The sequence below is a fragment of the Macaca mulatta genome, chromosome 15 (assembly GCF_049350105.2).
Source record: "Macaca mulatta isolate MMU2019108-1 chromosome 15, T2T-MMU8v2.0, whole genome shotgun sequence".
Taxonomy (NCBI): Eukaryota; Metazoa; Chordata; class Mammalia; order Primates; family Cercopithecidae; genus Macaca; species Macaca mulatta.
This window is the reverse complement of record NC_133420.1, coordinates 127,169,690-127,307,500: the sequence shown is the minus strand read 5'-3', so window position 1 is coordinate 127,307,500 and position 137,811 is coordinate 127,169,690. Positions and strand designations below refer to the sequence as shown.

At 46.5% G+C, this 137,811-nt stretch overlaps 1 protein-coding gene and 3 long non-coding RNA genes across 9 annotated transcripts; 2 read left to right on the top strand and 2 right to left on the bottom strand.

Moving 5' to 3' along the window:
- Nucleotides 1–9,184: 9,184 nt before the first annotated feature.
- Nucleotides 9,185–10,717, bottom strand: LOC114672684 (uncharacterized). The gene is made up of 3 exons (XR_003723071.2): nt 10,564–10,717; nt 9,861–9,955; nt 9,185–9,467 (listed from the first exon to the last, which is right to left on the bottom strand). It is a non-coding gene; the product is annotated as an uncharacterized LOC114672684 (long non-coding RNA).
- A 57,756-nt stretch (nt 10,718–68,473) lies between these two features.
- On the top strand, nt 68,474–80,250 carry LOC144334797 (uncharacterized). Of its 2 annotated transcripts, XR_013404995.1 has the most exons (4): nt 73,552–75,170; nt 76,536–76,662; nt 76,904–77,573; nt 78,993–80,250. It is a non-coding gene; the product is annotated as an uncharacterized LOC144334797 (long non-coding RNA). The 2 variants fall into 2 exon arrangements; XR_013404996.1 differs by lacking the exons at nt 76,536–76,662; nt 78,993–80,250 and having other exon boundaries at nt 68,474–75,170; nt 76,904–77,258.
- HSD17B3 (hydroxysteroid 17-beta dehydrogenase 3) lies at nt 77,390–132,036 on the bottom strand. Its single transcript, NM_001266504.2, is given in 11 exon segments — nt 77,390–77,657; nt 83,497–83,646; nt 87,092–87,157; nt 88,886–88,967; nt 90,094–90,128; nt 93,321–93,356; nt 94,980–95,047; nt 96,357–96,464; nt 98,541–98,616; nt 128,369–128,415; nt 131,833–132,036. Coding segments are annotated over 11 exon segments (933 nt in total). The 5' UTR covers nt 131,987–132,036; the 3' UTR covers nt 77,390–77,546.
- On the top strand, nt 89,024–104,913 carry LOC106993845 (uncharacterized). Of its 5 annotated transcripts, none has more exons than XR_013405001.1 (6): nt 89,024–90,147; nt 90,757–90,813; nt 97,075–97,237; nt 99,344–99,583; nt 101,557–101,761; nt 103,180–104,913. It is a non-coding gene; the product is annotated as an uncharacterized LOC106993845 (long non-coding RNA). The 5 variants fall into 5 exon arrangements; XR_013404999.1 differs by having other exon boundaries at nt 99,344–99,883; XR_013404997.1 differs by having other exon boundaries at nt 99,344–101,761.
- Nucleotides 132,037–137,811: the final 5,775 nt, after the last annotated feature.

Genomic DNA, 137,811 nt, shown 5'->3' with positions numbered 1-137,811 from the left:
TAAATGTGGCTTTTCAGACAAGACCCCCTCTGGGGAGGCAAGCACAGATATTAGGACTCGTGCCATGGGAACTCTGAGTGTTACGGATTGAACGTTTAAGCCACGTTGAACTCTAGTTCATTACCACGAGGTTATAGGAGGTTGGGGTCACCCTAACATCACGAGGAACAGAGAAGCAACAGCTCTTTTCTTCCCTTGGGAACAAACCTGACTTTCACAGCATGTTCAAGGCTTTAAATGTTAAATATGTTGATTTACTTTTTGCAATAATACGATTATTCCAGCAATCATCTCTTGATACATGATCAAGCCTCTCCCTAACTTTGCCCTCGTTCTTTTGTTCCCATTGGCAGGTGAAGTGGCTCTTGCCAGTAAGTCACCCAATGGGCTCCAAAATAAAAGTTTCCCGTGTGTTTTTGGTAGAGAACTCTCCCAGGAAAACACAGTGGGGTTCATGGCGGTGCGGTGCAGACTCCTGCCGAGGGACAGGCAAGCACTCCTGGATCTGGGTTCCTCGTCACCAGCCACTGGATGGCTTCCATCTATGGAGCTCGGGGCTCCCAGAAGGCATAGGGAGCTTGCTGAGACAGCCCAGACAAAGGGAAAGCAGGATACAGCAGGAAGAGGGGGCGAGCAGGCAGTCTTCTCAGGTGGGAATGGCCACCCTCCAGGGCCTCTGGCCACTAGGGAGACCTTAGTCTAGAGAGGCAGGGAGGGACAGAGGGAGGAAGAGAGGGAGGGTGAGAAAAAATGAAAGGCAAAAGAGAGCAAGAAAGAGGGGAAAAGAAAGGAAGGAAGAAAAGAAAGACAGGAGGGAGGGGGAAAAGGAAAGGAGAGAGGGGGAAAAGGAAGGAAGGAAGGAAAGACAGAGAGAGGGAGAAGAGGGAGGGTGGGAGAGAGAAAGAAAGAATAAGAAAGAAAGAAAGAAAGAAAGAAAGAAAGAAAGAAAGAAAGAAAGAAAGAAAGAAAGAAAGAAAGAAAGAAAGAAAGAAAAAGAAAGAAAGAAAGAAAGAAAAGCAAGGAAGGAAGGAAGGAAGGAAGGAAGGAAGGAAGGAAAGACAGACAGGAGGGAGGGGGAAAAGGAAGGAAGGAGGGAAGGAAGGAAGGAAGGACAGAGAGAGGGAGAAGAGGGAGGGAGAGAGAGAGAGAAAGAAAGAGAGAGAGAGAAAGAAAGAAAGAGGGGGGGGAGGGAGGGAGGGAGGGAGGAAGGGGGAAGGGAGGAAGGGATAGAAGGAGGGAAAAGAAGTGAAAAGGAAAGAAAAAGAGAAAAGGCTGGTTTAGCCAAGTGTAGAATCAGCTTGAACAACTGGCCAGGGAACAGGCCTCAGGCACACAGAGAGGGGCAGAAAGGGCCAGGCATGGTGGGGGAAGGCAGAGCTAATGTTTAGCAGACATCTAGGGGCCAACCAGACAGCTGGGAGGTCAGTGCAGGACAACGTGAAGCCATGACCTCCTTCATGAGAGCTCACCGTGTGCCAGGCCCCATTCTAGGTGCCCGGGATAGGACAGTGAGCCAAGCACATGTGGCCCCTCCCTCACTGGGCTCACATCCTAGTGCGGGGATCCACACAGTAACGGAGAAAGGTATGAAAATATTTCATTTCAGGTGATGGTGGACGCTGCGCAGACACTGGGGGCTGGAGTGGGCTGCTGCTTAGTGGGGTGGTTGGTGGGTGGTTAGGGGCAGCCTCTCTGATGGGGCGCAAGGGAGCAGTGACCAGAAACAAAATCACTGGGACCAATGGAAGATACTCCTTCCCCAGCCACAGAGCCAGGGTTCAGGAGGAGGAGGATTCAAGGGGTTGCCGTGTGGCTCTTCAGGGGTGAAAGAGACCACAGCAAGCTCAGGGCTGGGCAGCCTGAAGCAGGGAGTCTTTGGCAATCAATCAACAGCGCCTAGAACGTTTGGCCTTCCCTGGTTGCTATGCGCTGGTCCTCAGTGGCTTGGGAGAAAACCACCCGAACAGACAGGGCGCATCCCGGCCAGCTTGGGCTGGTGGAACGAGTGCCATACATTGGGTGGTTCATAGACGACAGACACTTGTTTTTCAGTCTGGGCCAGAAGTCAGAGCTTGGGGTGCTAGGGTGGCCGGGTTCTGCCGAGGGCTGTCCTCTGGGCTGCAGACGGCTGTCTTCTTGCATCCTCACACGGCAGGAGGGCAGAGAGAGCTCTAGACTCTTCTTCTAAGGTCACTAATCCCATGGCTGAGGGCCCCACCCTCACGACCGAATCACCTCCCAAAGGCCCCAGCTTCTTGTACCATCACACTGGGATTAGGGTTTCAACAGATGAATATTGGGAGGATACAAACACTCAGTCCATTGCAGGGAACTCAATTCCATCCCCACCCCCATTCAGCCAGCTCTAACTTCAAGCCGCTCTATTGGAAGCATTCATTTTCTGTAAAGGAACACACATCTACCTTCCTAAACCCCTACCTTTGTTTCTCGCTTTGTTCCCTGAAGCTTCAAGGATAAGTGAAACCGCCTTCCCTGTGAATGCCCTTCAAATATTTTTGTGTGGCTACTATTCCTCTCTATGAGCAGACGGAGGCAAAGGCAAGACACGCTGGATGTCAGCACCACTCCCTCCTAACCTCAAGACCAGCATCCGAGTGCTGAAGCTCTCTCACCCTACTTTATGAGCTTGCTAGGAAAAGTAAGCAAGACAATTTGTAGGAAGTGCGTGGCCCAGTGACTGGCACGTGGAGAAGCATGAGAGGGCAGCTTCCTTCTCCCTGGGTCCTCTCTTCTCCAAGGTAGTCACTAGTTCCTTCAGGGGTTTTTCTTGGGCCTTGGCTTCAAGAGCTGTGATGCTCAATTGTCTTCCAATGTTCTATTGTGATTCAGACATGCTTAGCTCAAGGCAACCATGGAGGAGGAAGAAGGAAGCCAGGAGCAGGTGCACCCCCCACTCTCCAGTGGGGCAGCTTCTGATAGCCGGACAGGCTGAGTCTCGTGGAGGGAGCCAGCAACATGTGACTCTCTCTCTCTCTCTCTCTCTCTCACACACACACAAACATACCCCGTGACATTGACCTTTTCTAGCTTTCTGTGAGCCATCTGTTTCCTATGACCCCACGATTACAAGCAATAATTAAATCAACTTCATCTGCAGGTCCGGCCAAGACGCCCGCCGTGGCCTTTGCCTGCTCAGGATTTTCTCGCGTCTGTATCTGTTCCACTCCTCCAACCTGAAGCCCATCCTGCGTGGAGAAGCGAACACGGCACGGGAGACGAGGCACTCCACTTCTTTATCTCACATTATCCTGACACAATCTGTACCCCGAAAGATGATCTCTTCCTTTCTCGTCTTGCTGTTCCTGATGGAGTTTTAGAAGTGCGCCTTATTCGTGGTTCTCGCGTTAAAGTGTACGTTGTTGACTCCGAGTTCCCAGCTATACAGAACTGGGCAGGGCTGCTTTTAAGACAAGAGTTAGAAGTCCAGGGAAACACTTAAGAAGGAAGTCAGAGAAGATAAATCCCCCCGCCACCGCCCCTCGCCCCCCCATCACACACACACACAAGAAGTAGTCTGTATCGCACACCAACGGAGGCCAGCAACGCGGAGCTGCAGCTATACGGATTTCCTGGGAACTTGAAATGCTCTCCCTGCTCATCATTTCTGTGAATCCCTGTCCATTCCCTATAGTTACAAACAGTAACAAGCTTAAAACAAAGAAAAGATGGCAAAGGGTTCATGGCACATGTTTTGGAGGATGGGAGAGATGTTTCTTATCTCTGCTCTTCTGTGCAGCCAGGAGAGAGACTCGGGAGAAGCAGATGAAGACAGGCCGGAAAGAAAGCCGGCGTGATGGCTCACACCTGTAATTCCAACATTTTATAAGGCCGAGGCAGGCGGATCACAAGGTCAGGAGTTCAAGACCAGCCTAACCAACATGGTGAAACCCTGTATCTATTAAAAATACAAAAATTAGCCAGTCATGGTGGCGCACGGCTGTAATCCCAGCTACTCAGGAGGCTGAGGCAGGAGAATCCCTTGAATCCAGGAGGCAGAGGTTTCAGTGAGCCAACATCATGCCATTGCACTCCAGCCTGGGCGACAGGGCGAGACTCCATCTCAAAAAATAAAAGTGGGGGTGGGGGCGCAACACCCTACAGCCTCTGGGAGAAAAACAGAACAAGGAAATGTGGGTGCAGCTTGAGAAAGACTGCCCTTAGGGAACTCACCCACAGGAAAGTCACTCTCCTTTTGACATTACATCATCAAAACTCCCCAGTAGATGTTGTTGTGTGCTAAGCGTATTTTGGATTATGCAGAGCTATGCTACAGTCGTTTTTCCATCATGGTTCAGTCTTACAAGAAAGCTAACGGTTCACCAACATAACATCTGCTGTACGTTCACTTCCCATAGCCAGAATTAATTCCCAATGGGGATTTTTCAATGAAAGCTGGATTTCTAACTGCCACTCTCCACCAGTTCTCACCTTTCATTCCCCATCTGTCAACACTGGCTTACTAATCTACTGCAGTTTCCCGTGCAGTAGATTATAATAATAGATCAGATAATAATAATAATAACAGCAATAACAATAATATCAGCCAACATTGCCTGAGGAGTTCATATGTGCTAGGTGCTGTTTGATGAGCACCACACACCTGAGCTTGTTAGGCCTCTCCACATCCTCCTGAGGAAGCGACTGCTTCTCAGCATTCTATGCATGAGGAAACTAAGGCTTGAAGTCACACAGCTAGTTAGCAGGGGAGCCGGCACACGCTGCAGGCGGTGACTCCAGAGCTCCTGACCCTGGAAACTCACACACACCTGCACACGGAGCCTCCTCCGCCGAGCGCAGGCTTCAGGCTGGGCTCGCTGCCTTCGCGAGTGCCCCCACCCTGCCACCCTGCCACCCTGCCACCCTGCCACCCTGCCACCCTGCCCCATCACAGCCCGGTGGCTTGCAAGACATTGAACGCCGCAGCCCCACGCCCTTTCTTCAAGTGAGGAAGCCCCGAGCCTACATTCAACAGATCAAATGGACACTCTCCGGATGAATTAGCAAGAGGAGCGCGGACCCCCGCCCTCCCCCTCCCGTCCCCTCCCTGATGTTCCAGAAGGTTCTTCGGGACCTCAGGGCTTCTGTGGAACGCAGCTGGAAAACCCCTGGACCAGCCTCGCTTTGGGCTCCCTCCACCAGGAAAACGGCCAGCCCCAGAGCCGCCCTCCAAGGCGCTTCCAGAGCCCCACAGCTTCCTCTTGGTTTCAGGACAAACGTGAAATTCCGTGCGGGGAATTCCAGGTTTCCCGAGCCCCGTCTTCCCAGCCTTTCCCTCCGCGCCCTCGCTGCATCCAGGTGGCCTCCGTGCAGCCTGACAGCGGGCAGCGTCCTCCCGACCGCCCGGAGCGGCCTCCGCCTTCCCGACCAGCCCAGGAAACGCAGCCGAGCGCCGCCCCTCCCCGGGGCCTCCCCGAAGGCTCCGGTGCTGCTGGTCCCGGGTCCTGTTTAGCACAGGCCTGCCCGGCTGTGTCACCAGCGTACGGGCTTCCGCACCAAAACACACACCACAACAGCGATGCCTTCAACCAGAAGAGCGTTTATGTCTCTTGCAAGAACTGTCGGAGCATGTGCGGCCCCAGAGGCAGCCCCACGCTGTGGGGACCCGGCTCCCTGCGCGTCGTGGCTCCGCTGTGCTCGCCATGGCCCGGTCCTCACGGCGGACTAGGCTTAGCTCCCCACCCTCTGGCACCTGAGTGCCACCGGCTAGAGGGGGAAGGAGAGGGAGGCAGAGCTCCCCACCCTCTGGCACCTGAGTGCCACCGGCTAGAGGGGGAAGGAGAGGGAGGCTTAGCTCCCCACCCTCTGGCACCTGAGTGCCACCGGCTAGAGGGGGCAGGAGAGGGAGGCAGAGCTCCCCACCCTCTGGCACCTGAGTGCCACCGGCTAGAGGGGGAAGGAGAGGGAAGCAGAGGGCAGAACCTTTTCTTTTCAAGAACGTCATCCTCCGCTCCTGATCAGAACCCGGGGCAAGATGGAATGTTTCAAGAGAAAAGGAGAGATGGACATTTCCTCTCATCTGTCATTGGAAGAAAGGGACCTTCTCCTACACACAGTATCACCCTCCATGCCTATTTAACCTCAGGATCTTTCTACACCCTGAATGTCATCAATAAATATTAAAGAGTGAATAATAGGTATACAAATTAACAAATAAGAAAACAGATATATGGTCATTTTCGGAAATAAGATAACATTAGATTGCTTTATATCTGCGCTAAATTTAACGTTTTCATCTACTGGGTTCTAAATGTAAAAAGGTTTTTATGCACTTACTTTTAGAAAAGTTACCCCGAGAGAGAATATCTGAACGGGAGAGATGCTTATACACACACAGGCACACACACACACACACACACACACAGCTCCAACTTAGTCAAACAAAGAATCTGGGAAACTGTTTCATTTCTCCTCATGCTTTTTTTCTAAGACAGCCAATACAAAATTAATAAAAGGTTTGGAAAGATAATATTGAAAACATAAAAGCATAATACTAAAACTATCTTTTCAGCTACTAATTTGTGACAGTAACATCTTAGTTCATTCAGCAAGCACTTTACCAAATGGTGGGAACACTGGAAATTTTTTCACCCAAGTGATGTTACTATATGAGGTTTGCCCAAGAGAATTTATTTTTAAATATTTATTTAAAAAGCTATCTTACATCTTCTTCTTTTATGCAATATACACATTTATGCATTGATTAATTCATCTCTACATGTATTAGTTGTCACAAATACCACCAAAAGTTTTAAGAAGCTTTAAGGTAGCTACAGGTAAAGAAGAGTACAGTTACCCTATTTGCCAGTTGCAAATTTTTTTTTTTTTTTTTTTGAGACAGGGTCTTGCTGTGTCACTCAGGCTGGAGTGCAGTGGCACGATCTCACCTTATTGCCACCTCTGCCTCCCGGGATCAAGTGATTCTCCTGCCTCAGCCTCCTGAGTAGCTGGGATTACAGGCATGCACCACCATACCGGCTAATGTTTTACATTTTTGGTAGAGACAGGGTTTCACCATGTTGGCCAGGCTGGTCTTGAGCTCCTGACCTCAAGTGACTTGCCCACCTCGGCCTCCCAAAGTGCTGGGATTACAGGCATGAGTCACCATGCCTGGCCCAGTTGCAAAATATTTTATCAGTTCAGACTTTCTTAGCCTTGAATGAAGCCTGGGAAATAATAAGAGTAACAATAATAATAAAAGCAGCTTCCCTATTGCACCTACTCTGGACCAGACATTGTACTAACTGCCCCACAAAGATTCTTTCAATCCTTTAATAATTCTGTAGCTACAGAAACCAAGGCGCAGAGTCATGGGGTAATCATTCAAAGTCTTTCAGAACTGCATTCAGATCGAGCCCATTTATTTCCAAAGACCTTTGCTTTTTCAAATACAGGGAAGTGAGGTTAATAACTGGCGCTCTTCTGTTACCTGTAGGCTTGGGATGGAGCCCCATGCAGCCATTCACAAGGTGCCTGTGCACAAACAGGTGCCATTTGTATTTCTCATATGCGCATCTTACAGCACGACTAAAGGGATTACAAAGAGCGTGTCCACGGGTGCCCCATGGATCAGTGTGCACAGAAAGACCCTCTTGTCGAATGGGAGTCTCAGGAGACTCTGAGCACCCAGGGAGGGCACAGGCTCACCTCCCAAGCCCCTGGACGGGGTGGGACAAGGCAAGATACAGATACTGCTAAGGACTCAATATTTGTGTCCCTGAAAATTCATATGTCAGATCCTAACCTGCAAGGTGATGTTATTTGGAGGTGGAGCCTTTTGGAGGTGATTAGGTCATGAGGATGGAACCCTCACAAATGGGATTAGTGCCTTTATAAGAGAGGCCCCAGAGAGTTCCCTAACCCCGTCAGCCATGTGAGGACACCGTGAGAAGACTGCCGTCTATGAACCAGATAATGGGCCCTCACCAGTCACCAGATCTCACCAGTCACCAGATCTGCCCTCACCAGTCACCAGATCTGCCAGCACCTCCGTCTTGAACTTCCTACCTCCAGAACGACGAGAAATACATTTCTGTGGTTTCTAAGCCGCCCAGTCTGGTGTTCTGTTATCGCAGCCAGAATGGACCCCGCTCAGACACGGAAGGAGGAGCCTGCCTCAGAGGGGGCCCTCTCTGTCCTCCCACTTCTGCCAAGGTGGTCTCCCCTCACCTGCACCAGCCCCCTCCATGAGGCATCCCCACATCAGGACACTGTTCTTGCCACTGGAGTCTGGGCCGGCGGCACAGCCTGAGTAAAGGCCAATGCCCTCTCCCTGGCCGGCCATCGTGCAGCCTGCATCTCACAGGGAGAACTGCAGAGCTCTCCTGTCATTTGAATCTAATGTTCGGGCCAAGGCAGGCCTGCTCTTTGAGGTCTGCCTACCTCAGCTTAGACCCAGCCATGCGCTCAGGAGGCGGCAGCACGCCAGCTCGTGGACGTTCTTCCAGGTCCTCAAGTAAACAGTGGGGATTTTCACTTCCCCTCCCTTTAGAAAACAGTTTCCCTTCAGAGGATCTGGCTGGGAGAGACTGGCTCAAAAGACACTTGCATGAAAATGTTGTAGGATTTAACTCTCCCCCGACTCTGAATTCGCAGAGCGGTACACATTACTTGGCCAGCACATCCCAAGTAGATGCAGAGGGCTTGTGTCTGCAAAACTTTCCTTAGGAGAATGGACTCTTGCACAGACCTCCTGCCCAATGCTGGGTCTCCCACGTGAACCCTGACTTCAAGTCTTCCTCAAGAAACTTCTCTCTCTCTTTATTCTAGCCCAGGGCTGCTCAATAGGGCACGATAGACATTTCGGGGCAGGTGATTCTTGGTTGCGGGGCCCCCTTGTGTGTTGGAGGATGTCTAGAAACATGCCTGGAATCTGTCCACCGGATGCTTCCCTGGTCAGGACAACCCAAAATGTCTCCAGATGTGTCACATGTCTGCTGGGGGCAAAGTCTCCCCCGGCGAGAACCACCGGTGCACCTGAAGTGCACTTGGTTAAGAACTGAGAAAGCCAAGAGGGTAAGAAATCCTCATCCCTCAGAGGCTGCACATCCAGCTAGAAGAATCCGAAGTCAACATGCTAATCACAAAGGCAAATATCCCACCAGTGACAAGTCAAGACAGCAAGAGATGTCTTGAGATGGTGTGTAATTAACAGAAACTTTAACACTTTTCTAATACTTGTAACATTTTATTTTATTGAAATTATTTTACTATGTGTGTTCGTTCCTTAATTTAAAATGGAAGCGCCATGAACGTAGACACTGATTCTTTGTGTTGTCCCTGGGAGCCCCCATGCCCAGCACAGTGTGTGACACATAGGAGGCGGTCAGCGGATGTCAGATGTCAGACCCAGCACGAGATGGACAGCATTGAAAGAACCCCTGTCCAGGCGGCTTCCAGCATTCACTGGGAACCAGGTTGACTGAAGCAATCTGGATGTTTGACTCTTCCTAGTGTTTTTAATTAAAAAAAAAAAAAATTAGATTCAGGCCGGATGTAGTGGCTCACACCTGTAATCCCTACAATTTCAGAGGCTGAGGCAGGAGGATTACTTGAGGCCAGGAGTTGGAGGCTGCAGTGAGCTACGATCACACCACTGCACTCCAGCCTGGGCGACAGAGCAAGAAGACCCTGTCTCTAAAAAACAAAACAAACCTCCAAAAACCTCTGGGTTTAAAGGCAGAGTGTGGGTGTGAGAGAGAGTGCAGGTGTGCGTGAGGAAGCAAGATGAAGGAGATTTGCGGAGAGGGAAGATTCTGGAAGCAGTCTCAGAAGAACTGTCTTCCACATCCCAAAGCCCTTCACTCCCTCCATCCCCGATCTTGTCTCTGAGTTTAATTCACCTCTGGAAAGGCAAGAAGATGGCAAAACCGAGGTGCAAACCCAGGGCTCTTCACGGGGATGGACGGGCTGCATCGGGCCGGGCAGAGAGGAATCTCTAGGAAGGAACAAGAGGAAAACATCAACCCAAATCCGTGGTTCGCCTCTCGCTTACGTCACCTGTTCTTTGTGAACGTGGGTTGAGCGCCTGCCGTCTACTGGACAGTCCTCTGCTTCTGGGGACCCTACAGTGCACAGAAGAGAGAACACCAAGCTCCCTGAAGCCTGCAGTCCAGCTTCGCTCTGTACAAGCCTGCGCGTGCATGGCGCCTCCCAAGGACTTGCCCTTGCAGATGGCTGGGCCCTTCCCACAGCATCTGTTTCCGCGGGGCTGGGTCAGGGCCTGAGAATCAGCATTTCTAACAAGGCTCCAGGTGAGGCTGATGCTGCGGGTCCCCAGACCGCCCTTTGAGTAGCCCTGGGCTCAAGCCCACATGCAAAAGACACAAGTGAGCCGTTGTGAAGTGTCTTAGTCAGTAGGTGGGCCAGGAAGAGAACCCCACAAAGCATCTGAAAAAACAAGATGAAGGGCCCAGACTCCTCACCAACAAGGGAGCTGGGGAGTGGGGGATGTGGGTCTCCTCTGTTTCCTGGAATGTCTAGGGAAGGCCCTGGTCACAGCCTCCGCAGGGACAGCTCGGCTGCCTGGAATGACCAAGCACTGACCTCTGGCCCCCCGGCACCCCTGGCAGTGCCGGGGAGAAGGGCGTGTCGTGGTGGGTGGCATCGGGTGGCTTCTTTCTGTTGGTGGCCCCTTCCCGGTTGGGACCAGGCTTGTGGGAGGCATCGGAGCCTGCACAGCCAGCCGAGCCTCTGACCAGTTTATTTACTTAAACAACAAACATCCCTTTGCCTGGGGCCGGCCCAGGGCAGTTCCTGAATGGGAAGAGACACTGGCTTCACAGAGGCCCACCCACGTCGCTGGGCGGGTTTCAGGGCCTGGCCTCCCTGCGAGGAAATCACAGGCTGCCCAGGAATGCGTGTGGTGCCAGCAGCCGCCACCCAGGGCCGCTCAGCGGCCTCCTCCCTCCTCTCCTTTCTCTCCCAGCTTTAAGTCTCCCTTTCTTTTGCCTTCTGAGATTTTATTCTTCTCATCTGCAATGGTGAGAAAGAAAAGCAGATAATAAAAAAGAAAGACAGAAGGAAAAAAAAATTTAAGCTTTCTCCCTCAAAAGGGAAAAAAAGGTTTGAATAAACAGTGTCACTGAAAAGGCAAACAAACAAGGCTGTTTCTGAAAGAACCAGATGGACTTCCAAATGGCCCTTCCGATCCAGCCCACAGGGCTGCACCAGGGTTGGGCCTGAGGGCGTGGGGGGTGCCCAGGCGGTAATTTAGGGCTGGATTCTAAACGCTGTAGGTCACCCTGTGAACACGTAGGCCATTCGGAAAACCTCAAGCCTCACTGAAATGCAGTAAAATTAAACAAGCCCCTTATTACCTTCAATTTTTGTCAACATGTCCTACATCATTACTTTTTTCTGGCAGTTGACCGATGTGTTGAATAAAGAATTGCTGACCATATTTGTTTTATTATTGTGAGGTTGGGTGTTTGTTTTTGTTTTTCATTTTTCTAAAGTTCTCCCGGACTTAGCTAAATGGCCACGTGCAGTTAGATGGGTCAGTTTGACTGGCCTTTTTCCTTGCCTAGTTAACGTGTGCTTTATCCAATAAATCAATGATGTTTTTAAAAATGATTGACTGATACCCAAATTCCTCCAATAATTTCCAAACAGCAGGATGATATGTGCTATACACCGATGAGAGAGGAAAACGTTTGTCTTAAAAACCACTTTTTCTATTCTTTAAGGACAAATTCTATTTTTAAAAACAGACTTTATTTTTAGTGCGGTTTTAGGCTCACAGCAAAATTGAGCAGAAGCCACAGAGATCCCACACAGCCCCCGTGCCCACACGCAACACAGTTCCCACATTATCTACAGCCCCCAGAGGGGTGCACTTGTCACAACTGATGAACCTGCCCAGACACGTCGTTACCACCCAGAGTCCAGAACTGAAGCTAGGGCTCACTCTGGGTGGTGTACATGCTGTGGGTTTGGACAAATGTACAATGACATGTATCCACCATTACAGTATCACACAGCGTAGTTTTCCTGCCCTGAAGTTCCTCTGTGCCCCACCTAGGTAAATCCTATTTTTCAAATGGAATCAAATTCAACATATTAAGTATTTCCTATTTGACATTTATATGCCACTTATCTATTGGGAAAAAAATGTCTTTCTTGTCAAATCTTCAAGTTAGAAAGCTACGAAGAAGGGTGGGAGCCACCCCAGTTGCTAGAATGCCTGCTGTTGAAATGTCCTGGCAGGGGAGTCTGGGACCACCCAGCTCCCAGTCCTCAGAGGAGGCTCACGCCCCAGCCCCTGATGGTCCACCTGACACACCTGATTCTAGGAAGGAAGGCCTGCAGTTTTCCATGCCGTGCTTGATGGCAGACACTTGAAATGCCTTCCATGCCATGGACGTCTTGGGATTCACCCCAGAGCCCCCTCTGGCAGCATATTTTGACTGGTGACCCCAGATAGATGGAGCGGGAGGCAGCACCCAGGAAGGAAAAGGGATGGAGGCCAGAGGTAACCCCAGCCTACCTTGGAGAAGCCTCCAGACCCCATTCTCCTTGCACACAAGTGAAATAGCCCACAAAAAAATGTGCCCTTGGCCAATCACAACACGTTACCTAAAGGGCACTCATGTTGCTGGGAGACAGGACTTCCGGTTTCACATACTGGTTCCATCTCCACTACCATTTACCAGAACGTCGCTTTACCTCTCCAAACCTTGGAGTCTTGCAGCGAAGGGAAATAATCATAAGACGTAGCTTGTGGAGATTAAGGAAGTCAGTATCTAGAAAAGGTCCCTCACACAATGTACCTTTTATTTTAATGAGTATTTACAAAGCAGCCCTGTTCTTTTATTATTTCTTTTCCAGAAAAGAAACCAGGAGTATGAAATGAATTTGGAGGAATGCCTAAGCATAGAGACAGCTCATCAGATTTTACGTTTTTTAGGTAAAATAAGAAGGAAAGAAGGAGGGAAGGGAGAGAGGGAGTAAAACCCAACCCACAACTGGTCACGCTTTTTTGGTGGCACTGATAGAATAATTTTTCAGCTATGCCCTTTGTTTTCAGGTGGAAGCAAGACCATGGAACATTATTTTCTAGTATCAAAACTCCAATGTGGGTTGTAGTTATGAATCAGGGGAAAAAGGAAATATTTTCATCAAGGATTTTAAACTCATTCACAGCAAAATTATAATACTACATCATGGCTGAACAATTCCAGAGTTTCGAATAGATGCCTAGTTTTGGAGGACATGGTGACATTTCATCAAACGATACATTCATCATTTCCTAAACGGGGCCTCCTTTCCATTGGTTGGCAAAGTTAAAGTTTTTTCTTTTTTAAGCAACAGTGTGTCAGGCACAGTTGATGATCCTTACCGCATAGGAACAGGGCCACAGAAGCCATGCCCAGAAGTTTGTTGTTTTTTTTTTTTTTTTTTTTTTTTGAGACGGAGTCTCGCTCTGTCGCCCAGGCTGGAGTGCAGTGGCGCAATCTCGGCTCACTGCAAGCTCTGCCTCCCGGGTTCACGCCATTCTCCTGCCTCAGCCTCCCGAGTAGCTGGGACTACAGGCGCCCGCCCCTGCGCCCAGCTAATTTTTTCTATTTTTAGTAGAGACGGGGTTTCACCATGGTCTCGATCTCCTGACCTTGTGATCCGCCCACCTCGGCCTCCCAAAGTGCTGGGATTACAGGCGTGAGCCACCACACCCGGCCAGAAGTTTTGTTCATTTGTTCGTATTCCATGCCTACAACAGTCGTTCTCCATCTTTAGGGTTGTGTCAGAGTCGCCTGGCGGGTTTGTTAGACTCAGGTGCAGGGCTGACCCCCAAGGCTTCTGGCTCAGGCAGGCTGGGGGCCTGAGAGTTTGCGTGGCTCACAGGTTTCCGGGTGATGCAGAAGCTGCTGGTCTGGAGACCACATTTGAAATCCACTGGCCTAGAATAAGACTTGGAGTATTCCAGGTCCTCAGTAAACATGTTGGTTAAATGAAAAGGCAGTGTCTTGGGTTCTGTTTCTACTGGTAAAGGATGGAGAGGGCTGTGGGCTTTGGATTGCATTGCAGCATTTCTGGAACTCAGGAAGAAACTTCAGGGTCACTGGTCCAGCCACAGTCAATGGTAGAGCTTTCCTTAAGGCCAGGTTTTATTAATCGTATCTGCTCAATGGCTACAAGAAGAGCAGTGGCATCCAATAACTTTCACTTCATGCTGCCTTCCCCTGTCCCCATGCTAGTGGACCCTAAGCACTTATCCAGAATCGTCCTTCCTACTGTTCCATTTCTACAACCGAGAACTACTTCCATAACAAGGCTTTGTAGGTCTTTATGGCCCACCTTGCATTGATTTCTGCTGTCAGTAAAGTTTGCTTGGCCACTGTATTCTAAGGATGAAGGGACTGAGGCAGTCAGTGGAGATTTTGAGACTCATCCAAAGCTATCCTACAAACTGGTAGCCCACAAACCTGCAGTGGGGTTATCCCCCTCTCCATGGCCCATAGCCCTCCTCTCAGCTGGCCTGCTGCCCGCCAGTGACACACAGGCTTGAGTACCCAGTGAGTACAGCTTGGCAGCCTGCTTTTCTGATGGTGCACAGGGAGCCTCATTCAGGTCTAGGGGCAGTAAGGACCCAACCATAAGACTCCCCTGGGCATCAAGATCGAGGCACTGTATCTCAGCCTCCTCAGGCAGGAATAGAGCTGAATAATGTCTCAAGACATGTTTATATTAAGCATATTCACCTGAATCATCGGGCCAGAGCAGCGAGGAAACAACAGCACTGAACTATTGATTTTCCAAGCCCTCCCACAAAGCAAAGCGCACTAGGCAGAGGCTGAATAAAGGAGGATTTTCCTGGCTGACGGCTATGTTTGAGTGTCCCCTTTAAACCCAAGTCGCATCAGGTTGTGCCTCTCAAGGAGCAAATGTGTGAAATTCTAAAAAGATCTTGAAAACTGTAATGACAGGGAAAGACAAGTGCATGCAGGTTTGGTAGGAGAAGGAGGAAAAGGAAAATGATATGAGATTAAGCCATTTAAAATGACGCGGTGGCTCACGCCTGTAATCCCAGTACTTTGAGAGGCCGAGGTGGGCAGATTATGAGGTGAGGAGTTTGAGACCAGCCTGGGTAACATAGTGAAATCCCATCTCTACTAAAAATACAAAAAATTAGCCGGGCATGGTGGCGGGCACCTGTAATCCTAGCTACTCGGGAGGCTGAGGCAGGAGAATTGCTTGGCGGAGGTTGCAGTGAGCGGAGATCACGCCACTGCACTCCAGCCTGGGCGACAGTGCGAGACTCCATCTCAATAAATAAACAAATAAATAAATAAATAAAATGACCATTTTTGTAGGTCAAAAGTGGTTCACGATTGACAGTTTCATGAGGGAAACATTCATTTCCTATTCATCAGCACATACAACCTCCCTTTTCCCCAGAGTCTGGGTTGTTTTACTTCTAACTTTCCTTCTAACTTTCCTTTCTGCCCTGGGACCATTCATTCCTCCCTGGAGTAAAAACAGGAGGTGCAAAGATCCTGCATCAACCAATCGCCTCGAGAGTGTAAGAAACAACATGCGCTAACTCCTGGCACCTTTTGCTTCCCTTTTCCTTCGGCCTCTGAAACATCCATGGCTGCAGGCAGGTCCCTCTTTGAGAAGCAGACTGTCTGCACGCTCTGTGAAGACAAGCCACATGAAATCAGGCACAGGCTGAGGCGGGAAACGCATCCTTCATGGGAGAAAACCTAACACTTCCATGTTTGGGGAATAAACACACAGCATCAGAGAATTTGAAATTCTACAATGAAGACTGTAACAGAGTCACAAGACAAAGGGTTGTAAAACACGAGATTGGAATGTTTAAGGCATTGCTCTTAAATATTCCTGGTCTACCTCTTGGTAGACCAAGAGGTCAGAGATTATCCCACGACCAGTTGGAGCTTTGGGAATTCATTTCACCTCTCTGAGCCTCAGCTCTCCCTTCAGTCAAAAGGAAGGGACTGGACTCAGGTTATCTGGGGCTGACCCTGCCCACCATTCATGTGCACTGTGTACAACCTTATCAAATAAGTAACTTATTCATTTTCTAGAACTATACCATGACTGTCCCATAGGACAATATTAAATAAAGAGAGGATGTCCCTGCACACCACACAGGCTAAGGCCACGTCTGCCCTCTTCACCACTGCCGAGCCAGTGCCTGCACAGAATGGGCCCTGGATGTTGATTTATTGAATGCACTCATGAATTACCTACTTTACAAGATTGTACACACGAATCTCCAATGCTTTAGAAACAAGATAAGTTGAGTGGTTAGCAGAATTGAAATCTTTCTTATCTATGGGAAGAAAATTCAATTTACAGCTAAATGATACATAGACTGTTTCTATCCCATATTCAGACTAAACTTTGAAATTTACCCAGTGGCTCAAAGTAGATCCTATATTTGAAATACAATTATAAGTGGTTTTGAAAAAAACAATCTACACTTTCATTTTTCACCACTTTGACCACCACTTCGACCACCCCTTCAATAGGCAAATAATGAAGTTAGTGATTAATGTGAGAAGGAAACCTTTTGTATAGGTATTTAACATCCTTTCACTACTGGTTTTAAGTCTGTTTTTAACATAGCGTACTGATAAGTTTGGGATTTTTCTAATTCTAAGCTCTTTAACAGAAAACAGCTGAGAGCAGAAGACTTTAATCTTGTCCTACGGAAGACTGGGAGGGAAAATAGAAACTCTCATTTCTAGATGTCAAAAGGGAAGGCTAAAGACAAGAGAAGTTGTTGATTGGAACCACAATTTCTCCTGCTTAGAAAACAATACTATCTAAGGAAACAGAAGGTATGTAGCTAATTCTGTCCATGAAAGAAAAGGAACTCTTGTAATTCTTGGAATTTAGAGATAACCAATCAATTCTTTTCTGGAATTAGCAGAAAGCAGTCAGAGAGAGATTATCCAAAGATATTTGAAGATCACAGGGAACTTTAAAGGCTAAAGAGCTACAGCTTTACAGAGCTGTAGTATTACATGTGAAAAACCAAGCGTTCTTTATTTAAAACAACATAGGAAAATGTGGGGGGACGGTAATAACTGTCAAATTTAATTTGAGATTTGCATGACAGTGCTTATATTCCTTTAAATCTTACTCTGAAATTCATTATGCTTTAAAATTAAAGGGTATTTAAACATTCTTTTAAATATCAATATTAGGAGACATTACGCTTTTGGTTTTAATAAGTTATATTTTAAGGGGAAAAAAACCAGCTTAACTAAATAGGAAAATGGTCCATATCCTTTTTACCTCAGTCAACCACAACTATGGGAAGCTCCCTCTTTGGTCCACAGAGCTTGACTCAGGAATCCCCGTTCCTGAGTAACATGTGCATCAACACGCTCAGGAAATAAAGGTTTCCCATGAGCATCTCAGAAACCTGGGAGTGATGAGAAGCGTCTCCAGCACTGCGAACATGCCTTTGACGTTTCCTATCTAAACTCTCAGTCTTCCTGGCTGAGTAGATGAGTCACCATTCTCAAGACAAGTATAAAATGCAATTCAAATTCATATCTACTCCGTTTCTGTAATTATAAGATTTAAGTTATAAGATTTGCATAATATTTATTGAATGTCTACTATACAAAAAGGACTGTGCAAAACATTTCCAGGGATAGGAAGATGATCAAGACATAGGTCTTGATCTTCAGGGAACTTATCAGCTACCAGAGAAGAAAAAATGTGTGCACAAATAATATCAAACTATGTCAGTAAGTTCCTTAAGGGAGGTGCAGTATTCAGAAGGTAGCTTAGAGATGGCGGTTCGGGGGTGATACGTGGAGCCACTGTCATTTACTCCAGATCTTGACAAGTAGGAGGGCATTTAGGGGAAGGAGCGATGACACGAAGCCATGGAGTTTATTGGTTAAAGCTGGAAATCACAGCCCACGGCCAAATCCAGCCAACAGATGTGTTTTGTTTGGCCACAGCAATGTTTTTAAAAAATTTGAATCGGTCACCAGCATCTTAAAATTGAGATTTCACATACAGTTCTGGACCTTGCAGCTTCTCTTTAAAAACTCAGCTGTTGACACTGGGTGCACATCCCCACATAATCCTAAGAGCCAGCTGGGACTCCACAGCAGCTGCTCGCCTAAGACAGGGCACGCAGCTCAGCAGGGCCCTGTGATCCCCATGCTGCCCGCCTCAGCCTTGTGAGTGTCTTGAGTCTCCTGCGGGAGGCGGCCTCGTGGCTCTTGATTTAAAGTCTGAGGGTGGGTCACACCAATGCTGGTAAAAGTTTAACAACAGACACTCTCTTGAAAAAAAAAAAAAAAAAGGTAAAGATCTGATTGTAGCATTTGCCAGTTTCTGTGGTATAAATATTCTCACCATAGCCAATTTCAAGCTCCCAACATTAGGTCATTGAAACTGGAGTTGGGGAAGAGATGCACGCAACTGGCTCTCACAAGCCAGTGAAAGCCAGCCCCACACAGCTCGGTTGCATGGACCTGAGAGCAAATGCAGACCCCCCTAAGGAAGTTTCTTACCTCCACGTGCCAATGTCCTCCTGTATTAACAAGGAGAAATTGTTGTCTGCCTCCTAGTACTATTGTGGGGTTTAAATAATTTCCAGTTCATCAGCTCACCATTCAAATAGCCTCGCGTTTAATCCTTACCCTGGGGTTTTTGTCAATGCTGAATTTTTTTATTTTTAAAGTTTAGCTCTTTTTCCCACATGTTTCTGTTACTTCTAAATAACACCTTGTTTCTGCCTTACACAGGGGCATGATGCAGGTATTCCAGGCCTCCTGTTGCCTGCCTTCCTCCAGTGTGAGATCTCTGGGCATTGCCTCTGCACACTCGGTGTCAGAGTGCTTGATTTCCACTGCAATTAGAAGTTTTTCATGAGAAATCATCTTGGGAAAGCGGTTTTCAGCAGTAGCATTGTTGCCTCTGCTATGACACATTGCAGGCATGCGGGTCTAACCCACGTTTTATATTAATGTATCAGCTCGGGCTTCCCACAGTGCCTGAGGAGTGTGGGCCCCCAACTGCAGGAAGGCGGTCTCTGCTTTACATTTTCAGGAGGCTCTTCTTCTTCCCCGACCCTCAACAGGCACCCCTTCTTTGCCTGAGCCAGGGGGTAGACAGTTCTCACAGACCCCAACTCTGTGCAACACCCCCTCCCAGCTCCCCACTGGCCTGGCCCCAAGGCCCTCGCCCCACAGTGTGCCCCTGGCTCCAGCCCTCTCCCTGACTCTGAGTCCACTCCGGCTCACCATGCTGGCTTTGCTTCGGGGACCTGGGGATTCCCTCTCTGACTTTTGAGTGCACTGTGAATTTTGGAGTTAAAATTGTTCCATTCGGGCAGCAGGAGGGGACTGGATGTATGTATGGAATGAAGAGTACAGCTCCTGGCACACACGGGGATTCCACAAACAGGGGACTGTCCTCTGGGAGCAGGAAAGGGCACAGCACAGTCTGTTTACAGGGATACGGGGCCATGCCAGGCCACAGGGGAGGAGACAGAAAAGGTGGGTGGCATCCAGGGCGTGGGACGGGAAGGAGGCCGTGCTTGGGAGTTTAGAAGATGGCCTCAGACAAGGGCACATTGAGGAGTTCTGAGCGGAAGAGTCCATGCGGAAGTTCTGCCTTTAGAATTCGATTCTGGAAGCAGAAGCAGGAAGGTTAATTAGGAGCCTCTTGCCACAGTAACAGGAAGGGGCCACGGGAGTCTGGGTTAAGGGACTCGGTGTGGGGTGAAAACAGGAGATGAGATGCAAGAAACACTGCTGGGTGAAATCTGGTACTCACAGGCCCCATTGGCTGTGAGCGAGAGGCAGGACATCAAAGGCACCCACTACTGGACTGTTAACAGGAGCACCGAGACAGAACACCCAGAACACAGGAAGCTAAGGATGTATTTAATAATATTTTGGCTGAAGTCGGATCAACAGAAGAAAATGGGTCAGGTGTGGTGACTCACACTTGTAATTCCAGCACTTTGGGAGGCCAAGGCAGGCAGATCATGAGGTCAGGAGTTCAAGACCAGCCTGACCAACACAGTGAAACCCCATCTATACTAAAAATACAAAAAACAACAAAAAAATTAGCTGGGCATGGTGGCAGGCGCCTGTAATCCCAGCTACTCAGGAGGCTTAGGCAGGAGAATTGCTTGTACCCAGGAGGTGGAAGTTGCAGTGAGCTGAGATCGTGCCACTGCACTTCAGCATGGGCGACAGAGCGAGACTCCAACTCAGAAAATAAATAAATAAATGGAAGAAAATAGGAGTTGTAAAGGATTATAAATTATGCTGTTATAAAGACACACGCACACGTATGTTCATTGCAGCACTATTCACAACAACAAAGACTTAGAACCAACCGTCGAGGACAGGCTGGATCAAGAAAATGTGGCACATATACACCATGGAATACTATGCAGCCATAAAAAAGAATGAGTTCATGTCCTTTGTGGGGACATGGATGAAGCTGGAAACCATCATTCTGAGCAAACTATCGCAACAACAGAAAACCAAACACCAAATGTTCTCACTCATAGGTGGGAATTGAACAATGAGATCCCTTGGACACAGGGAGGGGAACATCACACACCTGGGCCTGTCATGGGGTGGAGGGAGGAAGGAGGGATAGCATTAGGAGATATACCTAATGTAAATGATGAGTTAATGGGTGCAGCACACCAACATGGCACATGTATACATATGTAACAAACCAGCACATTGTGCACATGTACCCTAGAACTTAAAGTATAATAAAAAATAAATAAAAAAAGAAAATGGGAGTTGAGGCCAGGCACCGTGGCTCATGCCTGTGATCCCAGCACTTTGGGAGGCTGAGGCAAGTGGATCACCTGAGGTCAGGAGTTTAAGACCAACCTGATCAACATGGTGAAACCCCATGTCTACTAAGAATACAAAAATTAGCTGGGCGTGGTGGCACATGCCTGTAATCCCAAGGGGGCTGAGGCAGGAGAATCGCTGACCTCAGGAGGTGGAGGTTTCGGTGAACTGAGATTGCACCACTGCACTCCAGCCTGGGCAACAAAGCAAGGCTTTGTCTCAAAAAAGAAAATGGAATGCCATCTGGAGCTCGCTGTAAACGGACAGTAAGTGGGTAGCAGGCTTGTCAGCAGGAACTCCTCTGCACACCTCTCTAGATTTCCTCACCCCTATAGTTCCCATTGTGCCTGGGTAACGAGGAGCTTCAGCGGGAACTAGAGGGAGGGAGGAAGTGAGGTTTGATATTGACTCCCTCTCCTTCCTCTCTCCTCATGGATTGCTCTAGGCTTTCTGCACCCTCAACTGCAGCTTCCCATCAGGAAGTCTCCGTCCTGAGCACTCTCTAGTTTCTAGTAACTGAGTCCTCCCCTCATCCATTCGGGTCTCTGTGACTAGGCTCAGGTTCTGCAATATTCCCTGTGGTTTCCCTACCACAAGCCCCTTTCAAGCATTTCAAGCTGGAAACAGTCACAGAAATCCTTCTGGCCAGCTTCTGAATTGTGTTGAAGAGGAAACTGGAGCCAGCACAGTGATTTGCACAAAGTGGCTGGTGGCAACAGAGAAACTCGATCGGACACAGGTGACCTGCATCTCTGTTCAGAACTCTCCATCCCGACCATGAGCACTGGCCTCCACAACGATGGCGTCACCCTTCCAAAGCCATGGATGAGCCTATTGTGTGGGCACACATACACACACACAAGAGTGCACACACATAGACACAAGTGCACAAAAATGTACACACACAGATACACACACACTCACACCATTGGATGCAGGCATGATCAGGTTAAAGGTTTATAAAAAGGTGTCCCAGGAGGAGCATCGTGAGGGTGCGTAGGAAAGGGGAAAGGAGAGGGCACCCACACCGCTCGCCACTCTGGCATTGGAGAGGCTTCTGGAGCATGGCAGCCCAGCTGCAGGCCTTCCCCTGCACCAGCGGGTTGGGTCACCTCCTCCCTCACTGCTTCCTGAAGACATGGCCTGGCAAGTGCCAGGCCCAGCAGGTATGATAACCACGCTTTCCAATCCCAGTCAGGAACAAACGCTCCAACACAGACCTCTGCAGTTGCTTCCAGGTACAACAGGCAGTCCAGGAGATGTGGTTTGAGCACTAATGTTTTGAGATTTCTAGGCATCTCCATAGTTTATGGGGGAAAGGGAATAAACCATGGGATACTAGGATTGTACCCCAAAATTCAGGACCTGTGGTTGCTGGAGGCAGGGGAGTCAGGAGAAGGAAAGGAGGGCATTAAAACAAGGTGAGGCGAGCCCTAACTCTACGAATGTGGAGTTGAATTGAAATAGACAATTATGTCTTATTCAATATCCTTATCAGGGCTGACGCTGTTCAGTAAGTTCCACCCCCAGAAATTCTGGCCCCCCACATGCTGCCAGGCATCCTGAGAATCTATGATCTCCTGACTGTATATCCCACAATCTAGTGGAATAAAGAGCAGCCCAAGAAGTTTTGGGACAATTTATTTCTGTAAGTTAAAACACAAACAGCAAGATTCATATTCACTATACACTTATACAACCCCATTCCTTGATGCTAACTATCACTTTTGTGACCAACATATCCAGGTCACTTCTTGGTCTTCCGAGAACCATGTCCAGAGGCCAGGACTCAAGTAGAGGAGTTTATTTAGGAGATGCCAGGACACTGGAAGGGGCATGCAGAGGGGATACACGGAAGAAAAGGCAAATGATAGAGGGTGTTCCATCAAGCCAGCTATCACAGTAGGCAACTACAACTTCAGCTTGTGGGGAAACCCTAAGAAGCAGCACAACTCATATCTCAGAGTCATCCACCCACAAGGCAAGGGAGCTGGGGTATTTATACACCTTCCCCAGAGCCACTGACTGAGGGCTACTTCCCAGGTATATTTCTTGTGGGCGACAGGCAGGCCGCAGGGTTTTCTGTAATTGAGGGACCAGGTTGGTGGGGAATGAAACCTGGGAAATGAATCTGGACATTGCTAGTTGGAGGATGGCAAGAAGGTACTAAAGGTTTCCAGAAAAATGGGTGCCATGGGGAGATGATTTAATACCCAGGATATTAGCAAATCCACAATGACTGACACCCAGCCTACAAAAATAACTGTTGAACGCTGCTGGGGGGCAGGGGCTGAATCTTTCTCACCTTTGACCTCCCCTAGCTGAGCTGGACCACTATACCTGGGGTGGCCAAATGGCCCAGGTAGACATATTTTCACCCTGTTGGAGGTCACGGGTCTCCATGTGGGGGGAAGGAAGGAAGGAAGAAAGGAAGGAAGGAGGGAGGGACGGAGGGAGCAAAGGAAGGAAGGAAGGAAGGAAGGAAGGAAGGAAGGAAGGAAGGAAGCAAGGCAAAAATTTACCAGATTTACATAAATTTACCAGAAACGTCTACCAGCAGGGACCTATTCCTTTCAAGTACTAATCACTACAAACCTTTCATTTCATTTCAGGAACTCATAGCAGTGTTCTGAAAATAAATAAATGAAATGAAAGAACCACTTGACAATGGTTTGAGTGGACTGCAAATCACCTGTCCGGATCTTTTTCTGATGTAGATCTCAGACAATGTTCCCAAGTAAAGTGTCTAACTTTAGACAAAATTTAGGCAAACCTCGACAACTACGGCACCAACCAACAATTGGCACTGAAGAGATGTCATAACTAAAAGTTTTAGAAGTCACTTTTCCTATAGCCTTCCTAACGGACAGGGAAGTGGAAGTAGCCCGGGGAGAAGACTGTTCAGAAGGAACGGAAGCCAAGCTGGTGAGGACGGTGAGGCCGAGGAGGCCCACAGCAGAGCCCTGGGCTCCAGCCCTGCTGCCTCTGGGGGAGATGGAAGCGGTGGGGTTGCAGCAGCTTAGAGGGGACTATTGGCTACGCAGCCTTTGTGCGAAAAGCTATTGTTCAATAGCATTTTAGGACTGCACAGCTTTTTAACGAGAGGAATCTTAACAAGGAAAAGGTCCTTCGGGGTTTCTTTCCGAGACGGGCAAGCCACGTTCACTGTTACTCCCCCCGAGAGAGGTCTCTCCTGGGATGCTTTCTTCTAGTTTTTCATATGCTTTAAAAAAAAAAAAGAAAGAAAGAAAGAAAGAAAGAAAGAAAAAGAAAGAAAGAAAGAAAGAAAGAAAGAAAGAAAGAAAGAAAGAAAGAAAGAAAGAAAGAAAGAAAGAAATCATTGGATTCATTTATTTAAGGACAATTATAAACAGAGAACAACTTTTATAAAAAAAACAGAAAGGGCCGGGCACGGTGGCTCACGCCTGTAATCCCAGCACTTTAGGAGGCTGAGGCAGGCGGATAACCTAAGGTCAGGAGTTCGAGACTAGCCTGGTCAACATGGCAAAACCCCGTCTCTACTAAAAACACAAAATTAGCCAGGCGTAGTGGCACATGCCTGTAATCCCAGCTACTCAGGAGGCTGAGGCAGGAGAATTGCTTGAACCCTGGAAGCGGAAGTTGCAGTGAGCTGAGATCATGCCACTGCACTACAGCCTGGGAGACAGAGCAAGACTCCAACCCCCCTCCCCCCAAAAAAAAGAGAGAGAGAGAGAGAACGAGATTGCATTTGAGGCTGTGAATCTTCTCTCTGAGGCTGGTCTTCTCAAAATTCAGACCCTGGAGGCACAGGCAGCTCCAGCGTCTCAGGGTGTGTGGCAGAGCTCTCAGCTTTTCCATGGCTTTTATTGTGGGAACTAATGATTTTTCTTCATTTAATGGTTTTTAATCATTTCTTTTGGGGAGTGATTTGGAAAACCAGTAATGCTGCCCTCAGATCACAGGAACTGAATCTCACAAATCAGGAAATTGAAGTCCCTTCAACAGCACCAAACAAAAACCAGCCTCAGTGAAACATCGCCCCTTGGGAGGCGGACATCTGGAAAACGATCCAGCCCTCCGATGGGGTGCCTCCCTGAATTTGGAATCAGAGGCTACTATTCGCACTCACCCCTCTTAAGGATCTGTAAGGAATGCATAGCTGTCCATTGCAGAGTTCAGTGATACAAGACAAATTTGGGCTGCAGGATCCACCGCTCCTGTGTGACCGAAAGCGGGCCACTCTCTCCTCTGAGCACCAGGCTGTTCACTTCCGCATGACGTCCTGGCTCCAACCCCATCTCAACATGCCGCGAAAATAGATAAGGAGGAAAAAAACACACAGGAAAACTCCTTGCCCAGTGAAGAAGTGACGGTTAGTCACCCTGTGGATAGTCTGCAGGCTCCAGGCCAAATCATGCCAAGTGGGAAATTGTCTCATGTAGCCGAATTCTTCTTTCAAATCTCATTTATGGTCATCAAGTTCTAACAGTTATTGTGTGCTCCCACAACATGCAGACCACCGTGACAGGCCTGTGAGAAGGACAAAAGGAATCAAGACACAAAGCCGTGAAGGCATCATTTGTGGGTCAGTTTCACCATCTGCCCACTCAGTTCCTTTCACCCACGTGGGAGGGGCCCCTTTCCCCCCTCTTCCCTGCTCATCGCTGTCACGGTTCTTATTTCCTTCTGTCTTCCTCCGACCCCACTCCTCATATCAAAACCTGCTTTCCAAAAAAAGACTCTGGTGCTTATTCATAGTGGGGTGCAAATGACGGATAGCTCAGAATTCCCTAGAGAACCTTACAATTTCCCAAAGCTCAAGGTCTTTAAGCAATGAGGCTGCTCTAGTGGGATTTCTGCCACCATTGTCCAAAGCAAGAGATATCATATGGGCTGCAAGTTCTGTTCAATATGCCCAAAGTCACTTTCTGTAAGTCCTGTTCAGATCAGTAAGTGGGAGCCACAGATGTCATTTGAAAATTTCTAGTGGAAACATCAAAAAACATCATTATCAGAAACAGGTGAAATTAATTCTAATAACAGATTTTATCAAACCTAATATATCCAAAATATTAGTTCAACATAAAATTCATATGAAAAAATATTAAGTTATTATACACTCCCTTCCTCATACTAAATCTTTCAAACCCAATGCCTTTTATGTTTGAGGCACATCCATTTGCACTAGCCACATTTCAAGCGTTCAGTTGTCACCGTGGCCAGTGACCACCACACTGGACAGCCGAGGTCTAAACAAATGACTGCGTAAGACTCCCAACTTTGACAAATTGCTCAACACATAGCCAGTAAGACTACCCCTTCTTCCACGATACCTCTCCTTCCTCTGCATTCCCCTGCTCCACTGCTCCTCCTCACAGCTAACATTCAGGGAGCACTTAGCTCGCTGAAGCCTTATAATTACCCTACAGGGCAGGTACAGGTGAGGAGAGGAGGGACATGGAAGTTGAGAACTTGGCAGCAGTTCCACAGCTGGGAAGTGGCGAAGCTGGAATGAACTGCTAAGAAATCATCGCAAAGTGAGGAGCAGAAAAGCACACGGAGGAACGAGGCAAGTGCTAGAGCACCTGAGAACATGTATATTATACACACATGTAAGTCCCTTGATTGGCAGAGGAGATGGGAAGTGTAGGGTCACAAAGTCTGTCTCCCCAACCAGCTGTCCGTCCTTTTCTTCCAAACGAAGTCATGCAAAGCAGGAACCCACAATCACACAGCCCTAGGTGGCTCTGGGTCCAGGTCCATTGGCCCTTCCAGACAACCAGTACTGCAAGAATGCAAAGGCAGAGAGGACACAAGCCTGCCTTCCAGGAGCATATAATCTAGTTGAGTAGATAATGAAAATACACCACGTAACTCAGCCCTGACCGTCAATAAACAGGCTAAGAAATCAGGGTAATCCAGGAAGGCTTCGTGGAGGCGAGGGGAGTGAAGCCAAGTGTGGAAGGAGGGCAGGAAGGCGGAAGCTGTTCCAGGCGGAGGGAGGTGCTTCAGCTAAGGCTTGCAGGTGGAACAGAGTGGGACAGGAGACCAACATCAGGGGCTGTGTGAGGTGAGCCCTGGTGACTGAGGGTCCCGGCCAGCACATGGGGCTTTGGGAATAGGGCCAGGGCGCCCTGCCTTGGGTGCTGGTCGTGCTCTCTACACTCTGGCTTATTCATCATCCCACCCTCCAGGTTCTCACCAGGTGGACAAAACACAGCATGATGTCTGCTCCTCAATAGCCATCAGCGTTCTAACTGGGGATCCCAGTTAGGGAAGACAGCTATGTGAGGGGGAAGCTCTGAAAAGGAGATTTAGGATCGAGATCAAGTTGATTCCCTTGGGAAGACATCCCCACATGAACCCCAGACTGCCAACCCCCAACAGTTGAGTCCCTATTGCAGTTCTAGTTTGCTGAGTGGGAGACATTTATTCCCCCAAGATATACGGTGATTTATATCAAAAAAAAAAAAAATCAAAGTGGTCCCAGCTATGCAGGAGGCTGAGATGGGAGGATTGCTTTAGCTTGGGAAGTTGAGGCTGCAGTGAGCTGTGATCGCACCACTGCACTCCAGCCTGGGTGACAGAGAAAAACTCTGTCTCAAAAAACAAAACAAAACAAAAGCAAAATGGAAGTGGCTGAAGTAAAAGCAGAGGGCAGATCAATTTTCAAACTCCAAGTCCTCAGGGTTTTGGATCCCTTTCCTACCTGCCTTTCACTCTGATCTCTCCTAAGTGTCAGTTTTCACTCCCCCCTACTCTGAGAGGGAGATCTCCTGTCCCAGCACTCCCAGAAAATACCTGGAGTTCCCTTTGCGTGGGTCACACACCCACCCCTCTGCCACTGGTCTCTCAGGCCAGGATGACCACATGCCTGATCTATCAACCTCAGCCACGTCCTCCCCGCAGGATCTGGAATTGGTGTGGGTTCACCAGAAGCCCCTGGAGATCCTGCCCTAGCTGTTGCAAAAAGGCATAAAAAATGATGAGAAGATACTGGGAAGCAACCATCAGTTGTTCACTAGACACCACCTCTAGGTGTGTAGTTCTTGCCCAGGTTTTAAGGAGAAAGTATTGTAGGGTTTGGTTTGGTTTCCAAACATTTGCCATGGGTGACCATTTTCGGGAGTAGTTTTGCTTTCACAATCCAGTTTCCCCTCCAATTATTCACAGCATAGTAAACCACATGAAACATAAATGTCACAAAATAGAAACATTATGGCAGGGCTTCTAGTCCTTGACACTATGGACATTTTCAGTGGGATAATTCTTTGTCATGGGGGCTGCCCTGTGCAGTACGCTTGGTAACATCCCTGGCCTCTACCCACTACACACCAGTAGCAAGCTGTGACAATCAAAAATGTCTCCAGATTTTACCAAGTGACCCCTGGGGGAACAAAATTGCTCCCAGTTAAGAACCACTGTCTTCTTTGGGAGGCAGCTATGGCCGCCCAGTCAGGTTCAGGAAGAAAATACTGCCTGGGGTCAGGGGCATGCTTGAGGGCCAGCCAGGCCTGGGCTGGAATTAGCAGCTGTGCCATCCTGGGTTGGCAGGTTCACCTCTTCTCACCTGCAGCTTGGGGACAGTGAAGTACCTACCCCACTGAGTTGTAAAAAATCATGCTGGACCACATACAAGCATGTACACATGACAACATTTTGGCCAATGGATGGTGTATACAATGGTGGTCCCATGAGAATTCTATTTTTACTGTCCCTCTTCTATGTTTAGTTACACAAATACTTACCACTGTATTCCAGTTGCCTACAGATAGTCAGTTCAATCACATGCTGGACAGGTTTGTAGCCTAGATGTATATATAGCAGGCTTGTGCAAATGTCACCATCCAGGTTTGTGCAAATGTCACTCTGTAATGTTTGCACAACCATGAAATTACATAAAGATGCATTTCTCAGGATGTGTCCCCATCGTTAAGCAACACATAACTGTACACGGAGCCCTCACTAAAAAAGGTAGTTATCAATACCATTTGCTATTTCCTGACACTGCAATAAAAATTGATATATACTTGTTAGTCTGTGTGTCTTAGGAGAACGTCGTTTGCAGAGGTCATGGGGAACGTTTGTTTGTTTGTTCTTTTTCTTTCAAAACGGAAGCCCTGCTTTGGAAGAGTAACAAAGAAAATTCTGCTGCTGTTTCTGTGGTTAGACCTCCTTGAGTTTTCCCTCTTTAAACACAGCCACTCCTTGTCCTTTAGAAAGGAATGCAAAGAGAAACAAAAAATCAACCTGCTGGTTGGCTGAAGGCTTCCGCGAGGCTGCGTAGTGACAGAGCTGGTTGGCGGCCCAGAGCCCGCCTGCAGCCCGCCGCCGGCCCAGCTCAGGCTCAGACACGCGCGCAGGCCGGGCAGCTGCGCGGCAGGCCCCGCACTCCCAGTCTGCGATAAACAGCTCAGGCTGTGTCTCCCTGTGTGGTCCCAGGCTGCAGGGGTCCGGGGGCTGCCTGCGTACATGTTTCTCATGCTAGAGAAGGGCATTCAGGATTGCAAATCTGCCATAAATAACTAACCCCTCTTCCAGATAAAGCCTAGGTTCGCTCCAAAATGTTGGAGTCTGCTTTGCTTCCCTCCCACCTCCCCCCTCTCTTTTTAAAAAAAATTATGTTCAGTGTCAATCTACACAGGAGGGTTGAAAATACGCAGTGGTAGTGATCAGGAACTTTGGAGTTTCCCAACATGACATGGAAATCTGGGAAACCGTACGGGGCGACCACACTCTAATTTTATGACCCCAACTTTACTGCCAGCACAGAGGCAATAAAGAGAAATAATAAATGAAACAGCATGCTGGAGCTCAGGAGGCAGCACCCCCAACCGAAGCTGCGCGGGGCCAGGCGCAGAGCCCTTCTGTGCAGCAGCTTTCTCTTTCCAGGGAAGGGAATGCTAACGTTCCCTCAAACACAGACTCCAGGGGGCTTCGTAAAAAGATATGGCGAAGGCGGCCTTTGCGGTGAGCCTGCGCACAAGTTGGCTGCATCAATGCCGAGTATCACACATGGGAAGGCAAACAAAAGCGTTAGGGTTGGGGTTGGGGTGAGATTGGGGGCAGGGCTCGGTTAGGATTAGGGTTGGCATTAGGGTTGGGGTGAGGAGTAGGGCAGGGTTAGAGTTGAGATTAAGGTGTATTCTCAACCGGGTAACCCAGCACACTAAAATATTAAAGCAGCTGAAAATAAAAGTAAATTGTTTGGCTTATGTGTAAATCCACAATACAATCACTCTAAGTAAATTCAATGTTAAATTCTTGATTATTAGCATATTTTTATGTAAGAATTTGTTCCACTACATTTTTACATTAAAAAGAAAAATTCCTCTATCTTGATTATTAGCGTATTTTTAAATTCGTGATTACTGGCATATTTTTTTGTAAGAATTTGTTCCACTACATTTTTACATTAAAAAGAAAAGATTCCTCTAGCCTCATCAAAATTTTTTTGGAAGAGCATTTTGTAAATTAAATTCTCATCTCTGGCACTTGTTTCTCTCGTTGAGAAACTATATGAATCACAAAAAGTTTAACAAACATGAAAGTCTCAGTACATTGGAACTATTGGCAATGAACGGATATTTCTGTTTTTCAGATTCCAGAATTTTTTTTTAACTAAGATATTCTGCCTACATTAAAATGAATTATGTCCACATATTCATAAAAACAATGTGTAATCACACCGAAGAAATGGGAAGCCCATTTTATTGGTTTTAAATTCTTTTAATTCCATCAAATCGTCATGGTGTTGACTCTTAGTGACTATTAAATAAATTATTCTAACATGGAATCAGTGAACAACAGAAAATTGAGATAAAAATAATAGAAGTACATGCACACACCTATATATCTATGAACATTTTAGAAAAGCTGATTTCGTAGACATAACTGAAGTATGCTGCAGAAAATATTTAACAGTAAGTTGTAAAGTATGTCCGACTAAATGTAAAAGGACCAACTGCAGTGAGTGAATTCCGGAAGGTGGAAATCCGCATCCCCATCGTTGCTCTCAGCGTTGGCACTGACTTCTGGGAGATGCTGCGAGTGCGCCGCATTGGCCACAGAACTCAGGGGTCTGCTAAGGTCCCTCCCGTGGCTGTTAACTCATTCCCATCACCTCTGATTCATGGTTGGCCATCCTGCCTTTGTCCTCAGGCTCCTCACCTTTGGAAATGAGGATAAGATCCCACGGCCAGTTGAAGACCCAGTTATAAAACATAAATGAAATCAAAGGGGCCTAATTCACATACCACTAGGAACAGCCACACAGAATCCTCATAAGAAGTTGTCCTGGAGCAAGATAGCTCCATCCCCACTGTCATTTTGCCAAAGAGGTTTTTCTCCTTTATTTTGAGGTTTTCCTTAAACTCGTTTATAAACTCATTTTGTGACACACACAAAAGGAACCAAGCCAGAAGTCGCGCTGCGCATGCAGAGGCTTGGCCCCAACACAGCTTTTTGTTCCCACACACTTTCACCCTGAAGGAAGACGATGAATTCTTTTTTTCTTGTATTTGGAAACGCTGCCCATATTTCTGTGTCAGAATGGAATCGGGCCTCAAAATCGAGGTGACACAGAAGCCAGAGCCAGTTAGAGTCTTGCAGCAGCTCTGGACTTGGTATACTGCTGGTTTTGGTCTGTGGCCTTGGGCCTCAAACAGCAGCTGAGAGTCTTTTAAACACTCTGAGCTGTGTTTTCATGGGAGTCCCTAAGGAAGTGATCTGTGGAGAACATTCTTATGAGGGCCCCTGTCCCCCACCTAGCCTGTGGCCACAGGGTTGATGGGGTTCTCCTCCGGGTCACTGGTTCACAGCACCATGTCAGCCTTGGCTGAAGAACTGGGCCTTCTGCAGACAGACCCCAAAGTCTGAGGAATGGGGGTCAATAAGGAGAGCTGGGGGTCCTCCAGGTCATTCTATTCCTATGTAGCCATTATTTCTATTCCTCAGGCATCCTTGCATTTCATCACAGAGGTGAAATGCAGGCCACAGAATCTCCTCACCTCTTGATTTGCTACTTCTTCCCTACTCCTGAGTATCTATTTAGCACCCTTATGGGACCCAAAGATAGATCCTCCCTGGGGTCATCTAAAATATACCACAAGGCCAGGTACAGGGGCTGATGCCTGTAATCCCAGCATTTTGGGAGGCTGAGGTGGGCAGATCATTTGAGGTCAGGAGTTTGAAACCAGCCTGGCCAACATGGCAAAAACCCCGCCTCTACTAAAAATACAAAAATTAGCTGGGTGTGGTGGCACATGCCTGTCATCCCAGCTACGCAGGAGGCTGAGGCACGAGAATCACTTGAACCCAGGAGGTGGAGGTTACAGTGAGCTGAGATCAGGTCACTGCACTCCAGCCTGGGTGACAGAGCAAGACTCTGCCTCAAAATAAATAAATAAATAAAATGCATCACCAGCCCTCAGTGTACTCACAAATTGAGGTCCACAGGCAAAGCTACCATTTTAGGTCCCACTGGCTAACCAAATCTCTGCCTCCACCACACTCTGGTAGCAGATTGTCTTTCTTTGATGTTGAATCTAACAAAGGATCACCCTTTCCAGGCTCCCTCAAGGAGATCTTCTCCCTCAAAGATAGGTTGATAAAGAGAGGCAGGTACCTGCAGCAAATAGGACCTTGTTCCAGATAACTATTGCTTCTTAACAAACTACTTCGAAACTTAGTGGATTTAAACAACCACCACATTATGGTATCTCATGATTTTATGGGTGGGATTTTATTGCCAGGAATTTGGGCAGGGCTCAGCAGAGCGATTCTTCCGTTTCGTGTGGCAGCCACGAAGGTCACTCAGTGGTATTCAACTGGCAGATGGCTTCACTCACATGTCCAGTACCTTGGCACAGGTAGTTGGAAGGCTGGACTCAACTGGGACTGTTGATGAGAGTGCCAGTGTGGCCTTCCTGACACAACTGACTCAGGAAAGCTGAACAGGGGCCCAAGGGTACCTGGCAGCTCAGGGCTCCAAGGGTGCCTGCTCCAGCCTCACTTCATATGATCCAACCTCAGAAGTCCTGTGTCATCACTCCAACACACTCCATTGGCCACAACAGTCACAGCCCTTCCCAGATTCAAGAAATGGGAACATGCATCCCATCTCCCCCATGTAAGGCATGTAAAAAACTTTGTGAGGCCTCATCTGCTAGTTCCAAGAGTTGCTACCTCAGAATCCTGGTTTTTCTAATCTCAGTGGCTGAAGAGTCCAGTGCTACCTACCTATTTTCCCACCTTAGAGAGCTCCTTGTGAAAGTGCCCCTACCTCCCACCCAACCATTACCCATACCTGCAGGCATGTGCCACCAGCGACTTACACCAGGCTCTTCTTCAGAAACATGATTTGACAAAACTTGTTCAAGCCCCTCAAGACACATGTTAATAAAATGAGTCTTCTTTTTTTTTTTTTTTTTTTGAGACAGAGTCTTGCTGTGTCGCCCAGGCTGGAGTACAGTGGCCAGATCTCAGCTCATTGCAAGCTCCGCCTCCCGGGTTTTTACGCCATTCTCCTGCCTCAGCCTCCCGAGTAGCTGGGACTACAGGCGCCCACCACCTCGCCCGGCTAGTTTTTGTATTTTTTAGTAGAGACGGGGTTTCACCGTGTTAGCCAGGATGGTCTCGAACTCCTGACGTCGTGATCCGCCCGTCTCGGCCTCCCAAAGTGCTGGGATTACAGGCTTGAGCCACCGCACCTGGCCAAATGAGTCTTCTTAAGTCCCTGGGTTGAAAACCTCAATGACTTACCACCACACGCAGAATAAAATCCAAACTCCTTACTGCAAACTGTAACAGTCTGTTACCCTGCCCTTGCCTGCCTCTTTAAGCCTTCATTCCTGGTTTCTTTCCCCACTTGTCCTCTCCAGCCACACTGGCCTTCTTCTCTCCAACTCACCAAGCTATTCTCACCTCAGGGCCTTTGTATGGCCTGTTACTTCTGCCAAAAATGTCTGTTCCTTCTTCTTCACTTGGCCATGTGCTTTGAATCTTTCAGGTATATCCCAAATGTCATGAACTCAGGCCTCTCCCCACCATCCATTTTACTTTTTATTACATTACTCTGGTCTACTGACTTCATGCAGGCATCTAACATTATCCCACCAACTAATGTTAATCTACATGAGAGTGCTTTGTCTGTATTCCTTGAACTCTGTTCTGTTCCTGGCACATGGCAGACACTCAACTGATACTGACTGAGTGAATGAATAAAAGAATAAGTGAATGAATTCCCCTGGCTGACTTCTCAACCTCACTGGCAGGACTTCTCTCTTTTTGGCTCAAAGTGATACATCACACAACTGGATCAGAGCCCTCCACCCACCAAAATCACTTGGAAGGAGTTTTAGACAATATATGTCATGTTTCTAGCTGTGCCTGGGCTCAGCCACGTGGGAGTCTGGGTAATGCCTTTCCATATGTATCCCAGGAACAAAATGCAAATGCAGGCCCAGGAAAAGTCTAGATGTCGAATAGTGCTCCAAGGTAGTTCTGCACCTTAAGCCAATAGCATACCTGGTCTTCACTGAGAATCCATGCACCAAATTTGTAAATGAAATCTTCATTTGCCAAGAAGGTCAGTTAAGACTACTTAACCTTAACAAGAGACAGTACAGCCAGATAGCCAGTGTTCATACCCTGCACTTCACACTTACTCCAACTGGGACACTTATCTAACCCTTGTGTTTCTCAGCTTCCTCAGCTACCAAATGGTGTTGGCAACAACAACCACAACAGTACCTAACTCATGAGATTGTTACGAGAATTAAAATATATGTAAAGGACTTAGAACACCACATGGCACCTAGTAAGCAATCAGTAAGTATCAATTGATTATTCACCTAATTTTCAAAGCCTTTTACAAGCCAATCCCTACCTACCTTGATTTTAAAAAACGTTCTCTCCTTTAGTCAGTTTACCTGACCCTCTTCCCAAGCCAGACTCATCTTCTCACTCTGAGAATCCAGTGTGCGTTTCAACATCCATGCATTTGCCCATGCTGGGAATCTGCCTCTGCATAGTTAGCCTGATTCCCATGGCCACACCACAGAGCCAAATCCCAACTTTCCTCCCTGAATCAGCTCAAACCCCAACTTCTTCAAGCTATAAAAAGGTATTTTCTTCCTCCAAAGCCCTCTATATAATACCATAAGATATATAACTCATTGATCAATTAATCCTATGGTTTCCAGTTATTTAAATCCTTTATTTGTCAGTTCATTTCTCATGTATAGAGAGGTCCCACCTCCTCAGCTAGACCAAGTCTCCTGAAGAACATCACGACTGGACATGCTAGAGAACAGGAACTTGAAATATTAACCTTGAATTGCCATGATTGCTACCTGGAATTTGGCCAGTACATTTTAGACACAACTGGACAAATAGCCTTAATAAAGTTTAAGGTGTATTAAGGCACTCAAGTCCAATCAGAAGAGAGTGTGTTAAATAGTAGCTTTCCTGTTGACAGCACCACAGATCTCATCAGTCTCTCTTTAAACAGCCAGCCTACCAGCATTCATCCTCAGAGGAGACAGGGAAAGAATGGATCATATCCACAGTCAATATCTTGACTCTAGGACTTGTACTTACCTGATTTTTAAAATTACTTTTACTTTTAATTTTTATTAAGTAAAAGTAATTTTAATTAAAATTACTTTTAATTTTAAAAATTAAAAGGATTCATGATTGTGTGAAGCAGAGTCCACACCACCCAACAGTCTAATTCTATAGAGAGAAATAATGACAAGTCCCAAGCAGGGAGTTCAACAGCTGAACTGCCAGCCAACAACTCAAGAAAGAAGTATCAACTGAGGGACTGAATGACGGACCACAGCCATGCCCAACTACCCTGCTGAGAAAGAGTCAAGAGAGCTTGCAGATAAAGAGGATTAATCAGGAACAGAAGTGTCTTGAAGCTAAATGTGGCTGGTAGAACTGGGACAACTGTCTTCATGTATAACCTCTTTTGCTTGAGTTCTTTTTTTTTTAGATATGTTTTTTAAAATTTAGAACTGCAGCTAAACTCAGCGCCATCTTCCTTTGAGCAGTCACTTGCCCAGTTTCTTAGTCTGTTTTGTGTTGCTATAAGAGAATCCCCGAGACTGGGTAATTTATGAAGAAAAGAGGTTTATTTGGTTCATGATTCTAGTGGCTGAAAAGTTCAAGATTGGTCAGCTGCATCTGGTGAGGACCTCAGGCTGCTTCCACTCATGGCAGAAAAAGGGAGGAGAGCAAGTGTGTGCAAAGAGATCACATGGTAAGAGAGGCAGCAAGAAAGGGAAGCAAAGAGATCACATGGTAAGAAAGGCAGCAAGAAAGGGAAGCCAGGGAAGCTGAACTTTTTTTAACCTAATCCATTCCCAAGAGCAGGAACTCACTCACTCCTGAGGGGAGCATTAATGTACTCAGGAGAAATCCACTCTCATGACCCAAACACCTCCCATTAACCCCCACCTCCCAACACTGCCACAATGAGATCAAATTTCAATGTGAATTTTGGTGGAGACAAACCAAACCGCAGCACTCAGCATCACAGCAACTTATCCCTAAGACACTCCTGGAAGGTCCCTGGTGGTTTCCTTTTAAGTCTTACTTTTCTCAGAGTTGGTCTATGGTCTGTATCCTACTCTGTGGACCATAGATATGCTGAGAACCCTGTGGTGTAAACACGTTGCAGACTAGCATTCATCCAAACCTTTTTGAATACCTATTGGGAATTAGGACAGTCTTCTGTTCTCATATTTAAGTATTTCCTGGGGTGTTGGGAACAGGCCCCCAAGTCTGGCCATAAACTGGCTCCAAAACTGGCCATAAACAAAATCTCTGCAGCACTGTGGCATGTTTGTGATGGCCATGACGCCCACACTGAAGGTTGTGGGTTTACCGGAATGACGGCAAGGGAAACCTGGTCCACCCAGGGCGGAAAACTGCTTAAAGGTGTTCGTAAGCCACAAACAATAGCATGAGCAATCTGTGCCTTAAGGACATGCTCCTGCTGCAGATAACTAGCCAGAGCCCATCTCTTCGTTTTGATCCCTTTGCTTCCCATAAGGAATACTTTTAGTTAATCTATAATCTATAGAAACAATGCATATCACTGGCTTACTGTCAATAAATATGTGGGTAAATCTCTGTTTGGGGCTCTCAGCTCTGCAGGCTGTGAGTCCCCTGATTTCCCACTCCACATCTATATTTCTGTGTGTGTGTCTTTAATTCTTCCAGTGCTGCTGGGTTAGGATCTCCCTGACGGAACTGGTCTCGGCACTGAGGCACATTTCCACCTGGAAAGGCCAAATAGCCTAGACTTCTACCTTTGCCAGACTGCAAGGGGATGACAAACCCTTATGCCAGAGTGGTGTCAGCGCAGGCAGAGTGGGGAGCCAGGACCTTAAATCCACTGGGCAGTGATCAGTCTCTCTCACATACACACACACAAAGCCCCAAAGTGTCAGTGGAGACCATGTAGGGAGCCCAGAGTCCCAACCCCACCCAGCAGTAATGAGGCATCTCTCCCCTCCCCACTGGAGTGGCATCAGAGGAGGCCAAGTGAAGTGTCTGGGCCATATCCCCCCACAGCGTCAGAGGAGGCCATGTGGGAGCAGTAACATGACAACCCTCCCCATCCCAGCCAGGATGGTTTCAGTGGACTCCTAGTGGGAAGCCGGAACTTTTGAAATTTAAATATGATTTAAATGCAAGACACTCAGTGGCCCTGGCTGGTGTGTACAGGGGCCTGATGATGGAAGGGGAGGTGGTATTCTGATTAGGCCGGCAGGACCAATTTCTCAATGTGAGTCTGTCCCACTATCTTACAAGACCTCATTCATGTGACTAGAACAGCCCTAAACTGTAGCCACAACTGCAAACATAATGCCAACCGTAATCTGAATTTTCAGACCTGTCCACTTCAGGGAGGCAATTGTCAGAGGCTCACTTTCCTGTGTCTCCAGCTGAGTCCTCTATTTTACCAAATCCAAAATCAGTGCCCACCAATGCCTATGGAGTTGGGATTTTATTTTAAGCACGATGGCAAACCACTGGAGTGGTTTAAGTGGGGTCGTTAAATTTGATTTCTGTGTTTTACACTTATCTCTCTGAGTTCTGAGGGTCACAGATCTTCAGAAAGGGCAAGAGTAACCACAAGGAGCTCAGCAAAGGCCACAGTCAGGTGGTAGACAAGGGTGGCTTGGACAAGGGCGATAGCAGTAGAAACCATGAAAAATGACCAAATTTAAGACACATTTTTAGGGTAGAGCCAGAAGGACTTGCTGTTGGATTGGACATGGAGTGTGAGAGAAGATGAGGAACTGGTGTTTCCAGTCAAAACACTGAATGGGGAAATCATTAACTGGTCTGGGAAAGGCCAAGGTAGGAGTGGGTTTGGAGATGAGGAAGGAATTGTGTTTTAGACACCGTAAGTCTGAGATGCCTATTAGACATCCATGCTTTACAGAGAAAATAAACAACATCATCCGCTGGGCACTCCCTCCTCTTCCACCATCTAATCTTGACTTCCAGAAGCATCTCTGTGCACCTCCCTGTCTCCTCCTACTGCCGTGGAGGAAGTCCCAGGTATCCACTTCCATCCTCTACCTTACTTCCTCTCACCTCCACAAGGCTTTGCCTCTAGAAACGTTCTAACGTTCTCCTCTCTGTTTTTTGTTTTTGTTTTTGTTTTTGTTTTCACACAGAGTCTCACTCTGTCACCCAGGCTGGAGTTCAGTGGCACGATCTCGGCTCACTGCAACCTCTGCCTCCCAGGTTCAAGTGATTTTCCTGCCTCAGACTCCTGAGTAGCTGGGACTACAGGCACACGCCACCACACCCGGCTAATTTTTGTATTTTTTGTAGAGACAGTGTTTCACCAGGTTTGTCAGGCTGGTCTTGAACTCTTGACCTCATGATCCGCCCGCCTCGGCCTCCCAAAGTGCTGGGATTACAGGCGTGAGCCAGCGTGCCTGGTTATCATCTCTGCTTTTGGAACATGATGCTCTCCTGGTTTTACTGTAACCCCCAGCCATCCTTCTAGACCCATTTTTTTGGCTTTTCCTTCCTCTACCAGACCTCTAAGCCTTGGGGAGCTTGAGGACTCATCCACGCTCCAACCTAGTGATATCATCCAGTTTTATGATTCTACATTCCACTTACACCCTGATGCCTCTTAAATTTTTTTATCTATCACCACTTCTCTCCCGAACTCCAGACTTATCTAGCCTGCTGCCTATATGACATCTCTCCTCAGATGACTTGGGAAAGAAGAAGGGAATGGAAGAGTTTGAGGCAAGAAGAAATGTGTGAAATAATCCGATGACTATAACAAGAACAAACGTCGTGGGATTGCTAGGCGTGGTGCAATTTGATATTTAAAGTGAAGCCAGTCATTTCTGTTTAGCAATTTTCCATTTTCTCCAGCTGCTCAGGATAGGAACAAAAAAGGCAAACAACTGGGTCCAGTCAAGCTTGGGGTCTTCAAGTAGAGTACTTCTGTCTCGATTACCACACGGCAAACCTCAAAACTTGATGGCTCTAAAGAACAGCAATTTGATTCTATCTCAAAAGTCAAGAATTCAGGCAGGTCTCAGCTGAATGCTTCTTATGCTCCTCGTAGCATTGGCAGAGGTCACTCAATGGGACTCAGCTGGCAGACAGGCTGGTCTGGAGCACCCAAGACAGTTTTCCTCACACGTCTGGCACTCTGAGATGGCAAGAAGGCTGGGACCGCAAGGACCACTGGGACTGTTGACTCAAGAGCTTATACAGCCTTTCCAGCATGGAAGTTTCAGGGCTATTGGATTCCTTACTTGATCGGCTGATTTCCCCAGAGTAAGGATCCCAACGGGACCAGGGGACAGCTGGGGGGCCATTTCCAAGCTAGAGCTGTTACTTCTACTGCATGATTTTATTTTGTTTTATTTTATTTTATTTTTACTTTTGTAGAGACAAGATCTTGTTATGTTGCCCAGGCTGGTCTCGAACTCCTGGCTTCAAGCAATCCTCCCACCTTTGCCTCCCAAAGTGCTGGGATTATAGGTGTGAGCCACCATGCCCAGCCCACTGCATTCTTTTAGATATAATGAAGTCATATGGCCAGTCCAGATTCAAGGGCAAGGAACCAGACTCCACTTCTCAATGGGAAATAGCAAGGTCGCGTTATGGAGGGGTGGGTGGAAGGATCCCCTTTGGAAAACACAGCCTGCCACATGCAGGACAGAGGACAGCCAGGAAGGCGCACAAGAGGTTTTGTTGAAGAGAATGATTATACACATGGCCACAACATCTAAGTGGGGAATGAGTTAGGGGAAGACTTTGACAGGCAAAGTGTAGGGTTTAGTGGGTTACAGCCTTTGATGAGATTGAGGAATCTTAGCAGCCAGGAGACTAGAGCAACAGGGAGTACTTGTCAGAGAATGGAATGCTTGAAAATCAGATTTGGACAAAATGGCTTCTGTGAATGACAAGACTCAGCGTGTGACCGTGGAAGTGGATGGTTGCAGTGGAGGGAAAAAGGGTCTTTAGCAATACAGTGTCAAGGACAAATAGCCAAGGAGGTGGATGGGTGTCCACTTGGGTACTGAACTCCCTGTGACTGAGGACATGAATGGGGGTGAAGAGGGAGGTCAAATCTGTAACCAAGAGGAACCAAGAGGAACCAAGAAGCCAGGCCCACGAGTCACCATGAGGCTAGCTGGTGCATGGCTAGATGGCTTGATTTTTGGCCAGGAGAGGGATAGAGACCATTTAGAAACAGAAATCAGGGGTAAGAAGGCCACTCAGCTCCACTGCTAGCCACGAGGGCCTCCACTCCAGCCAGCAGGGAGCTCAGTGCTCAGGGGGAGGCCAGGTTCCTCAAATGCCAGACTCAACAAGGATGCAAGGAGTGGACTGAGGGTTTGGGGAAATTGGTTTATCCCAGACTGCAAGCCTTGCAGAGACTGGAGGAGGGCTGGGAAAAGAAGTCAGAGAGCTGGGCGCAGTGGCTCATGCCTGTAATCCCAGCACTTTGGGAGGCGGAGACATGAGGATTGCCTGAGTCCAGGAGTTCAAGACCAGCCTGGGCAACATGGTAAAACCCCATCTCTACTAAAATACAAAAATTAGCCTGGTGTAGTGGCGGGCGCCTGTAGTCCCAGCTGCTCGGGAGGCTGAGGTGGGAGAATCACCTGAGGTCGAGGTTACAGTGAACCGAGATCGTACCACTGCCCTGCCACAGCCTGGGCAACAGAGTGAGAGTCTGTCGCAAATTAAAGAAAAAAGTGGGGCAGGGGGACGCAGAGGAGCCACACGGGGCTGGGTGAGGCCAGGAAGCCTGAGGGTGACTGCAGAGGCTGCCGCACAAGAGCTAGACAGAAACGGGAGGCAGACAGAATTTGCCGTGACAAATTCTGGAGCCGGAAAGAAGAGAAAATCAAACCTGCAGCCCGGAATACCTTCCTCCGAGGAAGTCTGCTTTCTCCCAAGGCCGACGGGAAGCATCGTGGCGACCTCCAGCCTCTCTCCAGAATGCAGCAGAGCTCCTAAGGGGAACCTACTCCCTAGCCCAGTTTTCTCTTCTCCCAGAAAATCCGTCTGTCCCTTCAGATGAGGAAGCCCAGGGCTTTGAGCTCCTCTGTCTCCCTCCTGCTGAGAGGCTCTGCTCAGGATACTAGTGGGCTCGGGGCTTGCCTGTGACTTCAGAGGGAGCCAAGGTGAACGTGGCTACTTTTATCCAGCTGTGGCCAGCTTGCCCCGAAAACAGCCAAAAGCAAACGTCACACCACAGGAGGCCTGATTTCTTTCCTAAGATGCTCCTAAGATTCTCCTAAGATTCCTAAGATGCTCCTAAGATTCTCTGTATGAGAGATCATGTCCCTTCTACTACTGTGATGTTGGTCATATTTCCTAGGAAATAATAAGCTTGGCATCATTTTGCTAAGGAAACATCCATGGCCTCCCTGCCCTGGGTTACATCACAAAGTGTCCTCCTCAGAACAGCCCTCATTCATTCATTCATCCAACAGTCCTTAGTGAGCACCTGCTACATGCCAGGCCTTGTCCTACGTGCTGGGGAGATGCAGTGAACAACATGGAGAAAAAAACACAAAAACAGACAAAAAGTCGCCACCCTGGTGGAGCTTATGCTCTAATGAGGGAAGGTGGAAACTACTTTTAAAATAATGACAAAACAAAGTAAGGAGGACGACAGCATGTTAGCAGGTGACACGTGCTAAGGAGAAAACAGGGCAGGGGCAGGAGGGCGGGAGTGGGTGCGTGCGCCTGGGAAAGCAAAGCCTGGAAGAACACGCTCCAGCGTGACCAATCCCCTCCTGTAGAGGACCTCAGACCCTTTCCCGGTTGCTGCCTGAGGGAAGGATGAAGTTCCCATCCATGCCAGCGCCTCTCACCCTCCGGACAGGAGCCGGCTGGGGCAGCAAACGCAGCTGCCCTGTTTTCTCACGAAGGAGGCACCATCTCTGGCTGCTCACCCTGCCCAAGGGTCCCGCTTCTCCCACCGCCCTGCCTTCTAACAGCCACCCCCTGAGCCACCGGTGCACGTTGCTCATGAGTTCTGGGTTCAGGTCGGAGGGATGGAGGAAAGCCGTCCCCACTAAGCCTTCCTGCCGTGGCCTCCTTCTGGCGGCTGGGCCTTCCTTCTGTCACTCACACGCATTTCCTCAAGTTTACTCGGTGCCCCTCGTCTTCCCATCTTCTCACTCGCAGGACAATTTCACCTCCCTCCGTCTCTCTGTTCCTAACAGGCAGCTGTGCGCTGTTGGGTAGAGGGGCGAGCCGATGAGGCACCCTGATGTCACCTATGTGCCGGCTTTCTGTAACACGCTGGGCAAGTGCTTTTCACCTCCTTCTGTTCCACTCGGCTGGGAGGCTGGATGGCTGAGCAACACTCCCTACAGACCAGGAATAACATCATCTCCAGGCAGAACCCTCCTGGATAATATATTTACCAAAAAGAGAGATCTTCAATTGCCAATAAAAACATCTTGTGTCAATCACTGATGTGAACGAGTTGCCTCGGGAAAAGCTGGACTCATTCTTTAGGGAGAAGAAAAATCACCAGAAAGAAATGACAGCGCGTCAGAGGCAGCAAGAAGAGCTCTTAGGATGCCCAGTTGAGACAGAGAGTGCATGAGAGAAGAAGAGGCAATGTCATCACGGGCAGAAAAAAAAGGGAAGACAGGAGATGCCAAGTAAACATGAAACAGAGGTTAACACAGGGGCTGAGGAGAAAAGCTGAAAGAAAATTGAGGAATAAATGTGTAACTATCCTTCCCTTCAGCAACTGGGATACGTGACGTGCAGAGCAAACCAGGCTCAGGCCAGCGGCTCCCAGCCGAGGCATTCACAGAAGAGGACTTCCTGGTTGGGCTCATCTTTTCAGTAGTTCAATATCAATCCCAAAGGAATCTGTTTAGGTAAATGACGAAAACTGCAAAAGAGTGAATATAGCGTGTTACCATTTGTGTTCTTCCCTACGGAGACACGGACATTGACGCACACACGCACATGTGTCTGTGTGGACGCAGGTCCTATCTGGTTGGAGAGCAAGATGACTGACGGATGCTGGTTGGAGACAGGAGTGGGAGGGTAACTGACTGATTACTGTATACCGTTTCAAATATTGTCCATGGGTCAGGCGCGGTGGCTCACGCCTGTAATCCCAGCACTTTGGGAGGCCAAGGCAGGCGGATCACCTGACGTCAGGAGTTTGAGACTAGCCTGGCCAACATGGTGAAACTTCATCTCTACTAAAAATACAAAAGTTAGCCAGACATGGTGGCGGGCGCCTGTAGTTCCAGCTACTCAGGAAGCTGAGACAGGAGAATTGCCTGAACCCAGGAGGCGGAGGTCACAGTGAGCCTAGATCATGCCACTGCACTCCAGCCTGGGTGACACAGTGAGACTCCATCTCAAATAAATAAATAAATAAATAAATAAATAAATAAATAAATCGTATATGTCTTTATAATGTTATACATATCACCTATTAAAAAACAGGGATAGAAGAAGAAAAATAGACAAAAGATTTTAAGCCCCTGAAAACGCCCAAAGGTATTCTCTGAGCTCCATAAAAGGCTGAACAATAGGGAAGGGGGAAATCCACAAAGTAAATTTTATCTAAAACCCTACATCCCCCATATTACCTCCAAATCTCAGCAGAATGAGGCACGAGATGAGAAAGTGTGATACCACAAATGGATCAATTCCAGCTGCCTTCCCTTTGATCTTCCTGGGGGCAAATCCTGACTTGACGAGATATTATATAGAATAAAATGATCTGCTCAAATGTGAATTTACCCAGGGTTTGTGCATGTGTGTCATAGGGAGTAATAAATCACTAACTCCCTACAAACGTATCTGCAGGACTCTGTCCCACTGTGACTATTTTTTTCCGACATACCTAATTGTGGCTTCTTCAGGTCTCAAGCATTATAAAAGCCAAAATGCCCTAAATCCTGCATTTCTATAACCATTTGCATGGCCCGTGGTCCAGATGGCGGTGATGTGACCTCCTCGCTTCTCTGAATCCATCTCACATCTCTGTTTCTTGCTAAAAGCTTCAGGCCTATTTCTCAAAATTAGCACTTCCTTTTCCTTCCCTCCAAGCATGGCTTTGCCTGCTCCCCAGTGAACGCAGAATTGTGCGGCAGTGAAATCTCTCCTCAGTAGATCAATTCAAGCTACAGGAGAAAGTAAACGAGACTTTTGCCTCTATGCTCACCTGAGTGGCTTTTTGCTCATCCAGGACGGTAAACAAAACAGCAGCACACAAGGCAGGCAACGCGCAGAGCTGAGAAGACAGGCCATCCCCAGGAGAAAACCTCTGCAGAAAACAGGCTTTATAGTTCGAGCTTCTCACAGGGTGTGAGAAAGCCCACGGAGGTCTTGTCCTGGCTCTGGGTTTCTTCCCCACCATTACTATTTTGGTAAGGAGTAATTCATACCACTTTCTGGAAGGCTTTGTGCTTGGCTGCAGCCTGGGAGAGATGGCCCCAGGCCGTTCCCGCCAGGCTGTGCCCCTGGGAGCTCAGCTCCCCGCGCTGCCCTGCACTCCCTCAGTGGGGTGCCTCAAACAACACAATATGTTATTCCTGGGAAACTTGCAGCTCTTTCTCTGGAGGAACTTGGTTACTTTCGGTCCTTGAAGATTCTTTTTCTTCAAGCACATGTGCAAGACACCAGAGTTGCTTCACTTAAGCAACGGTAATTTACACCAAACCCTAAGCGAGGAAAGCTGTGCGGCCAGCAGGAGCCACAGATGTGAAATGGTCCCATGGAATCATCTAATTTAGGAACGCCAGCCCCCAGGGAAGAGTCCTCTAAGGGAGCAGAGTTGTGCAGAAAAGAAAGGCGGTTGTTACAACGGTTTTCTTCCTGCCTCAGACACCAGTTCTCAGATGAGAGCATCAGCAATTAGAGGCGGACCGATTCCTGCCACCTACCTGCCACCTACCTACTTGTTGGTCGGCTGTGTGCAGGCCACCTCCCTAGTTCAGGCCCTTTTCAAAGGCTTCTTGCATCACCTTTGTAGCTGGTCCGCTTGCCTTAGCATTTCTGCATGCTGACATGGCCAGCTAATGTAGACGACAGCTTCAGCTAGTGCACACCTGACATACAGGCTTCCCACAAAGCCCCGCTTGACAAAACCTTGCCTGGCATTCAGCCTCCAATTGCCTCTTCCGGAGTCATGGCTACATCTCCTTCGAGCTACAGACTTTCGAGCTCAACGACCAGAAAGAGTCAGTCAGTGATGACCTGAGCAAGCGTGCTCCAGGCAGTGCAGAAGGCCTGTGCAAAGACCCTGAGCCCAGAGGAGTTTGAACAAGATCAAACAACTTGCAGAGGCCAGCGTTGCTGCAGGGTCATAAAGAAAGGATCATAGCAGCTTAACACGGGGCAGGGATGAGAATCAGGACCAGCCCATGCTGGAGAGAGAAGAGTCTGGTTCTCTACAGGGTGTCATGCCTGACCCTGCCATGGCCTAGTTTCTGTTAGGAGACCCCACTGAGACCCCAGAAGAATGAATGGGGGTGAGGAGGACAAGAGCGAAAGTGAGAGCTCTTCTAACAGTCCAGGCGTGAAATGATGGAGGCTTGCAGAGGACCAGTGACCATGAAAGCAAAGAGAAATAAACAGACTTAAGATATGCAACAGGCCCGGTGCAGTGGCTCATGCCTGTAATCCCAGCACTTTGGGAGGCCGAGGTGGGTGGATCCCCTGAGGTCAGGAGTTTCAGACCAGCCTGGCCAACACAGTGAAACCCATCTCTAGTAAAAATACAAAAATTAGCTGGGCATGGTGGCGGCCACCTATAATCCCAGCTACTCAGGTGGCTGAGGCAGGAGAATAGCTTGAACCCGGGAGGCGGAGGTGCAGTGAGCCAAGATCATGCCATTGCACTCCAGCCTGGGTGAAAAGAGCAAGACTCCATTTCAAAAGGAAAAAAAAAAGATATACAACAAAGGTAGATTACAAAAACTACTGGTGCATCAGATGGGAGAGGAGTAGAGTGGATTGAGGAGAGAGAGAAGGGAGAAATCTACCAGTTGTCTAACTGGAGCAACTGGGAGGGTACTATGGTTTGAACGTACCCTCTAAAACCCGTGTGGAAACTTAATCCTCAACACAGCAGTAATGAGAGGTAGGGCCTTTAAGAGGCTCTGCCCTCATGAATGGATTAGTTCATTCATGGATTAATGGATTCACGGGTTATGATGGCAGCGGGACTGGTGGCTTTATAAGAAGAGGAAGAGAGGCCTGAACTGGTGCACTCAGCCCCTGTACCCTGCGCCACTGGGACGCTGCAGAGTTCCCATCAGCAAGCAGGCCCTCACCGGATGCAGCCCCTCAACCTTGGACCTCTCAGCCTCCATCACTGTGAAAAATAAATCCCTTTCTTTATAAATTACCCAGTTTCAAGTATTCTGTTACAAGATTAGAAAACTGATTAAGACTGAGAGGGTGGCAACTTTGAGACTGCGAACTGTTGGAGAAGCAAATGTCAGAGTCAAACATCTTGAGCTTGATTTGGATGTGAAAGTTTGAGATGGTACTGAGATACCCAGATGGAGATATGAGAAGGCAGCTGGCTATAGGAGGGTGGAGCTGGAGATCTGGAGAAAGATCTGGGCTAGAAATAGAAACCTGGACACACTGGTGTGTGGATGGTCTTGCGAACCACGGCAATGGCAAGGGCAGTTGGTGGCCCAGACACTCAGACCTTAGCAGATGTCCTGCCTGCAGCAAGTTCACTGCTTAACTGCCCCATGAGGCCATGTCTCCATGCCACATGGACTCAGAAACACCTCCTATCTCCTGCCAGTCATTGAGATTTCACAAGTTATCTGTTCCAACTTGATCTAAGGGATGTGAAAAGAGACTGGTTTGGAAAGCCAAAGGATAGGAAAAGCCTAGGGACAATGGGAAGAACCTGATCTTGCAAGCACAAAATGGTTCCCAGTTGCTGCTGCGGTTTCCAAACCCCTCTGCCCACACAGGAGCCATCTGCCTGCTGGTGGCCGCTCAGCCGAGGCCAGCAGCTCCAGTCAGGGGGAAAGCGAGCATCTATCTAACAGCATCTGATATCAGCACCCCAACTTCCTGCCCCTCCTGTGAAAAATTCTCCACACCCCCAACCCCCAGCCTCAGAAAGCCTCTGTATTACCATCACGAGCCCTGCGAGGAGGGGGCCTGGCCAAGGATGTGCTGAAAGCCACAGAGTGAGATTGATGTGGGGAGCGGCCGCCCCGGGCATGTGTTCGCCATCTGTCAGGCGGAGGGATCCTTGCCAGCCCTACATGGTTATTCAGTATTAAAAGAATATTCTTTAGTTTGACTGACACCCTACCCTGGGCAGCCTCAGCCAAGACGGTTGGGCTCTGGGATCCAGATGGGATGGAGGGGCCTCTGCTCTCCTGAGGGAGATGCCTCCGGAGGGCTGGGCCACCCAGGGTACTAGAGGGGAGGGGGCTCTCCAGGGCCCGGGAGCAGAGTGTGGCTTGGCTGGCCAGGGCTGGGCAGGCCTGGGCCTGAGCTGGGGCTTTTATGTGGGGCTCAGTTTCAAAGGCAAGGGCGGGACTGAAAGAAAATGTTCCTCACACATTATCCGTGCTTCGTAGGGTCCTTTGGAGAACAGGAATACCGGGCTTGCGGGGTGCCTCCTGCAATGGAATACCCAACGTTAGGCTTTTTCCTGGAAAGTTGTATGTACAGATAAACCTTGCTTATTAATTTCAGGTCAGACACCAAGAATAGACAGAGGGCCCCTTTTCAGTGCTAGCCCTGTTGCCTTTGCCAAATATCCAGGTTTCCCTTCCGGAAGCCACCCTCCTCCAGGAGGGATCTTGTGGATGTGGCCCCTTCCCACTGAACTGAGGCAGAGCCAAGTGACTCCCTCAGGCAATGGAACGCAGGCTGAAGTGGCATGTGCCACCTCTGGGTGGAAGCACTCGAAGGCAGCATGTAGTTGACCTTGTTTCTCTTCCTCCGTCACACCAGCAAGTGGCAGAAAGAGGACACTCCTTAAGCCTGGGTCCCAGGGCACAGCTAACATGGAGCAGAGTGGCAGCCAACCTGTAACGAACCCATGATGTGACTGAGACATGAGCCTTTCTTTCTAAACTGCTGGGATCAGGGGTCTGATTGTTTTTGCAGCAAAACCCAGCTTATCCTGACTGATACACTCATATGCTTGCCAATTCACATCGCCTGCTGTCTTTATACGCACTGCGTGGTTTCAGCAGTTTCAATTGTCAGTTGGAAAAATACCTTTGCAACGAGAACATTTAAAGGAAAAACTAAGGGCAGATAGTTAATTAAAATGTACTGCCACATTAAGTTTTCATAGCTAAGAACAGTACTGGGCCTGGGATTCCAGGAAGGTTTCTTAAGAGGCATTGTGTTTGTGGCAGAAATGAAAGCTGGGTACCCAGACCAAAAACCTCCACAACCAGTGATGCCAAGGCAGAGGGTCTAAGGGTTGGAGATTCCGAGCAAGGTGCAGGGGGCGTGCAGAACGTGTTTGCAGGTCATTAAAACAGCTCTCTTCTCTGCACACATGTGAGTTCTTTTCTTTTCTTTCTGTCTCTTTCTCTCTCTCTCTCTCTCTCTTTTTTTTTTTTTTTTTTTTTTTAGTGGATGCATGCTTTCATGCAGTCACGCAGGCTGGGGTACAGTGGCATAATCATAGCTCACTGCAGCCTGCCTCCTGGGCTCAAGTGATCCTCCCTCCTCAGCCCTCTGAGTAGCTGGGACTCTAGGCAGGTGCCACCACCCCCAGCTAATTTTTAAAATTTTTGTAGAATTAGGGTTTTGCTGTGTCCAGGCTGGTCTCAAACTCCAGGACTCAAGTGATCCTCCCATCTCGGCCTCCCAAAGTGCTAGGACTATGCTTGAACCACCGCACCCAGCCATGGGCTTCTTTTTGTTATTGGTCTGCATCTCCAACACTTTCCTCTTGGTGTTTGATCTAATCTCTCTGGAGATGGATTGATAAAAATCAAACTTTAACAGTAGTGCCCATTTTGGTTCATGAAGACAGAAGAATTCTGCTCCTCTGAATCCATTCCAAGCGTATCCTCGAATCCTTCCAGCGTGAAAACTCCTTGCAAGTTCCCAGAGCGCTGCTGAGAACGTGGAGATTTGCCTGTGGTTGAGATGATTCCCTTTTGGTTACCAGGACATTTCCAGTTTGGCTGCTAAAAGCTGAACATCTTTCTGGTGAGCCATTCCCCTGAGATGCCCGAGTCAACTCTCAAACCCAAATCTCACATTTTCCATTGTGTTTGTCAGCTACGCAAAGAGTGGGCTTACCCCCAGCTACAAGTGGCTCTGAGAAACCTGCATCTGATTTAGCGTTCCGCTAACAACTCAGCACTCCCAACAGGTTGTGGTCACATGAAGTAGGGTCACAGTACTGCTTACACACATTCACATGGCTATGTGTGTCAAACCGCAAATGCTCCTTCTGCCACGAGGAGGGTCTGCCACAGCGGGTTTCAGTGCCAGCCCCGGAGGCCTGGGCTGACTCGCCCCCTCCCGAGGGCACTCTGTGGCTGGAGCAAGGAGGGGCTGGATGGATGCCAAATGGCTCTTGAATAAGGAGATGTTTGCCTTGCTATGCCTCCCCATTCCCATCTTTTCCTTAGACATATACCCAGATGTACCCACATGCACCCATACACATCCACACACATCCACAGGCATCCGCACACACCCACAGGCATCTATACACACCCTCACACTCACACACACCCTCTGCCTCCTCCATTCAGAACTGCCCGTGGTCTTGCCTTTTTTCCATGAATAAGCTTCAATTTCATGGCAGCAGAAAAGAAAAAAAAAGCACTGCTATGAAAGTCTAATGCTGTCTTTGACGTTAGTTAATAGCAATACAAACAGAAGCTTATTATAGAAAGTGATCTCTCGCACCAGACTTTAACACACCTTAGACTGAAGCCTAAATGAATGAAGGGACAGAGAAGGAAGTCGCGTCTGAGATACCCTGGGCGTGCGGGGTAACAGTGTGCAGACAGGTTTTGAAGTCACACCCTCCAGCAAGGCTTGCTGGATCACCTCTGCAGTCACTGCAGCTGGGCCCTCCTTCGCAGTTTTTATTGAATGGGATTTCAGGCCTTAATTCTTCCCTCTGGATCCTTGATAGTCAAAGAAGTGAGGCTTCATGAGGTTAAGGGGTTGGGGTAGCCATTGTTTCTCCCCTTTCCTCCCCATTAGGCCCTCCAATGCTTTGCTGAGGAACTAGCCATGACACACCCATGACAGGGCCCAGTTTGGGGAGTCCTTTGGAGTGAATGCCACCCGTGGGCTGTGTCTTGAGGCCCTGCTAGGGAAAACCTTCTCTTAAAATCACCCAGACCTGCTGGCCTGACATTTCGTCATGGGCAAGGGCCGTTGTTCTGGGGCTGCTGGTTTTAGGACTCAGTTCCAGGAATAGGAAACCTGCTATGGGTCAAAGGCCAAATCAAAGGCCCCCAGACACAGCCTCGGGGGCGATAGGGCCCAATGGTTGGAGCCAAGATCCTGGAAACAGAGGCCTAGCTGTGTGATCGGGGCAGGTTACTTCACTTTTCCTTTCTCTTTTCTATTAAATGGGCAGAGGAGGACCCACCTCTTGGGCCCAGGATGACGGAGAAACAATGGAAGTTACGCTTCACCCGCATCGCCAGTGCCTGGCCCTGGAAAGGGTGAGGTGAGCTCTTCCTATTCTCAGGGCCGCGCCTTCAGCAGAGGGCATGAGGAAGCCAGGAAGAAAGAAGGACACCAGGCCACAGGAAAGAGGAAAAGCAGCTTTGGCCGGGCTTGTGATTCTGGCTCTCTGTTCCCTTGCTAACCCTCACTAGGGCAGATGCGAGAATCAAGAGCATGTAGGCCTGGCGCAGGGGCTCACACCCAGTACTTTGGGAGGCCAAGGTGGGAGGATCACTAGAGTCCAGAGTTCAAAACCAGCCTGGGCAACATAGTGAGACCCTGTATCTACAAATAATAAAAAAAAAAAAAAAAAAAAGAAAAATTAGCCTGGCATGGTCATGTGCACCTGTAGTCCCAACTACTCAGGAGGCTGAAGTGGGAGGATGGCTTGAGCCCAGGAGATCGAGGCTGCAGTGAACCATAATCACACCGCTGCACTCCAGCCTGGGCAACAAGTGAGACCTTAACTCTAAAAAGAGAGAGAAGGAGAGCGACAGAATGTGTAGAAAGCACACGAAGTGAGAGGACGTGTAGAAGGCAGGCCCGGCATGTTGTAAGTGCCCAATTACTCTTACAGAAATTGGATATTTTGTATCAGTGAACTGGGGGACTGAGTCAGTCAACATTGGAAGTTCACGATCCGGGAGCTTCCTGCACGGTCCCCATCAACCGAGACCCATGGTTTCTGCCTTCCTCTTCTTTGGGGTTACCTCCTGGAACCTCCGACCTAGACAGCAAGCCTTGCTTCTCCTGCTCCGTCTGGAAGAGGTGACCCCCGACAGCTAGAGTTGGGGCAGTCCATCTGAATGTTACATCCACCACTTTCTCGGGGGATGGGATTCTTATTCTCCAAGGGCCTTTGGAGGCCTTGCCCAATAGCTCAGAATTTGGGGGTGAGCATGTAATGTGGTCTTCAATTAGATATTGCCTTAGCCTGGACCAAGTGTTGGCAGGAATTGGTAGCTGGTGGCAAGGTGAGAAGAGGGCTGAGGACAGGGCAACGGAGACGTGAAGGACTCAGGCTGTCGCACGGCTGGGAGGCATTCTCAGTCCAGCTAGGACCTCCAGGACAGTGTTGACTAGAATTGGCCACAGCAGATATCCCTGACTTGTTTGCAGCCTCAGGAGGAAAGTGTCCAGTATTTCAACTTTGTGTAAGGTGTCAATATTTCATCTTTGTGTAAGGTGCCAATATTTCATCATTGTGCAAGGTGTCAATATTTCATCTTTGTGTAAGGTGCCAATATTTCATCATTGTGCAAGGTGTCAATATTTCATCTTTGTGTAAGGTGTCAATATTTCATCTTTGTGTAAGGTGCCAATATTTCATCATTGTGCAAGGTGTCAATATTTCATCTTTGTGTAAGGTGCCACACACAGATCTTTCGGAGATATTCTTTAGCAGATTATGGAAGTGTCTATTTCGAATTAGTCATAAACAGGTGCTGGATTTGGTCTAATGCTTTGTTTAGGATCTATTGAGATTATCATATGACATGTTTTATTCTCCTTTATTCTATTAATATGATTATTATATTGAATTTTAAACCAACCTTATATTCCCAGGAAAAAAAACCACTTGTTCATGATGTATTATCTTTTTTATATATTTTTGTATTTTATATGCCTGCTCATGAGAGATGCAGGTCCGTGCTCTCCTTTCTTATAAGGTCTTTGTCAAGTTTTGATACAAATGTTATGCTGGCCTCATAAAATGAACTGAGAAACGTTCTTTCTTCTTCTAGTCTCTGCATCTCTTCTGCACTACTGATATTATTTCTTCCCTAAGTATTCAGACTACTTCTTAACATCTGTGGTGGTTTTTAAATTAGTCCACAAATTCTTTGATACTCTTCTCTCCAAGTGGTAGAGCTCAATTCTCTTTCTCGTGCGTGGAGGCTTGATTTAGGGACTTTCTGCTAATGAGTGGAATAATGGCAGGTCACATCGAAGATTACTTCATGCACGGCAGCTTCTGTCATGGGTTCTCACCCCCATCGGTCCCCCTGGAGAAGCCACCTGCCATGCTGGGAGCTGCCAGTGAGGACCCAAGGCCTCCTAACAACCATGTGAGTGAACCTGAAGTGGTTTCTTCAGCCCCAGGCAAGTCTTGAGGTGACTGCAGGGCGACAGCTTGACTGCAGCCTCATGGGGGACCCTGAGCCAGAGCCACCCGGCTAAGCTGCTTCCGGACTCCTAACCCTCGGAAAGCAGATGAGATTAGAACACATGTTGCTTTTAGCTGCCATGTCTTAGGGTGATTTGTGATGCACCAACAGGTGACAGGTGCTGTGGCTCAGAAGTTAACTCTCTTAAACTCACCTCTTGCTTGTTCTTAGAATACCTTTACATTCTGCTGGAACACATCCTACATTAACTTCCTAAAAGGAGTACAAGAGTAGTAAAATTGTCAGTTCTTGCAAGTTTGAGATGCCTTCATTTTATCCTCACACTTGATTCATAGTTTGGCTGGATGTAGAAATCTGGGTGGGTCATAAGTTTTCCTGAAAAGTGTGAGGACATCACTTGACCACCTTCCAGCTTCCAGGACACTATGGTGAAATGCAGTGTCATCATGATTCTCGTTTCATTGTGTGTCATTGCTTTTTCTTCTCTTCTAGAAGCTTCTGAGATATTAGTTTTAATCCCTGGGGTTATAAAGAATGAGCATTTTTTCACTAATCATTAAATTAATGGATTCAGTGCAGAGCAGCCCCACACAGTAGGGCTTTCTGTGATGAGGGAACACTCCTCATCAGCATACCCAGTAGAGCAGCCACCTCCCATGTGCGGCTCTCACGCACTTGAAATGTGGCTAGCGCAACTGAGGAACGGAAGTTCAATCTCATCTAATCTCAGTTAATTCTCATTTTAACTTAGTTACCCATGGTAGCTAGTAGCTACCATCTTGAACAGTGCAGATCTAGGTATCCTGAGTACGTTCTGATAGAGTGTCTTTTTCTTTTTTATTTCTTCTCCTTTCTCTGGCTTTGTTATTGGGTTCATCACTGTTAGATATCCTCGACTGGTCCTAAGTTTCTTTCATTTATGTTCTTGTCCATCTCTGCCTTTTTGTTCCTCCTTTGGAACATTCCCTTTGTTTTCTACTTTAACGTGACTTTTTTTATTTTGCTTTTTTTCTTTAAGTTTCAAAAGCTCTTCTTATTGTCAGATTGTTTATTTTTAAAGGGTCTCATACTTGATATATGGATGCATTATTTTACTTTATCTCTGAGAGGTTTTTTTTTTTTAAGTTTTTGTGTGTTCTATGCATTTTCTCTTTCCTCTAAGTTCACTTCATTCTGTCTCTGTCATGTGAGTGTTGCTCCTTAAATGTCTGATGATCTGGGGCTATTTGCTCATATGTAAGACTCAAGTGCTAAAAGCCTGAATGAAAGCTTTGGAGGGTGGGCAGAGCTTCTTAGTGGGTGAGAGTCCTTTCAGAGTCCTCAGGTGACAAGCGTCCTGATGGAGGTCCCTAAGAGGTCAGCATCAGGAGGTCTCCTCTCTGGGTCCATTTCATTTCTTAAGGGAAGCATCCTTCAGTCCCGTGCCTGCAGGAGGGCGGGGCCGCGGGTGTGTGTCTGCCTTCCCGTGTTCTGAGAGCAAAGAAAGGTAAGAAAGCTGGAGATCTCACCATTCAATATGAAGAAGTTCCCCACATCCCCCCATTTTTAACCCTGCATCTGAGCTCTCTTCTGCACTGTGCTGTCTGATGGCCCCTAGTCCAGAGCAGAAGAGCTGAATTTCTCACCAGATAACCCTCCAGCCTCCTTAGGGGAGAGGGTGGCAATTGCCTGGGTGGATGGGCAACTTCATCCAGACCTTTATGAACCCCTTGGTTTTTGGCTCCACTGAGCATGGCACCTGGTGCCTTTGAGACCTGACAGGTTCTAGGGGACAAGGAAGCTCCTTCTCACCTGTGTCCCCTCTGCTGACATTCAGGATGGACATTTTTGGCCTGTTCTGTCCATTCCTACTTCTTCAGCGTCTCTCTATCTTTCAGGGATATCCTACAATCTCTCTTCCACAGCTATGTTGGTCCTCGTGGGTTAATCTTTGCGTTTCCTTTATTGTCATCCTGGTGAGCTTTTGGAGGGATAGGAAACAAACCCACAGGGCCCCTGCCCATGTCCAATAAGAAGCTTTGTTTTTGAATCTGACTCGAGTTCTCCACACTGGCTTTCCTCCACCAATGAGCCCCACCTGCCTGTGCACGTCTTCCCCATTCACTCAGAAGGCTTCAGCTGCAGCCAGCGCCATTCTCAATCCCAGCTGCCTTCTTCTGAAAGCTCACGTTGCTTTTCTTCCCTCAGTATCCCTCCCATTTAATTCAACCTCAAATCCCACTATCTCCATGGAGTACTCAGTGACTGGTTCAGCCCATAATAAACTTTTTATTCTCCAATTATCTTAGCACCTATAGTTTACGCATATACTCTTACTCTATTTATTGATTTACTTATTCCTGGATTCATTCCTTTACTTATTAGCTGGGAACTTGTATCCAGAGTCTTTTGCTTTGTTAGGGTACACAAAATGCAGTCATATAGAGCATATTAGAATCACGTGGGAAAGAAAAGGAAAAGGCCAAGGTAGACATGTAAACCGGGGCCAAAAAGGAGCCAATACAAGAGCACGCACTGTCACATAATGAGTCTTACGTGCTCAATGGGTGCACCAAAAAATCAGCTTCAGGCCGGCGCGGTGGCTTACGCTTGTAATCCCAGCACTTTGGAGGCCAAAGCGGGTGGATCACCTGAGGTCAGGAGTTTGAGACTAGCCTGGCCAACATGGCAGAACCCCATCTCTACTAAAAATACAAAAATTAGCCAGGTGTGGTGGCGCATACCTGTAATCCTAGGTCCTCGGGAGGCTGAGACAGGAGGATCACTTGAGCCCGGAAGCGGAGGTTGCAGTGAGCCAAGATCATGCCACTGCACTCCAGCATGGGTGACAGAGCGAGACTCCATCTCAAAAAAAAAAAAAAAAAAAAAAATTCAGCTTGAAGTTTTCCAGCAGTCAGTATAAAGATCATTTATCCAAAAACAAGTGTCCAACATGACAGAATCCACCTTAGGAGAGCTCCATTGTCCAGCCTCTGCTAGTACTCAACAGGATGGTTGCCGACACGTTGGGCTTTTTCACGAGGGGATCCCATGTCCTGAAAGGCACATATCGTCAGCTCCAGCCTCGCAGACACTGGGCATCTGACAGGACTGTCATGAAAGGTCACTGGGCTTTCCCAGCTAATATGGTGGAGAAAATTGCCACACTCTTTCATCAGAGAATATTGAATACCCTTGTCAGAAACAAGACGCTGGACCTCTGGGCTAACACAGGGTGGCATTTCGCCTGTGACCCCAGCAGTGTTTTCTGGGCAGTGCGTAAGACTTGAGTTACAGGCTCAGCTTTTCACTTTTACATGAATCCCTGGTTTTCTCTGAATTTTGGTTTCCTTCCTTGTAAGATGAAGATATACTTACCCTGCCTACTACTCAGGACTAATGTGAGAGTCAACTGAGTTAATATCCAAATACTATATAAATCAAATTTAAAATGCTATATATCTATCTTCTTATTGTCTATGCTTTTTCCTGAAGACTAAATTACCCTTTTGAGAAACTATGCTGTCCAACCTCATATGGTTTGAAGATGCTAAAGGAAACATGCGCATGACACATGACAGGGCCTTAAAACGTATCGGGCTAAGCTGCCTCTGGAAGTAGAAAGCCATCTCCCAACATTGAATACTATGAACTTAGAACAGAGAATCTAACACAGCAGATCTTTTTTTTTTTTTTTTCAGAAACAGGATCTCACTCTGTGGCCCAGGCTGGAGTGCAGTGATACCATCGTAGCTCCCTGTAGCTTTCATCTCTTGGGCTCAACAGATCCTCCTGCCTCAGCCTTCTGAGTAGCTGAAACTACAGGCACACACCGTCAAGCCCAGCTAATTTCCTAAATCTTCTTGTAGAGATGGGGTTTCATCATGTTGCCCAAGCTAGTCTCAAACACCAGGGCTCAAGTGAGCCTCTTGCCTCAGTTTCCCAAAGTGCTGGGATTAGAGGTGTGAACCACAGCACCTGGCCCAGCAGATCTTTCATATACACAGACACGAAACCAGGCTAGATGGAGACTGTGTCAGGCTGCATCTCACAAAGCCCTTTCGCATTCTCTATCACATTAAATGCCCACAACAATGCAGTGAGCTAAGTATGACTACTCTCAATTTAAAGAGAAGTGACATGAATTTTTCAAAAATCAGTCAGTAAGTGGGAAGACACTTCTCAGTCCTAAATCTTGCTCAGCGTCCACACAATCTAAAGAATTTGTCTAACCATGGACTACGATGAGAGAGAGCACATACACGCTCTAAATCAGGGGTCCCCAAACCCCAGGCCGAGGATGGGTACCAGTCCACGGCCTGTTAGGAATCAGGCCACAGAGTGGGAGGTGAGCGGTGGGTGAACGAGCATCCCCACCTGAGATCAGCCTCCTGCCAGAACAGCGGCGGCATTAGATTCGCATAAGGGTGTGAACCCTCTTGGGAGCTGCGCAGGTGAGGGATGTAGGTTGCACACTCCATAACAGAATCTAAGTCTGATGATCTGAAGTGACAGCTGCATCCCCAAACCATCCTCCCCCTTCCCTCCGCTCCTGCCCACCCATCTTCCACGAAACCGGTCCCTGGTGCCAGAAAGGTTGGGGACGGCTGCTCTAGAGGACTCCTCATAGTCCAGTGGCTCTAGGAATGAGTGACAGGCACACAACAGTACAGATAAAGGAAATCCTTTTGAAGTATGGGCTGAACATGTCCTTTGAATTTGGTTTCAAACTGGACTGAAAAGAAGATGCTTCATAGGATCTCTGTTTAAAACTGAGGGGTAAAGTCCTTTGTTGAGCATCTGGTTCCTGCCCTAGGAAAAGAACATTGTCTTTCTTGAGCTTTGCCTAAAATCCCTAGAGCAGACAATCCTCTGTTCTCAAACCACCACTTCAAACATCTCAGGATAGGGGTTAAAAACAAAAGAAAGCTCTTGTTTTCCCCACTACAACCACCACCCAAAATGCCAGCGGCTCATGGCTCACCCCAAACCGCTGGGCACTTAGGAATCCATGGTGGCCATGAAAGGCAACAAGAGATGGAGAGTTGAAGGCAAAACCACTTATGGCAAAATAGTTTGCCTCATCGCCAATGCCCGCATGACTGGCAGAGTGCATGAGCCTGGGGTAAGAGGGGACGGGCATGGAGGGCTCAGGGAGGAGTTGCTGGAACGTTCAGTACCATGGCTGTCTAGTGCTTAAACCAACCTTCCCACTGAAAACCACCAAAATGCTAAGGAAGAAAAAATGTACCTGCACCAAAAACTGATCATTATCAGACCAAACCTACAAGAAGCCAGAACCCCAAAGAGATAGCTGTGATTTGAAGCTCTTTAGCCCCGTAGGCGTTTGCTGAACTCAGCACATTTGAGCTCCAGTTCTATACTTCGGGACCACCCAAGGTGGGAAACCTAATAGAATAGTGTGACCCATAGGCTGCCCCGCCCCTTCCCCAAGGCACTGCAAAGAGAAGCTGCAGTGCTAAGCAGAGCAGGGGGAGGCAAAAGCTGCACCCGCATAGCAGCCCTCTCTGTGTTTGCAGCCAAACATATGAAACGTCAAAGCTGTGAATTTCGTTAAAAGCACTGCAGGTGGATAGTGGCCTCCCGGGGCAGAGGTAAGTGCAGATGCTCTCCGAAGAACACCCCCTCACTCCAAGCCTCAAAGAGGCCCCACAAATAACCTTCTAAGGCTAGGGAGTGGCCCTGTGAAAAATAAAGCACACAAGGAAAAAGGCATCATGAGTAGGAAGCGGCAGAAACCAAGTCAAGGTACCAGGCTTTCGTTTGAAGCTTACGGACTTTATTACAGGGGAGCCCTGTGGACCGTATCTGACCACGCTGAGATCTAAGAACATTTTAGCCAAAAGGAGAATAGCATCAGAAGAGGAGATTGTCCCCAGTGTGCAGGCTCACACCTCCGACTGACAGATGGCCTCATTCCCCGGAACTTAACGTTCCTGGAAAAGCAGAGGATGCAGTGTGGTTTCTCTTCTGCTTCTCTTTCCGCGGCTGTTTTCACCCTCCCCTGCCTCATGAAAGAAGCTGACTGCACTCTGTACCTTCCCCGCTGCCGTGGCTCTTCCGCTGTGCTCTGGATAACCAGCTCACCTCCACATGTGACAGAGCCCACTCAGCCTACTCTCCAGACAGGATCTGGAGGGCGCCCTCAAAATTAATCCATCTGTCGTCCATCCCATCCACAGGAAAGCATTTCCTGCTCATCTGGCCAGTTTGGCTAATGGTGATTAAAAAACATTTTCATCTGCTTCAAGATCTTGAGACTCTGTAAATAACCATTTTCGACTTCGGTAACCATGTCCGTGGCCCCAAGAGATCCAGCTCATGAGTCCTCCATTGCCTTCACTCGTACAGCACTTGGGCCACCAGCACTTGAGTCAGGGTCTATGGACTATGTTCAGTGTCCCAGCTGTACCCCACAACTCTGGGTTCCCTCGGTCATATCTGCAACTCTGGCCTGAGAGCTTTCCCCCCAGAACCTCGGAGGTCACTCTCACCGTATGCCTGCAGGTGGCAGGAAGGACTGAGGAACCACCACACACCGACCACCCCCACTAGCAGGCCTGAATTAACTACTCTTAAGACTTGGTGTATACATACCCCAGCTCCCTTGCCTCTTGGGTTGGATAATTCTGAGAGGCGAGTTTCCCTGAGTTCCCACGGGATGGGGCTCCTTAGCACTCACCTGCCCTCCTTCCTCTCAGGCCTCTCCAGTAGAATGGGCAGGAGGCACTGAGCTCCCTAGTGGCCTCTGTGAGCACAAGGTCAGCCCCATGCCCTTCCCTTAGTTCCCAAGTGACTGGAGCCCGGACCTTCTGAGCGGCTGCCTTAATTTTCCCCTTGTCCTCCTGGAAGGAGGCCCCAGGATGTTGAATTCTGGAGTAGCTAAAAGCCTCCACTTTAAACTTCTCCCTCCTCCCTGGGCTACACCTAAAAAATTCCATTAGAATCACACCTCTGTTTCAGACAGAATCTCCACAGCACCCCCAGAGGAACGGGACAGGGGATGGGAGAGGCCGTGTGGGGCTCAGCCACAGGGACACGTCCTACCAGCAGGGTTAGCGGATCCCAAAGAGAGCAGAGACTGCAGGGAAAGGAAGAAGACGGCTGAGTCGGCACGGAGACAGTGCTTATCTCCGGGTGGCGGGCCAGGAGGGATTCTTTGCCCTTCTTCTTGACTATACTTTTCAGATTCTCTAAAACGTTTCAGAAATAAGATAATCACAAAGTCTGCAAGTATCTCCCTGAAAGGTATAATCACTTTACAGTGGAGAACACAGCAGACATCACCTAACTAAGTGATAAAGGTGACATCTCCAGGAACGGCTCACATGGGTAACGGCTGCTCCCCGGCGGGGGCGGGGGTGGGGGGTGAACCCAGCACTGCCCCTGGGATTCCGAACCCATCTGATCCTGAGGGAATGTCAGACAAGCCCAAGTTGAGGGACTTCCTACAAGATAACTGGTCCATATGCTCAAAAAATGTCCAAGTCATAAAAAAATGAAGAAAAACTGAGGAACTGCTCCAGATTAGAGGAGACTAAAGAGAACAATAACTAACTCAAGGTGTGATTCAGCAAAGGCCCATCCGTGGGCCTAGGGGAAATATGATGGGGGTCTGTGGAGGGTAACACAACTATATCAATGTTCATTTCCTGATTCTGTCAGTAGCCTGTGCTTATTTTGGGGAGAAATATAAACCGAGGCATTGATAGGGCATCAATGTGGGTGAAGGGTGCATGCAAACTCTTTGCATAATTTTTACACTTTTAGAAGCTTCAAATTATTTCAAAATAAAAAGTTAGAAAAGAAAATGGCCATTAATTTTATAATCCGAAAAGAAAATGTTTTAGGACAAAAATATGTCTCTGGTCACAGCCTGTGCTGTGAATCCATGGAGTCGATTTTTGCTGTCAGCGAAGTTCCCAACAGCTGGAGAAGAACAAGGAACAAAAGCCGAGCTGCCATCCTGAGCTCCCAGGGTCCCAGACACAAAGCTGGCCTCTCCGGCTTTACTGAAAGATAAGTGCTGATAAGGCCTGCGGGTCATCTTCGTCAGCGCCGGCCCCCCAGCTCGCTGAGAGGGGCCCGCCCTTCCAGAGCTCAGCCAGACATAAGCCAGAGCAGAGCGTGTTTCTTTTCAGCTGAAAGCTGCAGCTGGTGCATCCACCCTGGGTACGAGCAGACTCTCAGCAGGGTGCCCACCAGAGTGGGGGCCTGCAGACGCCCCTGCCCGGAGAGGCTGGGAGACCACAGCCCAGGTCTTCCGGATGGAGATTGAACTTCAGCATTCCGTTTGGATCAGTCCAGGAAAAAAAAAAAAAAAAGCAGCAGCAGCAAAATCTCACTATCACTCTTAGTAAAACAAGATAAGCTACAAAAACAACTAATGCAACTACTGGCTTCCACCCAAGTCTCACCAAGTTCCCCATAAGAACGACCACAAGGGTGACCACACTGACTAGTTGTCCTGGCCTGGTTGACCACACTGACTAGTTGTCCTGGCCTGGCTGACCACACTGACTAGCTGTCCTGGCCTGGTTGACCACACTGACTAGCTGTCCTGGCCTGGCTGACCACACTGACTAGTTGTCCTGGCCTGGCTGACCACACTGACTAGTTCTCCTGGCCTGGCTGACCACACTGACTAGCTGTCCCAGCGAAGTGTTGCTGGAAACACTGTCAAGGTAGAGTTTGTGCCTGGTCCCCTGGAGGCCAAGGCTGGAGGTGGGCGTCTCCGTGCCAGCTGGGCCAAAGGGCAGACCTGGCTGCATCAGGGCAAAAAAGGCCATCATCTCCATAGATGGAAGCATCTTTAACTGTGGGGGCCTCGGCCCCCCGTTTTTTAACTACTGGAAGACGTAGCCTGAGTCCAACCTCTTCCACGCCTGGCGATGCTGCTAAGAACGCGGAGCAGGGCCGGGAGCGGGCGCCGAGGCACGGAGCCACACTGCCCCCTGGCGGCCGCCTCCCCGCCCCCGGCGCCGCCTCGCGAGGCGGAGGTTCAGAGTCACTACTGCGGTGCTGAATTCGGACGATTAGTGCGGGGCGTCGGGTCCATCCAGGGGAGGAGAACGTTCCTAATGCGGAGTGTCACGCGCCCTGCGTTTAAGGTCTGGCCCTGGAACTCTGGGCAAGTTGCTGAAATTCTCTGATCTCAGCTGCGAAAGGAGGAAAATAAAGCCTGTGTTGTAAAGATCACACGAGGCCATGTGTGTGATACAGGCTTTCCCCGCCCCCGACCCAAACACACACGCACAGAAGGCAAGGTCATGAGGGACATACATATATATATTTTCGGAGTCTCGCTCTGTCGCCCAGGCTGGAGGGCAGTGGCGTGATCTCGGCTCACTGCAACCTCTGCCTCCCGGGTTCAAGCGATTCTCCTGCCTCAGCCTCCCGAGTAGCTGGGACTACAGGCGCCGCCACCTCTCCCGGCTAATTTTTGTGTTTTTAAGAGATGGGGTTTCACCGTGTTGGCCAGGCTGGTCTCGATCTCTTTTTTTTTTTTTTTTTTTTTTTTTTGAGACGGAGTCTCGCTCTGTCGCCCAGGCTGGAGTGCAGTGGCCGGATCTCAGCTCACTGCAAGCTCCGCCTTCCGGGTTCACGCCATTCTCCTGCCTCAGCCTCCCGAGGAGCTGGGACTACAGGTGCCGCCATCACGCCTGGCTAATTTTTTTGTATTATTTTTAGTAGAGACGGGGTTTCACCGTGTCAGCCAGGATGGTCTCGATCTCCTGACCTCGTGATCCGCCGGCCCCAGCCTCCCAACGTGGTGGGATTACAGGCTTGAGCCACCGCGCCCAGCTGACGGTTACTTTTTAACCCAAACACTGTCCCTTCTAATGTTCTCCGCTGCCGCCCAGTGCAGCTCCCGACGCTAACCCGGGTTTCTGGGGTGGAAGCAGCAGAGGCCCCCGCACGCCACGGAGCCTGAGGACAGCCCTGCAGTGGGGCCTGAAGAGCGTCAGTGGACCCGACCCGCGCTACAGCCGGCCGCGCTGCTCCGCTCCTCTGGGCACCTCCCCAAGGGCCTCGCTTGTCTGACCCGCAGTACTCTCCACCCTGCACCTCGTGGCTTTGGTGGCTGCATGGCTTCCGGCTTTGGTGGCTGCATGGCTTCCAGCTTTGGTGGCTGCGTGGCTTTTCAGCTTTGGTGGCTGCGTGGCTTCCGGCTTTGGTGGCTGCGTGGCTTCCAGTTTTGGTGGCTGCGTGGCTTCCAGTTTTGGTGGCTGCGTGGCTTTCGGCTTTGGTGGCTGCGTGGCTTCCGGCTTTGGTGGCTGCGTGGCTTCTGGCTTTGGTGGCTGCGTGGCTTTTCGGCTTTGGTGGCTGCGTGGCTTCCGGCTTTGGTGGCTGCATGGCTTTCCGCCTGGGAAGGCTATGCCTCTGCACCAAGGAGCCGTTCACAGCTGTGCATTCGAAAATCCTGCCGCCAGCCACGCATCCTGGAGGAGGGGCCTGGTCAACCCGCATGCCCCAAGGTCTGGGCCACCAGTAAAGATAGGGTTTCACCATGTTGGCCAGGCTGGTCTGGAACTCCTGACCTCAGGTGATCCACCCACCTCAGCCTCCCAAAGTGCTGGGATTACAGGGGTGAACCACTGTGCCTGGCCAACAACATGGGTGACTCTCAAAACAATTATGTTCAATGCAAGAAGCCAGACTAAGAAGAATGCCTACTGTGTGGTTCCATCTGATAAGCTTCTAAGAAATGCAGATGAATCTATAGTGTCAGAGCAGATCAGTCATCACCAGAGTTTGGGATGGGACAGGAAGGACATATTTCAAAGGGCACAAGGATATTGGGGAGGGTGAGGGGTGATCAATATTGTAGTCATTGTGATTGATTGTGATAGTTTCAAAACGTATCGAGTTATGCAATTTTAAAATGTATAAGCTTATTGTATGTAATATGTCAGTGTCACCTCAATAAAACCATTTTTTTCTAAAAAACAACAAACTTCAGGTCTCTGGGCTTAGTACCCCTTGGAGAAAGAGGCTACAGGTGGTCAGGAGTAGAGCCTGCAAATCTTTATTTTTCAACTTATCCTAATGATTCTAGGGCATGGTCCTGTTTGAAACTCAATGGTTTAAGCAGACCAAAGCAGAGAAGTGGGCAGCCCAAAGTCCACAGACAGCACTGTCCTCCACACCCAGGCATCCTCAAAAATGTTTAGGGACAATCAATTGCTCTACACCCCAACAATCAACACCAAGCAATGGAACCACTAGGGTACACTTGGGGAAAGTCAGACCCTCAAAAATCCCATTTTCCCATACCCTCAGCCATCCCAGGAAACACACCATCTAAATAAAATGGCACATCCAGCCCCTCCCCCCAGAAGACAATCCCTAAAACATTCTTAAATAGAAATTCGAAGCCATAAATGTATTTCCCCTTATGCCTTGGTCAGTCACTAACATGCCCACCACCACTCATGGCACATTGGTTAGTGCCCCGCATCTTCCTCATCTCCCTAATTTTGGGACCCCAGCCAAAATGGTTTACTCTTGCTGAAAATGCTCCCATTGGCCACTAGGGGAAGTAGTGCCTGGATTATACACATCCCCAGAGCCCCCAATCCCCAGCTCCTGAAAACTGCCACGCATGCAAATTTCTCTTTTGGGAGGTAGTCAGTAAAGCATCTTCAGATTCAAGACCCATGTTGTAATGATTCTGGACTTGGTTCTAACTCAGGGTAAAATTCAAGCAGTCTTTTAACTTACCTGAGCCTCAATTTTCTCATCTATAAACTTAGCACAATGAGCCCTTTGGGACTAGCCTCCTACAGCACCGACACCCTTAGTGTAGCATCTCCCTCTCGCTTGGCTATTCCTGCATCCACAGCCAGCAGCAAATGTGGACGAATGGGGTTGAGAGTAGGCAAGGAAGTCCCTGGAAGACAGCAACCAGTGAACTGGGTCATGAGTGTAAACGGCAAGCCCGTTCTTCCCTAGTTCTGCCAGGAGGGTGGAGTGTCAGCAGAAGTCTATGGCGGTTCCTCCCAATTGACCACACTGGGAAATTCTCCCAACAATGACTCTTCAAAGCCATCCTGGTAAATTCTTCCTCTTGAGTGGTTCCCAAACAGTTGTCTCATTTTCCCCAGAACTTTACAAGTTCAACATCCATGGTTTGGATCATGGTTTGGGCTCAAATTCGTGTTTGTCCCTATACATTTATATATTTTTTAAGGAAGAAGAAAAGGTCGATTATGCGTGGTTTATCCAAAGAGGTTTGCAGCTTCAAGAGTTTTAAAACTAGTGCTTGGATTCAGGGCTGATTTTCCTTGGTAATTGAGGGCAGTTTTGTTGCTAAAAGGCTAAGTTGCTTCAGACTTCCTTTTATTTCCCTTAATCCCAAAGCCTGTGTGAGACAGTCATTGATGAACATTGCAAACATCCTCATTCTCCTTAACAACATAATTCTCTAGGCCTAACTAAATAGAACAAACTAGAATGGAAAGAAAAGGACCATTCAACATAAAAAAACTTCTAAACCAATAGTCCATGTTTTAAATCACTATCCAACAAGCAAGGAAAAATTGGGTAAAACAAACAAAATCTCAAGTGTCAATAGCAGTGAAATAAGCTGATTACATTAAGAATCACCTCTTAAAAAATATGCTGGCCCAGGAAGTTTAGAGATGAGCTATGTTAAATCTCCAAGGAACTGAAAATACTTCTGCTATTTAAACTGTTCTGTAGGATAGAAACAAATTTTAAAATTTCTAAGTTCATTTTACTAATCTAGCACGATCTTGATGCCATGACTGGTGGGAGGATAAATCAGTAGCTATGTTCTGGAGCAGCCAGTGAGTTACAAGGAAATTAGAGTGTGATGTCATGAAGTAACATGAAGAAAGTGTTCCAAGAAGAGTCAGTGACAACTAAAATAAGAACCAAGAAATGACCATTGAATTGGCAACATAAGGTCATTGCTGACTTTGACAAGCATATTCTCCATGGAGAGGTGAGAACAAAGGCCAATTTTCGTGAGTTGAGGAGAGAATGCGAAGTGAGGAAGTAGAGACTGTGACAAAGAAAAACTCAAGAAGTTTCATAAAGAGAAACAGAGAGGAGGCAGCAGCTGCAAGATGATGTGGAAACAAGGAAGGAATATTTGTTTCATAGTATATGCTAGAGCTTGTTTGGATGCTCATGCAAATGATCCAGGAGTTGGAGAGAAACTGATGGTGAGGAAAGGAGAGGAGATAGTTACAGGTAATATGGGATAGAAACCAGAGGACCATAGGCCTTGAATGAGATCCTTCATCCTTAGTAAAAAGGGAAAAACAGAGAGTGTGGGCATTTGGAGGGTGTGTAATTATGATGTGCATAAAGATTTTTCTGTATGGACATTTATTGAAACATTGCTTATAATAGCAAAAAATAGGAAACAACCTAAATGCCCAAAAGAACAATGACTAAATATTTCAGAGTATTAAGGAGTCATTAAAAGTAATGTTATGTACCTATAACTACCATTAAACTTAATGGTAAAGGCTGAATGCTTTCCCCTAAGCTTAGAAACTAGGCAAGAATTTCTGTTTTCACCATTCCTATTCAACATAGGACTAGAAGTCCTAGCCAGTGCAATAAGGCAAGAAATAAAAAGGCATGAAGATTGGAAAGGGGGGATGGGGCCTGTCCTTATTTTCAGATGACATGACTGTCTATGTAAAATAGTCCAAGAAATCTATCAAAAAAATCTCTTAGAACTAATAAATGGATTTAGCAAAGCCACAAGATACAAGGTCAGCATGCAAAAATCAATATATTTCTATAAACTACCAGTGGACAACTGGAAACTGAAATTTAAAACACAATACCGTTTATCATTGCTGGGAAAAGAAAGGAAAGAAGGACAGAAGATAGAGTTGAGTATATATCTACCAAAACATGTACAGGATCTGTATGCTAAAAACTATAAAACCTGAAAGAAATCAATTAAGATGTAAATCAGTGGAGAGGCATACCACGTTCATGGATTGCTAAGACTTGGTATAGTAAAGATGTCAATATAGCAAAGGTGTCAATTCTCAAATTGATTTGCAGGTTTAATATAATTCTTATTAAAATCCTAGCAGGGTTTTTGAGAAATATGGACAAACTAAATCTAAAATTTAGATGGAAAAACAAAGTAACCAAATCACTAAAACAGTTTTAAAAGAGAATAAGGTGAGAGGAATTGTATTACCTGATTTTAAGACTTACTGTACTACAATAATTAAGATAATGTGGTATTGACAAAGTCATAGAGACATAAATCAATGACAAAATAGAGGGTTCTGAAATAGACCCACACAAGGATGGCCACCTGACTTTTAACAAAGATGCAATAACAACTCTATTGGAAAGGGATAGTCATTTCAACAAATGGTGTTTGAATACTTGGACATGAACTTCAACCTAAACTTCACATATTAGTCAAAAAACTAAAAATGGATCATAGATCTATGTGTAAAATATAAAACTATAAAACACTTAGAGAAGGCCAACCTCAGCAGCACATGTCTTTAATCCCAGTACTTTAGGAGGCTGAGGCAGGAGGATTGCTTGAGACCAGGAGTTTGAAACCAGCCTGGGCAATATAGCAAGACCCTGTCTCTACAAAAGAAAAAAAAATTTTTAATTAGCCAGAAATGGTTGCACATGCCTGTAGTCTCAGCTACTTGGGAAGCTGAGGTAGGAGGATTGCCTGAGCCCAGGAGTTCGAGTCTGTAGTGACCTATGATCATGCCACTGCACTCCAGCCTGGATGACAGATTGAGGCCCTGTCTCTAAAAACAAACAAAACAACAACAAAAAAAGAAGAAGAAGAAGAAGACTTTTAAAGAAAAACATAGGAGAAATTATTTGTGACCTAGGGTTAGGCACAGAATTTATAGATATGACACCAAACATACAATCCATAAAAGAAAATATTGATCAATTGAATTTCATCAAATTAAAAACATATACTCTCAAGACTGATAAGAGCATGAAAGGAAAAGCCACAGATGGGAAAAAATTTTCAATATCGTATCTGACAAAGGACTTACATCATCCAGAATACATAGAGAACTCTCTAAACTCCACACTAAGAAAATTAAAAATTCAATTTAAAAATGGTCAAAAAACTTGAACAGACAATTCATCAAAGAATATACATGGGTGGCAAAAAAGAATGCTCATGAAAAGATATTCATTATCATCTATTCATAACCAATAAAAGTAACTCTGCGCTAAGTCAGAAAAGACAACACTGCAGTGTCTACAAATTTACTGGGACATTCACTGTTGAAGCCCTGTGTTGTCAGGTAAGAAGATATCTATGCTGCAAGGAAGCCCAAGCCACATGGAGAGGCTTCAGTTGGGAGCCCCAGCTGAGGCCCCAGCCAATAGTTCACATCAATTGCCAGATGTGTGAATAAAGAGACATCCAGATGATTCTAGTCCCCAACCATTGTCACTCCCATTCACCTAGCCTTCCCAACTGAGGTTCCACATCTTGAAGCAGATGCAAGTCTTTTCCACCATTCTCTATCCGAATTAATAACCTGCCAAATTCATTAGCCTAATAAAATGATTGCTTTAAGCTGCAAAATTTGGGAACAATTTATTATCCAGCAATAGTAACAAGAACAAACTGGTACTCTTTGTTCCTATTGCAAAACATATTGACTGCAAATCAGTGAACATGCTTACTAACATCTACTAACAAGAATGAAGCCACTCTCTGTCATGTTCGCTTTCCTTTCTTCCTTCCAGTTCAGTTGTATGCTTATGAAGAGACATGTGTTGTTTCCAAATCTGTTAATGTGAGCTGTATTTATTACAAAAATTACACAATTGAATTAAAAATATATAAGCCAATAAAGCCTTGGCATGAAAAGAGAGTTACTGGCCGGATGCGGTGGCGCATCCTGTAATCCCAGCACTTTGGGAGGCCGAGGCGGGCAGATCATGAGGTCAAGAGTTCAAGACCAGCCTGGCCAATATGGTGAAACTCCGTCTCTACTGAAAATACAAAAATTAGCCGGGCGTGGTGGCAGACGCCTGTAGTCCCAGCTCCTCAGGAGGCTGAGGCGGGAGAATGGCGTGAACTCAGGATGCGGAGCTTGTAGTGAGCTGAGATCGTGCCACTGCTCTCCAGCCTGGGCAACAAGTGAGTCCGTCTCAAAAAAAAAAGAAAAAAGAAAGAAAAAGAAAAAAAGAAAAGAGAGTTACCATTATTATGAAAACTCAATGAAAATAAAAGTTATTATTGTAGAGGTAGGTATCAACATAATATCTATAAAATATTGTTGGGGTGATTTTGCAAATCCAAAACAATTCTGCATTCAGATCTCTTTCAAATGTCATTAAGTTCTCATTCCACTTTAAGGAAATCCAAACTACATATTATAGGTGATGCATTAGATGAGTGTGATTTATGTAAGAAAGACAAGCTGCAATTCCAATCAGTGGGCCCACATTTAAAGGAAAGGACTTGGCCCTACATCTAAAGATTGGCAAAGGAATATATTTTTATATGTTTTAAGTTAAAATAAAACGTTTAATGTACCAACCCTTTGACCCAGCAAATCCACTGGTGGGTATAAACCTAAGAGAAATGAAAACATATGTCCACAAAAATACTTAAGCAAAAACGTTCATAGCAGCATTATTCATAAAAACCCAAGCTGTAAAACCAAATGTCCTTCAAGAGGAGAACAGGTCAACAAAACTGTGATATATTCCTACTGAAATAATACTCAACAATAAAAAGGAGTAAATGCTACAACAACATGGGTAAATTTCATGGACATGACACCGAGTAAAAGAAGCCAGACCCAAAAGAACCCATCCTGTATGAATTCATTTATATAAAAGTCTGTAACAGGCAAAACTAATCTATCATAGGAGAACTCTAGAAATTTCCAAGGTAATCAAATCCCACTTCTGTGCCTATTTGCCAAAATTGTACAGCTAAGATTTGCATATTTGAATGTACATACGCTTTACCTAAAAAATAGAATTTAAAAGCTCCAGTGGGGAATGGGGAGAAGATGGAGTTAGAAACGAAACAAGAATGGTAAAATGATGATAACTGCTGACGCTGGGTGATGAGTACATGGGACACATTATACTACACTGATTATTTTGTGTATGTTTGGAATTTTCCACAGTAATTTTTAAAGATAAAATGTTTAAGGAATGTGTTATTGCCTATGATTCTCAGTTGTGACCAACTTTTTTGATGAACTGATAAACTCCCTGCCCCAGTGAGGGCCTCTGCTGCACAGATTCCCCTGTGGTCTCTCCTGAGCTTTGGCAAAGGGTTGGCACCAGTGAGCCAGGACTCTATGCCATATATTCTAACACTTAAATGATATCTGCCATGTTGTGCAACTGATGTATTGGTAGTTCATTAAAATATTAAGCGAAAGGTGAGGTGACAGAGCAGGAGAACAAACAAATACGAACTTTGTTTTTAGACAGAGCTGGGGTCAAGTCTCAGGTCTAGCATTTTTAATCTATGTAACTGAAGGCAATTTAATGTCCCTGAGCTTCCATGTCCTTACCTCTGAGGGCCAGGAAAAAGTTGTGTGGAGGCTGCTGTTGCTTCCCCCTTTATCTGTTATCCCTTTTTCCCAGTAATCAAAGTATTGAGATGTGTGTACAGTCTTACAGAATGTCAGCCTCCCTTGCAGCTAGGTGTGGGTGTGCAACTGAACTCTCCCTGTGAGAAATAAGAGTACATCATGTGACAGCTTCTAGGAATCTTCTTTAAAATAAAACAGGGATACACTCTTTGCTTCTCTTTCATCATCCTTTTTTTCTTACATCTTGTTGTCTTGAATGTGGCTGTGCTGACTGGAGATGCAGCCACCACTATCTTGGACACCACAGGAACAGAGTGGTGGTAAGTAGGCAGGGGCCCTAAAACCTTCCTGGAGCGGAGCTGCCATTCCTGCCTCGGACTCCCTACCTATGGACTTTTATGCAAAAAGAAATAAACATTCTCATTTTATAAGCCACTGTTGAAGTTTCTACTACACAACTGTAAGTCCACAACTGAACTCAAATCTAACGAATACAATACTTACTTCATGGTGTGCAGTGATGAGTGGACGTGCACATGTGTATAACATATATTAGCTATTGAAGATAGTAATAACTCATCACTATCATTACAGCCCTCGAGTTACTGTCTTGTTGATTTTCTGCACCCTGCTCTGTTTCCAGCAATAAATAACCCACAGTGGGCTTTAACAGATACTTGTGGGAGTGAGTTGAATATCTCACACTCCAGCTTTTAGTGAGAGAAGACATGCTGGTCCAAAGGAGAATAATTCAATAGTATAATGATAATCATTGGCCAGGTAGGATTTAACATAATTCTAAAAGAAAGATTGGATGAAAACAACGGAATATTGAGGTGGGCACCCCCATTAACTACAGGTCAAGTTTCTCCACATTGGCAATACTGACATCTGGATCCAGATAATTCTGTGTCGGTTGGGGGTAGGGGCAGTGCTGTGTCCTGTCGGATGTTCAGAAGCATCGCTGGCCTCTATCAGTGAGAGATGCCAGGAGTTTCTCCTTCCCTGAGTTGTGACAACCAAAAACGTTGCCAGATGTTTTTGCAAAAAATGCAAAATGTCTTCTGGGGGACAAAATTGTTCCCCAGTTGAGAACCACTGCTAAGATGGAGGTGTATATTCATACAACTTTTCTAGAAATCACTTGGTAATAAATATAAGGAGACTCAAAAATATTTAGACTTTTTGGCCAGGCGCGGTGGCTGATGTCTGTAATCCCAGCACTTTGGGAGGCCGAGGTGGGTGGATCACCTGAGGTCAGGAGTTTGAGACTAGCCTGGCCAACATGGTGAAACCCCGTCTCTACTAAAAATCCAAAGATTAGCCGAGCATGGTGGCGGGCGCCTGTAGTCCCAGCTACTCAGGAGGCTGAGGCAGAAAAATTGCTGGAACCCAGGAGGCGGAGGTTGCAGTGAGCCCAGATTGCGCCATCGCACTCCACCTCAGGCAACAACAGTGAGATTCTGTCTCAAAAAAAAAATAAGTAAATAAATTAAACTTTTTATCCAGGAATCCTACTCTGAGGAAATAATTGGTAATGCACACACAGCAATAATGAAAAGACGAACAACCTCATTTTAAAAATGAATGAAGCATCTCAGTATACATTTCTCCAAAGAATACATACAAACGGCCAATAAACCCATGAAAGATGCTCAAATCGTTAGCTGTCAGGGAAATGAAAATGAAAACCATAATGAGATACCACTTCCTATACCCACTAGTATAGTTATCACCAAAAAGACAGAAAAATAACAAGTACTGGTGAGGATATAGAGAAATTGGAACCGCCACCCTCGGCTGGTGGTAAAATGTAAAATGGTTCAGCCACTTTGGAACAGTGAGGCTTTTCCTCAAAAGGTTAAACACAGAGTGACCACATGACCCAGCGATTCTACTCCCAGGTAAATAAGCAAGAGAAATGAAAACATATACCTGCACAAAAACTTGTACACAAGTGTTCACAGCAGCATTCTTTACAATAACCAAAAAGTGGAAACCATCTAAATGTCCATCAACCGATGAACTAAGAAATAAAATGTGGTCTCTTCATACAATAGAATATTATTCAGCAATAAAAAAGGACTGAAGTACTAATACATGCTACGACATAGACGAACCTTGAAAACATGGTGTTAAGTGGAAAAACCCAAAAACAGAAATCCACATGTTATATTCATTGCATTAAAAGTCCAGAATACAGCCAGGCCTGGTAGCTCACACCTGTAATCCCAGCACTTGGGGAGGCTGAGCCAGGCAGATCACCTGAGGTCAGGGGCTCAAGAACAGCCTGGCCAACATGGTGAAACCCTGTCCCTGCTAAAAATACAAAAAGATTGGCCGGGTGTGGTGACACACTCCTGTAATCCCAGCTACTTGGGAGGCTGAGGCAGGAGAATCGCTCGAACCCAGGAGGTGGAGGTTGCAGTGAGCTGAGATTGCACCATTGCCCTCCAGCCTGGGCGACAGAGTGAGACTCCATCTCAATCAATCAATCAATCAATCAGTCAATTAAAAAGTCCAGAATAAGCAAGTCAATGGAGAGGAAAATTCGTCAATGGTTACCTAAGGCTGGGGGGTTCGGGTATGGAATGGGGAGTGACCGCTAATGGGTATTAGGTTTCCATGTGGGTGATGAAAATATTCTAAACTTCTTCTAGAGTTGATGATGGTTATGGTTATACAACTCCGTGACTATACTAAAAACAACTGAATTGTATACTTTAAATGGGTAACCCATATGGTATGTGAATTAAAGTATAAAAAGAAGTTGAAACATCACAACAAGAAAATGCACATACAAGGACGGATGTTGTTATAAGGTTTTGTGGGGGTGTTTGTTTGTCTGTTTGTTTGTTTTCTGAGACAGGGTCTCACTCTGTTGCCCAGACTGCAGTGACATGATCTCAGCTCATGCAGCCTCCATCCCTGGGCTCAAGAGATCCTCTTGCCTGAGCCTCCCAGATGGCTGGGACCACAGGTGTGCACCACTACACCTGGCTAATAGTTTTATTTTTTGTAGAGAAGGGGTCTCACTATGTCTCAGGCTGGTCTCAAATTCCTGGGCTCAAGCAATTATCCTGCCTTGGCCTCCTAAAGTGATGAGATTACAGATGTGAGCCACTGTGCCTAGCCTATAAGATTTTTAAAATCAGAAAACACCTAAATGTACATAAAAAAGGGATGGTAAGATAAATTATGTTCAGTACTATGAACAAATATTAAGCAAATGTTATAAATCATCTTTGGAATAGCTACTATCACGAGGAAATATGCTTTAACCTTAAGAGGAAAGGCAGAATGTAAATCTACTCTTAGACTCACAAGCACACACACACACAAAACACACACAAGCACACACACACAACACACACACAAGCACACACACACAAAAAACACACACAAGAACACACACACACAAAACACACACAAGCACACACACACAAAACACACAGGTGAAAATTATAAAAGGAGATTCACAATCAGTGAAGAGTGGTTCATTCTGGATGGTGGGATAACGCTGGGATTTTTATTTTCTGATCTTTTCTCTGTAGTTTTTATATTTTCTACCCTGTATATCTAATTAGGAAAATTGTTTTTTAAAGATTTTTAAAAGACAGTTTATTTCCACAACTTACTGGAGATTTATAGACTACAAGAGCTGAATAAAAAAGGATAAATCAGGTATAAAACCTTCTCATTTTCCTGATGAGGGAACCAGAGCCCAAAGAGGCTAAGGGGCTTGGCACTCTCTCAGTCACCTTGCCAGAGCCTGTGAAACTGAAACAGGTCCTTTCCTCCTCTCGCCTCCTTTTCCTTCTTTCTTAACGACCCTGTCTCTTGCGCACACACACAAAGCAGCTCAAAAAATTGAGAGATTTCTTTGCCCGAATTAGCCTCTGTTCTAACATTTCTACCAGGTGAGGCGGGAGAGACCCAACAGCTTCTCTCCCGGAACATCAGAGGGCGGCAGCGAGTCAGGCCCGCGGAGCGCCCCGCACAGTGGAGGAGCCACAGCGGGGACAATCATCCGTTTTGGCAGGAGAAGCACAAGAAACTGATTGAAATTGGCCCTGGAGTCTTCAGCTCTCTCTGGTAAGCCCGGGCTTACAGTCTTTGAAGTGGGGTGCTCTGGTTCCCATCCACAAGAGCAAGAAAGGGATGACGCCCCAGGGAGCCGCCCGAGCACCAGCTGCCAATGCTGCTGGAGCAGCAGCCCGTGATCACCTCGTTTTCCTGCTCCCGGTGCCACCCGAAAGGGACGCTGCGGCCTTCGGCTTCCCGGGAGGTAGCGCAGATGGACGGCTGCAAGGACGCGGGGGGAACACGTCTATCCAAACGGCCGGCTTCTGCTGCTGGCCCCTGGGGTCCCGAGCCCTCCAAAGATAAGAGAATCAGGCGAGAAACGAGAGCCCAGGACTCTTCCGCAGAAACAAAAGGTCAGTGAAACTTGGCAGGCCTCCCTGTTCCTGAATGATTCCCAGAGGACAGTAAATTTGCAAAGTGGTCAGTGTTGAAATCCAGACATATGGGCCTGGCTGCAGAAGCCCGGCTCCCCTCCTGTTGCCTCCACAAGTGAGAGTGAAATACACAAAGTTGAGGGCACGGGCGTTCACCCCTTGCCATTAATTTCGATTAAATAAACTTAGCCCAGACATAGGGCTCTACTGTTCTGCTTTAGCCGAGGTGTGCGAGAAACTCCAGCTCTGCCACTCACTGATCAAGTGAACCCACACACACGGGTAAGTTTTCTGTGCCTCAGTTTCCTCATCTGTAAAATGAAGGCAATACTAATAGTATCTACCTCAGTTGTTATGAAGCTTTACATAGTCTCTGACTACAATTAGTGTTCAACAAATGGTAGCTATTATCTGCTACTAATGATGATTAGGATAAAGATCTTAAAATATGGAATTTTTCTGCCCTCATTTCATAAGAAATCAGTTCAATGTCTTGGGGCCTTTACTGTTAGGAAATTCTCTCTTACTTTAAGGACCCTCAAGAAGCTTGTTGGACAACCATGCAAATCAAGCTAGAATTAATACACTAGAAACCCCTGTATCACACAGCTAAAACTTATCTCTAAGTATCTGCCCCAGGCCATTTAAGCTGACGTGTGTCTCTGTTCTCACCTAAGTTGCTGGTTGTAGAAGTTGTTCCTGAAAGGCCAATTCACCAGGGTTTGATTGGAAGGTTCTAGAAACACAATGTCTACACTTTTATAAGTTGCTCTGGTGCCAGTGGAAAGGCCAAGTAATTCATCATAATAGGTAGATGCTAGGACAAACACTTAGATGCTAAGATTAATGAATGGAGAACATATTTTCTAAAGTTGGGCATGACAATATCCACCATTCCATCTGACACTCTTCCCATGGCAGGTTTTGCATCTTCTCCCATTGAATCTGGGAGGGCTTGGGCACAATGCCACATGACTTCCGGGGTTAAGTCATACAGGACAGTGCAGCTTCCTCCCAATCTTCTTTGGGACGCTCATTCTTGGAAGGCAGCCACCAAGCTGTGAGGAAGACCAAGCAGCCACTCAGAGAGGCCATGCATGGGGGCTTCGTGTGACAGCCCCAGCTGGGGTCCCAGCCAACAACTCCCTCAATCTCCGGACATGTAAGGGTACCGTCTTCAGATAATTCTAGACCTAGGACTGGACACATCACTCCATGTGTCCCCAGCATCCCAAGAGTTGGAGACCTTCAGAAACCTCATTTCTAGTTACCAACTCCTGCCTTAGAGCAAGGGTTTTTAAACATTTTGAGTATCTTATCCTATGTTTTTGTTTTTACCAACAGTCTTACATAGAACCCCAAACATAATTAGATAAAGCTGGTGTTGCATTCATTGACATGGGTTGGGAGGAGACCAGAAACTGGCCTGATGTAACTGTTGCCTGACGTCTTCCTCTGTTCAGTGTGAAAGGTAAAAAATCTTGGGACCCCAAAATCCTTAAGCCAATGGGACAAGTCAAGCTGGGAGCTGCGTCAGGCAAACCTGCCTCCCATTTAAGTTCTAAATAAGATGACCACAAAGAAAAAAAGCTACAGACCTCCCTCGCAATTTGCCCACTAGGAAATTTCCTTGTGTGTCCCAAGATCTTTACCCTAAAATGGATCCGTTGAATTTTATCCTCACAATGTAAATTGATCACTTATCTTCACAGGATGGAGACAAAGGACAGAACTCAAAGTCATCCCTCTGCTCACCTGAGATAAGTGCATATCTGATTGCTTCCTCTGATGTAAGAAAGTAGTCACTGAGCTAGACAAAGCATAAGTGACATATCCTCTACCCCCTCCCACAAGTGAATTGTGTATTTGGTGAAAGGCTGATCAAAGACTCCAAAGAATGCAACCACTTGTCTCGGATCTCCCCACACCTTTCCAAAGGTTCTTCTTCTTTCCCCAATATTCTCCCTTTAATTATTGAAGCCTTCAAAATCATCATTGGAGAAAGGCACCAACCTGCCTCCCAGGTGCACATCCTCAACCTTGGCAAAATAAACTTTCTAAATGATTGAGATCTGTCTCAGACACTTTTTGGTTCACACCAATTTCCTGGGTCTTTCAGGAACCCTGTTTGAAAACAGGTGAGCACTTCCGGACGACAGCACAGATGGGCACCGCAACTTTCCCAAAGATCTTCCAACTCAAGTAAAGTGGCAAAAAATGTGTATTCTAAGCCTGTGTGACCCCAGCCCCTCCATCTTCGGCAGACTAAATTGAAGTGCTGTCTGCTCCTCTGGTCCTCTTCAGCCAGCATGGGACTGGTGAGGAGAAGGCTGTGCTGGACTCCTCGCCGCCCAGCTACCTGACCTTGGTGTTGAGCTTCAGGTACGCGACATAGTGTGTCAGGAGCAGCCTTTGGAAGGCGCCGCTGTAGAAGGCCCAGGCCGGGATCAGGCTCAGAAAGCCCGCCTTAAACAGAGAGAAGCGTCAGTGTTGGGGAGGAAGGAATGACAAGTACCTCAGTTCATCTTTGTGGTCTTTAAAAACATTTTTTTCTGACTACTAAAGTGGAGCCCCAGAACCTTTTATGTCATCGATAAAGTTTAAGGGTCTCGTGACACTTTCTCAGCACACAAGGTTTTCTCAGACACCAAAGGAGCCAGTCCTTTCAAACTCCTTTGGACGACCTAGTAGGATCAGCCCTAAGGAATTTTTTTTCTTTGAGACAAGGTCTTGCTCTGTTGCCCAGACTGGAGTGCAGTGGCATGATCACGACTTACTGCAGCCTCAGCCTCCTGGGCTCAAGGGATCCTCCCACCTCAGCCTCTTGAGTAGCTGACACCATAAGAGTGTGTCACCATGCCTGGCTAATTTTTTCTTTCTTTTTTTTTTTTTTTCAGAGACAGGGTCTCACTATGTTGCCCAGGCTGTGCTCAAACTCCTGGGCTTAAGTGATCCTCCTGCTTTGGCCTCCCAGAGTGCTGGGATTACAGGTGTGAGCCACCGTGCCTGGCCTGGAAATTCTAAATGAAGAGAACTCTGTGTTAACCACCTCCTGACTTACTCTTTCTCTTAGTAAGTATGCCCCCTCTTGTCTTCAAGTCCTTTCTACCAAGCTTCTGTTAAAATGAGGATCCTGGGCCAGGCGCAGTGGCTCACACCTGTAATCTCAGCACTTTGGGAGGCCAAGGCAGGTGGATCACTTGAGGTCAGGAGTTCGAGACCAGCCTGGCCAACATGGTGAAACCCTGTCTCTAGTAAAAATACAAAACTTAGCCAGACATGGTGACGCATGCCTGTAGTCCCAGCTATTCAGGAGGCTGAGGCAGGAGAATCGCTCGAACCCAGGAGTTAGAGGTTGCATTGAGCTGAGATCGTACCATTGCCCTCCAGCTTGGGTGACAGAGCGAGAGTCTGTCATAAATAAATAAATAAATAAATAAATAAATAATAAAAATGAGGATCCAGGAAAGAATCAGAAATGCTTTCCATCATTTGGCACAACTCCAAGGCATAGCAGGCGCCAGACAAATAATGTGAAGCCTGGATGAAGGGAAGTTAGTCACAGAAAGGTGTGGGTTATCGACATGCAGCAGGTGCTTTTCAAAGAGGGGGAAGCCTTCAGCTCAACGCAGTTCAGGCTGTAGAAAGATTCCTTCAAGGTACAGGCCTTGAAAGATTCCTTGCCACCAAACTGCAACTGTGTCTTGCACAGTTCTGGGGTCCAGGATCCCGGAAGCAATCATTTTGTTCACAGCATGACTTTATTAATCCAGCATGCCTCAATCTACCTACTCCCTACAGAACAACAGGATTCCAACCAGAGGAAAACTTGAGCTTTGGGGGAAGTTATTCATGTTTCGTCAGCCAGCATAGATCCTCAGATCTCTGCATTCCTCTGAGATATTCGAAGACAAGGGACTAATGACAGCTTCTGGGAGCCAAAGCTGACCTCTCCTCCCACTAGCCACGTCACTGAATCAACACAGCTTCTTCCTCAAGGACTTCATTTTTCTCTCTGAGCTTTCTTATCTCACAGCAACATCAAGCCCTTTCAATAGCTCTGTCCTGAGCAAAATGTTTTGGCATAGTGAGGTCAGCCACAAAGAAAATAAGCAACATAAATTAAAATTCCAGCCCCCTTGAAAAAGTCCTAAAAGAGTCCCTCTTCCATCTCCATCTTTGTCTACCCCCTCCCATCCTGGAAGGGCCATGTAAGAGCCAGAAAAGGCTGTGGCCGCAGATAAAAGTGGACTGAAATTCTAGCTTCACCATTACCAGCTGGGTGGTCACAGGCCAGCTGTTGGCGCTCTGAGCATTGTCTTCCTCCATTGTAAAAGGGCGGCTCTAAGACCTATCTCCCAAGATTATTAGTGCAACTAAGCGAGGCAGCGTGCGTGAAGCCTCCAAGCACGACAGGGTCTCCATAGGTGGGGGCTCCATCCCTGCCTCGGTCCCAGCCCCATGTTCACCTCAGGTGGAGGGCATGCTATCTTTGCCTGGCCTCTTGGTAATAAACGGGTCGCTTATTTACCATTTGATTCTACATGATTGCTTCTCTGTTTAGATACAATGATCTTTCTAAATCCTGGCAAACTCGAAATTGGCTTTAATGATTAATGTATTTTCATTTATTTTCTCCTGCTTCACCAGGCACGAAAACTCCTTTTCTTGGTCTGTTCTTGGCAACTGTTTGCCTGAATAAATTAGCATCTGTTATCTAAGAAATTAAAAGGAAAGGTCAAGATAATACTCCGGCCAGGCACGGTGGCTCCCACCTGTAATCCTAGCCCTCTGGGAGGCCAAAGCAGGAGGATCGCTAGAGCCCAGAAGTTCAAGACCAGTCTGGGCAACAACGTGAGCCCCAGCCTCTATAAAAACAGTTTAAATATTAGCTGGATGTAGTGGCATGTGCCTATAGTCCCAGCTACGGCGGAGGCTGAGGTAGGAGGATCCCTTGAGCCCAGGAGTTCGAAGAGGCTGCAGTGAGTTGCGATCCTGCACTGCACTCCAGCCTGGGCAACCTGCCTATGTCAAAATTAAATAAAATATTCAACTTTGACCCTGTGTCAAGATAAAATTTTATTCTATTTCTATAAAAATAAAATGTTTCTTTTCCTACAAGGAAACATTTTTCAGATGCTGATGAGTTCTGTTTAAGCCATCAGCATCCTGGAGGACTAAGGTCACAGCGTGCTCCTGAAGATGGAAGGGACGCCATCCCCACTGGAGAGAGCTAAGCTGTGACACCAAGAAAGTGCACAAGAAATATGTAGTTTTGGCCGGGCGCGGTGGCTCACGCCTATAATCCCAGTACTTTGGGAGGTCGAGGCAGGCAGATCACCTGAGGTCAGGAGTTGGAGACCAGCCTGGCCAACATGGTGAAACCCTGTCTCTACTAAAAATCCAAAATTTAGCCAGGTGTGGCGGTGCACACCTGTAATCCTAGCTACTCAGGAGGCTGAGGCAGGAGAATCGGTAGAATCTGGGAGGCAGAGGCTGCAGTGAGCCAAGATTGCACCACTGCACTCCAGCCTGGGCAACAGCGAGACTCCATTTAAAAAATATATATATATATATATAGTTTTTCTTCCCTGGAGAGAGTGGGAAGTGGGAGGAGAGAAAGAGAAAGGCATGGTCAGAAGTGTGTCCTCTGTTCGATGTGAGCTCTGGGCCTAGGCTGGGGGCTGAAGGATGGAGAAGTGTGATTCATGAGTAAGGGTGGCACTGAGGGCAAAGGAGGGGCCATTGCCCCCGCTCCTCTGGGGTGCAACCACAGGAAATTATCTCAGCATGGGGAGATAGGTGCTGAGATTTGATTTTCCCAGCTTCCCTCAGGTCCACGTTGGTGCTGATGTAGAGATAAGAAGAGCCAGAGGTCTCTATGGATCAAAGCTACAGATGGACCTTGTGCCTGTAGCTGGAGGGGGATGTGGCAGGTGCAGCAGTCTGCTGCCCTCAGCAGCTGGGGAGGCCTTGTCAGGGCACCCACTGGCCAAGTCAAAAGGATAGAAAGGCTCATCTCCCTCATCCTCCACAGACATAAACTTCAGCAAGGTGAACAGCCACCCAGGACACCAGCCCACACACACGGAAGGACCGTCAGGGACCACAAGGCATCCTCTCCCAGCGCCACCTAGTGGGAGGGGCAGGAAGAAGGGAGGCTCCAGGGAAGACTGAACACTTCTCCCTAAATAACAGACTGAGAGTACATTTCCTAAATGGCCAGTTCAGATGACGAGATCAAACTCAGTTTAGACTCATTGGACGTTTGATGAAATTTCCTGCAGCAAGTAGTGATCTGGAAAAAGACCAGATCAGCAATAGAAAAAGAAAGGACCTTATATTCGCTCTGTGTGTCTGCTTTGTCGTGTGAGTCACACTGGTGATTCTGCACATTGTTGAGGTTCTACACAAAAATAACAAGTAATCACGTGAGAAAGTTCAATATCTAGCCGGGCGCGGTGGCTCACGCCTGTAATCCCAGCACTTTGGGAGGCCGGGGCGGGCGGATCACGAGGTCAGGAGATCGAGACCATCCTGGCTAACAGGGTGAAACCCCGTCTCGACTAAAAATACGAAAAATTAGCCGGGCATGGTGGCGGCACCTGTGGTCCCAGCTACTCGGGAGGCTGAGGCAGGAGAATGGCGTGAACCCGGGAGGCGGAGCTTGCAGTGAGCCGAGATCGAGCCACTGCACTCCAGCCTGGGCGACAGAGCAAGACTCTGTCTCAAAAAAAAAAAAAAGAAAAAGAAAATTCAATATCTCTTGCCAGAGTCTTCTTTAAGTCCCAGCAGATAAAGGAATGCTTTGGGAGACTTAGCACATGGAGCCATAAATCCTTCTAGCACCCATGAAAGAGAGAGAGAAAGAGAGTTCCAATTCCCAAAGGAGAAAAGCCAATGAGACAGAGGAGGAAGCTGGCAGATAGTGGGTAAGTGAGGAAACCTCTTCTAACTTTCTTTAGTGGGACTGGAGTCGGAGCTATGCCAATGTTATGTTTGTTTCAGTATTAGTGAGCAATACTCAAGTCTACCTTTGTTTCATGTTTGTGTTTGTTTTTAAAAGCAGCCCAGGCCAGGCGCAGTGGCTCACGCCTGTAATCCCAGCACTCTGGGAGGCCAAGGCGGGCAGATCACGAGGTCAGGAGATTGAGACCATCCTGGCCAACTTGGTGAAATCCCATCTCCACTAAAAATACAAAAATTAGCTGGGCATGGTGGCGGGCGCCTGTAGTCCCAGCTACTTGGGAGGCTGAAGCAGGAGAATTGCTTGAACCCAGGAGGTGGAGGTTGCAGTGAGCTGAGATCGCGCCACTGCACTCCAGCCTGGGCAACAGAGCGATATTCCGTCTCACAAAAAAAAAAAAAAAAAAAAAAAAAAAAAGCAGCCCAGGAGTGGTTGGTAAGAGCCTCTTGTGCCATTTGCTGGATCTGTGGCGTGCTGGAGCTGGCTTGTACTCACTCATAAGAGCCCGCTGTGATCATTCGCAGCAAACTAACACAGAAACAGAAAACCAAACACCGCGTGTTCTCGCTCATACCTGGGAGCTGAACAATGAGAACACATGGACACAGGGAGGGGAACATCACACACCAGGGCCTGTCAGGGGGTGGGGGGCAAGGGAAGAGAGAGCATTAGGACAAATACCTAATGCACGTGGGACTTAAAACCTAGATGATGGGTTGACAGGTGCAGCAAACCACCATGGCACACGTATACCTATGTAACAAACCTGCATGTTCTGCACATATATCCCAGAACTTAAAGTAAAATTAAAATTAAAAAAGAGAGAGCCCACTATGCACCACGCACTCCTGAATTCACACACACGGCATCATGCCAGTGGTTTAAACTCAGCCATGCTGGGAGTATTTATACCATAGAAGTCAAACGCTACACGGCAAAGTGGTTTGTGTTGGTTTTGCTTTTTTCCCTGGAGGGCTGATAGCTAAACATTGACTGGAATAGAGGGTCAGAGAAGACAGCAGCCCCCACGTGGAAGCACCATATATCTTGGTCTTCCCTGCTCAAGAGCTCCTGGGAGCCACTTTACTTTCTGAGGGAGGAGGGAGGCAGCCAAGAATGAGACTTGCCAACTTGGGGGTTATCTAGAGGCTGAGCTCCCAGGCTCCGGCTTCTCCCCACCTTGCCACATAGTCCTTGTCCCTGCCTATCTTACTGCTGGGAGCATACCCAACACATCGATGAGTGTTCCAGCAGCAAGGAAGAGCTAGCCCAGCCCTGCCAGGGCCACCTGCGTGTCCTCCCTCCCTGGCTTCAAGCAAAGGAGAAGTTATCAATTACCAAGATTTCATGGGCAAGGCAGCCACAGGTTTCACCTCCGATTGTGACATAATTCAGTGACTCTTGGACAAACTCATCAGCAGTCTTGGTTATCACATTGGTATTTAGATACTTTGTCATTGCAGTCGAGACGGCATATGGGGTCAGCACCTACAACGGGAAGCAAAGACCATGGCACAGAAGCAATCCACTCCGGAAGACTCTGAGAAATTAACACTCAAGACCCCGTCCCACCACTTCCCGACCCTTCTCTTCCTAGGCAAGGTTTTAAGATCTTCAGTGGAAAAAGGCACAGAACTGGCACAGAGCTGGGAATCAAAAATTTGGTTTCTCAAGATGAGGACTTAGCCGGTCAACAACAGGTGGCCCAAATGCCCTGCCCAACACACAGCATGAACGGGAAGAACTCGGGTCTCTCTCTCAGAACCGAGTTGCAAGACAGCAAATAAAAATACAGGATGTCCAGTTAAATCTGAAGTTCAAACAATGAAAATCACTTCAGCACAATCGTGTCCCAAGTATTGCATGGGACATACTCATACTGAAAACTATTCATAGGCATCTGAAATTCAAATTTAACTGGAGGTCCTGTATTTAATCTAGCAACTCTGCCTCAGAAGTTTGTTTCTAATACATATAACCAAAGATGGAGCAACTGAAAGCACTTTGGATTCCCACTTTCACACTTCAGTTAGGAACCAAGAGTGGCACATACCTCATAACCTTTTCCTGTTGTGGTAAGAAAAACAATCACACATTGTGCCCTAAAAACCCAACACCATGTTTCCACCTGTGGTCTAACCACATTGTGGCCTGGCACGAGGATTTGTAATAGGGTTTTATTACCTTATTCCGAGAACAAAGCGTTTGGCATCTTTAGAAAGAAAAAAGGCCGGCATGATGACTCATGTCTGTAATCCCAGCATGTTGGGAGGCCAAGGCTGGACGATTGCTTGAGCCCAGGAGTTCGAGACCAGCCTGAGCAACATGGCAAAACCTCATCTCCATTAAAAACAGAAAAATTAGCCAGGCACGGTGGCACATGCCTGTAGTCCTAGCTACTCAGGAGGCTGAGGCAGGAGGATCCACTGAACCTGGAAGGCAGAGGTTGCAGTGAGCCAAGATCATGCCACTGCACTCCAGCCTGGGTAACATCAGAGTGAAACCCTGTCAAGGAAGGAAGAAAGGAGGGAGGGAAGGAGGGAGGGAGAGAGGGAGGGAGGGAGGGAGGGAGGGAGGGAAGGAAGGAAGGAAGGAACGAAGGAAGGAAGGAAGGAAGGAAGGAAGGAAGGAAGGAAGGAAGGAAGGAAGGAAGGAAAAATAAAAATCTGCAAAAGTTTTTTTGGTTTTATTTATCTTCACATCACATTTGGAATTACATTGTTTCATAATTGAACCCAATTATGAGTCAGTTAATCCAAATGAGCAGGTTCTTATGGAAATTAAAGCATGATTAATTTGTATAACACTTTTCTTCCAAGGATCTCAAAGTATTACTCTTTGAGAAATATAAGGAGGGTGCTTTCTCCACCACAGTTTCCAGATAGGGAAGTAATGATAAGTATTTTCATTCTTAAGTGATTTGGGGTTGACAAAACATCTGTATGTACAAAATAGGGGCTCAATAAATATTGTTTAAACATGTGTACCTATTTCTTCGTTAGATCTTCACTATAACCCAGAGATATACGCAGGCATCATAAGCCCCTTTTTATGGATGGGAAAACTGAGGCTCACAGAGTTTAAACAAGCTGACCAGGATCACTCAGATGAAAAGTGGCAGAGCTGGGATGAAATTCAAACCCAGCTCCACAGTACATGCTTTCTCATTCATTCAGAAGTATTTATTGAGCACCAACTATGTGTGCGTTCAGAGAGGCCAATTGGTTTTTGAAAGATCACAGTCTTTTCATCTTCTCCTCCTTGCTAGAAGAGCACCTCCAAGATCTCTGCATCAGGGAAGAGACAAGGGACACCATTTCCCCACCCACATCTCCTCCTGACCCTGCTGCTCCATGGTACCCACTACCTCTGCAGCTGTGCCCTGAGGATCAAGATAAGATACTGCTGAGGGTCACAAGGCTAGGAAGCAGGTGGCTGTGATGATCATTCATGTTTAGAAATCACCAAGGATTCCTGGTTCCTTCTTCTTCCAGACACACGCGTAATAGAATCGCACTTCCTGGCCCCCGGTGGCTGCGTGGGACCGTGCTACCAGATTTGGCCAGTGATTTATGAACAGAGGTGAGATGTGTCATCTCTGGGCCAAAGCACTTCATTGTCAAAGCAGGACCCACTAGAACTTCCCACTCCTTTTCCTCTGGCACATCGGCTGCTCCATCAGCCTGGGGCCCTGTGTCAACACAGTCAGCTAACGTCTTCTGTGAACCCACAGTGGATGTGTCGCGTGAATGCAAAATAGGACTTTGTTGTTTTAAGCCACTGAGATTTTAGGGGTTATTTTTTACTGCAGCAAACTTAGCCCAGACGGAGTTGCAGCATTGCATAAGAGAAACCCCAGCTTCAGCTGGGATGGGAGCATGGAGACCCCAGCATGGAAGCAGGACCCTCCGATGGGTCAGACGGCTTCTGCATGGCAGAAAAGGGACCGTGACACGGTGGCAATGCTGCTACAACCACTCACTATGGCTCAGAAATGATATTATTGGCCAAATTCCTACCGTTAACTCATATCTGCCTACTTAATAAGCTTTACCCTGTAGCTGGCTGGTTTATAGGAACAGCTACCTAAAATACTCTCACTGGATATTTTAATTGAAAATCAGTGTGTGCAGCAATAGTTTCCAAGATATAATTTTGAATGTGCCTTTCTCCATTTCTAATAGGATATTGTAAAACTTCTTCCCACACAACAATAACAAAACAAAACAAAAACTCTGTTTATTCTACACTCCAGAAACTACCTAACTCTAACTCTGTTGCTGAACAAAGCACAAATCAATCACTGACACTTGAGGAATCACATTGCTCAGCCTGCAGCAGGCAGTGACAGCCCAGCTGCGCCCAGGTGAGGACAGGTCATCTCCACAACATAGGGGGAAGGGAAGCAGAGTGCCTCCTCCTCACCTGCTCAAGAACCAGAGTGTGGCGACCTCCGTGGCCCATCACAGATGGACCCCCCCCTCGGTGACTAGCCCCTTCCCTCGTTCAAACTCGGATCAAGTGCCCAGTTTTGTTTTGTTTGCTTCTTCTCCAGAATTCCTCCCACATAAGCCTGTGTCCTGTGCCGGAGTCAGAGAGGAAAAGCCACAGCCAACCCTAATGTCTGCTCGGACGAAGCATCAGGTAGCAAGAAGGTCCACAGCATTTCTGAGCAGCCACTCCCCTCCCCCATTTCCTCCTCCAGCACCCAGGGTGCGGGGGAGGGCAGCAGAAGCCACAGCAGCAGGTGGGACTGAGGCCCCCGAAAGCCCACGTGGCGTCCCCAGCTCTTCCTGCTGACCACACGTGCACAGCCAGGCCCGCAGGAGACAGTGGCCCCGGCCCACGGGAGGTCCAGAGTAACCCTTCCCAAGGACTCACAGCCGCCCACCTCACCTGGATGATGACAAGAATTCACAGCCGCCCACCTCACCTGGATGATGACTTCTTTTGCTCTATATTCCTCTTGCAGGGCCTTGGAAAATGTGCACACAAATGCCTGGAGCAAGAAGGAGAAACACCTGAGGCCCCAGAGTGTGCTCCCTTGTCGAGCCAACTTCCTCCGACTTCAAGGGGCACTGCAGAGACACTACCTGCTAGACCTTAAAACAGAGTGGGCAGCCGTGGGTTCGGAGGGTAAGGTGGATATGGAGGGTATGGAGGGTACGGTGGGTACAGAGGGTACAGTGGGTACGGTGGGTACGGTGGGTACAGAGGGTATGGAGGGTACGGTGGGTACAGAGGGTACAGAGGGCACGGAGGGTATGGAGCGTACAGTGGGTACCATGGGTACGGTGGGTATGGAGGGTACGGTGGGTACGGAGGGTACGGAGGGTACGGTGGGTACGGTGGGTATGGTGGGTATGGAGGGTACAGAGGGTATGGTGGGTACGGAGGGTACGGTGGGTACGGAGGGTACGGTGGGTACGGAGGGTACAGTGGGTACGGAGGGTACGGAGGGTACGGTGGGTACGGAGGGTACGGTGGGTACGGTGGGTACGGTGGGTACGGAGGGTACGGTGGGTACGGTGGGTACGGAGGGTACGGTGGGTACGGTGGGTACGGAGGGTACGGTGGGTACGGTGGGTACGGTGGGTACGGAGGGTACGGTGGGTACGGTGGGTACGGTGGGTACGGAGGGTACGGTGGGTACGGTGGGTACGGTGGGTACGGAGGGTACGGTGGGTACGGTGGGTACGGTGGGTACGGTGGGTACGGTGGGTACGGAGGGTACGGTGGGTACGGAGGGTACGGAGGGTACGGTGGGTACGGTGGGTACGGTGGGTACGGAGGGTACGGAGGGTACGGTGGGTACGGAGGGTACGGTGGGTACGGTGGGTACGGAGGGTACGGTGGGTACGGTGGGTACGGAGGGTACGGAGGGTACGGTGGGTACGGAGGGTACGGTGGGTACGGAGGGTACGGAGGGTACGGAGGGTACGAAGTTTCAGCTGCACAGGGTGAATTTGTTCTGGAGATCGACTGTACAGCGTGGTGACAAAAACTAACAATCATAGACCCCATACCTGAAGATTGCTAAGCAAGTAGATCTCAGGGGTCCTCACCACAAAAACAAAACAAAAACGGTAAGTATGTGAGGTCATGGATATGTTAATTCGCTTGACTTGATCATTTCACAACATATACATATATCAAAATATCACCTTGCATACTGTAAATAGACACAATTTTTGTCAAATATGCCTTCATGAAGCTGGAGAGTGGGGCAGAAAGAGAGTAAGGGGAAAAATGAACCAGCTTGTCCTGATGGGAGTTAGCACTTCATCCCCTGCTCTGGGAAGAGGGCCCCCCACTCAGCAAGAATGTCTGTTTTGGGATAAACCCATCCCTAGGGCCACTGCATGTATTAACCTCCTCAGGCTGCGTTTATGGCTAGCGCATGGTCAGGCCAGACCGCCCAGTCTGGAAGGAAGCTACAGTGTCACTTGTCAGCAGGAAGACAGCGAGGGCTCCCGGAGGAGGTGAGCGGGGCTGGCATCCCTGGAGGCTGGCCGGGTCGTGCACCGCAGGGCTTCCTTCATGTGCCGGGAGCAAGGGCTTTATTCTAATTTCCTCTTGGGCTTCCCAGTGACTAGCTCAGCCCTGCACATATGAGAGCGTCTCCAGGCAAACCTTTCCATCAACGTGCCAGATGATCAAAGGAAATCGCCAACTGGGAGAAATAAGAGGAAGTAGGCAGAGACTTGGAAGTCATGACATCACTCACCTTGGAAGCTGAGTACATGGAGTAGAGAGGCCAAGGAAACAGGGCTATCCCGGAAGAAATGTTCAGGATGAGACCTTTCCGCCTGAAAGGCAAAGAAGCAAAGTTCCCATGGTTTTGTTGCCCACCCGACCTTGGGTACAAAGAAAACAAAGGCGCCAGTGTGAACACTGCCGGACTCTGCCCTTTCTAGGCTTCCGCAGGTGCTGGGGGCTCTGCTTCTAGGAACGGTGAGTGAACTTCCCCCGCCTTCCCCCGGAGGGCGCCACGCAGCGATGTCTGAATTTCCGGCGCACAGAGATGCCACCGGGCAGTTACGTGACGTCACACAATGTGAGGGGCTTGCTCCTGGAGACAGAGGCCCTGCTACAGCTGCGGTCTCTCCACCAAAATACTGATAACCAGCTCAGCTCAGGATTTAAGGGGAGGGAATCCTTCTCCCCTAAATGTGACCACATGAGCTGCCGGTCCCTTTGGCCTCACGGACCCACAGCAGGACGGATGTCACATGCTGGAATGTTGTCTTGGGTAGACTTTCACAGTCCAGGACCTGCTCACACAGATACCCTATGCCAGTCTCCAGGAGCCTCACTTGTCCTTTTGAAGTTCAGTATCCTTAATCCCTCCCAATCAGACGGATTCGATAGAGGAGTAGGGGACAAGAAACTGCAAATTAGAATCCAAGGCCAAGCCCCTTCTCCCTCTAGAGAAGATAAGCTATCAAGCATTTGCTTTTAACGACACCACCTGAGAAAAACCACCTCCCAAACGCGCATTGGAAGAGGTGACGTAAATATGCAATCAGTGGAGGAGCTGACAGAGCGGCCATTTTCACATTAAACCGGAGTATTCTTTCTGACAGAAGCTGAAATTCCTAACAAAGAGATGGTCGTGATCTCAGGACAACTTCTGAAGTTTTCTTTTACACTCAACATTCGTTAATTTTTCTTTAATCCAGTGCGTGTTGAAACTGCCCTTGTCTTCCTCCCTCCGATAGTGTTACATTTGACCTTCACGTGAGATTGTCTATTTGCAGAGCTGGCCTGGCCCGGAACGTTATGGTTTTTTCCCATAATCACCGTGTGCTTTCATCGTAGCTGTTACCGTTTGTGAAAGCACAGCCAGGTGGACTCTGTGTCCCAGTCCCCGAGTTAGCTGACCGCCAGGGCAGGGAGGCCATGTGCTCCACACTTTTTTGAAGAAGGCCTTACCTTGATTCCATATGTTTCAGAATTAGCTGTGTCATCTACAAGAGAAGGCCACAGGTAAGCCCCACAAGGAACTGAGTAGCAGTGCAAGGGGGCGGGATGGAATGGGGAAGGGAGCGCGGGAGGAAGCTGGGAAAGAGTCTCATCTTCTCAGAAGGCCTTGAAAATTGCTGGCACTCATTGGAGGTCACTCTGGCCGCATTGGAGTCTGGCTGGAACCCACAGCAGCCAACCGAGACAAATGACAGGCTGTTCTGGGGCCTCTGGTTTCTTCCCCCTAAAGCTAATGTCTTCCTGGAAAAAGAGGGCAGTGAAAAATGGGGCGAATTGGCTTACGGCGGTGGAACCAACACTGAGGTTCCCATGATACTCTTCATTCTGCCGGACAGGCCAAAGTGGACTGGCCATGAGTTGGAACTGGGAGCTCTGTGGAAACCTAACACAACTCTACAGACAGAAGAACACGTCTTCCACTCAACAGCAGCCGCTTACGCAGCCTGCAGCTGGCTGTGAAATAGCTCTGTGCACACGCGCGCAGCCACTCCTGTGTATCGGAATTACGAGAGCCTTGAGCAGCCCCTTCCCCCTCCCAGCCTACAGACCCCTGAAAAGGTCTTCTCTGCCATTTCGGGAGCCTAAAAGAACTTTTTGTTTCAAAATTACAAGGTACACGTTCTACAAACGAAGGAAGAGGCGACCCCGTGGACTGAAATGTTCTCTGAGGTAGGATCGACCGGAATCGGGCCTGGCAGGCCTGGAGCAGACCCTGACTGCGGCAGGTTTGAGACGAGGGACCCAAGTGAAAGGCGAGGGGCAGAGGCATCAAGGCACCTGGGGACCGGAAGACACAGGCCGCCCATTTCTCGATGCTGTCTAGGGGCCCTGCAGCTGCTCCTCGCAGGTGCCCCCTCCCAGGCCAGGCCCCAGCCTGTCTCAGAGCCTTCAGGGAACATCTTCGCTGCTGGGGGACCAGGGGGCCAGGGCAGTGGGGGGGGTGGGGCGGAGGCTCTCTAGAACCACTAGGCTGCCTGTGGAACACTGGATTTTGAGGAAAAAGAGAGAGGATGAGGGGCGAGATGGTGTCAGCCCTCTTTCCGTGAATGACTTCCTAGGGATATTGTATAAGCCTTTTCAGCCAGCACCCACATTGCCTCAAAGCCTCCTGAACGAACTCACTAGCCCTATTGCCTGAATGATTCCAATTAGAGAGACAACACTGAATCTTGTGGGTCCCTGCCTCAAGGCTTCCAACATTCAGCTTCTGATTCCACCTTCCCTTTGCCCTCAAACACATATTCTCCCATCCCTGCCCCGAAGAGCACTCGGCCGTCTCCAGATGGCTCCTTTGAAATAGTGCAGCTTCTCTAGTCACGCTTCTAACCAGCAAGGTTCACCTGGGCATGGTATACTTAGAAGCTAAACTTCAATTCATTTTCTTTGTTACTTAGGGAACTTAGTGTTTATCAATACATAATTTTTTAAAACAAATCAAAGCATTTCTCTGCTAAAGGAGTCAGAGGGTTGTCAAGTACATTTGGGAAATGCCTATGATCAAACAGCCCAAGACTAAAAGGTCAGTTGTAAAATAATGTGAAAGACTTTAGTGGTGAGGCTGCAGATGACAGTTAGACACACAAAACTCATAATTGCATCAGCTGGGGCCTCCAAAAAGCCGTCGATTGCTAAGCATAAAAAGATGTGTGTACCCCATAGCAACTGAGCAGGAAACCATAAAATGCCAGCATGCTTACAGAAAAACAACCAACAGTTATTGTCAGCTCAACTTATCCACCTGAAAAAAAAATTTTTTTTTGTCTACTCTGCCTCCATTTCCCCTCCTTATCTTAACAGCAGCCTGGCTTTCTTTGGGAAATCTGTCCTTCGCTACCGTCAGTCCACGGTGCTTAGATGGGTGAGACTGAGCCTTCCGCTACTCTCCAACCAGGGTCCCAGCTCCTTGAAATCAGGAATCAGACTTTACTCATCCCTGCAGTCCCACTGACCTTCCAGAGTGGTCACCGAGGCTGCCATATACAGCTGTGAGTGTTGTGTACTGAGCAAGGTGCCCAGCTGTGGGGTTAGTGCAGGTGGGGAGCTCAGAGCTCACTCACAAGCCATGTGCCCTAGTAGAGGAAGAGGGCTGTGTCCCCAGAGGAAGGGGGAACACGTCATTCACACAAAATCTTCATCTACTCACCAAGTCACGCAGCCGCAAGCTGTGTCCATTCTTAAACAGTACCTTTCTCTAAATGGTCTATATAGGATAGCTTTGAGGGACCCGTGCTATACATCTTTGTGCAGCTGACCCTCATCAAAGAACTTGAATGCTGAATGGTGCCTAGGACATCTCTTGATCCACAGCCATTTTATTTTTATTTTTATTTTTATTTTTTGTTTTTTTGAGACAGAGTCTTGCTCTGTCGCCCAGGCTGGAGTGCAGTGGTGCGATCTCAGCTCACTGCAACCTCTGCCTCCGCGGCTCCGGAGATTCTCCTGCCTCAGCCTCCCAAGTAGCTGGGATTACAGGTGCCCGCCACCACACCCAACTAATTTTTGTATTTTTAGTAGAGACGGGGTTTCACCATGTTAGCCAGGATGGTCTCGATCTCCTGACCTCATGGTCCACCTGCCTCGGCCTCCCAAAGTGCTGGGATTACAGGCATGAGCCACCGCGCCCAGCTGATCCACAGCCTTTTAATAGCAGATGCAGAACCTCAAGTTCAAGGGGGCTACATAACTTGTCCAATGCTGTCCAACTAATTAGTAGCTGTGCTGGAACCAGAACACAGATGAACTTGAGCTTTGATTCAACAAATATTTATTGAACAACAAAAGTTCAGAAAATGTAAGCCATGCCCTCTGTCAGTTTTCCAAAGTGAGCTTTCCTCTATCTACAAAGCCTAAAATTAGAGGAAGAGACTGATTTTTTTTAAGTTGCCTCTGAATCCTGAATACGTTTCAGCATCATCAAGCTTAATATGTTCCGACATGTGACAAAACTGAAAGCAGAAATAGAATTCAGATACAAGGGAGAGTTGAATCCATTACTGTATTTTCTAGATGAAAAACAGAACAAGACAATTACAAGACCACGACACGGCCTCTCAACTAAGTGCGGTTCGATTTCAAAGAAGGCTGCTTCTACCGTGGATGGGCACAATTCTCCTGAGTTGCCAAACTTCAACAGCTACTACATGTTAATGCATTTCGCACACATATTGATCACATACCTTGACTACGGAGGTGATGTTACAATGGATGACGCTCTGTAATAAATAATCACAAGCACACATCAGCTGGATGATTAGAGAAATTCTCCTGGAAAGTAGTCAGTGCTAAAGAACCATGAAGAGGGCAAAAGTGCATGTCTGAGCGGTTTCATCATTCACCCTGCAAATTAGGCTCCTGACTGACTTCCAGCAAGCATGCACTAGCATCAAGAAACATCTGACTCCCATTCTGTCCTTCTGTACCTATGTCATGTTGACTAGACGTCAATTAAGAGTTTCCGGGAAAACTTGGAACTATATTACCGGAGGAATATAGATATGGTTTTTCAAAGACAGCTATTCCATTCCCAGCTGGAGGAAGAGGGGTTAGCCTATGTGAGTCTAGGAGAACAGAAAGGCAGATGGTTGTATAATATAAGGTAGAGGTTCTGGGCTATGGAGGGCAGGTAAAGAACCCACTAGAATCACCCAAGATAAAGAGAAAGGAAAAGAGGATGGACACAGACTCTAGCACAAACACAGACACACACAGGCAGAGGAGCAAGCCTGGAACTTGCTTCCTGGAGAGACATAGACTTGTGCCAGAAACAGAGTGTGGGAGACGGAGCCCACACAGGAGATGTGTGGTCCTGAGAGGAGTTTGGTGAGGATGTGCAGCAGCGCCCAAGCAGTCTGGCATTATCACCCGGGGCAGCAGACTCGGGGCTTACACAGGACTGCAGGATACCTGCAGAAATGGGGATGGACGCATGAGGGCCTGCTCAGGTTGGTGCAGCCCTGTGACTCCAAAGGTCAGGGCCTAAGGAAGGGTCAACAAATTGTGCCTTCGAAAACTGTTAAATGCAACCGGGCGCGGTGGTTCACACCTGTCACCCCAGCATTTTGGGAGGCCGAGCCGGGCGGATTACCTGAGGTCAGGTGTTCGAGAGCAGCCTGACCAACATGGTGAAACCCCATCTCTACTAAAAATACAAAAATTAGCTGGGTGTGGTGGTGCATGCCTGTCGTCCCAGCTACTCAGGAGGCTAAGGCAGGAGAATAGCTTGAACCCAGGAGGCGGAGGTTGCAGTGAGCCGAGATCATGTCACTACACTCCAGCCTGGGCGACAGAGGGAGACTCCATCTCAAAAAGAAAAAAAAAAAGGAACTGTTAAAGCCATTAAAAATGTACTCCCAACCAACAACGGCAGCCATGGGTCTGAGTCAAGCTTACTGAACTTACAGTCCTGCCAGCCACAGAGTTTGTGTCACATACTTCCCTCACACTAAAAGTTAAACAAATCTTGGTACCTGGGAAGACAGAGAAAGCCAAAGAGCTGGTGTTCTCCCATGTGTGGTGACAGCTGCGAATGTGTTAGGCAGAATTACGCTTTATAAAGTGGAGTGCAGCGCCCCAAAAGAATGGGACAATGGACAGGTAAGTTTTGATGTGCAGAGAAGAAGGAAGATGTCCATATCCCAGAGATACCATGAAAAGTGGTACTGCTGACTATGGATCGAGTGCTCAGGTGAAGAGAAAAGGGGGCCTGAATACACACAGTCCAGGATTTCGGCCGGATGCACGCTTCCATCGCTCCTTCCCGGGCCTGACTCGTTACCCAGCCAGGGGACCCAGAACCTGGGTAAGAGGAAAGTATGCACAGAAGAGCACAAGTCTACCTGGATTTCATCTGGCGCGTTCAGGAAATGGCTTGGGAGAAGGTTTGGAAGCATTCCGACATTGTTGACTGGCAGAAAGAAGCAAAACAAAAATGTGTCAGGATATCAGGTGGGAGATTTTCCCAAAGAAACATGTACAAAAAGATTGACATGTAAGGTTGCTCATCACAGTGTGATTTGATAACAGGGAGGAAAGTGGAGGGAAAATTTTGTCCCATAGTAGGAGACACCATCAGTGAATCATGGGGTGGTCATACGCTGGAATGCAGTGTAGTCATTAAAAACTATGACTGGGCTGTTTACATGGGAGAAGATGCATGATGTAAGTTTTTTTTAAAATATATGACAAAACAGCACATATGTATAATTCTGGTTTTGAAAATACATGTGTGTTTAGGATTAGAAAAGTATGTACCAAAAGGCTATCTCAGAGTATTGAGATTTTAAGAGATTCATATTTATTTTATCAGCCTGTCTATTCTTTCCATTTTTTCTGCAATGATATACTGTACACTTTCATATATAAAAATGTAATTATTTTTAAAATTCAGCAGAAGGTTTAGAAATCCAATTTGACTTTCTTCTATGTATACTATAAACACTGCACTGTGCACGTGGCCATAAAATAGCTTGTCTGTAAATCATTACAGAAACAAATACTATATTGTTTTCTGAATAAGAAAGAGTCAATTCTCAACTAACTATAGTATTTCACGGATTAATCACAGCAATGTTTGTTTGCTAAACTAATTCCTTTAGGCCAATGTTTCTGGGATTCTTTTTCTGCCAAATGCCAACACCAGTTCCATAAAAGAAAATTCATTTTAATATTAGAAAATATAGTTGGTCCGGCTGGGTGTGGTGGCTCACACCTGTAATCCCAGCACTTTGGGAGGCCAAGGCGGGTGGATCACAAGGTCAAGAGTTTGAGAGCAGCATGGCCAATATGGTGAAACGTGTCTCTACTAAAAATACAAAAATTAGCTGGGCGTGGTGGCGGCGCCTATAATCCCAGCTGCTTGGGAGGCTGAGGCAGGATAATCGCTTGAACCTGGGAGGCAGAGTTTGCCGTGAGCCCGGATCGCACCACTGCACTCCAGCCTGGCGACAGAGTGAGACTCCATCTCAAATTAAAAAAAGAAAATATAGTTGGGGGTTGAAATATGTATGTTTGATACATTCCAAACCAATATATAAATTTTTTATTCAGTGATGCCTCTAGAAGAAGTGTGCTTTGATATTCAACTTAACGCTATAGCTTAAAATATAGTCATGGTTTCAGCATAAATCACCATGAAATAATCAGGTGTCACTAATCAGTGCCAGGTTATTTCACTGATGTATTACAACAAGCTTTGCATCTTGCAATTTACTCACCTAAAATTCCAATTTCTAAGCCTGTAAGTTTTTCTTTAATATGCTCGTAGATGTCATCTTTGGTAAAATCTGCTTGTATAATCTTCACACTCCTCCCCGTAGTCCGCTCTACATGAGAGACAACAGTTTTTTCAATGAACAGGGATCCAGATGCCCCCTTGCCTGTGAAGTACTCCTGTATTACCTGAGCAGACATTGAAGAGGACAGCCCATTGCCCCAAACAGAAATGGGAGATGGCGCTGGGTAAATGCTGGGAGGTGCTAAGAGATTGGTGAATGGTGGTTTCTACGTGTCTCTAAGAGTTACTGCAGGGACACGTATATGCATTAAGATAGATTTACTGCAACGGTTCTCAAAGTGGAGTCCACAAACCACAGCATCAGGGTTACAGGGAAACTTGTCAGAAATGCAAATTCTCAGGCTCTACCCCAGACCGACTGTGTCGGAAACTGTGGGTGAAGCCCAGCCAGCCACCTGCTTAACACACCTCCGAGTGACTCTGCTGCTTGCTCAAGTTTGAGACATCGGACTGACAGCTGTAAAAGCAAGGTCTGACACTGCCTCTGCTCACAAGTGTCAAGTCTCCTCCACACAGACCCACCAACTCTTTGTATGTGTCCAATGCTTTAGCACTCACAGAGCATTTACATATACGATGTCTTATGGTCATCGTCCCTACCACATTCTAAAGTAGACATTATGGTTTTCATTTTCCAGAGGAGAAAATGAAGGCTCAGAGAAGCTAACTGACATACCCAAGACCGTCCACTCTCTGGTCACTCCAAGTTCAACGCGCTCCCCACTACTCTGTGTTCACTTGCCTTCTGTGAGAGTTTTCCGGCAGACGTGAAAGCAACAAGCAGAGTTTACCAGTGGCTTGGTGAGCTGCTTTACTTTGGAGTTAGCTGGTATTTGTGGGCCAAGCAATCTTGAGGCATAGTTCGGGGGTGGACAATGCTTTCAGGACAAAGACACTACTTACTTTTCAAAAGGATGATAAAAAGCACATTTCAGCATTGTGAGGCAAACACTGAGGATTGTCTCAGTCCTAGTCAAAGTTACTTCTGATATCCAGACACAGAACAAAAGCAGAATTCATGGGTTCAAGGGCACTGTGCTCCACGGTGTGACTGCACAGCCCACACCTCCCACACCCATCTCCTGTCCCAGATCTCCCCCAGGGAGACAAGGCTCACCCCTGACAACCCACCATGGTCTTCACAAGTCTCCAGAACTAACGTCTCATCCCTTTGAGTTAAAGAGTTTATTAATTATTAAATTAATAATTATTAAAATTAAAAGGTCCCAAAAGAAATATGATTATCATTATTAACAAAAGAACTCTTCAGAGCAAATCATAATAATAAAACATTGTGATATAAAAGTTGCCTCAGGGTTGTACAGTGTACAACCTCCACGTCCATACATGATGATCCTGGATCAAAACTGTTTTTAAAATCTGACAAACACCAGTAAGCATTGTCGCTCATCCTCCTGCCAAGAGCAGAGCATAGGCACAGGGAAGGGAAGTCCCAAACACTGATCTTGTTTTTGTTTTTGTTTTGAGACGGAGTCTCGCTCTGTCGCCCAGGCTGGAGTGCAGTGGCTCCATCTGGGCTCACTGCAAGCTCCGCCTCCCGGGTTCACGCCATTCTCCTGCCTCAGCCTCATGAGTAGTTGGGTCTACAGGCGCCGCCACCACGCCTGGCTAATTGTTCGTATTTTTAGTAGAGACGGGGTTTCACCGTGTTAGCCAGGATGGTCTTGATCTCCCGACCTCGTGATCCGCCCGCCTCGGCCTCCCAAAAGTGCTGGGATTCCAGGCGTGAGCCACCGCACCCGGCCACTGATCTTGCTTTTGAAGGGAGTGGCAGAAGCAACCGGGCAGCCAGGGCCTCAAGGATGAGCAGAGCTGATCTAGCGACGAAGGCACCAACCCAAAGGAGAAAGTGGACCTATCTGTGCCTCAGCTGGTTCCTGCTTCCGCCGGCTCACAGCGCCAGTGTGCACTGAAGGTGGCACCTTCCATCCCGCCCTCTGCTTGGTAACCAGGCTGCCCGGGAGAGTTGGTGCCCCAGGCCCTGAGAGCAGATGTGGGGATGCCAAGTACGTCAGCTGGCAGGGTGGGCGCAAGCTTGGTTGGTGGGCTCCACACACATCTCCCTTGTTTGGGGGTCACTCACCGATCTCTGTGGCAGTGGCCTGTAGTTTTTCCAGCGTCCGGCTGATAAGCACGACATCGAGTCCACGTCTTGCTAGCTGAGAGTGGGAGTGAAAAACCAAAAGAGACAAGGATGGTGAGCAGACAGGGAGGGTTTGTGTCGAGGTGACTTGGTCCCGAGGCTGTGCATGTCCTGGCAGCGTGACGTGGTGGCTTCACCTGGGTTGAAGTGTGCAGAACGTGACAAAGCTTTCTGGGCTAGGAACAGCGCAACCCCAGTGGATCACCTCAAGTGATCTACCCGCCTCAGCCTGAGGTCAGGAGTTCAAGACCAGCCTGGCCAACATGGTGAAACCCTGTCTCTACTAAAATTACAAAAAAAAAAAATTAACTGGGCGTGATGGCGCATGCCTGTGATCCCATCTATTTGGGGGGGCTGCAGCAAGAGAATCGCTTGAACCCGGGAGGTGGTGGTTGCAGTGAGCCGAGATTGTGCCACTGTACTCCAGCCTGGGTGACAGAGCAAGACTCCGTCTCACAAGAAAGAGTTACATATTATAGAAAACACATAAGAAGCTGAATTATGGTCTATGAGATACAGTCTCCAATAGCCAGTAATTCACTGTAGCCCACGGTCTCAGAATCACCCAAGGAGATGTCAAAAAAAAAAAAAAAAAAAAAAAAAAAAAACACCGATTCCCACCAAACCATCTGATATGGTTTGGATCTCATGTCAAATTGTAATCCCCAGTGTTGGAGGTGGGACCTGGTGCGAGGTGATTAGATCGTGGGGACCATTTCTCATGGTTTAACACCATCCCCCAGGTGCTGTCCATGGTAAGAATGAGTCATCCAGGGATCCGGAGATTTAGAAGTGTGTGGCACCTCCCGCTCTTCCTGCTGCTCCAGCCACGTGATGTGCTCACTCCCCTTTTACCTTCCGCAGTGCTTGTAAGTTTCCTGAGGCCTCCAAAGCTGAGCAAATGCAAGCGTCATCCTTCCTGTACAGCGTGTGGAACCGTGAGCCAATTAAACCTCTTTTCTTCATAAATTACCCAGTCTCAGGTACTTCTTTATCGCAGTGCAAGAACGAAATAATACACCATCCTGATAAAAATCTCTGGGGTGGAAGCCTCAGGATTTTCATCTTTTTCTGTTTGTGTTTATTAAATTATACTATTATATGCACAAATACATCCTCATTGTAAAAGATTCCAACAATGCCAAGGAAAAACATGTCTCCAAGCCTGTCCCTGCCCATCTCCCCACCCACCCTAGGCTCCCACCACCTTCAGTTTGTTGTTGAGCCTTCCCTAACTTTTTCTCTACATTTACAGGCATATATCGGCACATAGAGAAATAAAGGTTTGTTTTGTGAGTTTTATTTATTTTTATCCTACATAAATGACATTATAAGCAGCGTCCTGCAATATTCTTTTTAACTTAATGACATATTTTATCTCTAAGAATCGGGTATATTTCCGTAGCAGTCCACGAAGAACCACTTGATTCTTTTCTATTGCTCCGTGGTATTCTAGAGTTCACCTTTGAACGAGCACTTAGGGTGTTTCCAAGTTTTTCTCTTACCAGTCTTGCTGCAGTGAAAGACCTTCTATATAGCTCTTTGTATATGTGAGTAAATTAATTCCTATATACTGTATAGGAATATTTGGGACTGCAGATGCCATCATGCCTGGCTAACTCTTTATTTTTTGTGGAGATGAGGTCTCACTATGTTGGCCAGGCTAGTCTTGAACTCCTGGGCTCAAGTAATCTTCCCGCCTCAGCCTCCCAAAGTGCCAGGATTACAGGGGTCAGCCACCACACCCGGCCCCTTTATTGTTATCCAATTATCCAATTGTCAGTGGGGCTGAGCATCATTTGCTATGTTATGTGTGAGTTACCAGTACATACCCCTTGCCCATTCTTCTATGGAGTAACTTATCATTTTCTTACCAATTTGTAGAAGTCGTATATATCCCGGGTATTGATTATTTGCCTGCCATGTACATAGCAAGTATTTTCTACTTTGTTTCTGGTGCCCTTGTCATACATTATATACTACTTGTAATGTTATCACATTTATGAATATTTTCCTTGTTTTATATGTTCTTTTTGATTTTCCTTAACTTCAAGGATATAAATATGCTTTTCTATATCCTTTTTGTTTGTTATTTTTGAGAATGGTATGAGGTTGAAATTATTCCATAATATGTTTTTCAAATTGGGTGCCTAATTGTCTCAACAACATTCTCCACTTTGTCCATTCATTCCTAATTTAAAATGTTGACTTAGTCCTATGCTTAGTTCTCATGTGTGCCTGGGGCTGTTTCTTGTCTATCGTTTCTGTTGCACTGACCTATTTATCAATCTCCATGCCAGGGCCACTTCTGATTTAATCATAAGCATATATTAGCCTTTGATAGCTTTCCAATATTTGCGTAGTTTTGACCTCATTATCTTAGCTGGCCCCTCCTATACAATGTTAAGGAGGCTCCTACCATTTATTATTCTCTTTCGAAATTTTATTTCATCTTCTTTGTTTAATCTTCCAAATAAATGACAAAATTGTCTAGACAAGTATTAAAGTAGGGATATTTAGGGAAAAATTTATATCTTTGCAGGAATCAGTTGTCTTACTCATAAGTATATTATAGTATCCATTTTTTTTCAAATCTCATATAGCCTTCTAAACATTTAAAAGATTTTTCATGTAAATCCTGGACATTTCTTGTTAGGTTTGTGTTAATTAGGATAACATTAGTTGCTGTAACAAATAACTCTATAATTTCAGCCGTTTAACACAAAGGAAGTCTGTTTTTGTCTTATGTAGCAGACCCTATTTCACATTTGGGAACCCATTCAGGACCCAAAGCTGAGAGAGCATTTGTCATCTTTACTGCAAGGTCTCTAAGATTGCTCTGGGCTTTGCCATCCAGCTAGTGCCAGGATTGAGAGAGGCTGGAGAAGATATGCCCTCTGTTAACCACCTTGATCAAGAAGTGACCCACATCCTTTCTGCTTGCTTTCATTTGCAGAATGAGTCTCATGGCCTCACACAGATGTCAAGGAGCCTGGGAAGTGCCCTGCTGGGAGCCACTTACCAGCTGCAACTCCACTCAAAGAAGAGAGAGTAGGGATCTGGGTGGACATTGAGTTGCTCCTGCCACCAGGATCTTATGTTTATTCACTGCCATGGTGACCTGAATTATTTTGGATAGAAGACACTTCAGGATTAAGTAGGTAGGTTCAATTCCTGTCTCTACCACTTATTTCTGTCAGCGCAAGTCAGTTGTTCTGGGGATCACAGAAGGGAATACATTCAAAAGTGTGTGGCACAGCTGGGCGCATTGGCTCACACCTGTAATCCCAGCACTTTGGGAGGCCAAGGAGGGCAGATCATGAAGTCAGGAATTCGAGACCAGCCTGACCAACATGGTGAAACCCTGTCTCTGCTAAAAATATAAAAATTAGCCAGGCATGGTGGCGCATGCCTGTAGTCCCAGCTACTCAGTGGGCTGAGGCAGGAGAATCACTTGAATCCGGGAGGCGGAGCTCGCAGTGAGCCGAGATCGCGCCACTGCACTCCAGCCTGGACGACAGAGCGAGACTCTGTCTCAAAAAAAAAAAAAGGTGTGTGGCAGAGAATCTGTCACATAAGAAGCCCTCAATTGTGTTACCTATTTTTCTATATATTCTAATTTGTTATTAATCGTGAGTGGGAGCTCTTTAAACAGCCACACCTCACAGAATTTTTTATTTGTTCTGCTAGGCTGTTCATCAGTGTTTGGTTTTCATCACAGACAATAGTATTCTCTGCAAAGAGTACAGTTTTCAATATTTGCATGTTTTTGGCCTCATGATCTTGGCAGACACTTCCAACACTTACAGTGTTTCTCAGGATGCAAGCATGAGGTTTCCTGTCACTTCTGGTAGATGTTCTTTATCAATTTAAGAACAATTACATCTGTTCCTTTTTTCCAAATTACTTTTTTAATAAACTGCTGGATTCCGTTGGCAAATATTTAAATTGGATCATACTTCTCTGATGCCATCCTTGTCCCATGTTGGTATCCGAGTCATGCTCATCTATCTGGATAATTTATCAAACATGTACGGGATCAACTTGTCCCAGGAGCTTCCCAGTTTTAAAACTGAAAGTCCCACATCTGAAATCACCTTTGCAAAAATTGTAACAGTGAGAAAATTATGGCAATAAAAGAGATCTGATCTAATCAACCCCTTATCTTGCCCGTAAGCTTTCAAATTATCCTTAATTATTCTTGATTTGGGCCAAGCTAACTTTGGGAGATACTTAGTTTATAATTTAAATTATAATAACCCATTCCCAAAACTCAACCACCTTGATAAAGCTAATGAAGGGCCACCAGGCTAGGAAGAGGAGAGGAGCCTGAACTCTGCTAAGGTGTAGACATAAACAACTACCCAGCATTATATTGGAGGTCACGAGATAGGCAACGTCCCCCAGTTACTCTTGCAGACAAATATCACTATTGTACAAGCCACGATTGGCCTTTTGAGATGTCTTTTCAGGTTTTTTGCATTTCTGATGACTGATGGTTCCACCTTGACCTGCCAGTCACTCCTGTGGTCTCCCATTCAGCCGGCTCTGTGTGAATTAAACTCTTTTTCTATTGCAGTTCTGCTGTCTTGATAAATCAGCTCGACCTCGGCAGCAGGCAAAATGAACCTGTTGGGCGGTTACATATCCAAGGAACCCTCCAAGCACAGAAAAATCAAAAATCAAAGTTAACCATCCTAGAAATATGGGGGAGCTTTTTCTTATTCCTTGAGGATTTGGTAATATTGTAAAAATGTCTGGACATTTTATTCATCTGTAGCTCTTCATAACTGCCTCTTTCATTTTTTTCATGGCTACTAATCGCTTGGTGTTTTTCTACTTCTTAAGCCAATCGTGATCATTTATATTTTCACAGAAAATTGTTTATTTCATCCAGATTTTCAATTTTTCAGTACAAAGATTTAAATAGGATTTTCTTCCTCTCTTTTTCTTCTTCCTCTTCTTTTTAAAATAAATTTCCTCTTCTGTAGCTAGGTTCCTAAAATTGGTCCTTTTCTTTCTTCTTTTTTGTTCTTTTTCTTTATTTTTTTCTGAGACAATATCTCACTCGTCGCCCAGGCTGGAATGCAATAGCTAGATCAGAGCTTACTGTAATCTTGAACTCCCAGGCTCCAGCAATCCTCCCACCTCAGCCTCCTGAGTAGCTGGGATTACAGGTGTGTGCTACCATTCCTGGCTAATTTTCTAATTTTTTGTGTATATGAGGTCTCACTACTTCGCCCAGGCTAGTCTCAGACTCCTGACTTCAAGGGATCCTCCTGCCTCCTCCTCGCAAAGTGCTGGGATTATAGGCATCAGCCAGAGATGAACCCCCTTTTTTTTTTTTTTAATTTAAGATTTTTCAAAGATTTGTCTCTTATTTGGCATTTTTAAAGAATTGGTTTGACTGTTGGTTTGCTTTAAACGGATCAATTCCATTTCTTCCTGTGTTTTCTATATCATCAGTTTTTGTTCTCTATTAATTTCCTCCTTGTATCTCTTTTGGATTTTTTTTTTTTTTTTTTTTTTTTTTGGGACGCAGTCTTGCTCTGTCACCCAGGCTGGAGTGCAGTGGCCAGATCTCGGCTCACTGCACGCTCCGCCTCCCAGGTTCACACCATTCTCCTGCCTCAGCCTCCCGAGTAGCTGGGATTACAGGCACTGCCACTGCGCCCGGCTAGTTTTTTGTATTTTTAGTAGAGACGGGGTTTCACCGTGTTAGCCAGGATGGTCTCGATCTCCTGACTTCATGATCCGCCCGCCTCGGCCTCCCAAAGTGCTGGGGTTACAGGCTGAGCCCCGCGCCCGGCCACTGATCTTGCTTTTGAAAGGAGTGGCAGAAGCAATCAGGCTTCTTGTTCCTTTTCTAGAGTTTCTTGGAAGCTGAATCTGTTTATAATCTTTCTTTTTTTTCTGACAGATGCCTTTAAAGCCGAAAGTTTCCATCTGCGTAGCACCTTGGCTGCAATTCATGAGAGTACCCACTTTTATTTTTTCTGTAATCTTAGAAGTACACTGGAGAATACTTTCTGAGTATAGGTGGGGATGGATATCATTTTCTAACGTTATTTTTAATTTTATTGCATGGTGGTTAGTGAATGTAATGGTATATCTTTTGCTCTTTGGAATCAGTCACAATTTCCTTTGTAGCCTAGTCAGCAGACCGTTTATATGAATGGCTCCCGTGTATCCTTCAGGAATGTACATGAAATCTTTGTTGGCTACCCAGTCTTGTAAATAGTTGTCTATTAAATTAAACTTGAGGTTTACCAGATGCCCTACCAGATATTTGTTAACCCAGTATGAGAAGATATTCAAATTCCTTATAGCCTTAATTATTTCTTATTTATGTAATAAGATGTCACATTACAAGTTCCAACAGGAGTGCTAAGACACAACAGACATTAGATCACAAAACAAGTTCAGAGAAAGAACCTAGAAAAAACTGTGATATTGTAAGAAAACAATGACTATGTGTGATGTTTGTCCCTTGTTCTTGGCACAAAGCTCATAATACCCCGATAATTTCCTGACCGATAGGGACGATATTTGTTACGAAGTTGGTCTTGGTCCCCGGTTGCCGACACAAGAGTTTCTAAGATTCTTGGAATCTTCAGTGATGAGAGTGTGTTGTTATTGTTGTTGTTGTGGTTCCTTACTGCATTGTAGGAGCCTTTCATATATACAACATCAGCAGTTTCAGCAGCAGATGGCATACCAAGGAGCATTTTTTAAAATGTATTTCCATAGGTGTTTGTGGAACAGGTGGTATTTGGCTGCATGAGTTAGTTCTTTAGTGGTGATTGTATGCTTACGCGATGACTGGTGGCTGGGGGCCCCTAGAGAGCTTCAGGATGGGGGCTGGTTCCTGGAGAAACCAAGTGTGTGATTGCAGGGTTAGAACCTTCAACCCCACCTCCCGACCTCCCTCTTTGTTCCAAGGAGGGAAGAGGGGCTGGGGATGGAATTAATCTCAAATGGTCAATGACTTAATCAATCATGCCTATGTAACAAAACCTCCATCAAAACCTTTAGGCAACAGGGTTCAGAGAGCTTCTAGGCTGCAAACACACAGAGGCACTGGGAGACAGTACCCCCACAGAGGTGTGGAGGCTCCAACCCTTCCCCACACCTGGCCCTACGCATCTGTGGTTTGGCCATTCCTAAGCGATATCTCTCATAATAAACTGAGTGAGTGAGGTGCCTTCCTGAGCTCTGGGAGCCATTCTAGCAGAGTCTTGAACCTAAGGAGGGGTTTGTGGGAGTCCCTGATTTATACCCAGTCAGTGAGAAGAAGACCTGGGACTTTCAACTGGGATCTGAAGGGCATGGGGGCAGTCTAGTGGGACCGGGCCCTTAACCTGTGGGATCTGTGCTAACTCTGGGTAGTGTTAGAAATGAATTGAATTGGAGGACATCCGATTGTGTCGAGAGAGTTGGAGAATTGGTTGGTGTGAGGAGAAAACCCCACGCATTTAGTGTCCGAAGTGTGAGCAGAAAGAGCCCAAAATAATCAGATGGAGCAGGGACCCCTCTTAGGAGCCCGCTGACCATGCCACCCCTACCAGCATGAAATGAAGGACAATCTTAGTCCCTCCAAGGGAAATTCCAGGCCCCTAGCTAGCCTGAGACGCACACGAGCAACCCGATGAGCAGAAAGGGAACAGCAGCTTCACGTCATGGCCACGGAGGTTGGCTCGAGATGCCAGTTCCCCACAGCGACTAAAGATAACGTCTGGACACGTGTCCCTGAGTTGTTCTTCGGAAACCCGGACCCCCCACCAAAAATCATGGCAAAAACCGTGATTACTTTTTCACCAAGCTAATATTATTTCTTCTCTTGAATTACATTTTGTCTGATACTGATGTTGCTTCCATTCCTCTTCTTTTGTTTTCATTTTCCCAGTATATAGTTTTTTCATTCACTTATTTTCAACCTCTCTGTAATCAACGTTGGATTTTTAAGCCGCATCTGAGCATTTGCCATTTATCAGTAAGTGTAACCGTCATATTTATTGAGATTGCAGATTTGTTACACTAACTTCTGCTGTCTTATTTGAGTTTCCCCTCACTATGCTTTCTTTGCCATTTGTCTCCCTTTTATGACTAGTAAGCAGGATAGGATCGGCAATACTGTAGTAACAAACTAGCCCCAGGTCTCAGTGGCTTCTTACAAGAGGCATTCGTTCGTCCTCCTGCAATGTCTTCTTCAGGTAATACAACAGTCCAGGGCAGCCCCCTGCATTCGTTCTTCCTCCTGCAATGTCTTCTTCAGGTGATACAACAGGCCAGGGCAGCCCCCTGCATTCGTTCTTCCTCCTGCAATGTCTTCTTCAGGTAATACAACAGTCCAGGGCAGCCCCCTCCCTGCAGTGATGCAGGGTTCTAGCCTTTCTCCCAGGGCTGAAACCAGGATGAGGCAAGTAAAGCACTCCAGATGCAAAATTTAAGGAGGTGCTCTTTCTCAGGTTCATGGTCACCTCGCAAGCCTCACCTTAGTCCTGGCCCTGCTTTTCCCATCTAGTGGCTGCACTCTTCAACACCAAGCCTACACTGGTTTGCCTCATACTGAGTAATTGAGCACCAAATTTGATTACAGTGTAGCAAAGACAAATTCATGTGTGCAACTTAAAAATAAGCTACAAGAGCAGGGCGCGGTGGCTCACGCCTGTAATCCCAGCACTTTAGAAGGCTGAAGTGGGTGGATCACGAGGTCAGGAGATCGAGACCATCCTGGCTAACACAGTGAAACCCCGTCTCTACTGAATAAAAAAATCAAAAAGTTAGCTGGGCATGGTGGCTGGCGCTTGTAGTCCCAGCTACTCAGGAGGCTGAGGCAGGAGAACGGCGTGAACCCCGGAGATGGAGCGTGCAGTGAGCCGAGATCGCACCACTGCACTCCAGCCTGGGTGACAGAGCAAGACTCTGTCTCAAAAAATAAATAAACAAAAAATAAAAATAAAAATAAGCTACAAGAACAAGAATAGTCATTTTCTGGGGTGGGGGTATTGGGAAGATATGGCTCAAAGGATACAAAATTTCTTTTTTGTATCCTTTGATGGAAAAATATAGGAAAAAAAGTTCAAGGGATCTATTGTACACCACATATACACGTTGTTTAACTATAGATGCACAACATCTATAGTTAGTAACAATGTATCATATTCTTTAAAATTGATGAGAACAGGTTTTAACTGATCTCAGCACAAAAAATAGTAAGGTAATTTATATGTTAATTAGTTCGACTGAGCCATTTTACAATGTATATATATTTTAAATGTCATTTTGTACCCAATAAATATACACAACTTTTATTTGCCAATTAAAAAGTTAATTAACTAAAATAAGTAAAAGAATAGCCATTTTTTTGCAAACTGCATATAAAAATACTAGTTCTACCTGTGGATTAGTAAAACACTGACATAAAAAATGCACACAAAACAATAAACATTTTCTAAAAGTACGTACAAACAAAAAGATGCACATCAAACATATTAGGAAGGTTGCATATGGGAAGACAGGGAATAGAAATAGGGGGTGGGAATGAAAGAAAATAAATGAGAGAGGGACTGTGTATGGATCAATGATAATAACTCAATCCTCTATGTCTTTGACAAAGAAGGAGGAGAAGGAGGAGAAAGAAAAGGAAAGTGGGATAAAGGATCAGAAAGGGAGGCAAATAGAAAAAATTAGAGTATGACTGCCAGGGTAGACCTGTTTTATTATTGCTGGGTTTTTTTGTCTGTTTGTTGTATTTTTAGTAGAGACGGGGTTTTGCCGTGTTGGTCAGGCTGGTCTCAAACTCCTAACCTCAAGTGATCAACCCGCCTCAGCTTCCCAGAGTGCTGGGATTACAGGTGTGAGCCACCACGTCCAGCCCCTGTACTGCGTCTGGCCTCCATGGCAGACCTATATTTTGATGGAAGTAGTATATATGTAATTTGCTACTTATTAAGTAAATTATACCAATTCCAAATTTTACAATAGCCATGATAGAAAATTTCAGATTCTTGTCTATAAAAGCTTATTTTACAACTGCCTTTAACTATTCTAGTTTATATTTTAGCTAAGGCTGGTTTATCAATTAATAAGACTAGAATCACATACATTCTGACAAAAGAATTTCATATTTTTATGTTAAATTGTTAAAGAAAACTTTATTCCAAACTTCAAAAAAAGCAAGCTGATGATCGCTTGAGTTTTTAAAAATTAGTATCCCCCTAGAATATTCTTTATTAAGCCTGTTTGACCTCATCTGACACCCTTGGGCAGGTAACTTTGCTGTTACCAAACCTTTGTTTAACAATTCTCAGCCAGGGAAGGTGCAGACAGCTCACAGCCAGTGAGGTTGGAAACAGAGGAGTTGTTGGGACATTATAGCTTGACAGAGAAGCTGACCTCCAGGTGACACGGGCAATAGCCTTCAGAAAGTCAGCCCACTGGGTACCTAACTCAGCAATATTATTTTGCATTCCTTTTTAGACTAACTATATACATCCATATTGCTTAAACGCTGTTCATTCAGATCTTTTGTCTTCTTGCTTAGATCCTTTGTTACTAAGTCAATATAAAACTTTAACAACTGCTAACATATGTCTTTGAGAATTGTGCTCTTGCAACACTGAATGTGAAATGTTGTTTGATCCTTTGAGTTATTTGGCTAAATGGCCACAACAGTTATACTATAATCCTAATGTCTCTAAGATTTCGGAAATAATGTAATAAACATACTACCATGCTCTACTAAAGACAAAGAATATCAAAAGAAGTTTTAAGATCTGGCTTTATGATATTTTCAAGAGATAGCCTAAAAGAGAAAGTTGAAGTGAAGAAAGACATACATATATATATGATATTTATTCATATCAACTAAAATAGGCATTAAAACAAATAAGTATTACTAGAAATAAAAGCAAGTTAAAAGGCTAAATTTATCAGGAAGTTATAGCAATTGTAATCCTGGATTGCTTACTAAAATAGCTTTACATAAAACTACAAAGGGAATTGAAAAATACCCATCAGAGTGGGAGATTTCATTTTACCTTTTCAGTAATTGTTGGGTGAAACACACAAACATTTGGCAAGATACAAATTACGTACACCACATAAATAATGCATCTGCTCTAAGGGCCGTGTCTAAACACAGAACAGGGGCAGGTGATGTTCCTTTGAAAGTTGGCTCTTTCAAAACACTGATAATACTGACATCTCCAGCAGAATTGATCAAGGGAAAGAAGAGAGCACAGGAATAAGCAGCACACAATATGAGGAATTTTAAATGAGTGTAATTAGAGGTACAGCCAAGATTTAAAAAGGGTTGAGAGAGGAGAGTGAGCACACACAGTTCATTTTGCTGCCTATTGAAATCCTTTTAAACCATAGGAAATTTTATATATATATATTTTATATATATATATATATGTTTTCTTTTTTTTTTTTCTCCTTTTAGCTTTTAGTTTTTTCCTAGGAAAGCATAAATCCATGGGGAAGGTGACAACAAGAGACAAGAGCAATTCCAAAATGTTTGTTTTTGGAGACAGGGTCTCACTCTGTTACTCAGGCTGTAGCGCAGTGGTGTGATCTAGGCTCACTGCAACCTCATCTTCCTGGGCTTAAGTGATCCTCCCACCTCAACCACCTGAGTAGCTGAAACTACAGGCATGCACCACCATGCCTGGCTAATTTTTTTGTGTGTGGTAGAGTTGGGGTCTTGCTATGTTGCCCAGGCTAGTCTCAAACTGCTGGCCTCAAGCTACCCTCTCGCCTCAGCCTTCTAAAGTGCTGAGCCTTCTAAAGTGCTGGATGGGCAAACAAAGGTTTGGTAACAGCAAAGTTACCTGCCCAAGGGTGTCAGATGAGGTCAAACAGGCTTAATAAAGAATATTCTAGGGGGATACTAATTTTTAAAAACTCAAGCAATCATCAGCTTGCTTTCTTTGAAGTTTGGAATAAAGTTTTCTTTAACAATTACAGGCATGAGCCACCGTGCCCAGACCTGGCCTACAAAACTTTTGTTGCTAGAAAATGGATGGGCAAGATCTCAAATCCTAAACCAGCAACAGAGTACGCTGAGAACTGACAAAATGTATACCAGTAAAATCCTCAAAAGTCTCAGGCACTGCCAGTACAGAACCTGGGAGAGAGAAGCTAGACTCAGGAGGCTTGGGTCAGAGTGAGAAGTCATCATCCCCGGATGCCATTCTCCACTCCAGGCAGGCACTGAGGACAGGGCCGTCTCTGAGAGTGAGGAGATAAAGCAGTGGGTACGCATCATGCCGATTCCAGAACAGCAGGTGGCCTTCACTCTACAGGCAGGAGGTAAGGTGGTTTTTCTCTGCGGAATCTGACCCACCCCAAGGAAAAGGCCTCAAGGCACTTGCGTAGGACTCCTCTCACCCTGATCATACTCACAGATACAAGACCCACTCAACACAGGGAATGTCCAGGCAGGTTCCTAACCTGACCTAATCAAACGACAACAAGACAACAGGAAGTGTCTATGAGCAGCGGCTGACTTGAAAGACAGACTGCCGAACAAACGCAGGAAGAGCTACCTGGTGGAACAGCGCCAGGCAGGAGACAACCCTTTTTTTTGTTTGTTTTTGAGACGGAGTCTTGCTCTGTTGCCCAGACTGGAGTGCAATGGTGCAATCTCGGCTCACTGCAACCTCCGCCTCCCGGGTTCAAGCAATTCACCTGCCTCAGCCTCCTGAGTAGCTGGGATTACAGACGCACACCACCGGGGCCAGCTAATTTTTTGTATTTTTAGTCAAGACAGGGTTTCACCATGTTGGCCAGGCTGGTCTCGAACTCCTGACCCCAAGTGATCCACACACCTCGGCCTCTCAAAGTGTCGGGATTATAGGTGTGAGCCACCGTGCCTGGCCAACCATTTTTAAAAGAAGAAAAAAATACCTTCGGAGGAATTAGAGAAGCTACTACATCTATGAAAAGAACAGGCTGCTCCACAAATGAAAATTCAGAAGTATAAAAATTTTTTAATTTCTTTAAGAATTTTAATTTTAAGAAATTGAAAAAGAAAATAGCAAAAATGAAAAACATGCATTTGAGAGGATGGAAGATACAATTGATGAAATCCTTTTGCAGAAAGGAAAGCAAAGGGGCAAAGAAATAGAAATTATGAGAAAAAAAGGAAGAGAAATAAAGAACGATTTCAGGATCTGCATAATAGGAGTTCCAGAAATAACATTTTTCTACATATGAGTGACAGGAGATCCAGAAAGAAGAGACAAAGCAGACAGGGTGAATGAGAACACCCTGGCCCACCCTGCTCTGTGCGGCAACACTAGCTGTGCCCCCACTGCCTTCCCCTCCATATCTCTGCTCATTTTCTTTTTTCTTTTTCTTTTTTTTTTTTTTTTTTTTGAGACAGAGTCTCACTCTGTCACCCACGCTGAGTGCAGTGGTGCGATCTCAGCTCACTGCAACCTCCACCTCCTGGGTTCAAGCAATTCTTCTGCCTCAACCTCCCGAGTAACTGGGACTACAGGTGCATGCCACGTTGCCCAGCTAATTTTTGTACTTTTAGTAGTGACGGGGTTTCACCATGTTGGCCAGGCTGGTCTGAACTCCTGGCCTCAAGTGATCCGCCTGCCTCGGCCTCCCAAAATGCTGGGATTACAGCCATGAGCCACACGCCCAGCCTCTCTGCTCATTTTCTGAAATGGTTCTTAAGCCTTCTCAGTGATTTTGTGAACTAGATGATGGCTTTACAATAAACTCATTTCCTGCTTAGGTTTTTTTAAACATAGTAAGATAATATTACAAAAAAAACTTTTTGCCAATCAATTTGAAAACTTAGGTGAAAGGGACGTATTTCTATAAAAATATAAATTACCAAAAGTGGTGCAAGAAAAAAATTAACCCAAGTAGTTCTCCCACCATTAAAAATTAACAATAATAACAAGATGATAATGATAATAAGTGGTCCCACAAAGAACACTGCAGCCACAGATAGTCTTAAGATAGATTCTATCAAACATTTACAAAACCAGTCATTCCAAAATTACACAATCCTTTTCAAAGAATAAAACGCCTCTATTCAGTTTATGAAGCTTATGAGAACATGACGCAAAAACTTTGGAAAGCCGGGCGCGGTGGCTCACGCCTGTAATCCCAGCACTTTGGGAGGCCGAGGTGGGCAGATCACCTGAGGTCAGGAGTTCAAGACCAGCTTGGCCAACATGGCAACTCCCTGTCTCTACTTAAAATCCAAAAATTAGCTGTGCATGGTGGCGCACCCATGTAATCCCAGCTACTCGAGAGGCTGAAGTAGGAGGATCGCTTGAACCCAGGAGGCAGAGGTTGCAGTGAGCCGGATCGTGCCATTGCACTTCAGCCTGGGCAAGAGAGTGAAACTCCATCTCAAAAAGAAAAAAAAAAAATTTGGAAAAGTTGGCATTACATCATCACATATGTCACTTAACAACAGGGATATGTCCTAAGAAATGCATTATTAGGCAATTTCATTGTGCCAACATCACAGAGTGCACTTACACACACCGAGAGGGTGTAGCCTGCTACACAACTAGACTATGTGGTAGAGCCCATTGCTCTACAGTACATGTGACTGTACTGAATACAGTAGGCAACTGGAACACAGTGGTAAGTATTCGTGTTATCTAAACATAGCAAAGATATAGTAAAAAGATGGTATTAGAATCTTACAGGACCACCTTGTATATGCAGTCTCTCACTGACCAAAGCGTTTTGTGGCACACGAGTGTATTTAGTAGTGCTGACTATGTAAGCTGTGACCCAGTAATTCTGTTCCTGGGTACATTCTCTATTCATCCATGTCAGCATGGATCAATTTCAGAAGCATAATGTTGATTTACGTAAAAGAAGCAGATTAGGCTGGGCACAATGGCTCATGCCTGTAATCCCAGCACTTTGGGAGGCCGAGGCAGGCGGATCACCTGAGGTCAGGAGTTCGAGACCAGCCTGGCCAACATGGTGAATGAAACCCCATCTCTAGTAAAACTACAAAAATTAGCCAGGCATGATGGTGGGCACCTGTAATCCCAGCTATTCAGGAGGCTGAGGCAGGAGAATCACTCGAACCCGGGAGGTAAAGGTTGCAGTGAGCTGAGATCGTGCCACTGCCCTCCAGCCTGGGTGACAGAGTAAGACTCCATCTCAAAAAAAAACAAAAACAAAAACAAAAGCAGATTATAGAATACGTAGGACTCAATTTACATTAAGTGCAACACAAGCAATAAAACCAACATATTATTTAGGCATGTTTGCATATGTAATAGAACCACTTTGTTACAAAGCAAGGAAATTATTAAAGTAAGTGTTTCACATGTGAGGGGGTGAGGGAGGGTAACATAAATATGGCATACAGCCAGCTTCAAGGACACCGGTGATGTTCTGTTTCTTACGCTGAGTAATAGATGACACAGGACTGATTCTATCATTTTTTGTAACCATATCTATGCATTACATACAATCTTGTTTGATCTGTCCCCCACAAACACACACACACACACACACACACAGAGAGAGAGAGTGCCATGGCATACTATAATGTACTTAGGATATTCAAAGCCTGGATCAGAAATTGCAGGGTTGAAGTCAAGTAGCACAAGAACAAAGGAATGAATCTAGAGGAACATAAAATTAATTAAAAGCTGCTGTTTTCATTTAAGACCAGAGGAAAGAAAATATGCTGAGAGTGCAGATGGAGGAATTTAGACTAGACATTAGGAAGAAGAATTTCCTCACTGGCCGAAGACACTGCCATATATTGCAAAGTAAGCATGTGCTGTTATTCAAAAACAGGGCAAGGCAGTGATTTTTCTTGGGTTGGTCTGAGACAGAGCTAGCCCAGTGATTTTAATCCAGGGGCCAACTCTGTGCCATTACCTGAAGCTATTGGGAACACTGTCTTCAGAAGAATTCTGACTGCCCTGTCTGCCACACTGGAGGTGGGCAGGCCTCCCAGATGTTGCCTTCCCAGGTATTGGGAGATGGCACTAGAATGGCCCAGATGTGGAGAATGAAACTCAGCTGACCTTTCATCTTGTATTTTGGTTCTAGCATTCTCTGAGCAATAACAGCCAAGAATACAGGTTTACACATATTAGAGTGACAAAAAGTAAAATTAACAATATTTCATACAAACAAATGTAGTGAAAAGATCTCTTAAATCATCTTGGGGGGTTTAAGGTTGATATAATCAAATAGGAAACAATTTGGCAATGGTATGCAATATTTAAATTCACATACCTATTGAGCCAGCAGTCTTACTGATAGAGATGTAGTCCTGGATGTGGGCTCAAACTTATGCTCAAAGAGGCGGCTTACAGCATTATTTGCAAAATGAAAAATGAAAATTCACCTTAGTGTTCATCCGTAAAGGCTGATAAAAGAGACACGGTACATCCATGGGATGGGATATCCTGAAACCGTTAAACAGAATCAAGCCCATCTGTGTGCCTTTGCTGTGCTCAGATCTCCAGGCTATATTATTAAATAAACAAAGCAAAGTTTAGAACAGGGTTTATGGTTGTGTGAGGTAGGATCCCATTTGTGCTCAGGGGGCAAAAATTAAACAATTTTTAATTCTGATAATTTAATTCTAATAATAAATTCTGATAGAGAACTGCTGGTGGGACTAAAACTTGTTCTCTCCTTCTTCCTGGGTAAAAGGAGAGCAGGAAGATCTTTAGGATTCTGCCTTCAGGGCTCGTGAGAAAGATGTTACCAGACTCCACCACTTACCCAAAGTTAGCCTTTAAGAAGGGGGTTTCCACACTATAATCCCTTGTGGTCACCAGTGATCTCTGACTGCTGTTCAGAAGAAACAAGAGGAGTGGGTAATGTAAAAATCTGAATCAGTCTTCCAACTCTGGGCTCATTGGAATCAGCTAGCAACCCCATATCAGCGTGGTTCCAACAGTTTCCCAGTTCATGGAAAGCCTTCTAATTTAGTTTGCTTGGGATAATTTTACTTTTTTTTTTTTTTTTTTTTTTTTTTTGCTGTTGTGGAATATATTGCCGTTGCACTCTTTGTGTAGGAATGCAAGACAAGTTCGCTCACCGTTTTCTTAAATTGGACACATTAATCTTCCAGATATCACCTTTTGTTGGAACTTGGACTTACGAATGACGCTCACCATATTGATGCCTTCTCGCTGAGCGCCTCTCTACCCTGAACACAAGAGACCCTAATAGTTAGGCAGGAATATCATTGCCCCTATTCAGCCTGAAGAAGTTACAGAAGATGGATTTTCATCCCTCTGCAACCCTTAGGATTAAGAGTTCTCTTATAAAAGAGAGGGGGAAAATGTCAGAGGCGTTTGAACCAGAGCTACTCCATCTTAAGTTGGAGTTGAGTAAAACGAGGCTGAGACCTACTGGGCTGCATTCCCAGACTATCAAGGCATTCTAAGTCACAAGGTGAGATAGGAGGTCAACCCAAGATACAGGTCATAAAGACCTTGCTGATAAAACAGGTTGGGGCCAGGTGCAATGGCTCACGCCTGTAATCCCAGCACTTTGGGAGACCAAGGCAGGCGGCTCACCTGAGGTCAGGAGTTCAAGATCAGTCTGGCCAACATGGCAAAACCCCATCTCTACTAAAACTGCAAAAATTAGCCAGGCGTGGTAGTGCGTGCCTGTAATCCCAGCTACTCGGGAGGCTGAGGCAGGAGAATCACTTTAACCCGGGAGGCAGAGGTTGCAGTGAGCCGAGATCGCACCACTGCACTCTAGCCTAAGTGACAGAGTGAGACTCCATCTCAAAGAAAAATAAAAAACAGGTTGCAGTAAAGAAGCCAGCTAACACCCACCATAACTGGTGGGGCGTGGTGGCTCATGCCTGTAATCCTAGCACATTGGGAGGCCAAGGCAGGTGGATCACTTGAGATCAGGAGTTCAAGACCAACCTGGCCAATATGGTGAAACCCCATCTCTACTAAAAATACAAAAATTAACTGAGCATGGTGGTGCACACCTGTAGTCCCAACTACTCAGGAGGCTGAGGCAGGAGAATTGCTTGAACCCAGGAGGCAGAGGCTGCAGTGAGCCAAGATTGTGCCACTGCACTCCAGCCTGGGCAACAGAGCAAGACTCTGTCTCAAAAAAAAAAAAAAAAAAAAAAAAAAAAGATGGCAGGACGACAGTGACCTCTGGTCGTCCTCACTGCTACACCCCCACCAGCACCATAACAGTTTACAGATGCTATGGCAAAATCAGAAAGTTACCTTACATGGTCTAAAAAGGGGAGGCATGAATAATCCACCTCTTGTTTAGCATGTAATCAAGAAACAATCATAAAAGTGGGCAACCAGCAGCCCTCGGGGCTGCTCTGTCTATGGAGTAGCCACTCTTTTATTCCTTTACTTTCCTAATAATCTTGCTTTCACTTTATGGACTTGCCCTGAATTTCTTCTTGCATGAGGTCCAAGAATACTCGCTTGGGGACTGGATCAGGACCCCTTTCCTGTAACAACCAGGGGCCAGAACGTGTTGGAGAAAGCGCTCTGTGGAGAAGTCCACCCAACGGGGGTGGTGACCTTCAGCAGAGGACACAAGCTGCCCTCCACAGCCAGGGAGACAGCCCAGTACCCCGCTGTGCCCTCCCTCCCACCTGTTCCAGTGTTCCCCACTGGCCAACCCCCCTGAAACCAGAGGCCAAGGGAGCTCAGTGGCGCAGGTCAGCCTCCCGGGCAGAGACTGGATCCACAGGGGCAGGCCGGTGAGAGCGACACACAGACACGCACCGCCACTGGGTGGCGCAACAGCTGCCCAACTGCCGCAGAAATGTCACTGCCGCGGGATAACCGTCTGGCCGGGCGCGGAGGCTCACGCCTGGAATCCCAGCACTTTGGGAGGCCGAGGCAGGTGGATCACGAGGTCAGGAGATCGAGACCATCCTGGCTAACACGGTGAAACCCCGTCTCTACTAAAAATACAAAAAAACTAGCCGGGCATGGTGGCGGCGCCTGTGGTCCCGGCTACTCGGGAGGCTGAGGCAGGAGGATCCCTTGAACCCGGGAGGCGGAGCTTGCAGTGAGCTGAGATCGCGCCACTGCACTCCAGCCTGGGCGACAGAGCGAGACTCTGTCTCAAAATAAATAAATAAATAAAAATTTTAAAAAAGAGAACTTCACCTTGCAACCCAGAGACTCCACTGCTAGGTAATCTACCTGAAGGAAAGAGAAAAGTGTCCACACAAAAACTCAAGTGTCAGTATTCACAGCAGCATTTTTCATAATGGCCAAGAAGAAAATGGAAACAACTCAAACAGTTGTCAACTGACAAATGAATAAACAAAATGGGGTATATCCATACAATGGAATATTATTCTGCAACAAAAACTAAAGAGCTACTGACACATGCTACAATATGGATGAACCTCCAAAACAACATGCTAAGTGGAAGAAAACAGTCACAGAGAACTGCACCTTGTATGGTGACCTTCATATGAAGCATCTAGAAAAGGTCAGTGGCAGCCTAGGGCTAGGGATAGGAGTGCAGGATTAATAGCAACCAGTTGTACCTGATCTTATTCAAGTGATGGAAATGTTCCGAAACTGGATGGTGGTGATGATAAACAACTCAGTTAATTTCCTAAAAATTACTGAAGTGTACACTTGGGTGAATTTTATGGTATATAAATTATATCTCAAAAAGCTGTTCAAGATTAAAAAACTGACCTACATGTACATGACGCCATTGATGCTGAAGTTTTAAAAAGTCAGTTATATTCACTCTCACAGATGGTCTTCAGCCATGACTCTGGACAGCTGAAGCTGTTAACACCACAAAGGTATTGCCAAAGTTTCCCCCAACCTGCAATCCGCACAGTGAGGTTTCACTCCATTAAAAAGACAAGCAATTAGGCCAAGTGAGGTGGCTCATTTCTGTAACCCCAGAGCTTTGGGAGGCCAAGACAGGAGGATCACTTGAGGCCAGGAGTTCAAGACCAACCTGGGCAACAGAGCAAGACACCCCCACCACCACCACCATCTCTACAAAAATAAAAATTAAAAAATAGCTGAGCATGGTGGCACAGTCTATAGTCCCAGCTACTCAGGAGGAGGCTGAGGTGAGAGGATCACTTAAGCCCAGGAGGTCAAGGATGCAATGAGCCGTGATCCCACCACTGCACTCCAGCCTGGATGACAGAGCGAGACCCTGTCTCTAAAAAAAACCAAAACCAGAAATAAAAAGATAAGCAGTCACTAGTTGTTGCATCAATTGTTTCTTTAAACAGTTGATTTCCTGGGGTGTTGTGTACGGAAGTGGGTAATGGGGGAGGCAGCGTGTGTGGGGGCAGAAGGCTTATGGGAAACCTCCATACCGTCTGCTCAATTTTTCTGTGAACCTATAGCTGCTCTAAAAAATAAATTCTATTAAAAAATGTTTTTTCATTTAAAAAAAAAAAACACTAAACCAAGACAGTCCTATTTCAAGACTGACCCCTGCCAATGACATCCCCAAGTCTTCTCTTGTTCTCTCCACGGAAAATTCCCTACCCCCACCTGTAGCCTCCATTTTTGAGTCCTGGAATCCATCAACGGGATGGCTAAAGAATTAAGCACCTTTGTCTCCCAATTCACTTCATCGGCCTCCTGAAGGGGAGATTGTCCCATAAATGAAAGACCATTTGCATTTTCAGCACAAAGGATGCTCTCTGCCTGGTGGGCTTCCAGCCTCTCCTTAATTGTGTGTTTCTCTCAAGAGCCACAGGCCTTTTAGAGGTTCCCTGTGAAGTGGTCTGGGCCAGGAGGGGGGCGCCCGAGAACACTTGATTGTCTGGGCTGGCATTGTTCCCTTCGTCTGCTTGAACAGGACTCAATCTTATTTCCAGAACGTCCAGGCTGACAGGCCGCATACACAGGTTTGCCACCCCCTTTTCAGAAAGTTAAGCTGCAAAAGCCTCCCTTTCCCAGAATTCACTGCCGGGGCCCCATCCTGATGCAGAACGGCTGCCGTGGGATGAATGGGCCTTGTTTCCCTTCTCCTGTATGTTGGGGCCTGGGTCAAGGAAGGTGCTCGTAGCTGCTAATCTGCAGTGGGTGGTGGGAACACTGGGAAAAACAGGGCTTCCTCTGTGTGGCTGAGAATAAAAGACAGGCTTGAATTCAGGTGCTAAAGGAGTGGAAATGGTGTGAAAAATAGGGTGAGCAGTGGCTTCAGAGGTACGGGAGAGTGGGCCCACTCTCATCCTCCCTCCACCCCTGGCCCGTTCCTCTCCACAGTTTTTTCCCACCTGCCTCAAGTAATGCTTGAAATTCTTTTAACAGGAAGCAAACCCCCTCCTGCCACTCTAAATGTAAATGCAGATTCAGCTAAACGCAGTGCAGAATAAGCTTCTGGAAGGGTGGAGGAGAAGTGCTTTCCCTATTCCCACCATCAAGTGCATCAAAAAAAACCTGGACACAGTACTTAAAACAAACAGAAGAAGACTCCAGAATGTGAGGAGAGGTTCATTTTAGAGGCCTTGAAACCCGAGGCAGGGCACTGTAGTATTTCCTGGGCTTTTTTTTCCCCCCCACATATCCCAGACATTGCTGGAGAAACTGGTGGTTCAGAAATGCCAACAGGTGCAGATGTAAAAAACTCTCGCCGGGCACAGCGGCTCACACCTGTAATCCCAGCACGTTGGGAGGCCGAGGTGGGCGGATCATGAGGTCAGGAGTTTGAGACCAGCCTGGCCAACATGGTGAAAACCCATCTCCACTAAAAATACAAAAATTAGCCAGGCATGGGGGTGGGCGCCTGTAATCCCAGCTACTCGGGAGGCTCAGGCAGGAGAATCATTTGAAACCAGAAGGCAAAAGTTGCAGTGAGCCAAGATTGTGCCACTGCACTCCAGCTTGTGTGACAGAGTGAGACTGGGCAAAAGAGTGAAACTCCATCTCAAAAAGAAAGAAAAGTCTCAACAAAAGCCTGCCTTCTCTAACTAGAGGACCAGAAAAGGGGATGCCTAGCAAGACAGAAAACATTTAGACAGCAACTGCTGTCCTCCAAGCAAACACCTTGGGAAAAACTACGACCCCACCCACACCCTTGCCAGTAAAGGCTGGGTGGGGAGCTGGGCCTTCCACGCCGGTGAGGCTCTGTAGCAAGGAGCCTGGGACTTTCATCCCAGCCGCCACCATCCCCACCAATGTCAGTGGAGATCTGAATTCCACCCCACCTGGCAGCAACAAGGCACCTCTTCCCCTCTTTGTCCTCTTCCTTTGCCTGGAATGATAACAGAGGAGGCCTCATGGAGAGCCAGGACTTTCACCGCTGCCCAGTGGAATGAGGCCACCTCTCCCAGGTGTCATCGGAGGCCTTGTGGAGAGCAGTAAAGAGGTGTTTCTGCCCCTCCCAGCCAGAGTGGGATCAGCAGAGGCCCAGGAGGGAGACAAAACCCCACCCCCGCTACCCAAGAGTAACAAGTAGGCAGCCCCCTACAAGTGGAGAATTGAGCCCCCACTCCACCTGGTAGAAACTAGTCAGTGCCCCCTCCTCTCCCTCCCAAAGCAATGTCAGTATGGACCAATATAAAGCAAAGATTTAAATAAGATCCAGAGTCCCATAACATAAAACCAAAATGTCGAGGATTCAATCAAAAGCCACTCATCATACAAAGAACCAAGATCTTAATCTGAATGAGAAAATACTAACAACAGATGCCAACATAGAGATGACACAGACATTAGAATTGTCTGACAAGCTTTGGAGCATAAAAATGCTTCAGGAGGCTGGGTGATGTGGCTCATGCCTGTAATCCCAGCACTTTGGGAGGCCACAGCGAGCAGATCACTTGAGGTCAGGAGTTTGAGACAAGCCCGGCCAACAAGGTGAAACCCCGTCTCTATTAAAAATACAAAAACTAGCCAGGCATGGTGGCAGGCGCCTGTAATCCCAGCTACTTGGGAGGCTGAGGCAGCAGAATCACTTGAACCTGGGAGGCAGAGGTTGCAGTGAGCCGAGATCGCACCGCTGCACTCCAGCCTGGTGACAGAGCAAGACTCTGTCTCAAAAGAGAAGAAAAAAAAGTTCAATAAACCATTATAAACACAAAAAAACAAATGGCAAAAACAGAAAATCTCTGCAAAGAAATTGAAGATGTAAGGAGGAACCACTTGAAAATACTTGAACTGAAAAATATAATCACTCAAGTTAAAACCTTGATGGATGGGCTCAGTAGCAGAATGAGTGGGACTAAGAAAAGAATCAATGAACTTGAAGATTAAAAAAAAAAAAAGAAATCACCCAATATAAGCAACAGAGAAAAAATATACTGAAAAAAATTGAGCAGAATCTCAAGGGCCCACTGAACTATAAAAAGGGCTAATATTCATGTCATTGGAGGGTTACAAGGAGAGAAGAGAGCAGGACTGAAAGAGTATTTGAATAAACAATGGAAGAAAGTTTTTGAAATTTGTTTTTATTTATTTATTTTTCTTTTTTGAGATGGAGTCTCACTCTTGTCACCTAAGCTGGAGTGCAATGGCACAATCTTTGCCTCCTGGATTCAAGCAATTCTGCCTCAGCCTCCCAAGTAGCTGGGCTTACAGGCGCCCACCATCATGCCCAGCTAATTTTTATATTTTTAGTAGAGATGGGGTTTCACCATGATGGTCAGGGCGGTCTCGAACTCCTGATCTCAGGTGATCTGCCCGCCTCAGCCTCCCAAAATGCTGGGATTACAGGCAGGAGCCACCACGCCCAGCCCAAATTTGTGAAAAGATGTAAACCTACATATTCAGGAGGCTGAGTAAACCCCAAACAGGGTAAAGCCAAAGAAATCCATGCCAAGAATCATTATATTTAAACTTTTGAAAAATAAAGACAAAGAAAAAATTTTGAAAGCCAAGAGAGAAGCAATCCTTTATTTGTTGTGGAAAAGCAATTCAAATAATACCAGATTTCTCATTAAAAACCACAGAGGCCAGAAGAAAGTGCCACCGTGTTTTTCAAGTGCTGAAAGAAGAGGTCTGTGAACTGCAAATCCTGTATCTAGCAAAACTACCTTTCAGGAATGAAGGGGAATGAAGCCGTCCTGGAATGAAGAAAAGCTAAGAGAATGTGTTGCCGGCAGACCAACCCTAAAATAATAGCTAAAGGAAATTCTAGAAACAGAAATAAAGTGACTTAAAAAAGGAATCTTGGGACATCGGGAAGGAAGAAAGAGCAACAGGAAGAGAAAATGCTGGTAAATACAAGATATTCCTCTTCTCTGTGGTGGTGAACATTGCATGTCAACTTGGCTAGGTCATGATACCCAGCTACTTAGTCAAACATTATTATGTTTCTGTAAAGATGTCTTTATATGAGATTAACATCTAAGTTAGTAGACTTTGAGTAAAGCCTGTTACACTCCATCAGGAGGGTGGGCCTTGTCTCATCAACTACGGGCCTTCGGAAAACAAGATAGACCTGCAGAGGAACAGGGAATGCTGTCACCTGACAGGTGGCCTGTGGACTTGAACTGCAGCTTTGCCCCTTCTTAGGTCTCCAACCTGCCAGCCTACACTGCAGATTTGGGACACACTGGCCTCCATAACCATGTGTATCAATTCCTTCAAATAAATCAACCTCTCTCTCCTCTCCCTCTCCCTCCCTCTCCCACTCTTCTCTGTCTCCTTCCCTCTCCCTTCCTCCCCACTGTCTCTCTCTCCCCCTCTGTCTCTCCCTTCCTCCCCCACCCCTACTCCCAGCTCTCTCTATGTGTCTGTCTGTGTGTGTATGTGTGTGTGTGACACACACCCTATTGATTCTGTTTCTCTCGAGAACCATGACTAATACATTCTCAAAAAATAAAAAAGCAGTATGTGTGAAAGGTTGAAATATCCAATGGGAACAAAACCTAACCTTGGAAAGCTTACTCTAAGCAAACCATTTTGCCTGTCTCATCCTACTTAACCCTTACAAAAGCCTAGGTGAGACTGTCATCACCTCCAGCTCACTGATGTGGAAATTCAGCCAGTGAGCCTTGGAGGAAGGCTTTGACACACATCTGATCAATTCCCAACCTCAGGCTTTTACCCATGACAGTCCACAGCATCTCAGGCTCAGCTGCACTTCTTGGAGCAGCAGTTAGTGCGAGAGAACAGGCTCTCTGGAAGGGAGAAAAGCCTGCATGAAGGAGGGGTTGGGAGCCCAGAAAATTGTGTAGCACAGCCTCAGTAAAGAACATAAGGAGGCTGGGCACAGTGGCTCATGTCCATAATCCCAGCACTTTGGGAGGCCAAGGCAAGAGGATTGCTTAAGCTTAGGAATTTGAGAACAGCCTAGCGACAAAGTAAGACCTCATCTCTACTAAAAAATAAAATAAAAAGGCAAAGAGGAAAAAAAGTCCACAAGGAGAAGTGCAAAGCAAGAATTCGTCAAGGACAGAACACAAAGTTGGCAAAGACCCAGACGTGCAGAAAGGATGTGAAACTTGTCCGAAATCTCCAGACAGCATCACAGTGAAGGCTGCAACCCACAGCTCCTGACCCCCAGGGCCACTGCTTTGTGAAACAATAAAGAAATGAATGGCTAAGGACAGCTTCTACACGGGGTCTCCCCTAAGCAGAAAGAAGAGTGGCTGAGTCTTTCGATAGCAAGGGACCACAGAAAGGTCAGGTCAGCACGAACTTGAGAAAAGATTCTGAAGAATCGGGAAGACTTGCTTGGCAATCCAGGGAATTAGAGGTAAGGTGAAGAACCTTTTGGTTGACGTTTTAGGTCTTTCCAAACCCTGGACCGGGGTGAGAAATTGTTATATAAAAGGTTCTATAGTTTTAATATGGTTAGAAACGCTTTCCTTCTGATTTGGGGGAATGGAAGACACATTGTTTTGAAAAGGGGCTGCTGGGTGGTCTCTCCAACATCAACACTCAAATATGACCACTCACCTCCCGAGTGTCAGCCACTCCTGATCACCAGTAAGTTGCTATACATGAATTAGGATAAGAGCAAAGAACTCCTTGTCTTATCTTAAAAATAAACAGAGTTGAGATAGAAGGGTCAGTGTCAAAAAATCAGCAGCAGCCGATGAAGGATGGGGTCAGACATGAGGAGCTTTTTTTTTTTTGAGACAGAGTCTCGTTCTGTCTCCAGGCTGGAGTGCAGTGGCGCGATCTCGGCTCACTGAAGCCTTCGCCTCCCAAGTTCAAGCAATTCTCCTGCCTCAGCCTCCTGAGTAGCTGGGATTACAGGTGAGAGCCACCACTCCTGACGAATTTTTGTATTTTTAGTGGAGACGGGGTTTCACTATGTTGGTCAGGCTGGTCTGGAACTCCTGACCTCATGATCCACCCACCTCAGCCTCCCAAAGTGTTGGGATTACAGGCATGAGCCACCGCACGGGGCCACAAGGAGTTTTTTTGTTTGTTTGGTTTGGGTTTTTTTTTTTTTCCAGACGAAGTATCACTCTTGTACCCCAGGCTGGAGTGCAATGGCACAATCTCAGCCCACTGCAACCTCCACCTCCCGGGTTCAAGCAATTCTCCTGCCTCAGCCTCCCAAGTAGCCGGGATTACAGGTGTGCGCCACCACACCCAGCTAATTTTTGTATTTTAAGTAGAGACGGGGTTTCACCATGTTGGCCAGGCTGGTCTCGAACTCCTGACCTCAGGTGATCTGCCTGCCTCGGCCTCCCAAATTGCTAGGATTACAGGCGTGAGCCACCGTTCCAGGCCCACGAGGAGCTTTTTTAACTGGCATGCTTGAGGTTTGTTAACTCCCCAAACTTTCTAGCAAGTTCGTCCCAGATGCCTTGCACTGCTGTTTCACATAAGATGGCTTTATTATGATGCAAGCCTTCTGGGACAAGAAAAGGCACGGGGACTGTGCTGCAGTTGAATGCATTTTTCATATGAACCAAATGGTTTTTTTGGCCCCCCAAAATTCATATTTTGAAATCCTAACCCCCAATGAGATGACACTTGGAGGTAGGGCTTTCAGGAGGTAATCAGGTCATGAGAGTGGGGCCTTCATGATGAGATTAATGTCCTTATGACAAGAAACACCAGGCCAGGCATGGTGGCTCATGTCTGTAATCCCAGTACTTTGCGAGGCCAAGGCAGGCAGATCACTTGAGCCCAGAAGTTCAAGACCAGCCTGGGCAACATGGTGAAATCCCATCAGTACAAAACATTTTTAAATTAGCCAGGCTTGATGGCACACACCCATAGTCCCTGATACTCAGGAGACTGAATGGGAGGATCACTTGAGCCCGGGAGGTTGAGGCTGCAGTGAGCTGTGTTTGCACCACTGCACTCCAGCCTGAGCAACAGAGCAAGATCCTGTCTCCAAAAAGTAAAAGAGAAGAAACACCAGAGAGCTTGCTTCCCCTCTCTCTGCTTTCTGCCATGTGAAGCTACATCAAGAAGACAGTTGTCTGCAAACCAAGAAGAGAGCCCTCACCAGACATCAGATCTGCTGGCACCTCGTTCTTGGACTTCCCAGCCTCCAGAACTGTAAGAAATACATGCTTAGGCCACTCAGCTTGTGGAATTCATTCTGCAGCTCAAGCTGATGAAGGCAACGTCTCTCTCAGAAATGGGTGTAAATTACTATCACATAAACGGAAGCACGAGAACCTTATGTATATTCACAACCTCTGACCCAGCCAGGCCACCTCAAGGAAAATAGCTCCCAAAATAATTGGAGAGAAGCAGAAAAGTTTCTGTATTTACTTTCAATTTTATATAAAATGAAGAAAAATTTGGGAAAAAAACTAAATTTTTATTTTATTTTTTTATTTTTTTTTTTTTTGAGACGGAGTCTCGCTCTGTCGCCCAGGCTGGAGTGCAGTGGCCGGATCTCGGCTCACTGCAAGCTCCGCCTCCCGGGTTCACGCCATTCTCCTGCCTCAGCCTCCCAAGTAGCCGTGACTACAGGCGCCCGCCACCTCGCCCGGCTAGTTTTTTGTATTTTTTAGTAGAGACGGGGTTTCACCGTGTTAGCCAGGATGGTCTCGATCTCCTGACTTCGTGATCCGCCCGTCTCGGCCTCCCAAAGTGCTGGGATTACAGGCTTGAGCCACCGCGCCCGGCAAAAACTAAAATTTTTACCAAGAAAATGGTTAAATTGTGGACCATCCATTTGATGGAATATTAGGTTGCCATTTAAAAATCATGGCTTTGGGCAGGCTGTGGGGGCTCATACCTGTAATCCCAGCACTATGGGAGGCCAAAGCAGGCAGATTGCTTGAGCTCAGGAGTTCAAGACCAGCCTGTACAATAGAGTAATAGTGAAACCCTGTCTACAAAAAAATACATGAGCCTGTAATTCCAGGAGGACAGATTGCTTCGGGAGGCTGAGGTGGGAGGACTGCTTGAGCCCAGGAGGTCAAGGCTGCAGCAAGCAGTGTTTGTACCACTGCGTTCCAGCCTGGGCAACAGAGCAAGACACTGTCTCAAAAAAAATAAAAAATAAAACCCCACAGTTTTGACATAAGAAAATGCTCACAACTAATGTAAAATTTAAAAAATAATGGTATGTATAATATGGGATTTGAGATAAATTTAGGAGAAACTGTTAGATTTCAAATATCTTTCTCTTCAAGAATGTGGTACTTTTTTCTCTTATTTGGAATATCTCTTATATTTCTCAATGGAATTTTATAGTTTTCTTGAAAAAGACCTAAAAATTTTATATTAACTGTGTTTCTAGGATTATTTTTCTATTGCAAATGGAAATGCTTTTCATTATATTTTTAAGATGTTATTGACTTTTTTGTGGCGGCGGGGGGGGAGAAGAAGTCTCGCTCTGTTGCCCAGGTTGGTGTGCAATGGCACAATCTCGGCTCACTGCAACCTCTGCCTCCCAGGTTCAAGAGATTCTCCTGCCTCCCAAGTAGCTGGGATTACAGGTGCCCACCATCATGCCCAGCTGATTTTTGTATTTTTAGTAGAGACGGGGTTTCACTGTGTTGGCCAAGGTGGTCTCGAACTCCTGACCTCAGGTGATCCGCCTGCCTCGGCCTCCCAAAATGCTGGGATTACAGGAGTGAGTCACCATGCCCAGCTGGTGTTACTGATTTTTAAACAGCCTTCCTCTTACAGTTTCTAGAATTCTTTCTATTCTTCTACTGTATTTGATGTGGTTCTAGACATCAGTTTAACAGGCATGAGGAAGAAATAAAAGACGTAGGAATTCCAGGAAATCATGTTTCATTAATAAAAATGTGAAATTTGTAATAATAATAGCACATAAAGCCACATATGTTATAAATGCATTTTTTAAAGTATAATTATCAATCTATCTATCTACAGAGAAACAAGCCTGGAAGGAAATGCCCAAAAATACTAATTGTATTCTAGTGACTCTCAGTTCTATCAGACCTTCTTTTTACAGAATATTTTATAATGCCATTAATCTCCTTGAAATGAAAGTCACTGATGTTTTGCCTAAACAAGTGACTTTTAAAAAATCAATATATGCCCTAGCTTAATGTAAATAATAAATAAAAGGAAAGTAGTTTATAATGTTTTGAAAAAATTATATTTAAGAATATAAGCTCATACGGCACAATTACACTAGAAAATCCCAATGCCCCACAAATTCCCAAAACAATCCCAAGGCAAGGTACTGTCACCTTTGAGTATCACTGCATTTAAAAAAAGAGGCCCAGGGAGTGAGATTCTTTTTTTTTGTTTGTTTGCTTTTCTATAGAGTATTTTTTCTCCTTTAAATGAATGCATACTGCTTTTAGATTCAAAAATCTAGTGTTGGGGTAGATGTCTCAGGACTGTGATGTGTTCAATACAAGGGAGGAGAAAGTCCCCAGGAAGACAGCTTACCTCGAATGAGTACGCCTTCCCAATTCCATCGCTTGCTCCAGTGATCACTGCGAAAAGCAGGAATGTTTTTAAATGACAGAATTCATCTTTAAACTTCTCTTTCTCACTGGCTACGTTTTCTCGCAAGCCTAGTCTCCAGGACAGTCAGTGTTCCAAAGGCGCATCCCTTTGCTCTCCAGCCCACGCCCTTGAAGCCCCTCACTAAACATTCAGGTGAAAGGGTGGGTTGGTTGGTTGGTTGGTTGGTTGGTTGGTTGGTTGGTTGGTTTTTTGGAGGGATTGGCGAGACTCTGGAAAACATCTTCCAAAATGAAACAGAGAGCCGCAGCCAGGGAACATTTCCTGCAGGCCCCATGAGGGTGCAGACACTGTGAGCCTTCACCCCGCAAGGGCAGGCGGTGTTCCCCATTATCTCTCTGCCCAGGCACTCGTCTGTCATTGTAAGGACATTTCAAGGTTCTTTCTAAAAGCAGAGCTGTGCCCCCTTCTCATCCCCACCCCACAGCAGCAATTAAAGGCCTGTGGAAGGTAGGGAATTTAGCAAAGAGGAAAATACAAAAAAGCAAAAAGAAAAGGCAGTGAAATGAAGAAACCTGAAGAATTTATACTCAACAGAACTTATCTGTTAATATACAACAATCAAATAGGTCTTCTAGTCCTTTTATATCAGCATTACAGACATATTTAATGATTGAGTTCTAGGATACGCCTCATTCGTGAGAACATCACAATTTCAAAATTCACTACAATTCGGCATATCGTAAAACTTACAATGTATCCTTGCAACAACAATTAAAGGGCTTGCTTTCAAAAAGTGTGAACAAAAGATACATTCAGCTCACTTGAGAGTGAGTGCAGGCCAAGCTCTACAAGTTTCACGGACCACACTGACAGAAGCACTCTGGCTTTAATAATTACTAATGATGTGTCTGTTCATTTTGGAACTTCTAGGAGGCTCCATGCACACCGTCTGCAGCTCCGGGTGCAGGAACTATGCTCAGGGCCATCTTGGGCCTCACCTTCCCCTCCCTGTGGGAAATCTTCAGTTCACCCAATACAGGGCCTGCACTACAGGCAAGATGATACCATCAATGATAACAACAGATAACGGTCACACACTTACTTCTTGCCATGTACTGCTTCTAGTGTTTTAGATGCATCATCCCATTTAATGTTCAAAACAAACCTAAGCAGGGACCATCATTATCCTTAGTTTGTAAATGAGGAAGCCAAGGGGAAAAAGTTCGTAAATGATGACACGAGGATTTGAACCCAGGCTGTCTGACTTTGGGGCCCCAGGTCTATGAATATACACCAAGAAAAGAATTAGGAAATCCAGCACAGAGTTCAGGGTACTCCATCTGAGGAATTAAAATTTTAGCCTCTAGTACTTGGGTTTCTTTTTTGTCCCCTACTTGAAATATATTATCTCCTTGATATCTGCCTCTGCCCAAACATATTTTACTCCTGCTAGAGGTAACTCACTCCATCTTGACTCATAAAAACAGGTTAAGATCATGTTTTTACTTTGAGTCACCAAATGCTCTAAGTCTCTGGACCCATTTGAACTTCTTTTAGAATGTGGGTTCTTAGAAGGGCTTTCCCTACACCAACGACAGCAGCGATGCAGAGTGCTACGTCCACCCACCCATGGGCATCTGATTCTGTGTGGAGTCGGGTATTTAAGTCCAGAACACACAGGTCAGGCTGCTGTGCAAGTTCACTGCAGACAGCATAATGCCCCGAGAGGACACACGCGCGCGCACACACACACACACACACACACACACCACAAATGTAAGAAGCAGCAGTCAAAAATCCATTCGTCATCCCAAACAATTTCTCACATGGTAATTTTTTAAATTTCCATTGCTAAGTTTTTAAGGTTGCCAGGTTTAGCAAATAAGGATACAGAATGCCTACTTAAATTTGAAATTCAGGTAAATTATGAATGATTTAATATGTGTCCTATGCAATATGTGAGTTACAAAATACTAAAAAAGTGTTCCTTTCTTCTGAAATTTAAATTTAACTGGATGTCCTGTATTTTATCTGGCAGCCCTATAAGGATATCAGAATCTTTCCTATTTCACCTGGATAATATCTCTAACGTCACTTAATCATTTTTGTCATTGGATGCTTTTTTTATGTTTATTTTTTGGTGTCCAAATTTGAAATATAAGCCCCTGCAAAGACCTTAGCATTTCACTCAAGGAGATGCTGAAGCCATGGCCTCATGCTCTTCACCTTAACCTCAGTCATAGGGCTGAAGCTCTGCACGGGCGTTCCAGTAGATAAATCCCATGGGGAGCAGCATTTGATTGACACCAGCCAGATTCCCTTCCATACCATCCTGAAAACATGGCTCCACAGAGATACGTGTTGCCTTGATTTTGTAATACCTTCATTGCTTAAAAACACTTGGATCCTTTTTTTAATATAGTGAATTAAAATTATTTAGATTTCAAAATTTGGAAACACCTTCTAGTAAAATGAAAACACCCGAGCTTTTTGTAAATCTGGAGATGAGGATGTGGAAATTTCTGCATTATTTATTATTTGTATCAGCAGGAAACTCCCAAAAGAAGAAAACTCATCTAATGGGGTCGGGAGGACAAGTGCTTAGCAAGGGCTGGATAGCCTTCTTCCCTAGCGTTCACTTAATGCCCTACGGCTTGTGTTGCAGACCATTCTAATTTCACTCACACTTTCTAATCCCTCCAATTAAAATTACCCAAAGGAATTACTTCTTTGCTCTCAAGAGAAAAGATGCAATATCCCTTTTGAGACATAAATAATAAGGCTGGGCATAGTGGCTCATGCCTGTCATCCCAGCAGTTTGGGAGTCCAAGGCGAGTGAATCACAAGGTCAAGAGTTCAAGACCAGCCTGGTCAATGCGGTGAAACCCTATCTCTACTAAAAATACAAAATGTTGGCCGGGTGCAGTGGCTCACACCTGTAACCTCAGCACTTTGAAAGGCCAAAGTGAGCGAATCGTGAGGTCAGGAGTTCGAGATCAGCCTGGCCAACATGGCAGAACCCTGTCTCTACTAAAAATACAAAAATTAGCCGGCTGTGGTAGTGTGCGCCTGTAATCCCAGCTACGCGGGAGGCTGAGGCAGGAGAATTGCTTGAACCCAGGAGGCAGAGGTTGCAGTGAGCAGAGATTGTGCCACTGCACTCCAGCCCGGGCAACAGAGTGAGCCTCCGTCTCAAAAAAAAAAAAAAAAAAAAAAAAATTAGCCAGGTGTGGTGACAGGTGCCTATAATATAATCCCAGCTACTTGGGAGGCTGAGGCAGGAGAATTGCTTAAACCTGGGAAGTGGAGGTTGCAGTGAGCCAAGATCGCGCCATTGCACTCCAGCCCAGGCGACAGAGCAAGACTCTGTCTCAAAAATAATAATGATAGTAATAAGCAGGAACAACAGCAGCAAAAAAAATCACGAGATAGAACGCTCTTACCTGCCCACTGTCCCATTGACCGCAAGAAAGGCTTTGGCAAAACTTTCCAGTAATTCAGTAAAATACATCTGGAGAATCTCATGCACTTCACCAGGCAGGCCAGGCACACCAGCAGCCCTGTGAGGATGAAGAACTGTTCCAGAACGTCCCCCATGGCTGCACTGAACAGACCGTTCCGGCCCTGGCCGTGGCCCTCTGTGCGTGTCTCCTGGGACCGCGCTGCTCTGGAGACGTCCAGATCCTCTTCCCGGAGTCACTGGGTGTGTTCCATCAAGTCACGGGCATCTAGATTAAGGTAACTTCTTTACAGAATCCTCTGATTCACAGGCCTTTGAATGAGGCTTTCGTTACGGAGGAGTCACTGGGTGTGTTCCATCAAGTCAGGGGCATCTAGATTAAAGTAACTTCTTTACAGAATCCTCTGATTCACAGGCCTTTGAATGAGGCTTTTGTTACTGTGGAGGAGCTGGTGAAAAAGTAACAGGTGGAGATGAAGGGAAAAAAACAAAGCCTGGACAGATGTAAAATGGCAGCCCATGGTTCTCTCACTGAATTTGGAAACTTAAAAAGGATGCGGAATCCGAGGCATTCATTCATGTATTTAGCACTGTGCATTGGCTGCCTACCAGGTGATCCCCTCTTGAAGGCATTAGGAAGATAATAGTGACCACACAGGGTCTCTGAGGTTGGGAGCTTAGATTCTGGTAGCGGGGACAGATGATGAGCAGATAAATAAGATAATCAGGCTGGGCAGTGGCTCACGCCCGTAATCCCAACATTTTGGGAAGCCGAGGCAGGTGGGTCACATGAGGTCAAGAGTTCGAGACCAGCCTGGCCGACATGGTGAAACCTCATCTCTACTTAAAATACAAAATTAGCCAGGCCTGGTGGTGTGCACCTGTAATCCCAGCTACTTGGGAGGCTAAGGCAGGAGAATCACTTGAACGTGGGAAGCGGAGGTTGCAGTGAGCCAAGATCACACCATTGCACTCCAGCCTGGGTGACAGAGCGAGATTCTGTCTCAAAAAAAAAAAAAAAAGATGTATGTGCTATGAAAAAGCGCTATTGAACCACGTGTTTGAGTAGCTACTCAGAGAATGCTTCAGAGAGGGTGCTCAGGAAGGAATTATGTGAAAAGGTGGTATTTTTAGTTGAAATTTGAATGAAAGGAACCAGCTCTGCAAAGGTGAGTTTCCCCCTCCAGGCTAATGGAACAGCTAGTACAATGCCGGAAATGAGAAAAATCTGTGTATTTGAGGAATAAGAACTAGGATAGTCCGGGCATGGTTGCTCAGGCCTGTAATCCCAGCACTTTGGGAGGCTGAGGCAGGCAGATCACGAGGTCAGAAGATCGAGACCATCCTGGCCCATATGGTGAAACCCCATCTCTACTGAAAATACAATAATTAGCTGGGTGTGGTGGAGCAGGCCCGTAATCTTAGCTACTCAGGAGGCTGAGGGAGGAGAATCACTTGAACCCGGGAGGTGGAGCTTGCAGCGAGCCGAGATCACGCCGGAGGGATTGGCCACAGAGAGCAAGGGAGGAAAAGGCCAGAGCAGGAGGGAGGAGCCATGCCCTACAGGTGAGTGTGGACTTTCAGAGCAACCAGAAGCCGTTGCACAGATTTAGGAAATAGAGTTCTATACTCTGAATTATGCTTTTAAAAGGCCATAATTTTATAAGCTGAGGGAAAATGTCCTTTTGGGAGTGGGATGGAGCGTGGGTGTGACAACTGAAGCAAGGGCAGCCGGGACACTGAAGTCATCCACGCAGAGGCCACAGAATCAGTCCTTGGCCTTCTCTCATTTCTGCCTGTGCTCATTCTCGGCTCGCTCTGTGCTGCAATCAACAGCCTTGCACTCACCCTAGAAGCAGAATTTCTGGCCAGAACATAGATTCATACGTCTTTATGCTAGATATTGTCAGATTTGCCTTCATTTTGCGTTCACGCCAACAACACGTGAGCACGTTCGTTTTCCTGCTGCCTTAGCAGTAGAGCATGTTGTCGAGCTTTGGGACTTTTGCCACCCAGTAGGTAAGAAGTAGCATCCAATGTTGTTTTAAGTTTAAATTACCTTATTAGCCAGGTTGGAGAGATTTTCATAAGCCTAGGGGCTATTTTCACTGTTTTCTTTGTGAATTTTCTCTCTCCTGCCCGTTTTTCTATGTGGTTTTTGGTCTTTCCCTTCTCTGTATTTAGAGATGGTTTCAGAACTCTGATTAGACGGAAATCCGACCAGCTCACTCTGTCCTTCATGTTCATCGATTATCTCTTCAGGTGTGTCTGATCATTGTTAAATCAGCCCATTGTGGTTTTTATTTTAATGACCTTAACTTCATTTCTAAAAGTTCCTTTTGTGCAAAACTGAGGTTTTCTTCTCATGGTTTTCTGTTCCATGCAGATATTTTTAATTTTGACTTTCCTTACCTCAGCGTGATTGTCTTGTGATCTGGCTTTAACAATTCCAGTACCTACATCAGCCTTTCTGTTGCTGTCTCCTCTCTCTGGTAGGTCTCACTCATGGTGCCCTGTTTCCTTGTGTGCTTGATAATTTTCACCTGTGCACATCCCGTTGTGCTTGGAAATTTCTCTGAGGTTTTCTGATGAAGCCGTATTCCTCCACAGACGAGGTGATTTTGCTTCTACCAGACACCTAGAGGAACTTCCAATTTGGAAAATTAAATTCATGGCTAAATTCATAGTTTTCTAAACTATGCAGGTGAAGTGAATTTGGTCTGCCATGACAACCCACCCTGGCCTGTGTTGATAAACCCATAGGATGGTTCTCTGGCCATCTCCACCCACCACCGCCTCCTCCGCTCAGTGCCAAGGCGCATTTCCTTGCAGTCTGGGAGTGTGTTTCTTCTGGACCACGCTTACCCTGAGGATGCAGAAACCTTTTGGGACCCCGGCATTATGGAATGTTCATCTATTAGATGACCTTCATTTCTGTCCCATACCATCACCACCGAAGCTCCCCATCACCCCATCCAGCAAATGCAGGGCTAATGTGGCTTCAGTGCTCAATTTACCTCTCTGTGTTGCTGCTTTCTCTTATACTGAAATTTTTGACTATCGTAATAGGTTTTTGCTTTTAATAAGCTCTTTGAGAATATCTCTTCTTCTACCCACAAAAACACGGGCGAATCACATTTTGTCGAGCAAAAGAAGTCACAGAAAAGTACCGCATTGGTTATCTATTCTATATAACAAATTAACCCAAAACTTTGTCACCTAAACAATGCCATTTATTATCTCATGATTTCTGTGGGTCAGGAATCCAGGCATGGATCAGCCGGGTCCTCTGGCTCAAGGTCTTTCCCAGGTGGCAATAAAGTCCAGCCAGGTGGCCGTCATCTCCAGGCTCACCTGGGGAGACAGCAGCCCAGTCACTTGTTTGTTGCAGGATTCGGTTGCTCCTCCTTTGTTCCGTGCTGTGTGGGCCTCCTCACAGGGCAGCTCCCAAGGGCAGCTTGCTTCATCAGATCTAGCCAGTGGGAAGAATCAGAGAGACAGAGAGAGAAGGCAGAAGCCACACTCTTGTGATCTGATCTCGGAAGGGCCATTCCATCACCTTAGCTGTATTCTGTGCATTAGAAGCAAGTTCCTCGATATTCAAAGGGAAAATATCACACAAGGGAGTGAACGTAGGGGGCAGAGGGATCATTGAAATCTATTCTAGAAACTGCCTTCTACATATATAGTATGTGATTTATAGGAAGTTAAAGAACAGGCAAACATAATCTTCAGTAAAATAAAATCAGAATACTGGTTGCCTGGCAGAGGTGAAGGGATTGGCTGGTAGAGTCATAGGGAACTTTTCTGATTGATTAAGATATTCTGTATTTTGATAAGCAATGTGTTCGGAAGGGCCTGCCTTAATCAAAACTCACTGTACTGTACACTCTTAAGCTCTGTGCAATTTACTGCATGTAAATTATCTTGAAACTTCAAACAAATTTTGTCCTGCAGTTATTCTTTGGATGGTGGATAATTTAGACTTCCATTACCAGAATCGTAAGCAGCAATTCATCTGTGTGCTTGGTCACAGACCAAGATTTCCCCACTTTTACTTTTCAGCATCAAAAACTGTATCAAACCCCATGTAATAGATTGAGAAATTACATACCAATATCTGACTGTGAATTCAGCAAAGCTTTTGAGTAAATGTGTATTTCTCTATTTACAAGATGCTATGACTTGTGTCCCTCAACCCCTGGCCCCAGTCAAAATTCATACATTGAAGGCCTAACCCCCAACGTGATGATATTTGGAGATGGAGCCTTTGGAGGGTGATGAGATCATGAGGGTGGGGCCTTCATGGTAAGATTAATGCCCTTAAATGAAGAGACACAGGCTGGGTGCCGTGGCTCATACCTGGAATCCCAGCACTTTGGGAGGCTGAGGTGGGCAGATCACCTGAGGTCAGGAGTTCGAGACGAGCCTGGCCAGCACGGTGAAACCCCGTCTCTACTAAAAATACAAAAATTAGCCAGGCATGATGGCACCTGCCTGTAATCCCAGCTACTCGGGAGGCTGAGGCATGAGAATTGCTTGAACCCAGGAGGCAGAGGTTACAGTGAGCCAAGATCACACCACTGCACTCCCAGCATGGGCGACGGAACGAGACTCCATCTCAAAAAAACAAAAAAAACAAAGACGAAGAAGAGACACAGAGGTCTCCGTCTCTCTCTCCACCACATGAGAGCACAGCGAGCAGACCACCGTCTATCAGCCGGGAAGAGCGCCCTCACCAGGAACCCAGTGGGCCACCACCTTGATCTTGGACTTCTCAGCCTCCAGAACTGTGAGAAAAAAATTCTGCCATGTAAGCCACTCAGTCTGTGGTATTTTGCTATAGCAGCCCGAGCGGACACAGAGTACATGGGAGCATTTAAAAATTAAATTCTTCAATGTGGAGACATGTTATTTCCCCAGCATATGTTTGCTGTTGTCTTCTGCTCCACTTGAGAAATGCGACTGAATGATGCTATTATAGCAACAACATTAATGCCAACGTAAAACTTCTAAATACATGATCTTCAAAACTCAATAGTTACCAAAAAAAATTTTTTACCATACATCTACCATCTCTGCATAGTCGCTAGGCAGAGAAAAGCAGTTGAGAACTGGGTCTCTGAAACAGGGATCATAAACTCAGATGCTTACAACGGTGGAAGGCAAGTGATGTAAGCCCATGAAACAGGGCAGGGACCTTGTGCTGTACTTTTTTTTTCCCTTTTGAGACACAGTCTTACTCTGTCACCCAGGCTGGAGTGCAATGGTACAATCTCAGCTCACTGCAACTTCTGCCTCCTGGGTTCAAGCAATTCTCCTGCCTGAGCCTCCCGAGTAGCTGGGATTACAGGTGCCCGTCATCACGCCTGGCTAATTTTTGTATTTTTAGTAGAGACAGGGTTTCACCTTGTTGGCCAGGCTGGTCTCAAACTCCTGACCTCATGATCTGCCCACCTCAGCCTCCCAAAGTGCTGGGATTACAGGCGTGAGCCACCACACCCGGCCTTATGCTGCTCTTTCCCCCACAGACACAGAGCAAGTATAATGTTCACTTCCACAGACAAATGCACTCTCTTTCATTGTCTTTGAAATCTTGTCTCTCTTGATTTAGCTTTTATTTTCTTGCTTTCCTCTCAATTCTACTTTAGGAAATGATGCTACAAACACCCTGAAGGATAGAGACCGACCCTGAGCTTCCGCTCACGGGACGTAGAGAACAGGGAACGTGGAGAACGTGATGAAACCGAAACTGTCCACTCCACCCAGCTCCAGCTGTCCTGTGGAACTCTGGCCTAGCTGGCACATTGTGATTTTTTTTTTTTTTAAGTGATGAAAAAGTCCAGTTTCTAATATGACGTTTCTCCATTTTTATAAAAAATGTTATGAAACTAACAACTGGAATATAAAGCAACAAACTCCAAAACCATGTTAACACTGCATAGACAAAATAAAACACATC